Genomic DNA, 144,179 nt, shown 5'->3' on the forward strand with positions numbered 1-144,179 from the left:
GAATAATAATAGTAAAGATAAACATTTAAAAAAAAAATCACGATTAAATATTTCATTTAAATATTGGTATCGATATCAACGATACTTGTCTTAAAATACTTGGTATCGGATCGGAAACAAAAATATTGGTATCGCCCATCCCTAGAATTTACTTGAAATAACGCAAAAACCACCAATTTTCACTTTTTATTGAAATATATCGGTCCTAAAAGTGTTTTTAGCAGCGTGGGACACGTATATGACTGTCGACAGCTCAACAAATGTGTTTCGTGACCCTTTAAATTGCTTACTTTTTATTTCTTTGCATTTTAACTTTTTGTAAACTATATAATCCTGAATCTCCTCGCTATTTGTGTCTGATTTTTTTTAAACGTATTTATTTTTTGTCTGATTTTGTGAGCCACCTGACAGTTGTCCTCCCCTTGCTCTCCTGACCACGCCCTCTCCTCCCTCTGCTCGCAGTGCTCCACGCCCATCATGGAGCATCGCTGGAAAAAATTCTAAGGGTTGAGTTGAACTGAAAGAGGAGGGTTCATGACGCTTTAAGTTTGACTGAGGGGCCATGATGCAGTGTTGATGCTGTTTCCATTTTTAATATATGTGTAAAATAATCAAATATTGCTAATGGAGCAAATAACGTGACTTCATTGATATTTCCCAATGAATGTTTTAATTCTACTATAATTAACCGGTGACTATAAGATCAGTGTGTCTTGCTCAGGAATTGAGATTGATAAAATTGCTCAAATCATCATGAATTAATGCCTTTTGTTTTTTACTTTCACTTTCTGTTTAGCTCATTTACAGTGCAGTGTTCTTACCTTTATTACAGACACACCGTCATGTCTAAACCACAGGAGAACACATGCGAAGAGAAGGCAAATGCATGTTTTACCTGCACTGAGTGTGGGAAGAGTCTGTCGTGCAAAAAGACTTTCAAGTATCACATGATGATACACACCGGCGAGAGTCCATACACATGCACTGAGTGCGGGATGGGTTTCAAACAATTACACAACCTTAATCGACACATGCGGATCCACACCGGAGAGAGACCGTACATGTGTACTCAGTGTGGGACGAGCTTCAGACAGTTATACCTCCTTAATCGACACATGATGATCCACACTGGAGAGAGGCCGCACAAATGTGATGAATGCGGCAAAACGTTTTTGAGTGCTGCGCATCTGAAGGACCACCTTAGGGTTCATACAAAGGAGAAGCCTTATTCTTGTTCTGAGTGTGGGAAGAGCTTTACACGACAGACACATTTAAGACGACACGAGAAGATCCACACTGGAGTGAAAAAGTATAAGTGCTTTGAGTGTAATAAGGCTTTTATAACAGGCGAAGACTTGAAAAGACACCTGATGATTCACACTGGAGAGAAGCCGTACAGCTGTACCGAGTGTGGGAGGAGTTTCAGAGGAGCACCACACCTGAAAAAACACATGAAGATCCACACTAGAGAGAAACGACCCAAATGACACATTTAGCAAAACATTTCTGTTTGTGGGAGGTGTTTCATATCTGAACATCAGAAATCCTGGTAGAAGAGATCACTGAATGAGGGAGATCTGGGTTTGTGTTTTCCTTGCTTGATTTTATGACTAAACATTTCTCTGACATGTTACTCTGCTATTATTTAAACCAGCTGAAGATGAACTAAATGTATGTGTGTTCAGTTGTGCATCATGTGTGCAGCTTTATATTATTAAAGGTTCCTTGAAGTGCTTTGGAATGTGCTTTTGTTTTTATTTGATGATTGATGTAATCTTAACCAAAGAGAGGGCGGGACATGGAATAGCTCCTCCCCTTTAAAAAAAACAGCCAATAGGGTTTGGGGCGTCACTGTGGCGCAGTGGGAAGCACAAATCGCCTCACAGCAAGACGGTCGCTGGTTCAAACCCCTACTGAGCCAGTTGGCATTTCTTTGTGGAGTTTGCATGTTCTCCACGTGTTGGCTCCGGTTTCCCCCACAGTCCAAATACATGCACTATAGGGGAATTAGGTAAGCTAAATTGTCCTGCAGTGTATGTGTGTGAGTGCATGGGTGTTTCCCAGTGTTGGAAGGACATCAGCTGTGTAAAACGTATGCTGGATAAGTTGGCGGTTCATTCTGCTGTGGCGACCCCAGATTAACAAAGGGACTAAGCCGAGAAGAAAATGAATGAAGGATCATTATTCACTCTTAGTCCCTTTATACATTAGGGGTCACCACAGTGGAATGAACTGCTAACTTATCCAGCATATATTTTAGACAGTGGATGCCCTTCCAGCCGCAACCCAGTACTGGGAAACACTCATACACTCTCATTCACACACGAACACTACAGCCAATTTAGTTTATAATATAGCGCATGTGTTTGGACTTGGAAAACCGAAGCACCCGGAGGAAACCAACTGGACCAGCTGTGACTCGAACCAGCGCCCTTCTTGCTGTGAGGTGACAGTGCTAACCACTGAGCCACCGTATTGCCAATTGTATGTCTTCTAAATGTAAATTTTGTGGCTGTTTTGCAGCACACTAGTACAGAGACCCTGAAGGGACATGATGGTGGAGAAAAAAAAAGCAGAGTGATAGGTAAATGTATTTTTGAAAGTTTTTGTTCCCTCACAAAACTGTTATTCGACAAACACTTCACTTCATGCATGACAACCCTCCCGTTTTTGCTGGGATTGTTCCCTATTTTACCATATTTCTCTCATATTTTAATCTTAAAACACGTTGAAATTAAAATAATAATGTCCGCATTCACTTTCTTTCCATATGCAACCTCTGAATCAGTGAATGCATGTATAAGCGCTGACTGACAGACGTGCTCTCTGTGATAAACTGATCCCAGATCAGCTTCTGTACACACCATTTAAAGTGGCACCTCTGTTATCAAACAGGTGAAGAGCAACAAATGAACGTCTCATTTTGTTTTGTTTGACAACAGAGGTGTCACTTTACGAACACAATGATATATAACAATAGCATGCTTTAACGGTTTGTGCTCATTTAAGAGGAAATTAGTTGTTTAAAATAAAACACGCAGGACGTCCGGGCATGTTTACATATTATTAAGTGTATTTGTCTGTTTAAACACACACCCGAATGCCAAATTGTCCTGCACTTTAGCTCCTCTGTAAATGGCGTGTACAGAAGCTGATCGACGCACAGCTTTAATAGAAAGAAAGTGAATGCAGACATTTTTATTTTAATTTCAACGAACTTTCAAGATTAAAAATATGGGAAAATACCTAATGATCGCATATAATTGCAAAATACGGGACAATCCCATGAATGAAATGAAATGTTTGTCGAAGAACAGTTTTGCGAGGGCACGCAAAATCTTTCAAAAATACGTTTACTTATCACTGTTTTCGTCTTCCACCCATTTTTTATTCTGTACCATCACGTCCCTTCTAGGTCTCCGTACACTAGCTTATAGATGTCTTTAAAATAAACAAAACTCTTGCTAACATCTAGAAATCTTTTAAATTTTAAGGGACCTTTAAATTATCTGTAATTCTGTGTTCATCAAAACGTTTTTTTTTTTTTTTTTTTTTTTTTACTTTTTTGTAATTTTTTACGAGTCCCGGGTCACTTTATGATGTTATTTGTTCAAAATAAAATAATCAAACATTATTGGTTTTACACATGAAACACTGAGAAATTATTATCATCTTCAAAGCAGCTGACATCAGCCAAATGTAAGTGTTATTATTAACTTACGAATTTAACAAAATTCACCTGCTGTAATTATCAGTTATTCTGTACGTTATCTTATTAAAATTCATTTTAATTTTAGCGATGTCATAGCTACATGTTTATTTACAGCGCCTTGTGTGATGTTAAAAATGGTACGCGGCTCCTTTAAGCGCAGATTTCCGGTTCCGGTTGATTGTATTCAGTTCGCGGTAAACCCGCCTGCAGGGAGGTGAGTGATTTACACTGAAGCTCCGTCTAAACACATTATTGTGAGTTTTGATTATTTAGATAATACATAAAATGTACGATTGAGCGCAGCGGCCATTGGAGTCTTTTTGGCTCGAGACTTCCGGTCTCATTCACTTCCATTGATTTATAGACGTTAAAAAGGGCTCGTTTTGCTGCTTCATGTTGCAAACTGATCTTATTGTATTGTTTTATTATGCTTTTTATGCACATTATAAACAATTTTGTTTGTAGAGAAAGCAGTTTGACTGTTTTCTGCCATTTTATTATTGCTAGTCATTTATCTCATAGGAAACTGGATCGAAAGTTCTAAAACAAGCTAAATCAATAATATTCAACGCCCTAATCAATAGTAGGGGAGAGCGGGGCAAAAAGTAACACTTCTTGTTTGAATATGCTAAAAGGGGTTTACATTTATTTACATTTATAGATCCCTACTGAAAAAAAAACAGCTTAAACCAGCCTAGGCTGGTTGGCTGGTTTTAGCTGGTCAACCAGCCTGGTTTTAGAGGGGTTTTGGCCATTTACAGGCAGATTTCCAGCCTGGTCTTAGCTAATCAGGCTGGAAAATGACCAGCTAAAACCAGCTTGACCAGCCTAGACAGGCTGGGAGTCCAGCCAAAACCAGCTATGTCAAGCTTAAACCAGGCTGGTCAAGCTGGATTAAGCTGGTCATTTTCCAGCCTGACCAGCTAAGACCTGGAAGGAAATGGCTGGAAACCAGCCTGGAAATGGCCAAAACCCCTCTAAAACCAGCCAACCAGCTTAGGCTGGTTTTAGCTGGATTTTTCAGCAGGGATATGAAATATATATTGATGTAAAACCCAAAACAAGGTGTTTTGATTAAGTCTGAAACAATGATTAAGATTATTTTGGATAATAAAAGCATTTTCAAAAAAGCACTTTAATCAAAAAAGACTGAACAAAAAGACTTTCCTAAAGTAAGTGAGCTACACTTTAAGTAGAAGTTTCCCAGAAAGAGCAGGTGCATCAGTGTCACTTTTAAAACTTGTACATAAACGGCTAGACAGGAAAAATATATATATTTTATCACCATATAAATAATTATCTAATAAAATAGTTCGTTAACCTAATTTGTTAAGAAATCTGTATAGGGGTGGCAGGATCAATGATAATTAGTTCAATAAAAGTCTGAAAGACTTGTTTGAGTTCATATTTAGGTTATTCACTAAAATAAATCATGAATCTGAATGCAGTGAATAGTCTGTATAAAAAAGGTCAAAAATAAACCTGTGCAAACAATTAACCTTTTATAGACAAATTATTTAACGTAACATGATTACTGCAGTAAATATTTGTAGTCTTTTAATAAGCATGATGTGTACAAGATAGAGAGGGTATGAAACGTGAAATGTTTGTTTTGAAATTTGTATAATAAACCCGAAACACACGTGGTTGTTGTCATATGGAGAACTCGGCTGATCGTGTAATATTGGTGTTTTCATCGCAGCTCCTGCAGTCGCTCCAGATGCTGCACCGGCTGAATCAGCCGTCTGATCTCGGAGCGCAGTCACGGTAGTTTGATGCCACATGTGACAGTCACGTGGCGTTAGCGTAGCGTCAATCTGGACATTTCTAACCAGCATGCACTGCTTTAAGAAAGATTTCGATTGATATTCACAGCGCTGCATGAAGTCGAACGCACCTGATGGACCAAGTACCGACTCCAGGACGGGAATCGACTCCCAGAGTGGAGTCTGATTTTTCAAATCCTCCTGAATGAAGCAGTTACATGCTACATGTATAATGCTCATTGTCAAGCACGATGAACACCGAAGGCATGCGCTTTGAATTCATGTTCACACGTTTTACACTTTTGCTTTTGAATTTCCTGAGCGTTTTAGGCTATTAAATAGATGAAGTTTGCTTTCACTTTCAAGCTCCTATAAAGCACCTGTTGGACTTTGGTTTTAAAGCATTTTGGTTTGGATGCAATGTCAAGCTTGGTGTGTTATAGATGATCTATAGCATATGTGTGTGAATTTGAAGTCGATTGGATACTATTGGTGAAACGACGTCTTAAATTAGCGCTGAGCTGTGTTTTCCTCAACTGGCTAGCACTCACTGTGTTTTTTACATCTTGCAAAATGGTTCCATCTGTTAGCCTAGAAGACGGTAATCACGACAATGTAAGATTTTACGTACATACTTCCACAGATTTTTTAAAAATAAAAAAACGACCATTATAAAAAATACTTTAATGCTGCAAAAATGGTTTCTTTTGTGTTTCTAAACCAAATTTGGCCAAAATTTTACAATAATTGGCAGGAAGACGTCTGCTGACACCATGGTGAAAACATTGGAAGTAGGGTTGGGTCTTGTGAATCTATCAGGTAACGTGTCACAGTGTCAGTACACTGCTTTAGTCTTTCGCTTTCACGCTTGTACTCAGTCATTTTAGTGAAACCTCAGATACTCTTGGTTGGTTGCTGTTGGTTGTGCACCATTTTTACCAACCAAGTGTGTCGCCGCTGATGTAAAAAAAATAAATCAGTGAATATAAAAGAGAGAACCCAGTCCAGGAGACTCGAAACAAGCCGAATTCCTTTGAGACGTGTTGGTTAATCTGCAGTCAAACAGCGTCTTCAAGAAGTCCATGTGTCTGCAAGAGCCTATTGGAGGTCTGCAGTCTGCGAGTTTTTTCACAAGTCTGAATTAAGACAAAGATGTCCTGTCTATATTGCCTTAGGAGGAGGGGAGATGGCTAAGCATGCAAATTCAATATTGGATTCAGCATGATAACCAGTTATATGTAGGTTATTGTTCATTTGAAACTAGATTTATATTCGCACACCGCCATTATAACGACACAGATCACTCTGCCTATTCATGCCAGAGTCCTGCGGAAAAAGCGATTGACAGGGCGTCATTTGTGTGCAACTTATCTTTATTTATTTATGATTTGGTTATGGGTAAAATGAAGATCATGCGGGTCAGGTAACGGAAACGGAAGGTTACAAATAAATAATTCGAATTATTATTCATAAATAAATACGATGCCGTCATTAGACATCATACGATGCCACATCGCCCAACCCTAATTGGAAGCATGCCATGGTTAACCCTGAGTAAATACCTTAAAACTCTTACATTTTAGCCCACGTTACTTTGTGCTCCCCTATGTATTCATGCACCAACAGTGCTTCAAGTTTAAGGCACTAAATAGAAATATATTTATTCCAATGCGGTAAGGTCTCTTGATTAGTGTTTGCATGAATTAAAAAAACAAGTATGTTGCCATATTTTAGGACTAATCTATCTTTATAAAGAGACATCATTTTCATGACATGTGAACACTTTAATCAGGTACCCTCAATTTCACATCATCCTTCATCCAAAAAGCTAAAATAATGGTCCAGACCTGTGACATGGCTTTCAGGAAGATGGATCATCTCTCAACTGAGACTCCATCAGTTAAACCACAGTTTGATGATTTACTAAGTTTGCCCGACGTGTTGATGTTGTTGCTATTTTTATATATGTGTAAAATAATCTAAAATTGTGAGTGCAGAATGATGTGATTTCATTGATATTTCACAATGAATGTTTTAAAACTGATGACTGTAAGATTGATGTGTCTTGCTCATGGATTTAAATTCATAAAATTGCTCAAATCATCATGAATAATGCCTTTGTTGTTTACTTTCACTTTCTGTTTAACTCATTTACAGTGCAGTGTTCTTACCTTTATTTCAGACACACCGTCATGTCTAAACCACAGGAGAACACGTGTGAAGAGCAGACGAAACACAAGCAAAGTTTCATCTGCACTCAGTGTGGGAAGAGTCTGTCGTGCAAAAAGACTTTCAACCGTCACCTGATGATTCATAGCGGAGAGAAACCGTACACGTGCACTGAGTGTGGGACGGGTTTCAGACGATTATCAAGACTTAAACAGCACATGATGATCCACACTGGAGAGAAACCGTACACGTGTACTCAATGTGGGGCGAGTTTCAGACAATTATCATCGCTTAATCAACACATGCTGGTCCACACTGGAGAGAGACCGCACGCGTGTACTCAATGCGGGGCGGGTTTCCGTAAATCACACCACCTTAGACGACACGTGCTGATTCACACCGGAGAGAAACCATTCACATGTGCTCAGTGTGAGAAGAGTTTCAGACAGCTATACCAACTTAATCGACACATGATGATCCACACTGGAGAGAAAACGCACGTATGTACTCAGTGTGGGAAGAGTTTCAGAGACTCTCCACATCTTAATCAACACATGCTGGTCCACACTGGAGAGAAACCGTACACGTGTAGTCAGTGTGGGGCGAATTTCAGACAGCTAAACCAGCTTAAGCAACACCGGCTGATCCACACTGGAGAGAGACCTCACAAATGTGATGAATGCGACAAAACTTTCTTTTGGGCTTCACAGCTGAGGGACCATCTTAGAGTTCATACAAACGAGAGGCCTTATTCGTGTTCTGAGTGTGGGAAGAGTTTTAAACAGCAGACAGGTTTAAGACATCATGAGAAGATCCACACTGGAGTGAGAGAGTATATGTGCTTTGAGTGTGAGAAGACTTTTATTACAGCTGGACAATTGAAACAGCACGAGATGATCCACACTGGAGAGAAACCGTTCACCTGCATTCAGTGTGGGCAGAGTTTCAGGCAATCAGCAAAACTTAAACAACACATGATGATCCACACTAGAAAAAGAAATGGACCAAATGACACACCCAGTGCTGGGAGCAACCCTAGACTTAAAATGGGCAAAGAGTGCGGGCAGAGCTAGGTTGAACTTAGCTTTGGGTGAAATGCTTACGTGCATATGTGCAAGAAGAAGATCGCTGGTTCGAGTTCTTTCTGGGTCAGTTGGTATTTCTGTGTGGAGTTTGCATGTTCTCCTCGTGTTGGCGTGTGTTCTGCCCTGGCAATGGTATTCTGAACCAAAGTTTTGACAGATAGTTAACGGAAATAAAGCACCATCACACTTTCTTCATGCGCATGTGATGCACTTGTACTTGATTCACTTGTAAAACTTAGGGTGCTTTCACACTTGGTTCAATTTCCTGGACCGTACCCAAGTTCGATTGTCCCCCCTTGCCACCTTCTCAGTTGGTTTGTGTTCACACTGTCTTTTTTTCTTTCTGAACCCCGGTACACTTGGGTCATTGAGCTGCTGTTTTGTTTACGGCTGTTGCTAGGTGACAGTCAGGAATGGAAAGCGCCGAAATGGAAAGACGTCCGCACATCCTGGTCATTCTGCTTTTACTAAAGCTTTTGGACATACAGAAAGCGACTAGCGTCCATGTTCAGAACATCGCACGGTGTCTTCAGAAGCTCTTTTTGGAGGAGACAAGCAGAAATGATCAATGTGTTTGCCCTAGCTCAGTCCCGCTTGTCACCAAGGTACAATACGTGACACACACATGAACGAACGTTATGAAAACAATAGTTTGTTGTACAGTTGGCGGTTCACTTCCGTTATTTGGTACAATTGCATTCATATCAGAAGTGAACCGTACCAGAGTTTGCATGAACCATACCCCACACCACCTCTTTCAAGCGGACTCGGGTACGGTTTACGGATGCGCACTCAAGTTCAGAAGACACGTTCACACTAGCTAAACGTACCATACTATGACGTCAAATGAACCCGGGTTCAGACGAAAAGTGCTGTTGTGAAAGCACCCTAAAAAGGAAAAAACAAAAGGTAGGAATTACAAGATTAGTATAAAACATCACAAATAATATACATCTTAGACATTTGTAAACATCTACTGACGTATTCAAACTGATGTCCAACAGAACAATAAACAATCCAGGCTAGTGTTGGGCGATATATGAAATTTTCAGATCAACATATTGTCCACCAGAGAGATAGCCGATACACAATACTATTGCATGGGGGCAGTGTTATGTTTATATATAGTATTTAATTAATATATTTAATAACCTTTCGGCTGATTTTTTAAAATTATTCAATAACCTACTGCATTTGCATTACGTTTGATATTGGATAATAATTCAAACCAATGCAAATCACCGCGCTCTTACAGCTAAATAGGTACTGAGACCAAAATTATTTAAAACAAGACTCGATGCTACAGTGTGGCCCGTAGGACTGCTGCAAAATGGATATAATATAGATGGATGAAAGCAAATGATAGGATATTTATCTACGCACGGAAGAAACAAGGATGCATTAAGGTCCTTTCAGGTCCCCGCACGTGACTCTTTCTATGCTGTGAAGTTTTCCATGTTTTTGTTCAGTTGAGCGCGGCGCGGCTTCAGGTCTAATCATCACAAAAGTAATCATCAACAGTCACATTTGTATAGGGTATATGTCCAACGTCACGTGACCAAACCGGATCCCTGGGTAGAACACTTCCGCTTATCGCCAGTTCATATGCGCCATCGGTTTGTTATTGACAGTAGTGACTAGTAAGTAGTGTTTTATACGTTATATAATAGGGTATATGCGCAACTTTAGCATTCCAGTCAACCTGGATAGAACACTTTTTCACTCTCCGCTAATATGGCGTTGTTTTATACAAGAAGCCTCCAGGAACTACTAAAGTTGAGCAAAAGTTACTTAAGTTAAGCATCACAGATGTCCACCGGATGGAGAACTCGTCCCCCGCACGTGACTCTTTCTATGCGGTGAAGTTTTCCATGTTTTTGTTCAGTTGAGCGCGCCGCGGCTTCAGGTTAATCATCACAGAAGTAATCATCAACAGAGTCACATGTGTATTTGCTAAGATCTAACACAATGTTGCGCTTAGCATATGTGTTTGTTTTCTGATAGGAGTTTCATTTTAGACATGGCTGCGGCGAATCTGCAATAGCCTATAGCTCTAATAATAAATAGCCTATTTGACCTAAAACCTTTCACCGAGCTCAGTAAAATTCTTTGATAAGATATTAATAATCTGTTCAATAATTCTTTAATGCCAAAACGAATAGTAAAATACAGGTTGTAATTTTAATGTAGGCTAGTTTTAATAATTAAATATATTTTAATAGCCTATATAAATAAATATAAGCCTAACATAATTTAAAATAAAATAAAGAGGTTATTTTCTGAATAATGCGTATGTCAGTGTTTATCATTCCATCAAACTAAACTCAAATAAGGCAAGTATGTAGTCTAGGCCTATATTCCGTGTATTTGAAAGAGCAGTCAATGCATGCGCTGAAAAAGTAGTCTATAGGCCACCTTAAAACTTAAATAGGCTATCAATAATGGATATAAAAGATGAATAAATTGTTTTGTGAAAGCAAGAGAGAATCTTGCGGGAGTGCTGTTATAAAGGAGTCTCAAATGACCAACGACCACAGCACGTTTTATTCCCGAACATTTGAGCAGGTTTCAGAGTTCTTTCATTTTCTACTTCGGTTGTTTCATTTTTAAAAATCGTTTAATTTAACTTGTTTGTTAATTAAATCCAGTTTTGTTATTTAGTCTATTATTTTTATGCAACAAAGTAGCAAACTGTGTGGCTGTGCCCTGACGTGCAGGCCGCGCTTTAACTCCTGCTGCTGAGACAGAGAGAGAGAGAGAGCGCGCAAGAGAGCAATCGAAATAATTAATTTTTATCCGAAAGTGTCGGTCAAGTGATGTTAATTTGAACAGCTCAAGCGGTCAAATTATTTGTAGTTCATTTATTATTAATGATGATGATTAAAAATAATAATACAATTAATTTAATTCAATAATGCAATTAAAACATGTAATAGGTCTGCATTAATGCGAAACGAGTCATCGGTCTCGGCCAGTGTTGCCATATTGGGCAGTTTTGAGTATATCTTAGCGGGAAAAAAGGACATAGGCGGGTAGTGAAAATTTGGGTGGTTTTGTCCCCTGCCCGCCCTCCCCCTGAAACATAGGCTCCCCCCACTTAGCGTGAATCTGTCGACCGTCACAAATAAGTGGGTGTGTCCATCTGTTATGGTGGGAGTGTCGAGTGGCGAAAGAGGGAAGGGTTTGCATGAAAAAGGGAGTTTCAGTTCAGGCACACGCTGATTTACACAGAGCATCCACTGCGTAAAACGTGCTGGATAAGTTGGTGGTTCATTCCACTGTGGCGACCCTGGATTAATAAAGGGACTAAGCCGAAAAGAAAATGAATGAATGACTGCAGTTTGGCACTTTCACTTTCATTCACACAGAGGTATGTCTGACCACTGTATTCCACACGTGAGTCCAGCTGCGCTCTCATAGCGGGATAATGAAAACAAAACTTCGTTGCAGCACATTTATAAGCGCAACACTGACGACCCGTGTCTCCAAACAATTCTGTTTCTTTCACTTGTTTTAATTACGATTGGCAACACAACGTGGCGTCCCTCTGCCGTCTGAACGCTGTAACAGGTAAAAACAGGTCTTGGAAGCTATCATGCGTATTAATGATGCTGCACCTCATTCACAGTAGAGCGCGCTGACTGGTTCGAACCAAGTCTTTCTCATAAATTAATAATGAAAACTCAAAGACGTCACGATGTACACGCCAGTACAGATAGCCAATCATAGCTAATCGCTGTGATGTAGCTTTAACATTTCTTTTCAAACCGGAAAAACAAATTTGCTCGAAATAACACAAAAACAACCTATTTTCACTTTTTAGTGTAATATATGTGTCCTAATAGTGTTTTTAGCAGCGTGGGACACGTATATGACTGTCAACAGCTCAAAAATGTGTTTTGGGTGTTTCGTGACTCTTTTCTGACCCTTTTCAACAGAAGGAAATGCTCTTATTTTCAAATATAGCCTGTGTTAGTAATAATTCCTTACATTTATATAGCGTTTTCAGGACACTCAAAGTGCTATACACATTTTTTGGGGGAATCTCCTCATTTACCACCAGTGAGCAGCATCCACCTGGATGACGTGGCGGCAGCCATATTGCGCCAGACCGCACACCAAACCAACAGATTGGTGATGAAGAGACAGAGTGATGAAGCCAATTATAATACTGAGATGTTTAGGAGGCCATGATGGACAGAGACCAGTGTGCAAATTTGGTCAGGATGCAGGGGTTAAACCCCTTATTTAGTACAACCCCAAATCAGAAAAAAGTTTGGACAGTGTGGAAAACACAAATAAAAAGAATCGATTTCTAAATGTACTTTGACTAGTATTTCATTGCAGACAATACAACAAACATTAATGTGTTCCTCATTTTTATTGGGGTTTATTTTGTTGCTTTCACGGGCCGTCTCGCCGTGATGACGTCAGCGCTGACGCGTTCACTCAGCGTCGAGTCTTCAGAGCTGAGGTGAGTCGTTGACGCTTTTTCTCGTGTTTACACAACAATAAAACACACTTTACAGTTTATTAAAGCGACAATCTGCGACTAGTTGCTGCATTGAGTTCACCTCTATCTGTGTGTCTGCTGACCAAAACAATACAGCAGGCGGTGAGGAGCTCTGAGAGGACAATATGAGTGAAGTATTTGGGTTTAACTTTGTTAGTGCGTTTAAGTTTGTACATCCATTTGTAATTTCACGAAGTATGATCTGCGAAGGGATTTAAATAGCAGAAATATGGATGAGCTTTGACAGAGAATTCATTTAATGGTTGTGGAGCTCTTTATTTTGTAAACGTTTATGGTTTCCCGCTCTCTGTAGGCTATATAACGTTAGCGAATTGACTTGCTAACTCATAACAGTCTAATTACCTTGTTCGTACGAATAGTTACTTGAAAATTTTACCTAGATATTGATGTATTGCAAAACAAAAATCGATATCAACAGTTGGTAAACGATTGTAATGGTCTGATTCTACAAACGGTGTTAAAATGAGTTGATCTGCTGATTCTGAATGGCTGTTTAATGAGTGTTTATAGTCTAAGGCTCATCAGTATTATCAGAGCTGATGAAATCCTCTTTATTTCATGTCAAAAGTTTCTGTTGTTCTTTTATTCATTATACTGATACTCAAATTGTCACATTAAGTTAATTATATTAGTGTCAGCTGACTTGAGCAAATTATATAGTCACATAATGCATCACTGATGAGATATAACGTGATTTATTTAATCAGTGTAAATGAATCAGATTTCTCTGTTTATTCTCCTGAAGCTCTGCCGCCATCAGTGAAACACAAAGACAGAGTTTACTGAAGGACAGTGAGAAGATGAGTGATCCAGAACCCTGCAGAATCAAACAGGAAGGGACTGAGGATCAAATAGGTTTGTGTTTATTCATGACTCTTCAGTAATGAGGATGACGAACAGTGAGGTTGTTCATCTTTAAGCACTTCATCAGTTTTAGTATGTTCTAATATTACCTTTTATTTTAAATAATTTTTGTTTGCAATATGGGACTCACATACATTAACTGTACAGCTAAAAAAATTATTTAATGAAGTAGGTACTATGGATGCTCCGATCAGGATTTTTGCAGCTAATACCGAGTACCGATCACTTATCATGGTGATTCTACCGATTCTAATGCTTCAAGCTTGATAATGCATTAAGCACATTTTCCCTCCAGAACCTTAAGGGAAGATCTCGCTTTACGTTAGAAAATAAATTAGTAATGCTGCATATAATGCCTTAAACACATCTCTTATAATCCTTTAGGTGTGAACGTGTCATGGCCAGAAGCAGCTTTACAGAAAACAATTCATTCATTGATTTTACTTCGGCTTAAGCTATATATGGAAGCGCTTGTGCATCTTCCTCTGCTTGTAAACTCATAAACAAACAACCGCCATCAGTCCATGAGTTCGATCAGATTGGCAAGTACTAATCAAGTCATGAAATGTGATTAACCAACAAATAATCAGAGCATTCATAGTCAGTGCTGTGGTGAACATGCTCTTCATGTTATTCAGCAAGGAAGAGTTCACCTTTTACTCTTATGAAGACTTTGATGACAAATGGGTGCATTTTGAAGAGCAAATAAATGCGGCAGAGGACCGAAAAATCACCTCAGAGCCCTAATGCCCCGTTTTCACTGAGTGGTATTATACGGTTCAGTACGAGTCACCTTTATCAGGCCTGTGTCTCTACTGCCAAAGGGTCCCAATGGTAGGTGTGGTGTAAAACAGATAGTTGCAGTCGACATATCGTATGAGAAGCACTTCTTACTACACAAACAATTTATATAAGTAAACACTTATGTATTAATAAATGTTATTTACTAACCTTTCTATAAACAGGATGTGAGTATAGCTACAGATCAATAATAATAATGAGAAATGTGATGTCTACGATTTATATGAAATAAAATATAAACATTTATGAACACATTCAGACCCGTATACTGTTTTCACACCAGACGTGGTATGTGCTATTCGCGCGTAAATACTGTTTGCTTTTTGGTACTGTTTGACAATTCTATTCAATTCACCTTTATTTGTATAGCGCTTATACAATGTAGATTGTGTCAAAGCAGCTTCAGATAAAAGGTCACAGTAAATAGGAACAGTGTAGTTCAGTTTGTAGTGTTTAAGTTCAGTTCAGTTGAGCTCAGTTCAGTGTGGTTTAATAATCACTACTGAGAGTCCAAACACTGAAGAGCAAATCCAACGATGCGCAGCTCTATAGATCCCGAACCATGCAAGCCAGTGGCGACAGCGGAGAGGGAAAAAAACTTCACTAATGGCGGAAGTGAAGAAAAAAAACCTTGAGAGAAACCAGGCTCAGTTGGGCACGACCATTTTAATTTCTCCGCTGGCCAAACGTCTTGTGCAGAGCTGCAGTCTCAGCGGCGGAGGCTGGAAGCTGGCCTCAGCGAAGACTTGTCTGTCCCTGGAGCGTCACAGGAATCAGTCTCATGTTCTCCACTCTTCCATGACCACCACAGTAGCTGCTCAGGATACGGCCTGGTCCAGGATATGGAAACCTTGGGATCATCTCGTCGTTGGTCTTGGATCGAATCAGTGACTCTGCATAGTCTGAGGGCTTCGGGAAGAGTATCCCCAAGTGGAAATGGAGAATAAAGAAGATAATTAGCGTAGCTGCTGTTCATAATGTATATCAACAAGATGCAGAACCTGTGTGGAAGCCCGCTAAGTGGTGCACTAAGTGGAAACAGTGGTGACAGTGGAAATGGGCATAAAAGCATACCTTACCATTCAGTGGAAAGGGGCCATAAGGGGTTAACTGGTTCTGAGTTTAGTTTGGCGCTGTACATGGTAATTTGCATTCCCTTAAAAATTGTATACATGTAGAATTGTTTTCACACACCACTTGAACCTAAAGTAAGCATTAATAGCATTGAACATGTTTAGGTGAATTGTATGAGAGTTCATTGTGAGCACAAAAAATTGACCCCCAACCCAAGCCGAAAGCACAAGTGCTCTTATTCGTGATTATTTGAGTGTACGGTAAAAATCAACCTCTTAAAATGTGACTTATTTCCTTAATTTTCAGATGTGGTGGTGAAGGAGGAGAACCATCATGTCAAAAGTGAAAGCCAGACTCGAACCAATACTAAAAAAAAGAAACCTAGAAAGAAAAGTCCTTTCACCTGCTATCGGTGTGGAAAGGGTTTCAGGGTCGATTACAATCTCAAGCTTCACATGTGGATTCACACTAGCAAGAAACCTTATTACTGTTCATACTGCAAAAAGGGATTCCTTTATGCAGAACATGTGATCTCGCACGAGAGGACACACACTGGAGAGAAACCCTATCACTGCACTGTTTGTGGGACGAGATTCACAAGTTCATCTTCTCTGCGAACACACGCTAAAAACCTTCACAGTGAGTAGATCATCTAAAGACCTGGTCTAGTTTAGGATAATTGTGGAGTGGAGTTGGGGAAAAAGAGGTTGACTATGGAGCCAGCTTTCCTCATTGTAACGAGAATGCAAACTTTGCACTTGCTGATGTGATGACAGCTCCGTTCATTGTTATTGAAGCACTTTTGCTTTACAGTTTTAATATTTCTTTCATGCTAATGAGATGAAGTCTTTAAAAAGCCATTAATGTGTAGACTACAGCTGCACGATTCTGGCTAAACTGAGAATCGCCTTTTTTTTTTTTTGCTTAAAATAAAGATCAGGATTTTCTCACGATTGTGTAGATGTAAAATAAAGGTTAATATGAGCAGGCTATTATTATTGTTATTTCTCAAACATATGGTTAACAACAACAACAATAATAATATGTGTAGGTCTACTGGTTTCTATAAATAATTCTATTCTACTTATAATAATTCTGATGTTGATTTATTATGTTTGAGATGTATGCTTGCAATCATTGACAACATTATTAGACAATTTTATTCACTGGTAAAATCAGACATTTGTCATTATCAGATTATATTCAACAATATATAGGCTAGAGTGGGTATACTGACACTAAACATTTATTTTCATGCACAACTCTGTTCGCAATGAAAGAAAAAACAGATCAAAGTGCTTGTCGTAATCATTACTCTAAAATGCGATATGATTATTTAAATGAAGTGCACGCTTTCGGTTTCATTTTCACTGTTGTGTGCTGTTCATACTTCCCGCGCGGCTCTCAAACGATCACTCTGTGCCACAAACTGAATATTATTTACAATTTTATTACCTGTTATTCACAGCCTATGCAGGTTCTAGACTCACATGCGTCTATCAAGTAAGGCTCGCGCCCTCTCTGTGGTAACAGCTCACGGTTAACAGCTCACGTCACGTGTGATTTCCCGGCCGTGAATACAGCATTATATGAAGACAAAAAGGAAATTTTTAGGTGAATTATACCTTTTAAACACAGAATGTGACTCTTTCAACATCATTTGGAGGTGTCCATGTTGCTGAGCAATGTATGTGAAACAATGAAAAGACTTGTGCTGCCTCCTGAACTTGAAAATATGATTGGCAGAATCGTAGAAATGCTGGATTAAGATCATCTAGGGCAGTGTTTCCCAACTCTGTTCCTGAAGGCACACCAACAGTACACATTTTCAACCTCTCCCTAATCAAACACACCTGAATCAACTCATCATAACATCAGAAGAGACTCCAACACCTGAAGTTAATGGTTCAGAAAAGGGAGACATCCAAAATATGTACTGTTGGTGTGCCTCCAGGAACAAGGTTGGGAAACACTGGTCTAGGGGGTTGAATCAAGATCGTGATCTTTTTTCATGTAATTGTGCAGCTCTAGTGTAGACTATGCAACAGTAACTTGAAAACTAATCAAGTCATGAGGCTAATGTCTAGCTTGAGGTCCTGGGTCCATATCCCGGACGAGCCCCCATATTAGTTATGGTATGCAGAAGACTTCTCTGTGTGTTCATTAATTATTTTAGAAGACTTTTGGGGCGTTGTACATTGTTTGGATTTTGTTCATTACTTTAGCACCCCTATGACCCTTAGGCCAGTTCTATATGCCCCTATTTTGTGTTATGTCCAGACCAAATTGTATACATTGTAAATATTTTATGACTATGCTTTTTTTTTTCTTAGATTCCTTAGTTTTTGTTTTCAATTTGGTGTGGCACAAAGTTTGATCATAAATATCTGGTTTTGCTTGACTTTTTGCACTACCCTCGCAAAAAAAAAAAAAAAAAAATAATAATATATATATATATATATATATATATATATATATATATATAAATGGGTGCAACAGTTCAATCTACTCACAGTTCGGTATGTATTATAGTTTTACAGACACGGTTTCGGTACGGTATGTGCCGTTTTTTCATACGAAAAACGGAAAATTAAGAAAACCATTGTTTTTTGTTTTTTCTTTGGTCACAAAAAATGGAAAAACAAGATTTTGGCTCTTTTTTTTTAATTAAGGTAGGAAAACGGATAAACGACTTTAAAAACTCATTACCTACATGTAGGCGGTACTGAAACGCCTGTTTTTCTCTGATTGGCCAACCAAATCTGAGCTTGTGATGTCATTCTCAAAATAATATATATATATATATATATATATATATATATATATAGGAGAAAATAAAATAAAAACAAATGGTACCCTTTGTATTTTTATTCTGGTCCTGCTAACAACTATTATAAAATGAAAATAAAAAAATGAAAAAAAAAAAACAAAAAAACACTAAGTAAACAATATTAATTTTTATTGTTATTTAGGCCTGCAGTAGCTCTGAAACAATCATCATATCTTTGCTTGGCATCAGGTGGTGGCGAAATATAAGTATATTATTGTTCATTTATTTATTTTCATTTCGACGTAGTCCCTTTATATTATTATTATAATTATTAATATTATATAGGCCTTGCTCGGAAGCAAACATGCATACCAGGTTCTGCTCTGAAATGGCTGTTTTTGCTCAGCATCAGGTGCATAACTGCAAACTATGACCTTATTTTAATGACAAATGTGAAATATTACTGCCAATTTATGTCTTTATTTAATTTATTCATGCGAAATAAATGTAAGCCTGCTTACTGATCAAATATAGAATATAGAATACGTAAACTTAGTTTATATATAATTAAATAATAATAATTAAAGGCCTGGGTGTTGATCCGCAGTGGACTTTTATTTTGAGGGCGACGTCACAAGCTTAGATTTGATTGGCCAATCAGAGGAAAAAGGGCGTTTTAGCACCGCCTACATTTGTATAATGAATTTTAAAGTCATTTATTCATTTTCCTACCCTAATTTAAAAAAATGAAAATTGAGCTAAAATCTCGTTTGTTGTGAGCAAAAGAAAAACCGTAAATCAGCTGTTTTCTTGCTTTTCTTTTTTTATTGAAAATGAATATGGAATGGACGGAAGATGCCCTGATTTATTATAAATGTTTAATTTACCCTACACATAATGACGATAACATTCTTACCCAAAGACAACAAATAAACCAATGTCAGACAATTAAATAAATCTCCAAAAGAAAGCTATACGAACAAAACAAACTACAACATAATGCTGGCTGGTCCACTAATGCGGTGTCTCTTCTCCTCCTCGTTGGCGTCTTTTTACCTTCTCTGAATTAGTCCCCAACGACAAGCAGGTGCGTCCACCTGTGGAAGAACTATAAAAGCCAGGGAGGGTTAATCAAAAAGAAAAACACAAATCAACAGCAGAACTAATCCCTCAATGATGATCATGCTTAATCCACTGTCCAGAAGATGCACCGAGTAAAAGGGTTATCAACAATTGTTTGCATCCCTACTTCACATGTCTCTCCTAAAATGTAACTTTATTTCTGTACTTAATTTTCAGGCCAGATGGTGAAGAAGGAGGAGAGCGAAGAACTGAGTGAAGACCTGAAGGTGTTTCATAGCGTTGATGCTGTGGAGAAACCTTATTCATGTTCTGAGTGTGAAAAGAGTTTTATTTGTCAGCCATATTTAAAAGCACATCAGAAGATCCACACTGGTCTGAAGCCCCACGTGTGCTTACAGTGTGAGAAGGCGTTTACTAGATCTGGAGACTTGAGGCGACACGAGAGGACGCACAACGTGGAGAAACCATACAAATGTGCTGAGTGTAAGATGAGATTCAGACACCAAACAAAGCTCTTTGAACACATGATCGTCCACTCTGGAGACAAACCGCACAGATGTAATCAATGCGACAAAGCGTTTTCCAGGGCTTCAAAGCTGAAGACCCATCTTAGATTTCATACAAATGGGAACTCTTATGTGTTTCCTTAGGAAAGAGGTTTACACATCGACGAAATCTTCCAGAACTCCTCAAACACTTCAGCTTTGGTAGTTAAATGTGTGTATTACTAATTCCAGTCATTTGTAAATAAGCCTCTCATGCACAATTACAATAAACTCTGCCTGTAAATTACAGCTAAGTTGCATGTCCGTGAATCCCTTTTCAAGATTCGCGCCAGTATGTCTTATAAAATCATTAAAGACGTATTTAAAGATTTACGGCATATGCCTAGCTGTAAATATTGCATTAGCTTGTGTCCTCAACAGTCGGTCATTAGCAAGTAGCATCAAGAATACAGCCATGAGAGAGCGGCAGCTTTTACCTGTCAGTGGGTGCACATGGATGGCGTAAAAGTTAAATAGTGATTATTTCAACTGCTTCATTATTTTGCTTGGCCGGTGTGGTGGGTAGCGCTGTCTTCTCACAGCAAGAAGGTCGCTGGTTCGAACGTCTGGGTCAGTTGGTGTTTCTGTGTGGAGTTAGCATGTTCTCCCCGCGTGGGTTTCCTCCACAGTCCAAACACATGTGTTGTAGGTGAATTGGGTAAGCTAAACTGTACATAGTGTATGGCTGTTTCTCAATTCCAAGAACGCAGAAAATGGACTTGCGTTCTTGTGAAGACCTGTCTTGCTAGGTCACCTCGGAAGAACGAACTCGGGAGACTGTGAGAACAGAGAACGTGCCCAATCTTCCTAAAGGTCACATGACCCTCGCACATCTTTAACCAAAAATTATTTAAACATCACAGCATTTATACAACGATTTATTGTTTTTCCCATTTTCACAATATATACTAGGCATAAAGACTTTACAAATATACGTTGCACATCACAAATAAAACAGATTTTAATACGAATTTCAGCAAATAAACACCCTTAATGTGTTTATGCCTTTATTAAGATTTTCATGGTAGTTTTTTCTTTCACCGTCTCATGTAGGGAATCTCCTGAGACAAATAAGTGATGTCTCTGAACTTTAATAATAGTACTATATAAAATGCTGCGCTTCCCACCTCCAGTCGCAATGACTTCTGATATCGGTGCGTCCTCGATATCAAGAACACATGCGGGAAGTTTCACGCGTCTTGCGGTCTTGAGTATTGGAACTGAACTTTGGCTGTTTACACGAGAACGCAAGACCGCTAAAGAACGTATATTGAGAAACAGCCCAAGTGTGTATGTCCTGGTCCTCCAGGTTGGCAGTTGGGCTAACAACCCAATAATAAAAATTAGATGTTACGAGACATCAATATGGTGCGGCTAAAAATCAACTTCGATATAAATGGCCCTGTAAGTATTGCCCAAACTTTGTCCTGGAGGGCCGGTGTCATGCAAAGTTTAGTTCCAACCCCAATCAGACACACCTGGCCTAGCTAATCAAGCTCTAACAAGGCTTTCTAGAAACATCTTTGCAGGTGTGTTGCAGGAGGCAAGTTGAAGCTAAAATCTGCAGGACACCGGCCCTCCAGGACCGAGTTTGGACGCCCCTGCTTTAATCGACTAGAAGAGAGTGTCACGTAAAAGGTGTGAAATGCTAAGCGTTTTATTTATTTATTTGTTATTACTCTGTGGCGAGTGAAGCGGGGCCGAGATGGGAGGCGTGAGTGAGATAATCAGAGACACCTGGAAGCATCACCAGCCTCGAGTCTCAAGGAGGAGCCCTGGAAGCTAAAAGAAGCAGAGACGCCAGTGCTAGACGAGAGAGGACCGGGCCCGGACATATTATGTTTTAAGTCTTGTTTGTTCATTTTCTTTTCATCTTAGTCCGTTTATTAATTTGGGGTCACCACAGCGGAATGAACCACCAACTTATCCAGCATATGTTTTACCCAGTGGATGCTTCCTTCCATGCTGCAATCCAGTACTGAGAAACACCTATACACACTCACAAACTACAGCCAATTTAGTTTATTTATAGCGCATGTGTTTGGACTGTAGGGGAAACGGGAGCACCTGGAGGAAACCCACAACAACAACACGGGGAGAACATGCAAACTCCACATAGAAATGCCAACTGACCCAGCCGGGATTTGAACCGGCGACCTTCTTGCTGTTAGGCGATCGTGCTACCCACTTGCTTATTTAAATTTAATTAAATAAAAATGTAATGCTTAATAAACAGTATTTTATCACACATAAATGAGTGGAATGCCTTGTTGTCTACATTAGCACGTTGATTTCAGTTTTGGTTTGTCAGCAGTATTTGGCGCGGTTTTTTTGATCTGCTTTTGCTTCCGCCTCGTCGCGATGACGTCACCGACGACGCGTTCCTTCAGCGTCGAGTCTTCAGAGCTGAGGTGAGTCGTTGACGCTTTTTCTCGTGTTTACACAACAATAAAACACACTTTACAGTTTATTAAAGCGACAATCTGCGACTAGTTTCTGCATTGAGTTCACCTCTATCTGTGTGTCTGCTGACCAAAACAATACAGCAGGCAGAGAGGAGCTCTGAGAGGACGTTATATTCTTTATGTGATGTTTGTGTTATTGTGTATGAGTATTTCCACGTTTGTAATAGGACAAAGTATGATCTGTGAAGGAAAATAACGGTTTGACAGATTATTTGTAAAGTGTTTTACGATTTCCCAATATCTGGATGTGGCACATTTGTGCTACTGCTTACAATTGGTCTATTGGTATCAATAGTTACTAGGGATTTAATAAATAAATACAAATATTTTTTAATAAATTGCAATAGTTGGCAAAAAAAAAAAAATTATTTCTCTGTTTATCCTCCTGAAGCTCTGCCGCCATCAGTGAAAGACAAAGTCAGAGTTTATTGAAGGACAGTGAGAAGATGAGTGATCCAGAACCCTGCAGAATTAAACAGGAAGAAACTGAAGAACTAATAGGTTTGTGTTTATTCATTACTCTTCAATAATGAGGCTGAACAACAGTCAGGTTGTTCATCTTTAAGCACTTTTCTTTCATTTTTAGTTCTTTTATCATGTTACCTTTAATATTAGCGTTTGGCATGAAATCAAAATGTATTTATCTCATTTTTATGTTTATATATGCTTGTTATAAACAATGCATCCGTCATTATTTTTGAAATAGTCATCATTGGAAATAGTAACGTAATATTCACATTTACTTAAACAAGTTCAATTCAACCGGCAGTACAATTTTACTTATAAACAGAGTTTTCATGCAAAATCTTAATACGCATAAGAGCAATATCTATTAAATGTGACCGTTTGATTAGAACATTAACAAAATGATCATATTTGTTAAACCACCAGCATAATGTGTAAGCCATGAAGAGGTAAACTCTAGATCGGATACGCGGCCGGCCGAAAGTGTGATATGCACATTAATAAAGCAGCATTTTTTATGAAACTTTATAGCAATAATTAATATTTTTACAGTGCTGTGACTGTTGTGGTGGGGGGAGGAGTTAAAAAGTACAATTGATTGAGTTATTTAATAGATAACATAAATAATTCTCGTTAACTTCCGGTTACAACCATATCTGATCTGACCCCATGAAGAAGTGTTTGTACAATAAAATACAAGTGGTATAAAACTAATCAAACGACCCTTGAATATTTACAAAAATAGAGCTTTGGTAAAAATAGAGCACTTATGGACATATATTTCAACGTTTAAATCAGCGACAGAAATAAACTGCATGTGTGTTACTCTCAACCATACACTGAGAGAAAATGAAAGTAAAACTAATCTAAATGCAGGACTTAAAATGTCAACTAGGTGGCGGGTCAAAACCACACGTGGTTAGACGCAGGGGTGTAGTGGACATTTTAAAAGTGGGGGGGGGGGGGGCAGCTGTATGAAATCCAAAGGTTTACATTCTTAATCACCTGTTTCTAAATGGTCTGTCTCTAAAAGTGCGGGGGCTAGAAAACTGGCTAGACTTGACTGAACAACATTGATAGAGGTTTAAATATATATGTTTTTGCGGGCCGAATCTCATTATATTTTTAACGTCAGTTGCGAGCCGGAGGGAGGAGGAGGGCGGTAGGGATGTGCACATCGATGCTCGAGTATCGATATATCGATACACAGAAGCTTTTAATTTGGTATTGATATTTTTTTAAAGTATTGATATTTTAACTATATTTTAATACTATCTGCATAACTAAATGTTTTAGCGCTGTACAGGATTATCAGTGGCGCTTTGCATATAAGACGTTACATTAATCAATCTGCTGCGGAACGTGATGTGAGAGATCATGTGTCTTTCAGATAACTTACGTACTCAACACAGTCGCACACTTCTGCGTTACAGAATGACACGATGGCAGAGACGTAACACAGCGTGTTGTGGTGCTCATCAGCGGAAAAAGCGTAGCACGAGCAATATTTGTGATAAGAAAGTCGTACACAGCAATAATACAAGCTGCATTTATAAACGCTTACAGACAACACACCCTGAAACTTATAAAGGAGCAGAACAAAAACAAGCTACCCTGTGTTCCTCTGCCTCTGTCCGACAAAAGACATTATAGGAGAGCTTTAAAGGAGGCACTCCCTCTCTCTACTCTCTATTTTCAGTTCAGTATTTGCTTTATTGGCATGACAGATGTTACAAATGTTGTGCCAAAAGCATTTATAAAGTTTACATTAAAAAGAATACACACACACACACACACACACACACACACACACACACACACACACACACACACACATATATAAACATAGTAAACACAGCAAATAGTAGTAGTATAGTATTGTAATATATAGTATAATTATAAATGAAAATAAATAAGTAAAATAATAATTCAGAATATTAAATCAGCTCTCTCGTTAATAAAAATAAATGTAAGTGAAATAAGAATAAATATAAGTGTGTGTATCTGTGCAGTGTGTATATACAGTATGTATGTGTATGCACTGTGTATATACAATATAGATGTGTGTGCTTGTATATAACACACGCACACACTATAATATTTATTTTCTTTTCGGCTTAGTCGCTTTATTAATCCGGGGTCACCACAGCGGAATGAACCGCCAACTTATCCAGCACATGTTTTATGCAGCCGATGGCCTTCTAGCTGCAACCCATCTCTGGGAAACCCATCCATACACATTCATACACTTTGAACAATTTAGCCTACCCAATTCCCCTATAGCGCATGTGTTTGGACTGTGGGGGAAACCGGAGCACCTGGAGGAAACCCACGCGAACGCAGGGAAAACATGCAAACTCACGCAGAAACGCCAACTGACCCAGCCGAGGCTCCAACCAGTGACCTTTTTGCTGTGAGGCGACAGCACTACCTACTGCGCCACTGTGTCGCCATATATATATATATATATATATATATATATATATATATATATATATATATATATATATAAATTTATTTATTTATTTATTTATTTATATATTTTTTTATATATATTTTTTTACATGTAATTATTATATATATTATAAATTAACATTATTTTGAAAAATCACATTATCATTTTAAATAATAAGTCGTATCGATATTGTAAAAATTGTAACAAAAAGTATCTGTGTTGTATCGCATTAAAAAATTATGGTGTCACTCATTCCTAGACAGCGGGTCGTTAAGGCGGGGCTGCCTTAGTGTTTATATAATCATTACCCTAAAGATGAGCTGATTTCAACTGTCCTTGAAAACCACACCATCCAAAATGCAGCACTTTCCTCAGAGCTCAGCGCCAGCTCCCACTGAAAATTAATGACTTACAGCTACTTTGACGCTTTCACTGGTAGCGGTGTGTGAACGCATGCCTATTCATGATCATTTACAGTTAAAAACTAATCTAGAGCACTGTAATGTATTCACTTCATTTTCAGATGTGATTGTGAAGGAGGAGAGTGAAGAGCTGAGTGAAGATGAGGAGAAACATGTCAAAACTGAGGGCAAAAATCTGAAAAATAGTGCAAAAACGAAAGTGCTGAAAAGAACAGATGCAAAAGCGTTCACCTGCGCTCAGTGTGGAAAGAGTTTCAGCCGCAAACACAATCTGGAGATTCACATGAGGATCCACACCGGAGAGAAACCTTACAAGTGTTCATTCTGCAATAAGGGATTCAGCCTGTTGGGAAACCTGAAAATACATGAGAGGATTCACACTGGAGAGAAACCGTACAAGTGTTCACGGTGCGAAAGGGGATTTGTTCATTCAGGACACCTGAAAAAGCATGAGCGGACTCACACTGGAGATAAACCCTATCACTGCACTGATTGTGGAAAAGGTTTCACAGATTTATCATCTCTACGTTCACACACACAAAACTTACATGGTAAGTAGGATAATCATGCAGCTGATAACGCACATTTAAAGCGGTCTTATGATGAACTTTCATGTTTTCCTTTTAAAGTCTAAGGGTGCTTTCACAACTAGACGTTTGTTTCGGAAGCGGTCTCGTTTGTCCAGTTAGCGCTGTTCGTTTGGCATATGTGAAACCTGTAATCATCCTCGGATCAAAACCTGAATGAGGTGGTCTCGGCTTGATTGAACGAACTCTGGAGCGGATCGATTGTAGTAAGAAAGCGATACGCTCAAACGAACTAATACACCAGGCTCTATCACAGTGTATTATAGATACGTAATAGCCATATATACGGCTATATGAAGAGAGAAGGATGAGTAGGACAAGATGTCATTCCTATTGGTAAATGTGTGTTTTGTTTTAGGCCTGTTGTTTTGTTAATTAAAGCCTGGTTTTTCTGGAGGTTTTATAATTCTTCACTTTCGCCAATTGGTGAAGTTTTTACCTCGCTACTGTCATCACTGGGTTGCATGGTTCGGGATCTGTAGAGCTGCGCATCGATGGATTTGCTCTTCAGTGTTTGGACTCTCAGTTGTGATTATTAAACCACACTGAACTGATCTTAAACTCTGAAAACAGAACTATTTCAATTTCAATCATGTTTCAATTTACTCTGATCTTTTATGTGAAGCTGCTTTGACACAATCTACATTGTAAAAGCGCTATACAAGTACAGATGAATTGAATAATTTCTGCAGTGACACCTCGACAGAAAGATCAACACTGATCTACTTCATGATCCGACTGCAGTCTCGCTTCATCCGTTATTTCCCTCTATAATTGAAGCCAATAGTGCGTAATTCTAGCCAACGCAATATATATATTTTTTGATAATTATTTTTTGGGGTTTTTACCTTTAATTGATAGGACCGTAGAGAGTATTGACAGGAAAGTGTTGGAAACAGAGAGAGGGGAAGGACCGGCATAGGACCAGGAGGCAGGAATCGAACTCAGGTCGCCGCGAGAACCGGAGTGCATGTGTCGACGCACTAACCACTGCACCACTGGCAACCAATGTGTTATTTTAAATCGATTAATTCAATAGATAGATTTGAACAACCCTTGACAACTGAAATGAGGCTATGAGAAAGTCTGACCTCTCTGATTTATATTTGGTGACGATATCTGTATGTGTCAAAATTAAAGTGCACCTTTTCGCTTATAATGTCTATTTGCGATTAAAATAACAAGGTATGACAGCTGAGCGGAATCTGAGGGACTCTGAAAATAAACCCTGAAACTCGCACGTGACTTGTTTTACTGTGTTGGTCTGTTTAGAAACTGCCGTGTGAAAGCGAACTGCACCAGGAACAAAAATAAACATCGTCACAATTTGAATCCCTGTTTCAGAACCAACCAATCGATCTGCAGGTGTGAAAGCAGCCTAACAAGCTCTTTGTGTTTACGTAAGATCTGTGAAGTCACAAAGACTAAAGTATAAACACCAAAGAGATATTCTTGCTTCTCTTTAGGAGTTGTCCTCGATGTGTTTGCAGACAGTGATGTTGTGTTTTGTTGGCGGAGCTGAAGTGGTGGCAGAAAGTAATGCTGCTCGAAAATAAGTTTAGAATTATGCTGCAAAAACTAACTTAGCATGGCCTCCGCTGTAAAAAAAACTAGCCTTGAGCACCATCTGCTGTTGTAGCTTAAAGCACAATTTCTTGTTTAAGAGCCCATGAAGTGCTGACGTAATGTCAACCGAAACATGAAGAGGGGGCTGGACATAGTTTAGCTCCTCCACTTTAAAAACTGCCAATAGCGTTTATTTTGGTTGAGCTCAAGCGCGTTAAATTACAAGCGGATGAGAAGGAGGAGGCGGGGCATGTCACACAAAAATCGTTTGATTGGTCAAAATTTGATGAGAAACTGAAGTATGAGGGTGACGTAATTAAAACTGTTGATCCATTTAGGTGGAAGAGACAAACTGCAAACTTTAGATGTTTATATGTTGTGTTTTATACGTTTATAAAATTCGTAAAAAACCAACATTCTGATAATAAATCTAAAAAAGTTTATTTTAATTTCACGAGACCTTTAAAACTAGAACTAAAACCATCTTTAGAACAAAATTGACAAAATGAATGACTCCTCTAATTGTGCGTTCACACCAAAGGCAGCGAGATTGTCAAAGTTCGCTCTGGCTGCCCTGGCGACAACGCTGTCTGCCTGCAAGAGCGTCAAAATTCGCTAAGTTAATCTCGTTTTTAAAGGGGTCACTGCAGTGGTGTAACTTAGCTCCACTTATTCAATATGGGTCCATCTCTGAAATATTCTGAATCAGCAGTACTGTTTTCTGTTGACGTTATAGTTAGCATGAGATTCCCGCTTTTTTTTTTTTTTTTTAAGAAAAAAACATTAATGCACACAAATAAATCGCCAGTTACTTTTTTTTAATGCATGTTCCTGTAAGAAAACATGGTAAATAATTGGAAATCCAGCAACCGCAATAATCCAACCCTTGGGAGCAACTGTGGTCGGAACCAAAGTTCACAGGGCTGTGTTCTCTGAACTCCCAAGTGGTGGACGTCTACATTTCAACTACTTGCCGCCAAATCGCATCATAGCTCATTACCATAGAGTTGATTTGATTTCAACTCTCCTTGACGTTTATCAACGCCGGCTCCCATTAAAAATGAATGACTTCCGGCTACTTTGACGCTCTCGCCGCTTTTGGTTATCCAGTGTTTCCCAACCATGTTTCTGAAGGCACAGCAACAGTACACATTTTCAACCTCTCCCTAAACAAGAGGTGCCCAAACTCAGTCCTGGAGGGCCGGTGTCCTGCAAAGTTTAGTTCCAACACCAATCAGACACACCTGGGCCAGCTAATCAAGCTCTTATAAAGCTGCGGTCACACTGCACTTTTCTCCCCATAGACTTCCATTCATACGCATGCAAATGCGTCAGACCGGTAACGCAAGTTTCACAGTTTACTCTGTTGCAAAGTTCAAACTTGGTGAACTCTGACCTGCAATCAGAGTTCGCATCACTTGACTGCGTGAGACCAGTTGAGGATCAAAACATGACCTCTCTGGACAGAAATATGGACCAATCGCTCGCTTTTTTAATGTCTAATCATCTTGTTTAATCCCACCTCTTCTCACAGCGCCGCACGACAGAATTTCGCATGCTCAAACTCTAGTGTGACTGCAGCTTTAGGTTTTCTAGTCAGGTATGTTGAGCAAATTGGAGCTAAAATCTGCAGGACACCGGACCTCCAGGACCGAGTTTGGACACACCTGCCCTAAACAAACACATCTGAATCAACTCATCAGAACATCAGAAGAGACTCCAAAACCTGAAGGTGATAGGTCAGATAAGGTTAACATCCAAAATATGTATTGTTGGCGTGCCTCCAGGAACAGGGTTGGGAAACACTGCTCTAAAGGACTCGACGCATGTTTAACACTCACACGTCCACAGCTCTTAGCCCAGCCCACATTCGTGATCATAGGCTACGACGTGTAGTTACATTTTGGAGAGGTGTGCATCAGTATAAATTGGCATTTAAGAGCTCAACCAACCAAGCGACAGTGGCGAGGAACCAAAACTCCACCAATTGATAGAAGTGGGGAACAAACCTTGGAAGAAACCAGTCAGAGTCAGGAATCCAGTTCTTCTCTGATCAAACGTGAATGGGCAACTATCTGTTGTTAAAAACTAAACCAGAGCACAAAAAAGCTACCCTAGAGCACCATCTGCTGTTCATAATTAGCCTTTTAAAGTGTAACTTATCGACTTTTATTTCAGATGTGATGGTGAAGGAAGAGCGTGAAGATGAGGAGAAACATCATGTCAAGTGTGAAGAAAACATTGACTTTGTAATGGTAACGGCAGCCATAAAAAGCTTCTCCTGCACTCAGTGTGGAAAGAGTTTCGAGCGCAGACACGGTCTCAAGCGTCACATGAGGATCCACACCGGAGAGAAACCATACCAGTGTTCACACTGCGAGAAGAGATTCAGTCTATTAGCACACCTGAAATCACACGAGAGGACTCACTCTGGAGAGAAACCGTTCACATGTGCTCAGTGCGGGAAGAGATTCACACATTTATGTTCTCTGCGGAAGCACACTAAAACCTACCACAGTAAGTAGAGCACCTGAAGATTTGTTTTTATGTTAATAGACTGACTTGATGAGAGGAATGTAAACTACACAGGCTTAATGCTGTGTGAAGTTCAGTGTTGCCAGATTGGGTGGTTTTGAAAAAAATGGCGGGTTGACAAAATTTGAGTAGTTTTTAAACGTAAATTTTCTGTGCGACTTATTCAGCAAACATAACTGTGTGCTCCTACTGCATTCAGTTAGTAGTGACCAGTGCATAGTGCAAACCTTGTGGGCCCACCCACAAGAGCAGGTGAAGGAAAGTTGTGTCCAAATCTGACTCCTCTCCGCATCACACAGCGCCTGCAGTTAAACTCACTACAGTTTATCATGACACTTTTATCAATGTTTTTTTCCCGCAATTGACAGCAAACATAGAAGCGTTGTCTGATTGACAAGCAGCACCTAATTATGATCAAGAGAATTTAAAAAGCCAAATGGGACGAATTTATACCACATTTCGAAAGTAAAACATATATAGTTAGTGTAATCTACACAACATTAAAGAGCCTCTATTATGCATTAAAAAGGGTCATAGTTTGGTTTTGGGGGTCTCCAAAACAGGCTGATCTGCATGCAAGGGCAAAAAACACTTTCTTTGTCTTATAATACGCATTTATTTTCACCTGTTTATCGCAGCGACTCCCATATAATTCGTTCAGCGATTCTTTTGTTCCCAAACCCCTCCTTTGCGTGATGCTAATCTGCGCTGATTGGTCCGATGACCCAGTCTGCTGTGATTGGTCGACTGCACGAGACAGAGAGAAATGCCCACCATGGCTTATCAACAATTTTGAAGTAGTCAGAGTGTATCTGAGTGTAGCATACGTACCAAGACTCCCACCACCCTCCCGTTTTGTTATTTCTCCCGGAAAACTCCCATAATTTCAAGCCGCTAATTCAGATGTAAATACAGTCTGTGAAACCCCCCTGGTCGCCAACTTTGGTATAGGATCCAATTGTAGCAGCCAGTCGAAACACTTTATATTTTTACCGCTGTAAATGCTGCTCTCCGAATGTAAACACCTTGATCAAACTATTACCGTCGTGTAGGATTTTCGGCGCATTTTGTGCATCTAAGTTACCGAGAAATGCCGTGCGGTATCATACATTACATTAAAACTACACTCTTCCAGCAGTTCCTCGCATTCAATATCTCATTTGTCACGGGGGGCATGCATGAAATGTTCTTAAATGAAAGTGAAAGTGCCAAACTGCAGTTAAATTCAACAAATTAAGAATTGGGCAAATAATTTGATTACTGATGTCCATGTAACTGTAGTCACTGTCTTTCTCCTCTGCGCCTGTGTGTTGTTTTGCCTCTGAAAATCAGCGTGTGCCCAAACTGAAACTCCCATTTTTATGCAAACCCTTCCCTCTTTCCCTCACTCGACACTCCCCCCTAAACAGAGCTGGACTCGCACACTTTCTGACTTTTTTCAAACTAGAGGTTTCATGGCCCTTTGATGATGTTCATGCTTAATAGACACTCAAAGAGATGTATTGATAATAGGGTTATTGATAAATGATTGTTGATTAGTTGTTTTGCATCTCTTTTAAAATGTTTTTTTCTTCTCTAAATTTTCAGTCTTGATTGTGAATGAGGAGAGCGAAGAACTGAGTGAAGCCAAGACAATCCTCAGTAGAGTTCATATAAATTCATGCTCTGTGTGCGGAAAGCATTTTACACGACACTCGAATTTAACAGCACATCAGAAGATCCACGCTGGTGTGAAAGTGTTTGAGTGCTTCGAGTGCGGGAAGAGTTTTATCAGAGCTGGAGAATTGAAACGGCACCAGAGGATTCACACTGGAGAGAAACCGTTCACATGTACTCGGTGTGGGAAGCGTTTCAAACTCTCGTCAAACCTTAAGAGACACATGAAGATCCACACCGGAGAGAAACCGCACAAGTGTGATCAATGCTGCAAAACGTTTTTAAGGGCTTCAGTGCTGAAGAGCCATCTTAGACTTCATTCAAAGGAGAGGCCTTGTTTGTTTTCTTTGTGTGGGGTTTAACACATCAATGAAAAACTACGTTCCTAAAATGTCTGCTCTGAAGTCAGTAGTTTAATGTGTATTTTAATGAATCCCAATCATATCTAAACAGGGCTCCCGTGCACATTCATTCGCAATCAAGATAATTCACATCTTTAAATTACTACTACATGCGTTTAATTTTTCAGGAACACAGTGGAATATTCTGGACTTCTTTTTTAAGTGGCATGTTGGCTCAGTGGGTAGTGCTGTCGCCTCACAGCAAGAAGGTCACTGTTTCGAGCCTCGGCTGGGTTAGTTGGCGTTTCTGTGTGGAGTTTGCATGTTCTCCCTGCGTTCGCGTGGGTTTCCTCCGGGTGCTCCGGTTTCCCCCAAGTCCAAAGACTAGAGGTGAATTGGGTAAGCTAAAATTGTCCATAGTGTGTATGGATGTTTCAGAGAGATGGGTTGCGGCTGGAAGGGTATCCGCTGTGTAAAAACATATGCTGGATAAGTTGGTGGTTCATTCCGCTGTGGTGACCCCTGATAAATAAAGGGACTAAGCTGAAAGAATATGAATAAATGAGGAATATGTGCTAATGATGTCGGTTTTTCATTATTTTTAATTGATTCAAAGAAATATTTAAAATGCTACTCTCGTTATTAATATTAAGCCTGTTGGTTTTTTAATATTTGCCTAAAACATTTGATTGCTGATTGTAGTTACATCAGATTATTTTATGCCATAAAGGATAGCATTTGCTTTTCACGTGCCACATTATGTAAGGAGGCTTTTTGTATACATTATCAATAGTTTTAGCAGGTATGGACAGCGGTGTTTTAATTTGGCGTGTTTTTGACGATCTTTCTTTTATTTTTTATTGCATAACAAGAACAATAGCTTACAAAAAATGAGGAATGCAATGCTTACATCTTTTTCACATCAAAGGAACAAATCAATAGGGAATAAAAAAATTACAAATAAATATACAGGGGATATATAAATTGCAAAAAAATTAGCATAGATTCTAAAATTGCATACATCCTTGTAGCTTTTTTTATTTTTAATGTCTTTTAGGGTTTCGATATAATGCTTACGATCAATTTTATACAAATAAATGTTAGGTTGATCATTGGACCATTTTTATTTGTGTACATGGTACTTCCCATATATAATCATTCAATTAATAAACAAATTTTGCTCAAGTTTTATTATTATTTTAATTTTGTAAGTTTAAATTTAAGATATTCAACATCAAACCAAAACGTTTGGGTATATGTGCATTCAAAATACAGTTTTATCGATTCCTCCTAATTCACAAAAAGTGCACGCAGATTCCGTCTCTAAACATTTTTTCTTTTTTAATAAAAATAAATTAATTACACAAAGTATTGTGTACAGCAATTCTACATCTAATGATTTTAAGAACTGACAGGGGAATCAAAAAAAGTGTCACAATAATTGATGCATATCTCAGATTTTTCTGCTTTTCAGCAATTTCACAATAGAAATAAAGAAGTCAAACTCGACAGAAAGAACTGTTAATGTGGGAGATGATTTAGCAAATTTCTGTGTATGTTAAACTTTGCCAGTAAAATAAAGACATTAACAATATATTCAAGACTTTTGTTGGAGTTGTTTTCATAATAAAAAAACATCTTTTAATGTACAATAATAATTAAGTTTTGTCTTTTAAAAATAAATTTGGCTTGATTCTTCCAGAAATTCTTTACAATGTTGCATTTAAAAAATAAACGACAAAGGCTCTCTTTATCCACATTGCAGAAACCACAGATATCCTCCATATCAATGTATTTTGATAAAAATGATTTTACTGAGTAAATTGTGTGTCGAGTTTTAAAATGAATTTCCTTAATTTTATTATTAATAGTGTATTTGAATGGAGTTAACCAAGCTCTTTTCCAATTAATATTAACTATAATAGAGTTCCGGGGTGACGCAGTGGCGCAATAGAACATGCTCACAGCAAGAAGGTCACTGTTTCGAGCCTCGGCTGGGTCAGTTGGCGTTTCTGTGTGAGTTGCATGTTCTCCCTGCGTTCGCGTGGGTTTCCTTTGGGTGCTCCGCTTTCCCCCACAAGTCCAAAGACTAGAGGTGAATTGGGTAAGCTAAAATTGTCCGTTGTGTATGGATGTTTCCGAGAGATGGGTTGCGGCTGGAAGGGTATCCGCTGTGTAAAAACATATGCTGGATAAGTTGGCGGTTCATTCCGCTGTGGCTACCCCAGATTAATAAAGGGACTAAAGTGAAAAAAAAAGAATAATAGAGTTCCAGAAAAATTTGCCTGTATAGAAGTTATTTTATTTTCTGAAAGATATCACGAATATGTTTGTTAGTACATTTTTTATCAGTCAACTCAACGTCTTCTAAATGTAATTTTTGGTTTACAACAGAGAATTATAGCAAATATGATTTTTAACAAGTTGAATAAGTTTTACAGGGGTAGATATAATAACAATTAAATTCTCTTAACAATAATGGGAAATTGTGAATAGACATGAATTGCTTATTCATTTTATTTTCGGCTTAGTTCCTTTATTAACTCAGGGTCGCCACAGCGGAATGAACCGCCAACTTATCCAGCACATGTTTTACACAGTGGATGCCCTTCCAGCTGCAACTCAGTACAGGGAAACATCCACACACACTCATTCGCACACATACACTACGCACAATTTAACCTACCCAATTCACCTGTACCAACTCTCTTTGGACTGTAGGGGAAACCGGAGCACCCGGAGGAAACCCACGCGAATGCAGGGAGAACATGCAAACTCCACACAGAAACGCCAACTGACCCAACCGAGGTTCAAATCAACGACCTTCTTTCTTCTTTCGCCCTGAATTGTTTATATGATAGAATATTCTCAGAACTGTCAGAAACTTTTAAAAGATGATTAATGTCTCTATTAACCCATTTCACTAAGAATATTTTTGACGACCCTTTTTTTTTAATGCAAGAACGACACATACAAAACAATGCCAGAGGTATACAATAAATGAGGAGTATATAAAAATATTATTTAAAGATACAAAAACTCACAAGTAAAACAAAATAAAATAACAGAAAAAGATTAATAAAAAATACAAATAAATTATGCTAGGCCTTGCTAACTCACAATAACTTAAAAGTGTCAAACAAATATACAGCTTTAACAGCTTTTTTGTTTGTACTCTCCTTAAGTATATATTAATATTTAGTTGTTTATGTACCACTAAAACAGAGGTTTCTGATTGCTAACTTTACATGAAACTTGGTAAGTATAATCAGAAGATTAATACCATAACATAAGCTTCATTTCCAACTTCTTAGTTCAAAAAACCAAAAATAACATATTCATACTGTAAAAGAAAATTCGACAGCTCTTTATCAATTATTAAATTAAATACCTTCCACCATAACCGTTTTGTATACGGACAATGGCAGAAAATATGAGGCACTGTTTCTGGGTATGATGAACAATTTTTTACGATCCTCCGTTGCTCCCGCCTCGCCGTGATGACGTCAGCGCTGACGCGTTCATTGAGCGTCGAGTCTTCAGAGCTGAGGTGAGTCGTTGACGCTTTTTCTCGTGTTTACACAACAATAAAACACACTTTACAGCTTATTAAAGCGACAATCTGCGACTAGTTTCTGCATTGAGTTCACCTCTATCTGTGTGTCTGCTGACCAAAATAATACAGCAGGCAGAGAGGAGCTCTGAGAGGACAATATGAGTGAAGTGTTTGGGTTTTCTGTCTGTTTTCCTCCTTTGTGTTCGTTATATCGTAGCGTATAATTTCTGAATGGACCTAATTGGATTCTGTCGCGGCAGATTTATGAACTTCGATGCACAAAACATTAATTGATTAAGGTTCTCTTCATTTTAAAAAGGTTTGTATGATTCCCCATCTGTACATACCACATAGATGTGCTAACAGTCCTTACTTAAATGGTATAACACTTGCTTTATATTTAAACTAGATGTTCTTATGGATGCAATTAATTACAACATACTGTAGATACACATATTTATAATAAGCTGATCTTGAACGGCTGTTTAATGAGTGTTTATAGTCTGAGGCTCATCAGTATTGTCCATAGCTGTCAACATTGCTATGTGAATATAAGGGATATGGCCACCATAATAAAGGATTCCCCTGAAAGAAAAATAAATAGTATATATTAGCAGCAAATACATTAGCATTGGGGTTGGGGGGGGGGGGGGGGGGGGGGGGGGGGGGGGGTTGGGGGGGGTTGGTTGGGTTGATTGAGATGTCGTGTCGGGGAGGGAGATTACAAGTGTTTCTACACTATTCTAAGCATATGTATGCAAAGAACGGGGGCTATGGCATCTTATTGGGGGATCAAAACAGGTTTATAAGGGCAGACCGGGGCTGGTGGGCACACCGTTGCAAAACCGCCCAGGCAACACTAAATCTGTGTGGGAAACAGCGTCTATTTATCACTATGGAGCGCGTCAGCTGACAGTCATGTGCCGCTATATGACTGTTTTGAGGGTTGCATATGAAGAGGAGACGGCACCTGTAATGAAAACGAAAGGGAATCTCGCCGTTTATATATTTATTTATTTCAAAGTGTTTCCATGTCCAAACAAAGCCAAAACACAGAACAGATTCACATCCCTACTGAAAAAAAACAGCTTAAACCAGCCTAGGCTGCTTGGCTTATTTTAGCTGGTTGACCAGGCTGGTTTTAGAGGGGTTTTGGCCATTTCCAGGCTGGTCTCCAGCTATTTCCAGCCTGGTCTTAGCTGGTAAGGCTGGGAGATGACCAGATAAAACCAGCTTGACCAGCCTAGCTAGCTGGATTTAGCTGGTCATTTTCCAGCCTGACCAGCTAGGACCAGGCTGGAAATGGCCAAAACCCCTCTAAAACCAGCCAACCAGCCTAGGCTGGTTTAAGCTGGATTTTTCAGCAGGGATTTAAGAGTAAGTGGCAGCCCCTGGTGGTTCGGCGGTATGGTTTGCATACAGGGAGGCTTGGCTCTTTAATGTTTATTTGCCACCCCTCTGAGAAAGACTAAAAATACGGGAGAAATACGGGAAAATACCTTTACAGGATGATAGCGGGATAGAACTGTAAAATACAGGAGAATCCCGGGAAAAACGGGAAGGTTTACAGGTATGTATTGTCATCAGTCCTCTATTTCTTGTCTGTTTCTGTTTTACTTCATTCATTATACTGATGTCTTTAGATCTACAAATTGACATTGAGTTAAAGGTGCAGTAGGTGATCTGTCAAAATGCTAACCGCTTAGCATATTATCTTTTGACGGCGGGGAGACGAGAAACTGTGTTTCAAAGCCACGCCTCCTGAAATCGCAAACGCACACACCGAGACGTGACAGCAGAGACAACCCCAGTGTTGCCAACTTAGCAATTTTGTTGCTAGATTTAGCAGCTTTTCATACTACCCTAGCAATTATTTTTTCAGAAAGCACCAAGCAACAAATTTAGCAATTTTTAACATTCATTTGGCTACATTTAGCAATTTTTAGAAAGTAACTCAAAAGAGCAGCGGCTGCAGGCTTCACTCAGTAGAGTAAATCGCTAGCTCAGATTGTTTTTCATAACTGTTACTTTACTGATATTTGTTAACATGTATAATTGTTGGAAATGTATTTAGCGATGAATTCCAATAGTGCTCTAATTGTTGTCACTTTCACAAATGTGTTAATTTCACAAGGTAAAAAGAGTAAGTACACAAGCTGTGATCGTTTGAAAGTATGTAACTGTTCATTATCAGTGTTATATTTAAAAATAAAAATAAGTCTTATCAAAAAGTGTTTGTATCTTACAAATAGTCAACTCTATTTTTCATACAAATCTAAATGCACATATTTTAAATGTTTTTGCTGAGATGGCCAGTCAATTTGAGAAAACAGTAATTACTTTGTATACTACATGTAGTTTTGAGTTGCGATTACGCAATGACATTATCACGCAAAGTAATATGTTAATAATAACCGGTTTATTGTGCATCTGGAGGTCATGTTTTAATATAATATAATACACAGTGCCTCAGAGAGTAGAGACATGATAGGCTTACGCTTGTCAGATACTACATGATGATGTCACTGATAGGCAAATTAGCGTGTGATGTCATCTGGCAACATTTAGCTGCTTTTCGGGCAGGCTTTAGCTACTTTTCATTGGAAATAGTTGGCAACACTGGACAACACCACTAGATCATGTCATACGCCAGTTAGAAATGTAGTTAGTGCTTGACCGGCAGGGTGCAGCAATTTCACTCATTACTAAGCCACACTGACATGCTATATCAGAATATTTAGAGTAGCATGGTAAACAGTATAGGGAGGCTGTGATTGGTTAAAAAAATGACCCAATGTGAATATAAAAGCAGCTTCAGCTCAGTAAAGCAGGCTAGGTGGAATAGCACTATTTACTGATGTTTTGTTGTTAAACTGAATATAAATCCACATTATCGAAAGGTCCCTGTAAAAGGTCCCTTATGAAACTGAAAATAGTCACATCTATCCATCCCTGGAAGATTTCAGTGGCTGAACAACACTTCTGTGCATATAACCCATTCGTAACACAACAGCTTTGGGGGACTAAAATAGATTTAAAACATAACATTAGCTGTCTAAAAGAAATACTTCAGCCATGGTGTCGTCCCTCCTCCAGCGTGCAAAAGTAACTCCAATGTTGATTCAGCGTTAGTTTCAATTCAGCATTTGATTTTATCGCGACTGTGACTGTCTCGTGTGCATGTGTCCTGAACGCTCTAATGGCGGATGTGCAGAAGTCCAAATCTACATTTGTTGACAGACAGTTTGAGCTACTTATCAGAATTATGGGAGATTTCGGCCCTACACTTTTAATTGGATGAACATTTTTTAGTTTTATGCCTTACCCAGAAAATAAAAATACATACAAACACATTTAGATCTTTTACTTTGATCATTACCACTGGGCTGTGAAGAGACTTTCAACCAGCACAACAAAACATGTTTCTGAAGACAATCCCCTACTGCAGCTTTAATTTTGTTGGTCTCAGCTGACCTGAACACATTACATAGTCACATATTGTCAGCAACAAGTTATAATGTCATTATGTTTATTTTTTCATTCAGTGTAAATGAATCAGATTTCTCTGTTTATTCTCCTGAAGCTCTGCCGCCATCAGTGAAAGACAAAGACAGAGTTTATTGAAGGACAGTGAGAAGATGAGTGATCCAGAACCCTGCAGAATTAAACAGGAAGAGACTGAAGAACTAATAGGTTTGTGTTTATTCATTACTCTTCAATAATGAGGCTGAAGAACAGTCAGGTTGTTCATCTTTAAACACTTCCATCAGTTTTAGTTCTTTATCATATTTCTTTTAATTGCATCTTAACAATATTTCTGTGTAGTGTACAGGACATTGTTTTTACTGATTAGTTTGTCACTTTTTACACTGAAGTTTCATTAAACATTAAAATTACTAATAAAAAACTTGGTGAATAGCGAATCGCTCATATATCTGCTCTGAGACGGATCCTGTGATAGACACGGCTTTGAAATGCTTCAGTGTCTGTGTGTCAGTGGAAATGCTCAGTAAAGCGATGATCATGTAGCCAATCATAGACATACGTGTTCAGCTCATGAACACAACAGCCAATCAGCTGTTTAAGAATCTGCTCAACGGTGGAAAATGTTAGCTGGTGGGTTTAATAATGTTCATGTAATTTGAGTTATTTGCACCCACAGCTGTAGTGATAAATCTCTGCACAGTGTATCAAGAAATAATTCAGTTGAACAGAAGAACAGTGAGGTTGTGCATCTTTAAACACTTTGTTTTATATTAGCTGTTGTTATATTTAGATTATGGGACTCAAATACTGTGTTTTTAATCAAGTAACATTCAACTCTCAAACATCTGCTCACAGACAGATTCTACTTTGAAATGCTCCAGTGTTGGGCTGCATGATTAACTGGTAAAAGATTGTTAGTTTGACCCCTCACTTGATCTTAATGCAGCATTTGTGCAATTCAGCTAAAATTGTTGTCAAGCACATGTTGTTATATTGTTTTCTGTTTGGGTGCTGAGCGATGTGGACAGACTCAAAAGGTGTTGGAAGTCAGTTTACTTTATTGTCAGATCTGTCTTCCTGTTTTACGTTGCATAATTACTTATTCACAGCCATCAAATTACACGTGAGCTGACGCATTTAGGTTATTTACCACAGATACCATCTCAGAAATATAGCAGATTACATGCTTGGAAATTATATTCATGGAATATGATTAACAGGCAATAAATATGTAAATAACATTCAGTTTGTTGCATGTCAGGAGGAGCCATGCAAGTGGTTATTATGATTTGCATACATGTTTTCTTTTGTAATTAAATGTGATGGTACCCATACATATAAGTGGCACTCTGAGAAAGTATGCAAAAGAGAATGACGGAACATATTGCGGTGTACAAAACAAGCACCTCCGTGATTGAAATTAAATGAGGCTATTAGTATTTTGTTATCGGACATTTGGAATTACTGCGCTCACCTCAAGTCATCATTATGGTAATATCTGTAAATAAAAATAATAATATATAAATAAATAATAATAAAATAATAATAAAAATAATAATAATATATCTTTTCAAATTTATAATATTTAAAACGCATTCTTGTGTACATTTTTTAAAGCTCTCCTGCAAGAGTGATGGCACATGCACAGTGCGCGCGCTAAAGTTTTGAATGGATTGTTTCTAAAATGCATATAATCAAATATTTGTGTCCGATTACAATGTTTAGAGTACATGTAAACCGATCTACGATTCGACTGAAGAAAAATTATTGCATTTAAACAGCCTTGTTGAAGGCTTGATCAACTTGCTGAAGCAATGATCATTGTAGCCAATCACAAATGTAGTTTAATTTTCATCAGCAGATGGCGCTGTGCAGTTTAGTCCTCCATATTCCAGATACCATTAGAACACACACTCAATAAGAGCGCTTGTGTGTTTGACAGATGTTTAATTGGTCAGAAGTTTTTGCACCTCAGTTTTTATATCACAAGTTTAATGTAAAAACAGGTTCACTATGAACTTGTGTGTGTTTCATCTAAACTTTTTCTAATGTTATAAATGGTTATTTTAGATTAAAAACTATCCTTGAGCATCGTCTGCTGTTACACACTGTCATGTAACTTATTGTCTTAATTTTCAGATGTGGTGGTGAAGGAGGAGAGTGAAGATGAGGAGAAACATCATGTCAAAACTGAAGAAGAAACTCACACAAGCACAGAACACAGTGTTTTAATGAACAGCACAGCTGTAAACGGTTTCGCCTGCACTGAATGTGGAAGGAGTTTTGGGCGCGCGAACAATCTCAAGCGTCACATGAAGATCCACACTGGAGAGAAACCTTACAAGTGTTCACACTGCGACAAGACATTCTGTAAGCTAGTACAACTGAGAGCACACAAGAAGATTCATGCTAAAGAGAAACTGTTTTTCTGCATTGCCTGTGGGAAGAGTTTCAGGAATAAATTTGTTCTACGAAGACACACACACAAATACCACGGTAAGTGATCATCTAAAGATCCAGCCCTTCTCGTGTTGTATTATTTAGGATATATGTGAAGTTTATAACATGTATTTAAAGGGGTTGTATGATGCGGTTTGATGTTTTCATCTGTCTTTGGACTGTGACTACCTGTGTTTATATGACATCCTCTTATATGAAACACTAAAGTCTCAATCCCAAAAGGAGTTTCTTAGTCCATCTAGCACCAATATTGGGCCATCACTGATTCCCCCTGTGCTTCACTTTTTTGGGGACTTCTCCACACTGAAACTCTCCCATATATGGGAAAGACGGTGAAGGTGGACTCATCACAGTCCGAAGCCTAAGATTTTCGCAAGTTTTGGCTATAGCAGCCAGCCATGTACATTGACCCTGAGGAGCTCCTGATGAACAGTTTTGGTGGAAACAAGAAAGTTGATGTGCACATTTAATTCTGCAGTGAGTTGTGCAGCTGTGGTTTCATTTTTCACTTGGACACTGTAGGGGATCCACCTATGTTAAAATGGATCAAGGATTTATTAGCTTATTTCAAGGAATGGAATTGTGAAGATTCAAATCACTTGATTTGACTCAATTGAAGCAGACTGAATCAGATAAAAAATCTACCATTTGTCCAGTAAATGGAAGACATCGTATGTTACCAATTTTGTTTATATTATTTTCATGACCAACGATAAAAACATAACACCAGTATTTGGTTAAATGTTAACAAGGTAACAAAATCTACAGCTCGAGGCACATAAACACGAACACAGTTCTTACAAAATTAAACAAATTTTTATTGCGCTACTCTACGATACATGAAACTAAGCAGTCAGTTGCCATGATTTTGGAATTTTGCGAAAGGATGAATTAAGTCGCATAATGATGGTTAATGAAAACGTTGTTGTTTCACAATAGTTTTTTTTTTTAATCGACACTTTCGAAATATTGCTAAAGATTTGTGCATATTTGTCAGGGAAACATGCCTTGATTAATTGTTTGAAAGTGAAAGTGAAAACTTGACATTTTTCCTCTTAAAATGTAACTTTTTTTGTTCACTTGATTTTCAGAGCCGAATGAAGACATGAAGACCTACTTAAATGTTCATTCAAAGATGAAGCAGTTTTTATGCTCTTTGTGTGGAAAGAGTTTCAATCGTTCACACAGTTTAAAAAAACACGAGAGGACTCACACTGGAGAGAAACCTTACAAGTGTTCACACTGCGAAAAAACATTCAATGAGTTGGGAGGTCTGAAAGCACATGAGATGATTCACACTGGAGAAAGACCATTCACATGTATTCAGTGTGGGAAGAGGTTCACACGATCATCAAACCTTAATCGACACATCATGATCCACACTGGAGAGAAACCGCACCAATGTGATCAATGTGGCAAGACATTTTCAAGGCCATCAGAGCTGAAGAGCCATCTTATAGTTCATACAGAGGGGAAGCCTTATTCATGCTCTGAATGTGGAAAGAGTTTCCTAAGAAAGTCAGGATTTAGAAAACATGAGAAGATCCACACTGGAGAGAAACCTTACAAGTGTTCACACTGCGATGAGAGATTCTGTAAGTTAGGTCAACTGAAAGCACACGAGAAGGTTCACAGTAAAGAGAAACCGTTTCTCTGCATTGCTTGTGGAAAGCGTTTCAGGGAAATATTTTCTCTACAAAGGCACACACAAAAATATCACGGTGAGTTTATCGTCTAAAGATCCAGCCTTTCCAGGTTGTATTATTTAAGATAATTGTGAAGTTTATAGCGCATATTTAAAGGGGGCGTATGATGTTTGTGTTCATATAAGATTCAAAGTCTAAAACATTAAATCTTCAATCCCAAAGAGATATTCCTGCTGTTGATATTGAAATGCTTTCACTTGTTACTGTTTTGTCTCTGCTCGAGCTGAGACTGGTGTGTGTTTTTTCACACAGTAGAGTTTAATGCATCTCCCGCAAATAATGTCAAGAGACCGACTTGATAAGAAGATCGCACAGGCTTAACACCGTAATGTGTGAAGTTGTGGACGTGTAACACACAGCCTACAGCAGAACTAATCCTTTAATGATGTTCATACTTAATCCAGTGTCCAGAAGATGTATCGATTAAGAGTTGTTGACTATTATCTGATCATTAGCCATGTTTTCATTCCCATTCAAATTGCGAACATTTATATTGTCACTATGTGATTCTGGTGGCATCGCACATTGACATCGCTCCTCCAAAACACCCCAAAGTGCTAAAAAATTTCTAGGTCTGGTGACTGTGCAGGCCATGGGAGATGTTTAACTTCACTTTCATGTTCATCGAATAACATCATTTTGAGCTGTTCTTCTTGCAGAATAGTGTTCAGGTCACTATGTGATGCTGGTGAAGGAAAATCTTTCCTGACTCCTCCAAAACACCCCTAAGTGCTCAATAATATTTAGATCTGGTGACTGTGCAGGCCATGGAAGATGTTTAGCTGCACTTTCATGTTCATCAAAACACTGTCACCAGTCCTGCTGTGTGCCTTCAGGATACAATGTCTGACCCATTGAGTGAGCACAGTCCTTCAAAATGGTTGGGTAGTCTTTGGCAGTGACGTGCCCTTCTAGCACAAGTATTGGGCTGAGGGAATGCCATGATATTGCAGCCCAAACAATCACTGATCCACCCCCATGGTTCCCTCTGTGCAAGAAACAGTCTGGGTGGGATGCTTCTTTGGGGCTTCTCCACACCATAACTCCCCCGGATGTGGGGAAAGACAATGAAGGTGGACTCATCAGAGAACAATACATGTGGTTTTGACCACAAAAATTCCCTAATATGATAAAGGGCCTGCTTTTGCAGACAATGCAGCATCAATTATTCTTGGGAATGACAGATACAAGTCCTGCACAGTGGCCAGAGAGATTTTGAGCTGTTCTTCTTGCAGAGTAGTGTTCAGGTCACTATGTGATGCTGGTGGAGGAAAATCTTTCCTGACTCCTCCAAAACACCCCAAAGTGCTCAATAATATTTAGATCTGGTGACTGTGCAGGCCACGGGAGATGTTCAACTGCACTTTCATGTTCATCAAAACACTGTCACAAGCACCGCCTTCAGGATACAATGTTTGACCCATTGGGTACACATGGTCCTCCAGAATGGTTCGGTAGTCCTTTGCAGTGACCTATCCCCATCTAACACAAGTATTGGGCCGAGAGAATGCCTTGATATTGCAGCCCAAACCATCACTGATTCCCCCCATGCTTTACTCTGGGCATGCAACAGTCTGGGTGGTACACTTGTTTGGGGGGCTTCTCCACACCTTAACTCTTCCATATATAGGAAAGACAGTGAAGGTGGACTCATCAGAGAACAATACATGTTTCACATTGTCCACAGCCCAATGTTTTCACTGCTGGAACTATTGAAATGAATGACCAGCGGTTTGGCTATAGCAGCCGGCCATGTGTATTGACCCTGTGGAGCTCTAGACCAACAATTTTGGTTGGAAACAGGAGAGTTGAGCTGCACATTTAATTCTGCAGTGAGTTGTGCTGCTGTGGTTTTATTTTTTTTGGATACTATCTGGGTTAGCAGCTGGACATTCCTTTCAGAAAGCTTTCCCTTGCATTCACAGTTACTCCTGTTGGATTTGGTTTTTCTTCTTGGTGGTTTGCTGATACTAGCCTGGATATAGCAGCCCTTGATAATCACAGAGGCTTACTGTCTTGATCATAGATGCGCCAGTGAGATGCGCATCCCCAGTTTGTCATATATGCTTAATGATTAATGCTTAATAAAAATGCTGCCGTTTCGCAACCTACACTTCGCAATCCACACTTACAAAATATTGCTAAATATTTGTGCATATTTGTAATGGAAACATGCCTATTGATTAATTGTTAGAAAGTGAAAGTGAAAGCATCCCTACTTGACATGTTTCTCTTTAAATGTAACTTTTTTTGTGTTCACTTGATTTTCAGAACTAAGTGAAGACATCGAGACCTACTTAAATGTTCATTCAAAGATGAAGCCGTTTTCATGCTCTTCGTGTGGAAAGAGTTTCAATCGTCTACACTGTTTAAAAAAACATCAGAGGATCCACACTGGAGAGAAACCTTACAAGTGTTCACACTGCGAAAAAACATTCAGTGACACAGTAAAACTGAAAGCACATGAGAGGATTCACTCTGAAGTGAAACCCTTCACCTGTACTCAGTGTGGGAAGAGTTTCAGACGATCATCACACCTTAATGTACACATGCTGATCCACACTGGAGAGAGACCTTACAGATGTGATCAATGTGGCAAAACATTCTCAAGGCCTTTAGAGCTAAAGATCCATATTAGATATCATACAAACGAGAAACCTTATTCGTGTTCCGTGTGTGGAAAGAGTTTTACAAGACAGTCAAGTTTAGGGAGGCATAAGAAGATCCACACTAGAGTAAGAGAGCATGTGTGCTTTAAGGGTAGAAAGAGTTTTACTAGAAAATTGAAAGAGCACCAGAGGATTGACACTGGAGAGAAACCAGATACTGAGGCTGGGAAGAATTTCACAAAATCATCAAACGTTAAAGAACACAAGGAGAGAAAACAATGATCAATGCGGCAAGACAGTTTTGAGGGCTGCAGAGCTGAAGAAACATCTTAGAGTTCATATAAAGGAGAAGCCTTAAGGCTCGTGCAGCACACCAGGACAATGTTTTCAACATGTTATTCATCATTCATACTCAAGTTATTTTTCTGACGATTTTTCTGAAATCTCTCCCTGATGTTAGATGGTGCTTAAAGTGCACATAGGTTACCCCTTTTTTCATATTTAATATAAGTCTTTTGTGTCCCCAGAATGTGTCTGTAAAGTTTCAGCTTAAAACACCCATCAGATTATTGATTAGAGCTGTTTGAAGTGTCTATATTATAGCTGGAAAAAGGGTGTTGCTGTTTTTTTGTACTGGCCCTTTAAGGCTAGTCCTCCCCGCCCACCGTTCCCACGTGCCTGTCAGCAATCGCCGCCCTCGGCTGCCTCAGGAAGCAGATCTCACATAACATGTGTGAGAAATATTACAGTAAGAACTTTAACAATCAGTATTTGATGCATTTTTTGTGGAGTTGCAACGATGAGTCACACACAAAGTCATTACAAAGTTCACGCACACACACAGCGAGGACACAAACACATAGCGCAGACACACACACACATAGCGCAGCAGACACACACACAGAGAGAGAGAGACAGCGCGTTAAGCTTTGCACTCGTTTTGCACGCATATGTGACATGATACTGGTAATCTCCACTGCTGTTTGGATATCTCTTATATTAATGTGTTTATAATTGTTCTTACACGCGGCTGTGGTGATAAAGTGCATCTAAAGTGAATCGCTGTAATTCATTACACACATGCTCTGTTTTAAAACATTTTAAACTTGTGAAACTCACTCTTGATCACGTTTGATGATGATTGATGATCCAAGCGAACTGAACACACCTTTTATTCCCGGTTGCTTTGCGCTCGTCCTGTCTTGATTATATGATTATACACGTGATTACCGGACATGTTAATGTGCGCAGCTGTCAATCAATATTGGTGGGCGGAGTGACTGCACTCCTACATTGTTAAATTAAAAAAAAAAAAAGGACTGGGTATGTTTATTTCACCCCAATATGGCAGTTTATACACGATATTTACACACATTTCTGTCCAAACAGCTTGTAAAGTAGATTTTTCACCATAGGTGCCCTTTAATGAACTTGCAACTTCTGAAAGGAAAGTGAAATGAAACTCTCCATCGAGTCCTATTTGATCTGAATTTTCTCTTTATAGACAGCAAAAAATGTTTAGTGTGTAAAGGTGCTGTATGTAAGCTTTTGGCTCTTCTAAAGCTTAAATATACCATAATATGTTAGCAGATATTTATGAAACATGCTAAGTGAATATACTTGTTTATCTGAAAAACATTGGTGATGTCAGTCATTCTCTTGTGAAAGTCTGTCTGTGTTTTGGTCTCTATAACCAGCCCACTGCCAGTTTACCCAATTATATTTCAGCACTCCGGGTTGACTTGATGGAAAACACCATTTTATTTCAGTCGTGATGGCTGCTACAATTTATCCAGCTGTGGCAAACTAATAGCATGGAGTCATCAGAAGAGGGGCTGGGTCAAAAATAAGTGTTTTGATTTAGAGTGCAATACCTAGTTTAACCACTGGATGAGAATCTCACATACACCTTGGGAAAAAAGCTACTTTGTTTCACTTTTACTTTTCAAGCTATTCAGGAGCCATGCGCACCCACTGACAGGTAAAGATGTTTACTGCTTTCTCTGAGGGATTGAGCTGCACTGGCCAGTGTTTGTGTGTCTACAAGACTGAATGGTGGCGTGGCAAACATTTCATTAGTGTCCTCCAAATTTATCCACCATCTATTCATTTTAAGTATAATTAAATTCATCCAGCAACTGTTCGTCAGCGCTGTTTCATGATGACAGTTACTCAGAGCATCAAATATAAAAGCCTCTACAACTCTGGCTGTGTGTGCGGTCAGCTGTGTAGCCATATACAAGTATAGATCAGACTTAAAGAGAGGGATAAAGTAAAGTAAAAACCCAAACAATGACTCTATAATGCAAAAGCTGAGATTTTAGGACATTTAGAAATCCCAAAGAGGACATAAAAGATGATGTATAGTCACTCAATCTGAATGTTTTATTATTGTAGGCCTTTATCATTTTGCTTCATGATACAAATATTTTAATGCAAGGTATCAAAAAATGTCTGAGGCAGCCTAATGACGTGTAATTGTTATCTTTTATTATTAAGTTTGATAATTTTACAGATTTTAGGAAAGAAGCCTTAAAAAATGTTTATTCAAACTTGTTCTTAAGAAAAAGTTTGCTTTTTAATTTTGTTATAAGTATTTCAACTTTTAAGAGCCTAATAAACACAATTTCACCTCAATTGATTGAGTTTAATATGGCTTTTTTACTACATTAGCTATTGTTTTTGTCCTGTCAGAAGTATTTTAATTTGGCGCGTTTTTGTGGATCCGCCGCTGCTTCCGCCTCGCCGTGATGACGTCATCACGGACGCGTTCATTCAGCGTCGAGTCTTCAGAGCTGAGGTGAGTCGTTGACGCTTTTTCTCGTGTTTACACAACAATAAAACACACTTTACAGTTTATTAAAGCGACAATCTGCGACTAGTTTCTGCATTGAGTTCACCTTTATCTGTGTGTCTGCTGACCAAAACAATACAGCAGGCAGAGAGGAGCTCTGAGAGGACAATATGAGTGAATGTGTTTGTGTTTACCTGTATTGTTTTGAATGAAGATTTTTACGTCAGTTTTACTATCACAAAGTGTAATATGTGAATGTAAATAAACGGAATCCACTGCAGATATGATGTTGAAAATGTTAAATTAATAGTTTATGGTGACTCTTAAATTATTAAAGGTTTTTGTGATTTCTCAGTTTGTGGGATCAAATAGATGTGCTGCTGCTAACAACCTAATCAATCAATTGGTATAAATGCTAGCTTGGGATTGAAACTAGATGTTGATATTGAAGCATTTTTAAATAAATGAAATTATAATGGTATTTATCCTGTCTGATCTGCTGCTGATCCTGAATGTCTGTTTAATGAGTGTTTATAGCCTGAGCCTCATCAATATTATCAGAGCTGATTAAATCCTCTGTATTTCATGTCAATAGTTTAATTTGATTTTACTAATAGTTTTTATATTATGACATCAAAATACGATTTATTTCATCAATTAGTGTAAATGAATCAGATTTCTCTGTTTCTTCTCCTGAAGCTCTGCCGCCATCAGTGAAAGACAAAGACAGAGTTTATTGAAGGACAGTGAGAAGATGAGTGATCCAGAACCCTGCAGAATTAAACAGGAAGAGACTGAAGAACTAATAGGTTTGTGTTTATTCATTACTCTTCAATAATGAGGCTGTAGAACAGTGAGGTTGTGCATCTTTAAACACTTCCATCAGTTTTAGTTCTTAATCATATTTCTTTTCATTTTATCTTAACAATATTTCTGTGTAGTGTACAGGACGTTGTTTTTACTGTTTAGTTTGTCACTTTTTACACTGAAGTTTCATTAAACACTAAAATTACTAATAAAAAACTTGGTGACTAGCGAATCGCTCATATATCTGCTCTGAGACGGATCCTGTGATAGACACGGCTTTGAAATGCTTCAGTGTCTGTGTGTCAGTGGAAATGCTCAGTAAAACGATGATCATGTTGCCAATCATAGACGTACGTGTTCAGCTCATGAACACAACAGCCAATCATCTGTTTAAGAATCTGCTCAACGGTGGAAAATGTTAGCTGGTGGGTTTAATAATGTTAATGTAATTTGAGTTATTTGCACCCACAGCTGTAGTGATAAATCTCTGCACAGTGTATCAAGAAATAATTCTTCATCAATTCTGAGATTTTACGAATGGGTTGTGATTCCCTCTTTAATAGTTTCTGAGTTTAATATTCATCAGCAGATGGCGCTGTGCTCTTTAGTCCTCCAAATTCTTACAAATACTGTTTGAACACACAAATGCTCATGAATAAGAGCGCTTGTGTGTTTGACAGGTGTTTAAGTGGTCACCTCACCTTTATACCACAAGTTTAATGTAAACACAGCGCTTAGATATTTAATTTTTAAACATTTTTTTCAATTTTTAATCCTTGAGCACTGTCTGCTGTTACACACTGTCATGTAACTTATTTACTTAATTTTCAGAAGTGAAGGAGGAGAGTGAAGATGAGGAGAAGCATCATGTCAAGAGTGAAGAAGAAACTCACACAAGCACAGAACACAGTGTTTTAATGAACAGCACCGCTGTAAAACATTTCGCCTGCACTGAATGTGGAAAGAGTTTTGTGCGCAAACACGATCTCAAGCGTCACATGAAGATCCACACTGGAGGGAAAGTTTACAAGTGTTTACACTGCGACAAGACATTCTGTAAGCTAGTACAACTGAGAGCACACAAGAAGATTCACGCTAAAGAGAAACTGTTTCTCTGCATTGCTTGTGGGAAGCGTTTCAGGGATTTAATTTCTCTACGAAGACACACACACAAATACCACGGTAAGTTGATCATCTAAAGATCCAGCCCTTCCCAGGTTTATTATTTAGGATAATTCTGGAGTTTATAACAAATATTTAAAGGGGTCGTATGATGTGGTTAGATGTTTTTATTTGTCCTTGGAGTGTGACTACTTGTGTTTATACGAGATCCACTTATATGAAACATATATATATATATTGACTTGCTCCTCTAAAATAGTAATATATATTGCTCCTGACTTGCTCCTCTAAAAAACCCCAAAGTGGCTTAATAATATTTAGGTCTGGTGACTGTGCAGGCCATAGGAGATGTTCAACTTCACTTTCATGTTCATCAAACCACTCTGTCTGTTTCTTGCTGTTTGTATTGATGCAGTATCATCCTGATACATGGCACCGCCTTCAGGACACAATGTTTGACCCATTGGGTGCTCCAGAATGGTTTATGATGGTGGTGATGGCTAGTACAAGTATTAGGCATAGGGAACACCATGATATTGCAGCCCAAACAATCACAGATTCCCCCCCATGCTTCACTCTGGGTACGCAACAGTCTGGGTGGGACGCTTCTTTGGGGCTTCTCCACACCATAACTCTCTCGGATGTCGGAAAGACAATGAAGGTGGACTCATCAGAGAACAATACATGTTTCACATTGTCCACAGCCCAAGATTTTTGCAGCTGGAACCATTGAAACCAATGTTTGGCATTGGCACAAGTGACCAAATTTTGGCTATAGCAGCCAGCCATGTTTATTGACCCTGTGGAGCTCCAGACCAACAGTTTTAGGTGGAAACAAGAAACAGAGTTGAGGTGCACACACACACACACACATATATATATATATATATATATATATATATATATATATGTTTTTTCCAAACATTTGTCTTTTAAGTTTAGAAATAGACTTAAAAACAAATTAAAAACTAAAAATAATTTATGAAGAAACTAAAAAAAATGTAAATTAAGGATAATGATTTAATTTAGTTTTAATATATTCTTAGTCAACTTGGTCTTTAGGCCTGTATTAATATTTATTAATGCATTATGCCATATTTAACCATATATATGATGGGTCTCTTGCCTCTAAACATTAAAGCTTAAATTGTACATTTGTAATGGAAATGCCTGTTGATCAGTTGTTTGAAAGTGAAAGTAAAAGCTTGACATTTTTCTCTTAAAATGTTTTTTGTGTTTATTTGATTTTCAGAACTGAGTGAAGACATCGAGACCTACTTAAATGCTCATTCAAAGATGAAGCTGTTTTTATGCTCCTTGTGTGGAAAGAGTTTCGATAGTCCACACAGTTTAAAAAAGCATCAGATGATTCACACTGGAGAGAAACAGTACAAGTGTTCACACTGCGAAAAAACATTCAATAACTCAGGAAGTCTGAAAGCACATGAGATGATTCACACCGGAGAGAGACCATTCACATGTACTCAGTGTGGGAAGAGTTTCACACGATTATCAAGCCTTAAACGACACATGATGACCCACACTGGAGAGAAACCGCACCAATGTGATCAATGTGGCAAGACATTTTCGAAGCCATCAGAGCTGAAGTATCATCTTACAGTTCACACAGAGGAGAAGCCTTATTCATGCTCTGAGTGTGGAAAGAGTTTTAAAAGAAAGCCAGGATTAAGAAAACATGAGAAGATCCACGCTGGAGAGAAACCTTACAAGTGTTCACACTGCGACAAGACATTCTGTAAGCGTGGACAACTGAGAGCACACAAGACGATTCACACTAAAGAGAAACTGTTTGTCTGCATTGCTTGTGGGAAGCGTTTCAGGCATATATTTAATCTACAAAGACACACACAAAAATTTCACGGTAAGTGATCATCTAAAGAGATCCAGCTCTTCTCAGGTTTATTATGTAGGATAATTGTGGAGTTTATAGCGCATATTTAAAGGGGGCGTATGATGTGGTTAGACGTTTTGTCTTTATAGTGTAAGAAGCTGTTTGTGTTTATGTAAGATTCATAGTCTAAAACACTGAAGTCTAAATCCCAAAGAGATATTCTAGCTATTGATATTGAAATGCTTTCACTTGTTACTGTTTAATCTCTGCTTTAGCATCTCCCACACATAATGTCAAGACACCAACTCGATAAGAAGACGTAAACTGCAAAGACTTAATAGTGCAGTTCATTAGGTTCATCAAAAATATATTGTGTGCCAACAAATAGAGCCAATGCACTTCAGGCAATCCAAACTTTTTTTGATCCATCCTCCCTCTCTCTCTCCAACTTCTTGTTCTCACCTAGCTTCTGTTCTTTCATTAAAGGAAGGCAAAACACCAATAAAAAGGGGTTGGACAATGAAACTTTTTTTGTTGCAGCCAATACGGCATCAGTTATTCTTGGGAATGACAGATACAAGTCCTGCACAGCAGCCAGAGGGATTTTGAGCTATTGTTCTTGCAGAATAGTGTTCAGGTCACTGTGATTCTGGTGGAGGAAAACATTTCCTGAGTCGCTCCTCCAAAACACTCCAAAGTGCTCAATAATATCTAGGTCTGGTGACTCTGTAGGCCATGGGAGATGATCAACTTCACTTTCATGACCATCGAATCACTCTGTCACCAGTCCTGCTGTGTGTATTGGTGCATTATCATCATGACACATGGCACCGCCTCAGGATACAATGTTTGACCCATTGGGTGAAGACAAGTATTGGGCCAAGGGAATGCCATGATATTGCAGCCCAAACCATCACTGATCCATGCCCATGGTTCCCTCTGTTCAAGAAACAGTCTGGGTGGGACGCTTCTTTGGGGCTTCTCCACACTGTAACTCTCTCAGATGTGGGAAAGACAGTGAAGGTGAACTTATCAAAGAACAATACATCTTTAACATTGTCCAGAGCCCAAGATTTTCACTGCTGGCACCATTAAAACTGACATTTGGCATTGGCACCAGTGACCAGAAGTTTGGCTATAGCAGCCAGCCATGTATATTGACCCTGTCTTATATATTTAAAAAAATTGATGGGGTTATGCAATTGAAGCTAATGTCCACTTCAGGAAGAAGATGAATACAGATACGCTTTTATTAATAAAATAAATCCAATGAAAAAGAGAAATAAACCAACTGCAGGAACAAAACAAAAATACTTTATACTCATTTGAGAATAAAGGGCCTAAGACTCACAGTATACAGAAGTCTGTTTAAGCGCGCTGCTGGTCTTTATGTTCCAGCCTTTTATAAGAATACTGGTGTGCCTTTAGTTTTTTAAGTTATCAATGTTTGATCTACTTGGATCTACACTTGCTAAAAAAAGTTTGTAGTATATCTCAAAAATGTTAATACAGACAAGAAAGCCCTTTGTTCTCTAGAGCTGGGTAAATACACCGGTTGACAAAAGTTTTGTCGCCTATCTAAGTTTTAGGAACAGTAAATAATGACTTGAATTCTAGTGTATCATTTGGTATCAGAAGTGGCTTATATGAAAGGTAAAGGCTACTAGATTACACTTATTTTACCAAAATAAAATATGATCATGCCTTTATTTTGGATGATTTAACTAGGACAGTAAGGTCTGACTTTGCTTAGACAAAAGTCTTGCCAATGAACAGAAATAATGTCCAGTATAGAATATAAAGTCATGCTGCAGTGAATATATATATATATTATATATATATATATATATATATATATATATATATATATATATATATATAAATATATATTGTGTATTGTGACTCCCATGAGCTTAGAGGACTGCATCCATACATCTCTGTAATGACTCAAGTCATCTGGAATTGCAAAGAAAGCGTTCTTGCAGGACTCCCAGAGTTCATCAAGATTCTTTGGGTTCATCTTCACTGCCTTCATCTCACCGCAGACATGCTTAATAATGTCCATGTATGGTGACTGGGCTGGCCAATCCTGGAGCACCTTGACCTTCTTTGCTTTTAGGAGCTTTGATGTGGAGGCTGAAGTATGAGAAGGAGCACTTTGAGGTTTGTAATGTAATGGGCAGCACAAATGTCCTAATACCTCAGGCTGTTGATGTTGATCATCCACTCTGCAGATCCCTTGCACACCCCCATACTGAATGTAACCCCAAACCATGGTTTTTCCTTCACCAAGCTTGACTGATTGCTGTGAGAATCTTGGCTCCATGTGGGTTCCTGTAGGTCTTTTGCAGTATTTGTGATGATTGGGATGCAGATCAACAGATGATTCATCTGAAAAATTTACCTTCTGCCACTTTTCCAAATGATCAACTAAAAGCCAAGTTATTATTTCTCTTACAACTGGGATCGACTACAAAACTTTTGTAGTGTAGTGGTAGTGTAGTCTCTAGGGTTATACACTTGGTTAAAAACATTTATTATATCAGTGTTTGGGCAGTCTGCCAGGGTTGTCCTCTAAGGCCATAGATTCTAGCTGGTGAAGAAAATCTTTTGCCGAAGATAACGTTCCCAGGCTTCTTCCACTTTCATTTGTAATAATTGGTTAGAAGTGTCATCTGGACCATTTCTTCCTTTATCATCAGCAGAAAGCTGTCCAACTTCAGTATGTCATTCTTGACCTCTTCACCATTATTTTGGAATTGTTTCGAAAGGATGAATTGAGTTGCAAAACAATGGCTAATGTAATTGTTACGCAACCTACACTAGCAAAATATTACTTAAGATTTGTGAGTATTTGTAATGGAAACATGCCTATTGACTAATTGTTTTTGAAAGTGAAAGTGAAAGTACTCTTACTTGACGTGTTTTTCTTAAAATATAACTTTTTTTGTTTACTTGATTTTCAGAACTGAATGAAGACATGAAGAATTACCTAAACATTCATTCAAAGATGAAGCCTTTTTCATGCCCTTTGTGTGAAAAGAGTTTCAATCGTCCAGACAGTTTAGAAAAACATCAGATGATCCACACTGGAGAGAAACCGTACAAGTGTTCACACTGCGAAAAAACATTCAATGAGGTAAGAAAACAGAAAGCACATGAGAGGATTCACACTGGAGAGAAACCGTACACATGTACTCAGTGTGGGAAGAGTTTTAGACTATCATTAAGCCTTAATCTACACATGATGGTCCACACTGGAGAGAAACCACACAGATGTGATCAATGCGGCAAAAGATTTTCAAGGCCTCCAGAGCTGAAGAGACATCTTAGAGTTCATACAATGAAGAAGCCTTTTTCATGTTCTCAGTGTGAAAAGAGTTTTAAACTGCAGTCAAGTTTAAGAAGGCATAAGAAGATCCACACTGGAGTGAGAGAGTATATGTGCTTTGAGTGTGGGAAGAGTTTTACTACAGCTGAACATTTGAAAACGCACCAGAGGATTCACACTGGAGAGAAACCAGATACGGAGTGTGGGCAAGACAGTTTTGAGGGCTGCAGAGCTGAAGAAACATCTTAGAGTTCATATAAAGAAGCCTTAAGGCTCGTGCAGCACACCAGGACAATGTTTTCAACATGTCTTTCATCATTCATACTCAAGTGATTTTCACTGATGATGAGTAGAGTAAATGTGCACAAAATCTCTCCCTGATGTTAGATGGTGCTTAATGAACTTAAAACTTCTGAAAGGAAAGTGAAATTAAACTCTCCATCGAGTCCTATTTGATCTGAATTTTCTCTTTATAGACAGCAAAAAATGTTTAGTGTGTAAAGGTGCTGTATGTAAGCTTTTGACTCTTCTAAAGCTTAAATATACCATAATATGTTTGCAGATATTTATGAAACATGCTAAGTGAATATCCTTGTTTATCTGAAAAACATTGCTGAAGTCAGTTATTCTCTTGTGAAAGTCTGTCTGTGTTTTGGTCTCTATAACCAGCCCACTGCCAGTTTACCCAATTATATTTCAGCACTCCGGGTTGACTTGATGGAAAACACCATTTTATTTCAGTCGTGATGGCTGCTACAATTTATCCAGCTGTGGCAAACTGTGATTTCATGGAGTCATCAGAAGAGGGGCGGGGTCAAAAATAAGTGTTTTGATTTAGAGTGTAATACCTAGTTTAACCACTGGATGAGAATCTCACATACTGACCTTTTACACCTTGGGAAAAAAATCTACTTGTTTCACTTTTACTTTTCAAGCTATTCAGGAGCCATGCGCACCCACTGACAGGTAAAGATGTTTACTGTTTTCTTTGAACTGAGGGATTGAGCTGCACTGGCCAGTGTTTGTGTGTCTTCAAGACTGAATGGTGGTATGGCAAACATTTCATTAGTGTCCTCCAAATTTATTCACCATCTATTCATTTTAAGTATAATTAAATTCATCCAGCAACTGTTCGTCAGCGCTGTTTCATGATGACAGTTACTCAGAGCATCAAATATAAAAGCCTCTACAACTCTGGCTGTGTGTGCTGTCAGCTGTGTAGCCATATACAAGTATAGATCAGACTTAAAGAGAGGGATAAAGTAAAGTAAAAACCCAAACAATGACTCTATAATGCAAAAGCTGAATCCCTGAGATTTTAGGACATTTAGAAACTAGACAAAGATGATGTATAGTCACTCTATCAGAATGTTTTATTATTGTAGGCTTTTATCAGGATGCAATCATTATAATTATGCAAGGTATCAAAAAATGTCTTCATCATCTGTAATTGTAATTTTTAATATTAAGACTTACAACACATACAGATTTGACCTGTTCAGAAAGAAGCTTTACACTTTTAGGATGAAAAAGGGTTTATTTAAACTATTTAAACTTTTTACTTATCAATGAACTTTTTTCTTTTTCATTTTAAGTGTATTTATAACAACTTTTAAGAGCCTAACACTATTTCACCTCAATATTGTGATTAAAATGGCTATTTTCACAACATTAGCGATTGTTTTTGTCCTGTCAGAAGTGTTTTAATTTGGCATGTATTTGTTGATCCGCCGTTGCTCCCGCCTCGCCGTGATGACGTCAGCACTGACGCGTTCATTCAGCGTCGAGTCTTCAGAGCTGAGGTGAGTCGTTGACGCTTTTTCTCGTGTTTACACAACAATAAAACACACTTTACAGTTTATTAAAGCGACAACCTGCGACTAGTTTCTGCATTGAGTTCACCTCTATCTGTGTGTCTGCTGACCAAAACAATACAGCAGGCAGAGAGCAGCTCTGAGAGGACAATATGAGTGAATGTGTTTGTGTTTACCTGTATTGTTGTGAAGGTTTTTACGTCAGTTTTACTATCACAAAGTGTGATATGTGAATGTAAATAAAGGGAATCTGCAGCAGCTTTGATGTTGAAAATGTTGAATTAATAGTTTATGGTGAACCTTAAATTATTAAAGGGTTACCAAATAGATGTGCTGCTGCTAACAACCTAATCAATAAATTGGTATAAATGCTAGCTTGGTATTGAAACTAAATGTTGAGATTGAAGCATTTTTAAATAAATGAAATTATAATGTTATTTATCCTGCAAATGCTCAGTCTGATCTGCTGCTGATCCTGAATGTCTGTTTAATGAGTGTTTATAGCCTGAGCCTCATCAGTATTATCAGAGCTTATGAAATCCTCTTTATTTCATATCAATAGATTATTTTTTTTGCCATTCTTCATACTGATGTCTTCAGATCTACAAATCACATTAATTAGATTTTATTTGTGTCATCAAATGACAAACTCACATATTGTATCACACACAAGATAAAACATCATGTAATGATTTATTCTATTAATCAGTGTAAATGAATCAGATTTCACATAACACATATTTAAAGGGGTTGTTTGGAAACATGCCTAATGATTAAGTGTTTAAAAATGAAAGCATTCCTCTTTGGCATTTTTCACCTAAATATTACTTTTTTACTTGATTTTTAGAGCTGAATGAAGACATGAAGAATACCTTAAATGCTCATTCAAAGATGAAGCCTTTTCTATGCTCTTTGTGTGGAAAGAGTTACAATCATCCAAACAGTTTAAGAAGACATCAGATGATCCACACTGGAGAGAGACCGTACAAGTGTTCACACTGCGAAAAAACATTCAATGACTCGGGAAGTCTGAAAGCACATGAGAGGATTCACACTGGAGAGAAACCATTCACCTGTACTCAGTGTGGGAAGAGGTTCACACGATCATCAGACCGTAATCGACACATGATGACCCACAGGTCTCTGAGGCTCATCAGTATTTTCAGAGCTGCTGAAATCCTCTTTAATACTTGTCAGTAGTTTAGTTTGGTTTTTACCAATTGTTTTTCTTAATACTATCACCTACAAGATATAACATCATAATAAGATTTGTTTCCTCAATCACTGTAAATGAATCAGATTTCTCTTGTTTCTTCTCCTGAAGCTCTGCCGCCATCAGTGAAAGACAAAGACAGAGTTTATTGAAGGACAGTGAGAAGATGAGTGATCCAGAACCCTGCAGAATTAAACAGGAAGAGACTGAAGAACTAATAGGTTTGTGTTTATTCATTACTCTTCATGAATGAGAATGAAGAACAGTCAGGTTGTTTGTCTATAAGCACTTCTGCATCGATTGTGAGGTTTAAAACAATTGATTACGATTCTCTTTCTTTTTTTATTTATTTGTTTTGTGCAGTCTACAAAAAAAAATACCACAATATCAATAATTTACACATTTTTTTAACAGTAACTAAGGGTAAACAAGAACATTCAAAAACCCTCAGTCCCCCATCCCACCCCCAAGGAGGAGAATTAAAAAAACAAAAACGCACAACAACATCAGCACCTACAATTGTCAAAGCAGCTGAATAAATATACTGTTACGTAGCGGATGCACCTCGCTACGCACATAAGGTTAAGGATGACCGCTGTTAAAAGACGTCACCCGGAGTCCCTGTTCCTGTTCCCCAAGCACACACACACAGGCCAAGTTGTGAAAAAGGGGGAACAAATTTATTAAACAAAAATTCCAGCATCAGATCAAGGGAACAAAAAGGCCAAAACAATAAACAAAACAAGGTGCTACCTAATATAAAATTTCTTACCTAAAACCGAAAATAAAGTTCTGTAAATGAAACAAACAATTCTGACCTCCATAACTATCCATTAAACAGGAGAAAACGGGACAAAAGAAAAGGGGCCTTCCCTTAGATCATTCAGCAGTAAGTAAACATTTAGCCACAGCTAATACAGAATACCGTCCTAGTAGCGTATTTAACAGAGTATCTCACCAGATGACTTTGGAAAAAGGTTTCAGGCAGAAAGATATCACTGCCACACAGAGAACTTAGAGCTATCTGCTCACACAACAGCGAGGGGAAACAGGAAGAGAACTCGATGAAGAGCGCAAGCAGCATGCTTTTATAACTGGCGCCGCCCCACTCACAGCTGCACCTGATCTCCGCTCATGTGGAGAGAGAGAGAGAAAAAGAGACAGATAATAGAGGATACAACACACACAAGAACAATACACACTAGCATTGTCAAAATAATGTTACTTAATATGTAACAATATAAAATATAAATAACACACACACACACATTAATAAAAAGAGCAGAGATCTTTCTTAAAAGTGAATAGAAAAAAACCAAACTTATAAATCAGCAAAGAGGTGTGTGGTATTCCTGACAAAATCAATTAGATGATCCCAGTTTTTTTTTTTTTTTTTAATAATTATTTTTCAGGGGTTTTCACTTTTATTTGGACAGGACAGTAGAGAGAATTGACAGGAAAGTGTGGGGAGCAGAGAGAGGGGAAGGATCGGCATAGGACCTCGAGGCGGGAATCGAACACGGGTCGCCGCGAACACCGGAGTGCATGTGTCGGTGCACTTTTCCACTACGCCATTGGCACCGACGTAATCCCAGTTTTTATACAATTTTTCAGTGAATCCTCTTAATGTAAACTTAATTTCTTCAATATATAGAAAAGACATCAAATCTTCTAACCATGAGACAGTGGGAGGAGGTTTAGAAGACTTCCAGTGTAATAAAATCCGTCTTCGGGCTATCGGTGACGCAAAGGCTAGAACATTAGCATTCTTATTTGAAAGGTTGTCCAACAAACACACCAAAAATAGCAATCAAAGGTCATGGTTCAAGAGAAATGTTGAGAATTGTAGAAAAAATATCAATGAAAGAAAACACGTGGGTATGATCAGCAGGAGCCAGAGAACACCTATTACAGCAAACATCCATGCCTGGGAATATCTTACTTAATTTGACATTCGTTTGATGAATTCTGCAGAGAACTTTAAATTGAATCAGACTCAGTCTGGTGCAGGAAGAGGAATTAACCCTCCCAGCAGCCATTTCCCAACATTCCTGATCCAAACCAAGTCCAACTTCTTTCTCCCATTGATGCTTAATCTGAGAAAGAGAGGGCAAAGTATAGGGAAGAATTATATTGTATAAACTTGATATAGAGCTGTGATTCTGAATTAAGCACCTCTCGTATAAAGAAGGCTCTGACAGGTTAGGAAATGAACGACAATGGGAACGGACAAAATTACACACTTGAAGAAAACGAAACAAATTTGACTGTGGAATATTAAATATTTCTACAAGGTCAGAATAACTAGCAAAAACCCATCAATAAATAAATCAGATTAATGAAGGAGGCCTCTATTTTCCCATAAAACGAAAGAAGAATCTAATGTTGAAGGCGGAAATAGATGATTATTAGAAATAGGGCCATAAACAGAAGCTGCAGCAAATTTAAAATGATGTCTGAACTGCCTCCAAATCCTGAGAGAAGAACAAACAACTGCGTTGGTAGTATACTTGGAAGGGCGAATAGACAGAGGAGTACACACTAAGGCCGACAGTGAAGATGTGGAGCAGGACTGTGCTTTTAATTTACACCAATCCATTTGGGAGAAATTATACCAGTTATGAATATTGCTGATGAATGCTGCCCAGTAATAAGTCAAAAAGTTAGGCAGTCCGAGACCCCCAACTTTTTTGTGTCTCTAAAGATATGCCTTACTTAACCGAGGGGGTCTTCCCTGCCAAATATATGAAGCAATAGCCCTATCCAACTTCTTGAAAAAAGATTTAGGTAAAAACACTGGGAGGGTCTGAAAAGAACTAAAACCTCGGAAAAATATTCATTTTAATTGACTGAATTCTACCAAGTAGAGTAAGAGGTCATTTATCCCAGCGTTGCAGATCTGATTTAACTTGAGTGAGTAATGTAGAGAAAGTATGCTGATATAATAGATCGAAGGAATGCAAATTATTTACCTCTAAGTAGCAAAACTTTGTGGAGGATTACAATTCTTTCTTTAATTGTTTAAGAGTTTAATATTCATCAGCAGATGGTGCTGTACTCTTTAGTCCTCCAAATTCTTACAGATACCACTTAAACAGCCAAATGCTCATGAATAAGAGTGCTTGTGTGTTTGACAGAGTGGTCGAATGTTTCTGCATCGCAGCTTTTATACTAGGGTTGCACCATTTGAAGAAAAAATCGAACTGTGATTTAAAAAATGTGATTTATTATAATTTCATAAGAGCTGCAAGTTTGATGTGGTGGTTTTAACAGCACCAAAGAAAGACCAAGCATAATCACAAAGTACACCACACTAAGCTACTGTTCATTCAAAACCATGTTTTTATTTTAAAGTTATCAGTTGTCATGACAAATTTAGGAAATAACTACAGTGTTTTTAATTAAATTAATAAATTGTACATAAAATCTCATGCATAGATATATAAAACCTTTACGTTTAGATTGTGTCTTGGTTTTCATGTTAATTTCATGACAATAGCTCCTTTCACACATTCAGACCTTTTCCGGAAAGGGATCAAGTGTGAATGGGCCCTTTTTGAAAATACCGGTAAATTCATTTCGGCAATTTTTCGGAAAGAGTTGTCTATAGAAATGCTGCTCTGTGTGAACGCAGTAGGAAGATTGCCGGAAAGAGCGCATTCACGGTTAGAACGCGCTGACATCAGTACATTAAATCGCATTCACATCCGTGCTGTTTACAAAAATAAAAGCCTTTGAATATTTTATACATTTAGCTGCTAGATGTTAGATAACATTTCTATGTTACTTTTTAATGCCAACTGTGGAAAAAATTATCGATAAAATGCTTATGATGAACCGCTGTTAGTTTATCTTCAAGCTCTGCTTCAGTTGCTTGACGCGTGTACACGTGAAGGAGCCGGTGAGCGCCAGCACACACAAGTTATGTATTATCAACCATCAACAAAAGCCCGACCCCTTCTATGCTTACAAATACAAGCGCAGCTGTTTAGAGGTCATTTCTGGTTAATGATGTCAGAATTTACCGGTCTTTTGGAACGGATGTGTGAATGGTCTTTTCCGGAAAAAATTCTGGAATTCGATTCATCGTGCAGGCCTATTTTATACCACACGTTTAATGTAAACAAAGCTTACTATGAACTTGTGTGTATTCACTTAAAACCTTTTCAAACTTTTATTAATGATTATTTTAGGTGAAAAACTAGCCCGCTTTGGGCATCTCTGACCTAAACCAATCCTAAATGTATTAATCATTATATTAGATTAGAAACTATGCTTGAGCACTGTCTGCTGTTACACACTGTCATGTAACTTATTTACTTAATTTTCAGATGTGAAGGTGGAGAGTGAAGCACTGAGTGAAAACGAGGAGAAACATCACGTCAAGAGTGAAGAAAAAGCTCACACAAGCACAGAGCACAGTGTTTTATTGAACAGCACAACTGTAAACGGTTTCTTGTGCACTCGGTGTGGAAAAATGTTTGGGCGCAAATTTGATCTCAAGCGCCACATGTGGATCCACACTGGAGAGAAACCTTACAAGTGTTCACACTGTGACAAGAGATTCTGTAAGTTACAAGACCTGAAAAAACACAAGAAGATTCACACTAAAGGGTTTCTCTGCATTGCTTGTGGGAAGAGTTTCAGGGATATATTTTCTTTACGAAGACACACGCACAAATCTCTTGGTAAGTTTATAATCTAAAGGTCCAGCCCTTCCAGGTTGTATTAGTTAGGATAATTGTGGAGCTTATAACACATATTTAAAGTGGTTGCATGTAAACATGCCTAATGATTTAAAGTGTTTAAAAGTGAAAGTGAAAGCATCCCTACTTGACATGATTCTCCTAAAAAATTTTGTTTACGTGATTTTCAGAGCTGAATGAAGACACGAAGAATCACTTTAATGTTCATTCAACGATGAAACATTTTTTATGCTGTTTGTGTGGAAAGAGTTACAATCATCCACACAGTTTAAGAAGACATCAGACGATCCACACTGGAGAGAGACCTTACAAGTGTTCACACTGCGGAAAAAACATTCAGTGAGTCAGGAGGTCTAAAAGCACATGAGAGAATTCACACTGGAGAGAAACCATTCACCTGTACTCAGTGTGGGAAGAGGTTCACACGATCATCAGACCGAAATCGACACATGATGACCCACAGGTCTCTGAGGCTCATCAGTATTTTCAGAGCTGCTGAAATCCTATTTCTTGTCTGTAGTTTAGTTTGGTTTTTACCAACTGTTTTACTAATGCTATCACCTACAAAATATAACATCATAATATGTTTTATTTCCTCAATCAGTGTAAATGAATCAGATTTCTCTGTTTCTCCTGAAGCTCTGCCGCCATCAGTGAAAATCAAAGACGGAGTTTATTGAAGGACAGTGAGAAGATGAGTGATCCAGAACCCTGCAGAATTAAACTGGAAAAGACTGAAGAGCAAATAGGTTTGTTTTTATTCATTACTCTACAATAATGAGGCTGAAGAACAGTGAGGTTTTGTTTTTCACTTTTTACACTGAAGTTTAATTAAACAGTAAAATTCTTAAAAAAAAAAAAACCTCTCAATAGCGAATTGCTCATATATCTGCTCAGAGACTAATCCTCTGATAGACACAGCTTGAAATGATCCAGTGTTCTTCTGTCAGTGTAAACATTCCATGAAGCGATGGCTGTTGTAGCCAATCACAGGCATATCTGTTGAGCTCGTTAACACAGCTGTTAAAGAACCTGCTCAACAACCTGCGACTCTCTCGTAATTGGTTCTAAACTAATTTTCATCAACAGATGGCCCTGTACTCTTTATTTCTGCACAAATTCTTGCAGGGTAATTTTTTAAACCTAATTTCAAGAGAAGCACACTAAGATAACAGGCCTGGCTCATCATTGGCAATCACGCCTTCATCCAATCATTTACAAGAGAATTCCTATGAATAATTAGATCATCCTACCTTCCTCATAACGTGATCTAACATTATCATACCCAATCTCTGTAACTATGTCCCAGTTAGATTTATTTCCTGGGGACGACACCTTTAATAGCACAGCTCTTCCTAAGTCCAAGCAAACATCCAGAGTTTTGGAACTCAGCAGAAGATGCCAGCTCGGGGCCGCCAGGCAATACTTAACTAAGCGACACTTGCAAGAGTGGAAATGCATTGTCAGCCTTTTTTAACTTCCAAGTCCTAACCCTCTGCCTTGCCTTGGGTCATAGCCCCTCCACCCAGTTCTAGCGTAAGGTTGCTTTTGGTAGCGGCGCAGGTCCTAATACCCACCATTCCCCCTCCCCCTGTTTTGCCTGCTCCTCGGATTGACCCAAGCGCGAGGCTGTCCGTGCTATTGGAGCCAGCGCCCATCAATTCCCTCCTCATTTCCCATATTAAAATCAATCAGATCCCACCCCACAACTCCTCCCAACATTGTCCTGATATGCAAACCACCAGGGTTGCGCAAGATGGACTCCGCTAACAGATCACTTGTTTACCCAGCCCTTTTTCCAGCAATGGCCCACAGCTTCACTATGCATCTCCAGCATGAGGATCCCTCCGCCGGAGGCTCAAGTTCAGACATTCGCTCCCCCTCAACCCTAACCATGGCCAATACAGGCGTGAGGCCACCTCTGCTAGTGGTACAAGGCTGATTGTCCATGTTTTCCCTCACGCTTCTCTTACAGGTTTTGCCTTCCTTGGGTGTTAATACCAGCATGAGGCTGCTTCCACTGACAAATCTAGATGCCTGTAATCCAATCACATTCTTTCTTTTATCATTCTAGTTTCAGCCCCAGAGCCATTCTCTGTTCTCTTTCCACATCCACGCCCACTCCATCCCGTTACTCTCACCCAGGACCCAAGCCCCAGTACAGTTTCCAGCAACCTATGGAGTCAGTCCTGCCAGAATAGCAGGCAGTTGATATCACAGGCAGAACCACACCCAATCAAACTATGAACTTGTGTGTAATTCGCTTAAACCTTTCCTACATTTATTAATGATTATTTTAGATTACAAACTACCATTGAGCACTGTCTGCCATTTAAACACTGTCAGGTAACTTATTTACTTTATTTTCAGAGGTGAAGAAGGAGAGTGAAGCACTGAGTGATGATGAGGAGAAACATCATGTCAAAAGTGAAACTGAAACTCACACAAACACTGAACAAAGTGTTTTAATGAGCAGCACAGCTGTAAATGCTTTCTCCTGCACACTATGTGGAAAGAGTTTCAGCCGCAAATACGGTCTCATCATTCACATGAAGATCCACGCTGGAGAGAAACCTTACAAGTGTTCACACTGCGACAAGAGATTCAGAAAGTTACGAGACCTGAAAGGGCACAAGAAGATTCATCCCAAAGAGAAACCGTATCACTGCATTGCTTGTGGGAGGAGTTTCAGGGATATATTTATACTCCAAACGCATACAAAAAAATTTCATGGTAAGTTGGTTATCTAAAGATTCAGTAATGTTTGAAGTTGTGGACCCGAAATGCACAGCCTATAGCAGAACTAATCCTTTTATGATGTTCATGCTTAATTGACTGTCGAGAATTTTAGAAAATATAAGAGTTATCGACAATTATTCAGTTATTAGCCATGTTCCCATCACCCTTCAAATTGCGACATTTATATTGTGAGTTGAAAATATGCTTAATGGAAATGTAGAAATGTATTGCAAAAGTGTTTTGTTTTTTTTGTTTTTTGCTTGCATAAGGTTGTATTTCAGCCAATTCTGAAAAATTCATTTTCAATCACAGGTCACATGGGTTACCGCCATATGTTCAATCTTATTAGTGCAGTTCATTAAATTCATCAAGAATATATTATGTGCCGACGAATAGTGCTAATGCACTTTGGGCGTTCCGAGTTCGAGTCCCAGCTTTAGGAGCTTGTGTACATGTACACATGCTCATACAAATGTGTGTGGATGAATGTAATTGTATGCATGTACAGTATGTTTTTTAGTCTGTGTGTGTATTATGTACAATTTCAAATCAGAAAAAGTTAGGACAGTAAGGAAAACGCAAAAAAAAAAGAAAGCAGTGATTTCTAAATTTACTTTGACTTGTATTTCATTGCAGACAATATGAAAACAAAATATTTCATGTTTTGTCTGCTGAACTTTCACTTGTAAATATATATTTTCCTGTCATTCAGATCTGCAACACATTCCAAAAAAAGTTGCTACGGAAGCAGTTTAGGGCTAGTAATAAGGTAAATTGGTTAAATAAACCGGTGATGTCAACAGGAGATTGTAATTATGATACAAAAGCAGTATCCTGCAAAGGTCTAGTCCTTTAGGAGCAAAGATGGGCCGATAATCGCTAATTTGCCAACAAACACATGAGAAAATTGAAATATTTAAAAACAGTGTTCCTCAAAGAAGTTGGAAGTTGATAAGAAGACATTTTTATATTTCACCTTCAACAATGCATAACATCATTAAAATATTCAAGGAATCTGGAGGAATTTCAGTGCGTGAAAGAGAGGGGCGCAAGCCTTAGGTAAATAACGTGATCTCCGATCCCTCAGGCGGTGCGTGAGAATCCTTATTCATCCATGAGCAATATCATCACAAGGACTACTTTGGCAAATCTTTGTCAAGTACCACAACACAGAGTTACTTCCACAAATGCCAGTTAAAACTGTACTGTGCCAAAAGAAAGCCCTATGTTAACAGTGTCCAGAAGCGACGTCAACTTCTCTGGGCTCTGAGGTATCTGGGATGGTCCATCACACCATGGAAACGTATACTGTAGTAAGATGAATCATTATTTTTTGGGATAAATGGACACCATGTACTCTTAACCAAGGAAGAAAAGGATCATCCAGACTGTTACCTGCACCAAGTCCAAAAGCCAGGGTCTGTCATGGTCTGAGTTTGTCTCAGTGCCTTTGGCAAATGTAACTTTCATTTCTGTGATGCACCATTAATGCTAAAAAGTACAAAGAGATTTTGGAGCACAATATGCTGCCTTCTTTTCCAGGGACACCCTTGCATATTTCAACAAGACAATGCAAAGTCCTGTCTGTGAAAGAAGCAGATACAGGTACTTGACTGGCCTACCTGCAGTCCCGACCTGTCTCTAATAGAGAATGTGTGGGGTATTTTAAAGTGCAAAATTCGACAATGAAGACCTTGTACTGTTGCCGATCTTAAGGCTTGTATGCGGGGAGAATTGGCCAAAATTACCGCTGAACCACTTCATCACTTGGTGTGTTCAGTCTCTAAACATATTTTAAGTGTTGTGAAAAGGAATGGCAACATTACAAAGTGATAAATGCTTTACTGCCCCAACTTTTTTTGAAATATGTTGCAAGAACCAAAATTGGAATATAGAATATTTATTTTTGAAAGCAGAGGCTTGGTTCTTTATTTTGATATGTAATATGGTCCTATCTCTACTTGAAAATAATCTGAGGATTGTCAAATTTAGGTGAAAATCATCAAAAATGCTGGCAGGACAAGAGTTAAAATAGAAATAATAATTTTGACTAGTGTAGCATAAGGTAATCAATAATAATGCCATGTTCATTACAATTTAGTTGATAGGGTTGTTTTCAGTAATAAACAAAATGATCATAAGGGTAGCTTAGACATTGGTTTATGTTCAATATTGATTAAAACAAATTCGCAACCATGTGCATTTATATGAAATTTATTTGATTAATTAGTCGCCGCACAATGTAACTAATTAATTATATTTTTAAGATTTAATCTCTTGACAACACTAATATATACATGTCATTTCACCATTATTTTAAATTGACACTCAAAATTTCACTAAAGGTTTGTGCAAGTTTGTAATGGAAACATGCCCATTGATTAATTGTTTGAAAGTGAAAGTGAAAGCACCCCTACTTTACATTTTTGTCTTAAAATATAACTTTTTTGTTTATTTGAATTTTTAGAACTGAGTGAAGACATGAAGAATTACTTTGAAGTTCATTCAAAGCTGAAGCCGTTTTCCTGCTCTTTGTGTGGAAAGAGTTTCAATCGTTCTCATATTTTAAGAAAACATCAGAGGACTCACACTGGAGAGAAACCGTACAACTGTTCACACTGCGACAAAACATTCAGTCAGCCTGAATATCTGAGAAAACATAAAATGATTCACACTGGAAGGAAACATTACAAGTGTTCACACTGCGAAAAAACATTCAGTAATGCAGAAAATCTGAAAACACATGAGCGGGTTCACACTGGAGAGAGGCCGTACACATGTGATCAGTGTGGGAAGAGTTTCACACGATCATCAGATCTTAATCGACACATGCTGATCCACACTGGAGAGAAAAAACACAGATGTGATCAATGCGGCAAAACATTTTTGAGGACTTCAGATCTGAAGATCCATCTTGGATCTCATACAGAAGAGAAGCCTTATCCATGCTCTGAGTGTGGAAAGAGTTTTAAAAGACAGTCACATTTAAAAAAACATCAGAAAATGCACACTGGTGTGAAAGAGCATGTGTGCTTTAAATGTGGGAAGACTTTTATTAAAGCCGGATATTTGAAACAACATCAGAGGACTCACACTGGAGAGAAATCAGATACTGAGGCTGGGAAGAATTTCACAAAATCATCAAACCTTAACGAACACAAGGAGAGAAAATAATGATCAACGCGGCAAGACATTTTTGAGGGCTGAAGAAACATAAAGGCCAAGGTTTTCAAAACATTTTTCAGCATTCATACTCAAGTGATTTTTCTGACGATGCAACTTACAACTTCTGAAAAGAAACTGAAATTAAACTCTCTATCGAGTCCTATTTGATCTGGATTTACTCTGTATAAACAGCAAAAAAGGTTTAGAATGTAAAGGTGCTGTATGTAAGTTATTGATTCTTTTAAAGCTTAACTATACCATAATATGTTTACAGATATTTAAGAAACATGCAAAATGAATATACTTGTTTATCTGAAAAACAATGCTGGAAATGTGGAAAGTCTGTCTTTGTTTTGGTCTCTATAACCAGCCCACTGCCAGTTTACCCAATTATATTTCAACCCCTTAGTGGAAAACACACCGCATGTCCAGGGCCGGAGCAAGCTGACTATCACGCCGTCCTCAACCCGAAAGTGAAAACGAAAGTGACTGGTTCATGAAGTGAGGACCGGGGGGTGGGGGACGCGCCGGCGCTGCGTATTTCATTTCAGTCATGATGGCTGCTTCATTGTACCAGCATTTGTGTGGAGTCAAAACGGGTTTTGAAATAAGAGTGCAATACCTAGTTAAACCACTGGGTGTCAATCTTACATACTGCACCTGTAATCATTGTTGACCCTATTTCTTATTAATTGGTCAAAGTGAAATTCAAAATCAGTTTAAATGAAGTAGAAAAACATTCGGTTGTCTAACTTTTACTCAAGCTATTCAGGAGCCATGCGCACACACTGACAGGTAAAGATGTTTACTGTAGTCTGAGGGATTGAAATGCACTGGCCACTGACCAATGGTGGTGAGGCAAATATTTTCATGAGTGTTCCCCAAATTTATCTACCACCTATTCATATTATATATAATTAAATTCATTTAGCAACTCCATGAGCTGACCTGTTTTTCACCACTGTTTGATGATGACAGTTACAAATATAAGTAAAACTGCTGACGCATCAAGTATAAAAGCCTCTGCACCTAATGAATGTGTGTGCAGTCAGCTGTGAAGCCATGTAAAAGTATAAATCAGACTTAAAGAAAGGGATAAATAAAACGCATACAATTAATTAAGACTCTTGAAAGCAAAATCCCCAAGAGAGGACGTATGGTCACCATGTTTGAATGTTTTGGTATTGTAGGTGTTTATCATTTCACTTCATGATACAATCCATGTAATTAAGTATCAAAATAAGTCTCATGCAGATTGATCACCTGTAATTGTTCGCTTTTATTACGTTTTTTTAACATGTACAGATTGTACCTGTTTTAGTGTAGGTATAAAAACTGTTGTTTATTGATGGTAGTTAGCTTAAATAAGCTTTTTTAAACTTATCAGTCACGAATTACATTTGCTTTTTAATTTTAACTGTAAATGTAACTTTGTAAGTGCCTAATAAACAGTATTTCACCTCACTCATGATCGATAAGATGGCCTTCTTTCTACATTAGCGATTGTTTTGGTCTGTCAACAGTATTTTAATTTACCGCGTTTTTGTTGATCTGCCGTTACGCCCGCCTCGCCATGATGACGTCAGCAATGACTCGTTCATTCAGCGTCGAGTCTTCAGAGCTGAGGTGAGTCGTTCACGCTTTTTTCTCGTGTTTACACGACAATAAAACACACTTTACAGTTTATTAAAGCGACAATCTGCGACTAGTTTCTGCATTGAGTTCACCTCTATCTGTGTGTCTGCTGACCAAAACAATACAGCAGGCAGAGAGGAGCTCTGAGAGGAAAAGATGAGTGAATGTGTTTTTGTCTGTTTACATTAGTGTTTGAGTCTTTCCAAATAACATTTATCTACTACAGCAGATGAATTAAATTTGATGCTGAAAACGTTAAATTATTAGCTTAAGGTTAAAGGTGCTGAAGGAGATCTGGAATAATGCTAAAAGGCAAAGCGTTGAGAACTCTTATCCCTCCCTGCCATCCAAAGCCACGCCCCCTGAATTCATCAACGCGTACCGAATAGATGACCATAGACATCCTTATAACACTAGATCATGCCATTCACCAGTTAGAAAACTTTTTAGTACTTTATAATACTGTAACTCCAAATGTAAAAGAGCAACTCCAACGTTATGGATGTGACAGTTTTTCAACATTTTTTAGTTATTTAAATGAGGAAAATAAAGATGCGTTATGGATGTGACCAAAAAAGTCTGCGAGTTTACAGTATACGACATACTTCGTAGAAATTCGGTAAATTAAACTGTACAACCCAAAAGAAATAATGCTAATCAAAAGGATAATAGTTGCTCTCTATACAACAAATATGATTGACTTAATTTTATTTCATATTTTTGCATTTATGAGGAGAAAGCTTTGTTATAGATGTGGCAGATGTGAAATTGCCACTTGTGTGACTTTGGTAAATCAAATATGATAGTTTGAAAACACTGACAGATACACTTTTGAGTATTTCTAAAGTACTGTAAAATACTTGCCTACACAAAAAAACTTATAAAGGGTTTCGCTATTTTGGCGAAACTTAATTTTTTAATGGCAAAGTTAACATTTGCATGGAATTGCTCATAAACATTATGAATAATGATATTTTATCTAGCATGTTTTCAGTTGTGTAGCAAGAAAAAATTGGTCGTAATGTAATCGAAAGTGAAATTTTCAAAACGTCCATTTCCCACTAATATTTGAGCGCGTTCCTAAACAGCGCTGATTTGCCATTGATATCATGTGCTCAGCAGAAATTACTGTGATTGGCTGTGAAGGTCATCAGGGGTCTGTTCTTCGTACCTCGCTTAAATGATCTGAGATGATTTGGCAGATCCTGGATCTTTTAATCTTGATAACTGTTCTGTTGCTTATTCGGTTCTTCGAACAAGTTCGTGAATCAGATTAAAATGTCTGGATAAACTAGTCTGAGATCGCTGCGTGTGTTGTGAAGAACTGATCTATCCATCCTCCAAATCATGATCAGCAATGCAAGGATTGGCTGGCGGTACAGCAGCGTAATGACATCATCTGATTAATATTCAATTATCCATGTGGATCAAAAGCATCAAATCACCGTCATATTAGCTGTCTAAACATGTTCACGCATATTGTGCATGTCTATTACACACAAATTGTACTAAAGCGATCTAAAAAGTTCAAATCAATAAATGTTCTCTTTGGCAGTCTTTGTACTTTTATTTTGGAGTGCAGATTGCATAAGCTTAATTAATAACTTATATATAGTTATTAATCAAGTTATTAATTACATATTAATATATATATATATATATATATATATATATATATATATATATATATATATATATATATATATATATATATATATATATAGTTAAAACATATATTTACTATTTTCCCAAGTGTATGTAACTACTACTGTAAGAATATATCAGAATTCGATACATACTTTCAGTGTTATCTTTGCTTGAACTGACCCAATCTAATCCTGTTTATATGAAATGAGCCTGCTCCATGGCAGGTTTGAGCTACCATAACTGTTGCTATGACAACAACTCTCGGATCAGTTTTGAAGAGCGAAACGATCCTGGATCATGTCAAATCGTCAATAACCAAATCCAGCTAACTGAGTAATCCACGTACGAAGAACAAACCCCAGTTCATTGAACTCACCGCTGTTTACTGACTGTAACCACAAATACAGGGACACTGGAGCGTTTCAAAGTCACTTCAATCAGCTGGTTTGTCTTGTTACAACCCTATGTTGCTCTTGTCTCATCTGTCTTTTCTGTTTTGCTTAGAACACTTCTAATTGGCCACTTCCAGCTTGCTTGTTCCTGATTGGCCTACAGTGTTTTAAAAAGCCATGACACTACTTCCTTGGCAGCAATCTTGTTTTTGGTTACTTGCTTTGTGTTTGTTGATACTTTTGTATGTGGTATAGGCCAGAGTTGTATGTGTTAAGTCTGAACATTGAGATTTGAGATTGAGTACTTTTTGTTTTGTGTGACTACTGAGATTCTATTGAGATTTGTGAGTCCTTTTTGTGTTAGTGTTTGTTTTGTTTATGATACTTTGTTCCACTGGCTTGTTTGATCGTTGTTGCCTGCTGACATTGATTTTTGGATTGTCCTTTTAATATGATTGCCTGTTTTGTAAAATAGTTTATATATTGGGATAGTAAGGAGTTTGACGCCATTTTCTTTGTAAAACCTTTTTGACCTCTGTTTTTGTGTTAGGTAGTTAGGGTAGTGAATTGTACTTTCTTTTCTTTTCTTTTTGATCAGGTAAGTTAGAGATTTAACATAAAGGAATTTTTGTTTGTTATTTTGGCCTTGTCAGCTCCCAAATTCAAACCCCAATAAATCTTTGACTTTACTTTCGTTGTCTTGTCTTTCATGTTGTGCACCATCCATAGACAGTGCGTAACAGTCTATAAGCCGACATACTAGCGATCCGCTGATGAATTATGGCTTTTCATGGATACAAGGCCACGTTGGTCTAACAGAAAATAGGTCAGGTTGATGCCTAGTTTGCCTGCTGTCACTCTGTCTGTCACCTGTAGGTGGACACGTGCAAATGGCGTATCTATCTGCATGAACAGGGGTGCGCAGATATACAAATCTACATTTGTTGACAGTTTGGGCTACCTATCATAATTATTGTAATCATCAGCCCAAAGAGTTTTAAGAAGACAAATATTTTTTAGTCATACGCCTTTTACTGCACCACACTGATACATTTAATTGAATGTTATAGGTACAAATTACATCTCATATTGTATCACCTACAATAAATAACATCATAATATGATTTAATCAATCAGTGTAAATGAATCAGATTTCTCTGTTTCTTCTCCTGAAGCTCTGCCACCATCAGTGAAAGACAAAGACAGAGTTTATTGAAGGACAGTGAGAAGATGAGTGATCCAGAACCCTGCAGAATTAAACAGGAAGAGACTGAAGAACTAATAGGTTTGTGTTTATTCATTACTCTTCAATAATCTTTAAGAACTTAACCAGTTTTATTTTTTCCCTATTACTTGTTTTGTTAACATTTTTGTGTTTAGAATATGTGACATTGTTTTTAATTTGAAGCTTAAAATTGATTAAAACTGTAAATGTGATTATTCAGTGAACAGCGAATCCTCTGATAGACTCAGCTTTTAAACCCTCCAGTGTCTGTGAGAGAGTTTTGTGGGACAAATCAATGTCCACGTCTGACCACAAGATGAACAAGTTTATAAACAGTTCATATTTTAAAGAAACGTTTGTATACATGGCAGAAACCAAAATACTTTCAGTACTAATAGACCACTCGCTGAGTGTTTAATAACTAGAACAGGGTTTAACCAAGAGTTTAAAATCTAATCTGAGGAATTCATCAACCAGACTCTAATCATCATCAGCAGATGGCGCTGTACTCTTTAGTTCTCCAAATTCTTACTGATACCGTTTGAACATACACTTGCTCATGAATAAGAGCGCTTGTGTGTTTAACAGAGAGGTGGTCAAATGTTTCTGCACCTCAGCTTTTATACCACAGGCTCACTATGAACTTGTGTGTGTGATTCACCTAAACTAGGGGCGCCCAAACCTTTTCTTATGAAGGACCAAAAACCAACCTTGATTGAGGCTCGTGGGCTGAAAGTAAATATAGTTGCCATGACTAATGTGCTAATTTATTTCATAATATTTAAAAATAACTAGAAAACATTTATATTAGCTAATACAGCAATATTCCTAAACATTTCATGATGACCTTATTACAGTAAATACAAAAACAATCTCATGTATAACAGAATGGAGTTACACTAGTTTTTGCTCACCAGTGTCCTCTATCTTTCGCGTGAGATTGTTCACATTTTTAAAAATCTGATTCATTAACAACATGTTATTATAACGTTTGATTTCAGTTTGTCGCTCAGCAATAAAACAAAAGAGAGTTACGTCAAATTAGAAATGATGATCTCTGTGCTAAAGGTATTCGCTTCAACCATCTCCAACCATCTCACTCTCTTCTCAGATGGGATGGTGGGCCAAATCAAAGGTTACTATGGGCCAACTTTAGCCCGCAGGCCCTACTTTGACCATATCTAACCTAACCTAATCCTAAATGTAGTCATGATTATATTAGATTAGAAACTATCCTTGAGCACTGTCTGCTTTCACACGCTGTCATGTAACGTATTTGCTTAATTTTCAGATGTGAAGGTGGAGGAGAGTGAAGCACTGAGTGAAGATGAGGAGAAACATCATGTCAAAAGTAAACAAAAAAACCCACACAAACAATGAAGAAATCCGTCATAGCACTTAGGGTGCCCTGATTTCGAATTAGGAAAACAAAAGTTGCTAAACACCACTTCTGCCAAAAATGAGCTAATGACATTGAGTGAATGTGTTAGGCACGTAGCACATGTTCAACAAATATTTGTGCTTCAAATCATCTAAATCCCAGCGTCAGCACATTCAGAAATTACAGTTTGTTGGCAAAAGCCACTATATCCCGAGAACCAATCAGAAGGCGCGAATCGAATCATATGTTTTCATTGTAGCAGCGCGCTGATACGCCGGCTTTTATGAGGAGAGCGTTTTATTCCACTTTCGATTAAGATTTTAAAAGACTGAGTTCGATGAACTGGATGAGCCTGTCCGACTGTCAGTGAACAGCAAATGAAGACGTCCCTTACCTCAAAGCTCTGTGCATTATAAGAAAAAGAACACACACTGTACATGTGTGTGTAACGTGCATTCATACCGATTGTTTGCACAGTGATGCTACTTTGAATGAGTTTGATTTACTATACATTAAACGGCAACTGCGTTTCACGAAAGACAGAGTTAAGATGCGGTTCTTATATCCCACAGGGATTCCTATGAGGATAAACAAGAGATGAAAAAGAGACCAAGACCTTGAGTATGGCGAGAATGAATGAATGACGGCTTCTAAAAGTGTCCGAGAGGCATCCCCTTTTTATTCAATTAAATTCAATTCCCCATTATTTGTAGAGCGCTTTTACAATGTAGATTGTGTCAAAGCAGCTTCAGATGAAAGATCACAGTAAATTGAAACAGTTTAGCTCAGTTCAGTGTGGTTTAATAATCACTACTGAGAGACCAAACACTGAAGAGCAAATCCAACGATTTTACCCAGTAGACCTACCTTGTGTTTTATTTGCTAATTTAAGCTATTATTTTTAAACGATAAATATAATCTATATAACTACACATTATTTGTATTACTTCAATAAATGATATTACTTTTATATTAATGGACGATGCACAGATATTAATGTTTCATAATGTTTTTACACTACATTATTTGAATCTAACAAGCTTAGTTTGCAATGTTTACATTGCTCTACTCGCATTAAATCTAAATCCCAAATTCCATGGCAGCAGATTGTTAAGATTTAATTAATGTCAGTTTTAATGTTATTGATTAATGCACTTGACAGATTTCATTCATTCTTTTTCCTTCTGCTTAATCTCTGGTTTTGTCAGGGGTTACCACAGCGGAATGAGCCGCCACTTACTTGGCAGATGTGTTTTTAATTTTAGGTGGTTTGTGTAATGTGTTTTATGTTTGGTAAAATAATTAGGCGTTGCATCTTCAGTGATTTTCAACTAATTACACTGTTGTTACGTTCATTCCCCTTTTTGTCTAGGGTTGGGGAAGAAAAAATAACAAAGTAAACAAAAAGAAGAATAAATTAATGAATTATGTAAAGGTTAAATAAACAAAATTGAAGCAACACTTCTATCCTCTGCCTCAGAAAAGTGAAACAACCACAAGAGTAAACTTAAATCTTTTATTCTCATTAATTCAACAATAAAAGGAAGCGGACGTCTTCAGGAGAAGGATTAACCAAAACAACAAACAAAACAGGAAATAGCTTAGGAGGAGGACTAAATAACTTAGTTCAGGTAAATGAAAATAAATAAAACAACAAAGGCTTTCCTCAACTCCCGTACTATGAATAAACACAGTCAAACAAGAACAAAAATAAAAATGGCACCCTCTCCATACAGCTTCCTTTTGTAAATCAATAAAGTCAGACAAAGAAACAATACAGTTACCTTTTTAAATACCAAACAAAGAGTATATTTAAGTCATACAACTAAGAAAGCGGACACACTGACTGTAAAGTTCCACAACACAAGGCAAATGACAAGTTTCTTCAAACAAACAGAAGTTAAATGGTACTCAGTATCGCAAAAAACTTCTCACAATACATAACAGGTCAATACCTAAAAAGTATGCAACAACCACAAGTCTGAAGCAGGGGAGAAGTGAATCTCTCCTTGGGTTGAGGCACACTGCTCTTTTGTAGCAGCGTGTCACTGCAGCACGCTCCAATGATGAGCACCACCTCGGCCCAATCAGCTCTACCTGATACTTTGCCACTGGCTTGCATGGTTCAGGATCTGTAGACCTGTGCATCGTTGGATTTGCTCTTCAGTGTTTGGACTCTCAGTAGTGATTATTAAACCACACTGAACTGAGCTCAACTGAACTGAACTTAAACACTACAAACTGAACTACACTGTTCCTATTTACTGTGACCTTTTATGTGAAGCTGCTTTGACACAATCTACATTGTATAAGCGCTATACAAATAAAGGGGAATTGAATTGAATACCTAACAAGCAGGCAGAAAGACACATAGGAAGAGTGGGAGAGAATGCATAACATAACCACTCCCAATGGGCAGTAAACACACAAATAAATAATAATACATACATCCAAGGGAGGTCTGCCTCGTTGGCGCAGTTGGCAGCGTGTCAGTCTCATAATCTGAAGGTCGTGAATTCGAGCCCCACATGGGGCAGGGTGGTGGGGCGACCCAGTGGCGCAGTAGGTAGTGCTGTCGTCTCACAGCAAGAAGGTCGCTGGTTCGAGCCTTAGCTGGGTCAGTTGGTGTTTCTGTGTGGAGTTTACAGGTTTCCTCTGGGTGCTCCGGTTTCCCCCGCAATGCGGTATAGGTGAATTGGGAAGGCTAAATTGTCCATAGAGTATGAGTGTGAGTGAGTGTGTATGGATGTTTCCCAGAGATGGGTTGCATCCGCTGGGCTGCGTAAAATATGTGCTGGATAAGTTGGCGGTTCCTTCCGCTGTGGCGACCTCGGATTAATAAAGGGACTAAGCCAAAAAGAAAATGAATGAATGAATGACATCCAAGGGATGTAACACTGTCTTGTTCCGATTGGTGGATTTAGAGGTTTTTGCAAAAAAAGCACAAGTGGATTTAGCTGGTTTTGACACAAAAGAAAATCTACCTCATTAAAAACCAAAGAATTGTCTAAAGGGACATTTTTCTAAAAATATATTTTTTAATTACTAGCTAATAACCTTTTCATTACATATGAGTTGAAACTTCTAAACCTAATCAGAGGAGCCTGATAGAAAATGTTCATTTACAAGAAAAGAGCTCTGAGGGATTTAGAGGGTTTTGCATCTAATCTCTTCATATATATATATATATTCATATGGACAGTATGTAACCCCTCACATTTCTGCAAATGTTTATTTATATCTTTTCATAGGACAACACTGCAGCGATGACTTATTGACACAATGAAAAGCAGCCAGGGTAAAGTTTGTAAAGCAGCGTAAATTTATTGTCCCCTATTGTATTTATTGTTTATTCTGACTCGTTTCGCCAAACTGGCTCACATATAATCTTAGCCCTTGAAGCCTGTATACATTTGCTAATGCATTATGCCACGTTTAAATCGTATATGTGGCCGGTCTCTTGCCTTGACATTAAAGCTTTTATAATGCTCATTTAGTGAAAAATAAGTAGGTTGAGTGTGATATGAGTAAACCTAATCTCAGTCACCGTGATTTTGGAATGACTTGTTGCGAATGAATGAAGTAAGTTGTATAACATTGATCATTTTGCATCAACCTCTTAAAACATCACTAAAGATTTGTGCAAATTTGTAATGGAAACACACTTTTTGATTAATTAAGTGAAAGTGAAAGCATCCCTACTTGACACTTTTCTTTTAAAATGTAGCTTTTTTGATTAATTAAGTGAAAGTGAAAGCATCCCTACTTTACACTTTTCTTTTAAAATGTAGCTTTTTTGATTAAGTGAAAATGAAAGGGAAAGCATTCCTACTTGACACTTGTCTCTTAAAATGTAGCTTTTTTGATCAATTAAGTGAAAGTGAAAGCATCCCTACTTGACACTTTTCTTTTAAAATGTAGCTTTTTTGATTAAGTGACAGTAAAAGCACCCCTACTTGACACTTTTCTTTTAAAATGTAGCTTTTTTGATTAAGTGAAAGTAAAAGCATCCCTACTTGACACTTGTCTTTTAAAATGTAGCTTTTTTGATTAATGAAAGTGAAAGCACCCCTACTTGACACTTTTCTCTTAAAATGTAGCTTTTTTGATTAAGTGAAAGTAAAAGCATCCCTACTTGACACTTTTCTCTTAAAATGTAGCTTTTTTGATTAATGAAAGTGAAAGTGAAAGCATTCCTACTTGACACTTGTCTCTTAAAATGTAACTTTTTTTGTTTACTTGATTTTCAGAGCTGAATGAAGACATGAAAATCTGCTTTAATGTTCATTTAAAGACGAAGCCATTTCTATGCTCTTTGTGCGGAAAGAGTTACAATTATCCACACGGTTTAAGGCAACATCAGAGGACTCACACTGGAGAGAAACCTTACAAGTGTTCACACTGCGACAAGAGATTCAGCCAGTCACATTATCTGAGAAGACATCAGATGACTTACACTGGAAAGAAACATTACAAGTGTTCACACTGCGAGAGAACATTCAGTGAGTCTGAAAATCTGACAATACATGAGAGGATTCACACTGGAGAGAAACGATTCAGATGTGCTCAGTGTGGGACCGGTTTCACGCAATCATCCGACCTTAATCGACACATGCTGATCCACACTGGAGAGAAAAAACACAAGTGTGCTCATTGTGGGAGGAGTTACAGACAATCATCAGACCTTAGTCGACACATGATGATCCACACTGGAGAGAAAAAACACAGATGTGATCAGTGCGACAGAATATTTTTGAGGACTGCAGATCTGAAGATCCATCTTAGTGTTCATAAAGAGGAGAAGCCTTATCCATGCTCTGAGTGTGAAAAGAGTTTTAAACGAAAGTCACATTTAAGAAAACATCAGAAGATCCACGCTGGTGTGAGAGAGCATGTGTGCTTTAAATGTGGGAAGAGTTTTACTACAGCTGAAAATTTGAAGCGCCACCAGAGGATTCACACTGGGAAGAAATCAGTTAAACATAAAAGGACCCTAAAAAGCAAACGCTGACATTTAGAAATCCTAAAGAGTTCGTATGGTCACCATATCTGAATGTTTTATTATTTTAGGCCTTAATCATTTTGCTTCATGATACAATCAATAAAATAATGCAGGCTTACACAGATTTATCAGCTGTAATTTTGTCTGTTATTAAGAAGTTTTACCAAGTCAAGAGTTATTAGCCCCCCTGTTTATTTTTTTCCCCAATTTCTGTTTAAAGGAGAGCAGATTTTCTCGACACATTTCTAATCATAATAGTTTTAATAACTCATCTCTAATAACAAATTCTCTTTGCCATGATGACAGTAAATAATATTAGACTAGATATTCTTCAAGACACTTCTATACAGCTTAAAGTGACATTTAAAGGCTTAACTAGGTTAACTAGGGTAAAGTTAGGGTAATTAGGCAAGTTATTGTATAATGATGGTTTGTTCTTTAGACTATTGAAAAAATATAGCTTAAAGGGGCTAATAATATTGTAATTAAAATGGCTTTAAAAAAATTAAAAACTGCTTTTATTCTAGCCGAAATAAAATAAATAAGACTTTCTCCAGAAGAAAAAATATTATCAGACATACTGTGAACATTTCCTTGCTCTGTTAAACATCGTTTGGGAAATATTTAAAAAAGAAAAACTAATTCAAAGGGGGGCTAATAATTCTGACTTCAACTATACATATTTTACCTATTCAGAAAAAAACATTTTAACAGACCGAAGTATCGATAAGCTCTGATGTTAACGGTTTTGCTATGTGTACTGGAGAGTTATTACTGAATAAACATTACTCTGTTAAAATAATTGGGTTATAAATGCCCCAACATATAACCCAACTATAGGTTATTATAGCATCTTCCCTATTATGGATTATTTTAACCCAATGTATTTGGTTATATAATTTATCCTAATGCATTGGTTATTTTGATCAAATGTAATTTTTTTCCATTCTGGTATTACTATTACTAGTACTACAATTAATTTATAATTATGGCTGTGTAAAAAATTAAATGACTCTGCTAGGTCCTTAAGGTGAGAATAAAGGCCGGATATCCCAAATATGTGTATTATTTAGAGATGAAGAGATGTAGAGATGAACACGGGAGGTAGAGAAAGGGTTTTATCCATTTAATATAGATCGTCTATGAAGTGTGCGTTTCTATCATTAATAATTCAGAGTGCTGGTGAAACGGATATAAAAAACACGACACGGAGAGGTAATTTGATGAAAAAAATAACATTATTGCGTTAGAGCTTAAATAAATTTTAAAACACAAAAACAACATTAAGCTGCGGTCACACTGGGCTTTTCCTCCCATAGACTTCCATTCATACGCATGCGAATGCGTCAGACCGGAAACGCAGGGTTATGCGTCAAGTTTCGCAGTTTGCTGCTGTGCAAAGTTCAAGCTTGGTGAACTCTGACCTGTGAAATCGCATCACTTGACTGCGTGAGACCAATTGAGGATCAAAACACGACCTCTCTGGACAGAAATTTAAAATATGGAGCAATCGCTCGCTTTATTTAATGTCTAGTCATCTTGTTTAATCCCGCCCTTTTACGCAGCGCCGTACAAGAGAATTTCGCAGACACAAAGCCCAGTGTGACCGCAGCTTTGCTCACGCATAATAATACAGCTGTTCTGTGTCAATTAAATCAGTTGACTATTGAAATCACAATTTTAACCCAACTGGTTGAGTTATTATATAAATAACCAAATAAAGGTTAAAAATAACACAACAAAGCACTAAATATTTAACCCAACTGGTTGAGTTATTAAGAAAAAAGCTGATAAAGGTTAAAAATAACCCAACAAAGCACCAAATATGTTTAACTCAACCATTGGGTTAAATAAATAACAAGTATACTTAGTATACAAGTATACTTGTAACCTCGCTGGTCCTACGCCACCCAACCTACCCCGAACTGGCGACTTTCCGCATGGGAGTCAGGTGCTCTACCAAGGAGGCTAAAGATCATGGCCTCTAGCGTCTGTCGCTAGAGCACCTTTAGAGGTCAGAGGAGTGAGATTTACCTGCACAGTAGTCACTAGCTGGCCTCCGTTACACTCACCCCCCTAAACATCACTCCCATCCGGGTCACGGCACCAATGTAACCCCAATGTAACGTCACCCAACCCTCTCCGAGCTGATATCGAACCGGCGACCTTCCGCATGGGAGTCGATTCCTCTACAAAAGTCTTGATAAGAGAACCGTTAAAGTACCGAATTAAACCGTTAAAACCTCAACGATATCCATCCCTACTTGTATGAATGTTTTACTTTAGCAAAAATGTTTTATTAAGCCATGAATTACATTCGCTTTTTAATTTCTAAGTGTATTTTTAACAACGTTTTGAGTGCCTAATAAACACTATATCACCTCACACACGATTGAGATTAGAGCCTAATCCCAGTTCTCCAGACGCCTGGCTCCACCCTGGCCCACCCAGTCAGAAGCTTGGCCAACCCTGACCCCACATCAGATAGCAAAACATTTTTGTGATGAGTTCCATAACTGAGAAAGCAGTATGTGACCGTGAGCTTTAAAAACATGTTTTGGGAAGCCAGCTTATCTGCATTATTATTGCCATCTCATTTTTTTTACATTAGTGATTTTTTTTTTGTTTTGTTTGTTTTTTCTGGCTTGTCAGGAGTATTTCACTTTAGCGCGTTGTTGGCGGCTTTTTTATTTTTTTAATTATTTATTTTTTTATTTAAACAACAGCAAATATACAATTTTAACATGGCATCCAAAAAATACAAATGTAACTAATAACATAAAATAAACTAAAATATAAATTACCTAAAATAAATAACACAACTTCAACATAGAAACCTTTACAATGATATTATGATTTAACCTTCCCAACTGACAGCAAGTTTACTATTCAATTAACTTCAGCTCCTTTGCAACTATAATTGCATCTTGACATTTTTTGCTATTAATATACTAGAGCGAGTCTTTATACAAATCAATATCTATAATAGAAATCTTTAAACAAGGTTTAGAGTTATTCATTCTGCATTTATGAATATGAAATTTACCAAAGAATATCAAAAGATTCATTATAAATTCCACAGACAAATAGTTTGAGTTAAAGTAATATACAACATCTTTGGGAGTCAAATTCCATCTAAAACCTGATTTTGTTTTTGACGGTCATCAGTTACGTCCGCCTTGCCGTGATGACGTCAGCACTGACGCGTTCACTCAGCGTCGAGTCTTCAGAGCTGAGGTGAGTCGTTGACGCTTTTTCTCGTGTTTACACAACAATAAAACACACTTTACAGTTTATTAAAGCGACAATCTGCGACTAGTTTCTGCATTGAGTTCACCTCTATCTGTGTGTCTGCTGACCAAAACAATACAGCAGGCAGAGAGGAGCTCTGAGAGGACAATATGAGTGCAGTGTTTGGGTTTTTCTGTATTGTTGTGAATGAGGTTTTCCACATCAGTTTTAGTTATATCGCGAAGTTTGATATGTGGATGTAAATAAAGGGAATCTACTGCAGGATTCATATGAACTTTGATTATTAAAGTTTTTTTTGTGATTTTTCCCACCCTGCTGAAAAACAGCTTAAACCAGACAAAGCTTGTTGGCTGGTTTCAGTTGGTTGACCAGTCTGGTTTTAGATAAGAGGTTTTATATTCACACATTCGTTCAGTGACATACTCCCAATTTTGTTTACCATGAATATTCAGTTTGAAATCACATGTAGGAATGACTTCAAATCAACATTAGCACTTTTTAATTGACTGTAAACAGTGTTTTACTTCAATAGTCATTGGCTGCTAATATGATTTCACTGTTTAGAATTAGCAAACAATACTGTAATTATATTATCAAGGAGAAAGTCTGAATGTGTGAATATAACACCAACTTTACCTCAATTGGTTTTAGAGGGGTTTTGGCTATTTCCAGTCTGGTCTTAATTGGTAAGGCTGGGGGATAATCAGTTAAAACCAGCTTGATCAGCCTTGTTTAATCTTGACATAGCTGAATTTGGCAGGGCTCCCAGCATGGCTAAGCTGGTTTTAGCTGGTCATTTTCCAGCCTGACCAGCTAAGACCAGGCTGGAAATGGCTGGAAACCAGCCTGGAAATGGCCAAAACCCCTCTCAAACCAGGCTGGTCAACCAGCTAAAACCAGCCAACCAGCCTAGGCTGGTTTAAGCTGGTTTTTTCAGTAGGGCAGTCTATTAAAAAGTGCATCATCTCCCAGCCTGACCAGCTAAGACCAGGATGGGAATGGCCATAACCCCTCTAAAACCAGGTTGGTCAACCAGCCTAGGTTGTTTTAAGATGTTTAAGATAGACCACTAACAGTCAAATCACTTAATTACTTGGCAAACTAGTCATTGATATGGATATAGATGCATTTAAAAAATATACAATAGCATTTATCCTGAAAATACTCAACAATCTGATCTGCTGCTGATCCAGAATGAGTGTTTATAATCTGAGGCTCATCAATTTTATCAGAGCTGCTGAAATCCACTTAATAAGTCAATAGTCCCCTTTTCTCATTTAATATACTGTCTTCAGATCATAATGTGTTTATTTCCTCAATCAGTGTAAATGAATCAGATTTCTCTTGTTTCTTCTCCTGAAGCTCTGCCGCCATCAGTGAAAGACAAAGACAGAGTTTATTGAAGGACAGTGAGAAGATGAGTGATCCAGAATCCTGCAGAATTAAACAGGAAGAGACTGAAGAACTCATAGGTTTGTGTTTATTCATTACTCTTCAATAATGAGGCTGAACAACAGTCAGCTTGTTCATCTTTAAGCACTTCATCAGTTTTAGTTCTTATTTACACCCTGTTCTTTAATCTTAACAATTTTTGACATTGTTTCTGCTGTTTAGTTTTTCACTTTTTACACTAATGTAACATTACAGAGTAAGGTGGGAACTGGCAGATGTACAACAACTTTATTCATAAAGTACACACAAAACAAAAGTTTCCATCTGAAGTTCCTCCATGGGCATTTATTAAACACTCGGTCCAACTTGGGCTTGTTGCACTTGGCCTTGCCTACACAAACTGACCAAACACAGAGCTTGCTCTATGCGTCAGCGCAACCTGTAGTTACAGTTTTTTGAGGAGTGCACATTGGCGTCAGCCACGACAAGGTGTCTGATACCACCTGAAGGCATATCTGCCAACATTGGGATGTGAAAATAAGGGATATGCCCACCATAATAAGGGATTCCCCAGGCCCCCCATTTAAAAAAATCCCCAAATTACTAAATATGTTCTTGTGGAGCTGTTTCATCGTAAATAAACCGTTAAATGGTCAGTAATGTGTTTTATTATTATTATTATTTACAAAATATAAAATAATTAGTACACGTTAACAGCAAATACATTAGATTAGATTCAACTTTATTGTCATTACACATGTACAAGTACAAGGCAACGAAATGCAGTTTCGGTCTAACCAGCAGTGCAATAGCAGCAAGTGCAGGATACAGGTATAAGTTATAAAGTGCAGTTATAGAAAAACTATGGTGATATTTACAGATGGATGTACTATCAACATTATATACAGGTTGAATTAGCTATGAACAGATTTACAATAAATGAATATATGTACAGGATACTATTAATAATCAGAAGTGTGCAGAAGTGTGTCAAGTCAAGTCAACTTTATTGTCAATCAAACCATGCAACAGTACATTACACAGCAGACTGAAATTGCGTTTCTCCCATACTCCAATGTGCAATTTAAAAACAAAACATGACACACACTAGACATAAACTAAACATTTAACTAATATAGTACAAGATAAATTGAATAAATAGACAATAATAAACTATGAACAATTACCATATATCCTATTGTTCCTGAATATGACCAAGTTGAGGTATTTATTGTAGTGCAATTGGGTGCAGTATGGCAAAAGTGCAAAGTAGCAGCATAGAGGTACGTGAATTTTGTAAACATGTTACACGTGCAAGGGATATTAACATAAAAACAAGTCCCCCTCACTTTTAGATACAGACCATTTAGAAACAGGTGATTAATAATTATATGAACATATGATCTCATACAGCCGTCCCCCGCACTTTTAAAATGTCCGCTACGCCCCTGCGTACAGTTCAAATAAGTGAATCAGTGCAATGAATATGTGCAAATTTATTAGCAAACAGTTCAGCTTATTAAAATGAATAGCTATAATGACATAGAATCAAGTTATTACATTTCATTAGCTGTTTCTTCACTGTATAACTTACTCATTCTGATTAAAAAGCAGCAAATTCATCTCTTATTTATTGGAATTTCTTATTTACTGGACCAGACGATACACGGTCGGTTGACAGAAGTGTAAATGCAGATGTATAATTCAGCCTTTGGAGCGTGTGTGTGTTTATTACAGATGTGTAAGTGGTCAAATGTTTCTGCATCTCAGCTTTTATACCACAAGTTTAATGTAAACGCAGATTATGAACTTGTGTGTAATTCGCCTAAACTTTTCCTAAACTAGCTTTGAGCACTGTCTGCTGTTACACACTTTCGTGTAACTTACTTAACTTTCAGATGTGATGGTGAAGGTGAAAAGTGAAGCACTGAGTGAAGATGAGGAGAAACATCATGTCAAAACTGAAGACGACACTCAGGCAAACACCGAACACAGTTTTATAAGGACCAGCACAGCTGTAAATGGTTTCACCTGCACTCAGTGTGGAAAGGGTTTCAGCCACAAATGCAGTCTCGGCATTCACATGAAGAGCCACACTGGAGAGAGACCTTACAAGTGTTCGCACTGCGACAGCAGATTCAGTAAGTTAGGAGACCTGAAAACGCACGAGACGATTCATCCAAACGACAAACTGTTTCTCTGCATTGCTTGTGGGAAGAGTTTCAGGGATATATTTACTCTACAAACACACACGAAGAAATTTCACGGTAAGTTGATCATCTACAAATCCAGCCCTTCCAGGTCATATAAATTAGGATATAAACACATTTATTTTGTTAAAGTGTTGATTGAGAGATTAAAGTAAACAAATGTAACTTCAGGATAATGATTATATCATATATGGTATATGTGGCCAGTCTTTTGCTGTGACATTTAAGTTTTTATAATGCTCTTATGTGTCCTTTAGTGAAAAATAAGTGCGTTCAGTGTGATATGAGTAAACAATGTCAGTCATCATGATTTTGGAGTGGCTTATTGCTAATGTAGGACACTTTCAAAATATCACTAAAGACATATGTAGAAATTTGTAATGGAAACATGCCTATTGATTAATTGTTTGAAAGTGAAAGTGAAAGCATCCCTACTTGACATTTTTTCTCTTAAAATGTGCCTTTTCTTTTGTTTACTTGATTTTCAGAGCTAAATGAAGACATGAAGACCTACTTAAGCGTTCATTCAAAGATGAAGCCGTTTTTATGCTCTTTGTGCGGAAAGAGTTTCAATCGTCCACACAGTTTGAGGCAACATCAGAGGATCCACACTGGAGAGAAACCGTACAAGTGTTCACACTGCGACAAAACATTCAGCCAGTCAGAATATCTGAGAAGACATCAGATGGTTCACACTGGAAAGAAACCGTACAAGTGTTCACACTGCGAAAAAGCATTCACTCATGCCGGAAATGTGAAAACGCATGAGAAGATTCACACTGTAGTGAAACCATACACATGCACTCAGTGTGGGAAGAGTTTCACACGATCGTCAGACCTTAATCGACACATGATGATCCACACTGGAGAGAGACCACACAAATCTGATTAATGCAACAAACGAGAAGCCTTATTCATGCTCTGAGTGTGGAAAGAGTTTTACATCGCAGTTAACTTTAGGAAGACATCAGAAGATCCACACTGGTGTCAGAGAGTATATGTGAAGACTAGAGAATTGAAACGAAACCTCATATGTACTGAGTGTGGGAAAATTATTACATCTTAAAAAAACACACGAAGATCCACACTGGAGTGTAGGGCGTTCACACCAGATACGGCTTACGCGACTAGCTAACGATGTTCATGCGTAAATAGGCGCATTAACATTTTGAGTTTACTTCATTCACTTCTGAAATTCAATTCACATTAGATGCAGATTCACATCATGACCGGGGCATCTGTCTGGTAGGTCACTCCAGTTTTGTTGCTAATGGCTAACATGGATTTTACTGAGAGTGTAGCTGTGCTTTATGTGCTTTAGGAAGGCTGAAAAACGTTGTAGATTAATTTGACGCCGTGTCTAAGTCCATTAGATCCTTTCAGAGGCACACCCAGCTCTGCACTCAAGCTGCATCTAGATGCTGGAAGCTGTCATCGGAACTTCAGACTGAGCCGAGCCCAGTATGATGAGCTGTTTTCCCGTGTCAGCGGGAGTATTTTCCCTCAAGACACCAACAACAGGCTCTGCGTCATAAACACGCCCATACTAGAGCAAGCTCCTGATTGGTTAACGTAGCATGAACGTCCACTAAAGTTCAGATTTTCCAACTCGAGCACCTCATTCGATCGATCAGTTTGCATCATCCGTGTGAATCGTGCAGCAGGATATCTGATTGGCATTGACGCTTCATCCGCATCTGGTGTGAACGCACCATTACAAGTGTTCACTCTGCGAAAGGGGATTCAATCAATTACAAAGCCTGAATAAACATGAGAGGACTCACGTTGGACACTTTAACACGATTATCATGGCTTTTTAAACACATAGATACTAGGCCTTCAGTGCAGAAGAACCATCTTAGAGGCCAATCACACCGAACGCGCATTTACGTTCCAAAAACGCGAGGTCCACCTCACTGCCTTTTTTGTTGATAAGAAAAAAAGGAGCGCGGTAAACTTTTTTGTGTCGCTAAGCAACAACTGGATCATCTGGGTATTGTTCGAGAGTGTTGCTGTTGATTAATATAATTTTAATAATTTATAATTTTGTGATATTCAAGATTTGTGAAGTCATACAGCTCTGGATAACCCAAAACAGCAACCACAGGGTCTCTCCTCCATCTTCAAAAGTTTCTGTTGTTGTCTTGACAACATAAACACTGCAGCCACCTCAACGGAACCCCCACCTCTGCTTTCCTTTAATTGGAGAATGAAACGGACGCGAGTGACGTAACGCGATTTTTCCGCTCAGAGTTGATTTTTCTTTTAAACTGAGAGCGCACGATGCACAAGGGCAAAAACGTGAGGCGAAGCAGGCAGTTATAACGTGAGGCGCACAGGGTGCATAAGCTGCACGCAAAACGCTCGCAACCATTAGTAAACCAGGTGCCTCTCAACGCATAAAGCGCGTTCGGTATGATCGGCCCCTTAGGAAAGCTTTATTCATGTTTCCCTTCAGGAAGTATATAAGGCTTTTGAAAATGTGGAAAGTCCGTCTTTGTTTTGGTCTCTATAACCAGCCCACTGCCAGTTTATCCAACTATATTTCAACGCCTTGGTGGAAAACACACCGTGTTTCATTTCAGTCATGAAGGCAGCTTCAATGTACCTGTATTTGCGATAGAGGTAACGTTGGTTTTATATTCGCACATTCGGACTTTCCCCTTAATAATATAATTTCATAAAAGTATTACTTGCAAACTCTAAATAGCGAAATCATATTAGCAGCAAATGACTATCAAAGAACAACATTGTTTACAGTCAAGTAAACCGTGTTAATGTTGTTTTCAAGTCATGCATGCTAATTCAGTTCATATATTCAAAGTAACATGGAAAACAATATACAGACTTATAAATGAAAGAATGTGCGAATATAAAACCAACTTTACCTCTATGTATTTGCGTGGAATCATCGGAGGAGGGGCTGAGTCAAAAAGTGATTTGATTTTAGAGTGCAATACCGAGTTTAACCACTGGGTATCCAGTATTACATACTGCACATTTAAACGGTTTTACACAGTTTTTTTTTTCCAATTAATTGGTTAAAGTACGTTTCAAAATCAGTTTAAATTAAATACTAAAAAATCCACTTGTTTCACTTTTACTTTTCAAGCTATTCAGGAGTCAAGCGCACCCACTGACAGGTAAAGATGTTTACTGTCGTCTTTGCACTGAGAGATTGAGATGCACTGGCCAATGTTTGTTTGCATACATGACCGACCAATGGTGGTGTGGCAAACATTATCATGAGTGTCCTCCAAATTTATCCACCAATTATTCATTTAATATAGCTAATGTCATTCAGCAACTCCATGCCCTGACCGTTTGATGATGACAGTTACTCAGTCACCTCATGTTGTCATCAATATTAGAAAAACTGCTGACGCATCAAGTATAAAAAGCCTCTACACCTAATGGTTGTGCGTGTAATCAGCTGTAGAGCCATGTAAACATGTAAATCAGACTTAAAGAAAGGTATAAAGTAAAACGCGTACAATTAATGAAGACTCTAGAAAGCAAAATCCCCAAAAGATGGTGAATGGTCACCCTGTTTTAGTGTTTTATCATTGTAGGCCTTTATCATTTTGTGTCTTGATGAAATCAAAAATTGTCTCTAGCAGATTCATCACCGTAATTGTTATATTTTTTGTCAACATGTACAGATTGTACCTCTTTTGGTGTATGTTTAAAAGGTTGTTTAGTGATGGTAGCTACTTGTTTTTTTACATGAATTATGTTTGCTTTTTTATATTGTGTGTAATTCGTTCAATTAAGTGTCATTTTAACAACTTTATAAGAGCCTAATAAACAGTATTTCACCTCACACACGATTAATAAGATGGCACTATCTGTGCATTAGCGATTGTTTTGGCTTGTCAGCAGTATTTTAATTTGGCGCGTTTTGCTTCCGCCTCACCGCGATGACGTCAGCAATGACGCGTTCATTCAGCGTCGAGTCTTCAGAGCTGAGGTGAGTCGTTGACGCTTTTTCTCGTGTTTACACAACAATAAAACACACTTTACAGTTTATTAAAGCGACAATCTGCGACTAGTTTCTGCATTGAGTTCACCTCTATCTGTGTGTCTGCTGACCAAAACAATACAGCAGGCAGAGAGGAGCTCTGAGAGGAAAACACGAGCTCAGTGTTTGGGTTTTAGTTTGTTTACATTACTGTTTGAGTCTTTCCATGTTTGTTATATCGCAAAGTATGATCTGTGAAGGGACATAATGGGAATCAACTCCAGCAGATGTATAAACTTTGATGCTGAAAATGCTACATTAATCATTTACGATGAACTTATTTTTTTGTGATTTATTTGTGTACGTTCCGCATAGATGTGCTAATGCTAACATTCCAAGTGATTAATTGGTATAAATACTTAGTATTTATACAAAATGTTGCTATATATTTGCTGTTTAATGAGTGTTTATAGTCTGAGGCTCATCAATGTTATCAGAGCTGCTGAAATCCTCTTTATTTCATGTCAGCTGTTTTTACTGCACCATACTAATACTTTTATTTTAATGTTATAGGAGCAAATAACATGTCGTATTGTATCACTTAAAAAATATAACATCATAATGTAATCAATCAGTGTAAATGAATCAGATTTCTCTGTTTATTCTCCTGAAGCTCTGCCGCCATCAGTGAAAGACAAAGACAGAGTTTATTGAAGGACAGTGAGAAGATGAGTGATCCAGAACCCTGCAGAATTAAACAGGAAGAAACTGAAGAACTAATAGGTTTGTGTTTATTCATTACTCTTCAATAATGAGGCTGAAGAACAGTGAGGTTTTAGCTCTTTAAGCGCTTCATCAGTTTTATTTTTTTACTATTGCCTGTAATTTTATATGGTGTTACGCGGTGTTTCACTGTTATTAAACTACACAAAAAATGTATTAACACTATGAAATTCATAATTATGTGAGTAGCATGTCGCTCGTATATCTGCTCAGAGATGAATCCTTTGATAGACACGACTGTGAAACGCTCCAGTGTCCGTGAGAGAGTTTTGTGGGACAAATTAATTTCTGTATCTGACCACAAGATGCACACGCTTCTGAACAATTAATTATTTAAAGCAACATTTGTATACATACCAGAAACCAACCTAGTTTCATTACTAATAGACCACTCGCTGAATGTTAAATAAATAAAACAGGGTCTGACCAAGAGTTTAAAATCTAATCTGAGGAATTTACCAACCAACTAAACGTAAACAAATTGGCTTCCCTTCAGCGCTCCAATTCTCACTCGCTCATTTAATTCACTCTATCAAGTGGAGTATATTAATGTAGGGAATACTGAATAAGGATATAGAGGTGATTTCAGATACAGTCATTGAGTAAGTTTACATAGACACCAGTACTCGGATTTTAATACAATTAAGACAATACTCTGATTAAGAGTCTACCATGTAAAACGCTATTTTTTTATTTATTTAATCTGATTAAGGTCATAAACTAAACAGAAATGGGATTGAGACATGTGGTCGCATCATTAAAGTGCAGTATAGACATGTAAACACCTTAATCAAGCTATTACAGTTGTATAGGATTTGTGCTGCATTTTGCGACAGGATATTTCATACAGTCACGCCGGTTTGACACTATTCTTTGAACCTACCGAGTCAGTGAAGGACCGCAGACACACACATCGTGAAATGCAGAGGTTTTTTTTCCCATATAGCGTGTGGTATCAAGCTCCATTAAAATTACACTCTTCCAGCAGTTCATACTCGCATGCAATGTCTCGTTTTTCACAGGGGGCATGCATGAAATGTTCCTGAATGAAAGTGAAAGTGCCAAACTGCAGTTAAAGTTGACAAATTAAAAATGAAACACCCGAAATTATATGAAACGCTGGAGGAAATGCGGATAGTGCGGTGATGCGATGACAATAATCGAATTATGTGCTGTAACATGTAAAACGAGATCATGAATGTAACATTCAAAAAGCAACTCATGTAAACGCCTTAGTCTTATTATTGTATTCAGATTAAAAAAATAATTAGATCACTGATGTCCATGTAAACGTAGTCAGTGTTAACGCTTAGTGAAGCGATGATCATTGTAGCCAATCACAGACCTATCTGTTGAGCTTCTAAACACAACAGCCAATCAGCTCTTTAAAGGGCCACGAAACCCCCCTGTTTCAGCAGGGTGTTTTCACACCTCTAGTTTGGAAAAAAAGTCAGGAAAGTGGGTGTGTCTAGCTGTGTTTAGGTGAGAATGTCGAGGGAGGGAAAGTTTGCATAAAAATATGAGTTTCTGTTTGGGTACGCACTGATTTTGAGGCAAAACAACACACAGACGCAGGGGAGAAAGACAGTGACTGTGTTCACAAGGCCATCAGTAATCAAATTATTTGTCGAATTATTAATTTGTGGACTTTAACTGCTCTTTACCTTTCACTCAGGAACATTTCATGCATGCCCCCCGTGACAAACGAGATATTGCATACGAGGAACTGCTGGAAGAGTGTAGTTTTAATGAAATGTTTGATACGGCACGGCAAATGAGAGAAAAAAAACCTCAGCATTTCTCTGTAACTTAGATGCTTTGGCTAGGTAGCATCAGAAAGCCGTGTGTGTATAGACTATTCTGTCACAAAATGAGGTGAATATTCTACACGGCGACAATAGATTGATTGCGGTGTTTACATGTTTACACTCGGAGAGCAGCATTTACAGCGGATCTTTCAGCCCAGAATATTGTAGTGTTATTAACGTACTGTAAACTTATTAACTTAGAAATCATTTTGACTAAGGTATGTCTTTGAACCCTGAAAGAGTACTGCCGATGATACTAACTGCCCTCTGAATAAACAAACACACAAACAAACAAACAACAGTGATCATACACATACCAAATCTGTAGAGACGGGAGCTGCGTCTTTTTTAAAAGGAGACGAGCAGCAAATCTGGATTTCACCATTTCCAGATGTGATAAGCTCTCTGGTAAAACATGTTCCGTACAAACGTAGTTCTTCCGTGTATTGCGAGCTCTATAGTCCACACGTGAGTCCAGCTGCGCTCTCATAGCGGGAAATGAAAACAAAACCTTCGTTGCAGCACATTTATAAACACAACTCTGAGAACCTGCGTCTCCAAACAATTCTTCTTCTTCCACTCGTTTTGGCAACACAACATGGCGTCTCTCTGTCGTCTGAACACTGTAACACGTAAAACACGTCTTTGAAGCTATCATGCATATTAATGAAGTTGCCCCTCATTCACAATAGAGCGAGCTGATTGGTTTGAACCAACTCTTTCTCATGAATTAACGCTGCATACTCAGAGACATCACGATGCACTCGCACGTACAGACATCCACTCTCCACACTGGAATACATGCAAGGATCTAATCAGCCTGAAAAACGAATTTGCTCGAAATAACGAAAAAACAACCAATTTTCACTTGTTAGTGTAATATATGTGTCCTAATAGTGTTTATAGCAGTGTGGGACACATATATGACTCTCAACAGCTTAAAAAATGTGTTTTGGGGTTTCGTGAGCCTGCACAACAGTGGTAAATGTTAGCTGGTGGGTTTAATAATGTCAATATTATTTAATTTAATAGTGCCTACAGCTGTAGTGATAAATAAATGCACAGTGATTCTGAGATTGAACGAATTGATTGAAAATGTAACGTATTTGCTTAATTTTCAGATGTGATAGTGAAGGAGGAGAGTGAAGCACTGAGTGAAGATGAGGAGAAACATCATGTCAGCAGTGGAGAAGAAACTCACACAAACACAGAACACAACGATTTCTCCTGCACTGAATGTGGAAAGAGTTTTGGGTGCAAATACAGTCTCGGCATTCACATGAAGAGCCACACTGGAGAGAAACCTTACAAGTGTTCACACTGCGACAGCAGATTCAGTGAGTTGGAAGACCTGAAATCGCACGAGCACATTCACTCTAAGGAGAAACTGTTTCTCTGCATCGCCTGCGGGAAGAGTTTCAGGGATATATTTACTCTACAAACACACACACAAAATTTCATGGTAAGTTGATCTTGTAAAGATCCAACCCTTCCCAGTTTTACTAATTTGAATAATTGTAAAGTTTATATCGTATTTAAAGGGGTTGTATGATGTTTTCATTTGTGTTTGTATGAGATCCATGAAGTCTAAAACACTAAAGTCTCCATCCCAAAGAGATATTCCTGCTGTTGATATTGAAATGCTTTCACTTGTTAATGTTTCGTCACTGCTCGAGCTGAGATGGTGTGTGTTTTTTCACATCGTAGAGTTTAATGCATCTCCCATACATAAGGTCAAGAGACCAACTCGATAAAAGAAGCATAAACTGCACAGGTTTAACCTCCAAGTGCTTAGTGGCCACATACGTGGACGGCACATTTTAGCTCTTATGTCTACAATTGTATTCTCTGCTGAATTGGTGGTGTTATGGACACCTATGGGGGTACTTACGCTACCATCTAGTGGTGTCAGAAGTTTATAACACACTACGGTCAAAAATGTCGGCGAACACAAAGGAAGATTCAAGTGGTAGCGCCATACACAAACGTCAACCAGGTAAGAAGTTCTGTCATATTTCATAGCTTGTTCTGATTTAGATATTTATAAAAGCCTTGTATATTTGTTATGACATGCAAATTTGATAAAAGAAGTTTAAAACTAGTATCTTTGTAGGTCTCTAAACATGAAGTACACACATGTGTACTTATTAGTGGTGGGCCGTTATTGGCGTTAACGCAAGACTCTTATCACTCAATCAAAAAATATAGCCATTAATCTATTCTCAAAGTTGGGTTGGGAGCTGGGTCTATTCTATGCAAGCTACGATGACTTTCACCTTGATATTTTAGTGTGGATTTATACCTGGACAAATTGCACAGTAGGTGGCGAGAACTAGTCTTTGAACCTGTGTGTATTCCTACTGTGAAATTACCTCATCAAACGTGATGTTCTAACATGGATGCAGTTCACTAGAGTGAATCTGATTAATGTTAGCTCCACATCTAACTATCAGGCACCTGTAGAGTTTATGCGTACTAGTAAAACATATGGAAATAAAATAGATCCCTTTTGGATCTTTACTTCGAAGACACGACTGACTACGCTTACATGAACATCTGTAATCTAGTTATTTGCCTTAATAGACAATAATATAATGAAGGCGTTTATGTGAAGTGCTTTCATGTAAGAGTTTTCTGTGATTTTGGGTGACTTTAACTGCAGTTCGGCAGATTCACTCATGAACATTTCATTCATGCCCCTGTGACAAACAGGGGTATTGGACGCAAATAAGGAGTAAGGACCGATAAGTGTTAGGGAATTTAATAACGTATGCCAAATGAAAAGAAAAAACATCCGCATTTCACGATATGTGTGTGTGCGGTCCTTTACTGACAGCCGCGTGTGTGGATCTTGTCGGAAAATATGGTGAAAAGTCCTATATGATGTGATAATAGTTTCATTGCGGTGTTTACTTCAATAATGCCACTAATACCTGCATACTCCACATGTCTTAATTAGATTTCTGTTTGGTTCAGCTATGACTTCAGTTGGATTAATGTGATCAAATAGCGTTGTTTCGAGCTTATGTAGGCCTACAGTTCAAAGTTCATGTTTAACTGAATAAACAGTTAATAAACACAAGTACTTCTTATTGAACATCATTTATTTTCATCACCAATTGTCATAGTAGAACAGTTTCTCAAGCAGTTGTGAAACAGGAGAGCCCCTGGTATAATGGACCACCTGGCTTGAGAAACATGTTCTCAAAGACTTACTTTTAGTGATTATTTGGGTAGCACACATATTCTGAATGCCTTCGGCAGATCTCAAATGAGCCATTTTAATCTAGATTAATCTAGAGACTCATAGAGTGAGAGTAATCTAGATTTTAAAAAATGTATCTATACCCACCCATAGTGCTTTAGGAATGATACTCCTCAAAACAGCTAATATGCTAGTAAACATGCACGCGTAAAATGGGAAAAAAGCTAGCTCTGATGCAGCTAAAAAGCTGTACATGGTCCCAATAAAATAAATAACAATTTAATCACTAAATACATCCTTCAATTAGTTGGGTTGAAAATGTTAGTAAAAATGTAATATGCTAGTAAAAATGTGCACATGTAAATTAGTTTGCATATTATCCCATTGGAATAAATAATGCAAACCTACATACATAAATGATCAAATCAAATACAAATTAATTTTATGTTTTTATTTCCAGAGCGCTTTTCTTTGCAAAGAGCATTGGAGCTATTTGAGTTGATTGATGGAGACGTCTCTGATCTGGATGTCTCTGACAACGATGATCCCATTCTGGATGGCAATTACCAACCATCACCACAAGAGGAAAGCAGCAGTGAGGACAGTAGTGATGATGAGGACCACATTCCTCAGCCCACTGACCACAGCAGAGGATGCAAACATGCGGATTATGCAGATAACGGTTAGCCAAGACCAAGCAAATGTTTGTTTATTTAATGCAGTCAGGGCCTCAGAATTGCAAGCAAAATGCTTATTTACAAAACTTGTTGACAGGTTCATGGACAGGGCAAGAGACAGGCACAAGTTCAGGTTCATCCCGCACTCTTAAACGTCGCCGTCAAAGTGAAGAGATTGAGGCTGACAGCTCAGAAGATGACTTGGAAGAGTCAACACCAAGACAAACAAAAAAAAAGAAAAAGGGAGACTCTGAACAAGGTACTTGTTATTATTTTGGCCTTCACACCTTAGGTAAATCTTCAAATTTCATATAGACTTCCAGACAGATTCAAGTATTTTATGCACCAATACTCCTCAATTGCTTACATGGGTAAAAATGTAACTTCCTACAATAAAAACTATTTTTATTCTGATTCTGGTTGTGCAGGACGTGGACTTCGCTGGAAGGCTACTCCATTGACGCCAAACCTGGCAGAGTATCAGCATCAGGACGAAACTGATCTAGACAGACATGGTTGGACACCACTAGACTATTTTGAACAGTACATAGATAGAGATTTGATGATGACGATTGCAGAATGCTCTAATATTATGTCACTGTCTAAGAGTGGAGAGCCACTTAACATGACGACAGATGAGATTTACCACTTTTTTGGTGCCTGTATTTTGATGTCTTGCATCCGATACCCAACCATTAGGATGTACTGGTCCAAAGCCTTGAAAATCACTGCCATCACTGATAAATTCACTCGTGATAGATTCTTCAAACTGAGGGGAGCAATAAAAGTGGTTATTGATCATGATGTGCCAGAAGACCTGAGAATGTCAGACAAATTCTGGAAGGTGAGGCCTTTTCTGGATCGAATTCTGCAAGGCTGCTTGTCTCTTAACCGACCTGATTGCGCATGTATTGATAAGCAGATGATTCCTTTCACAGGAGCCTGTCCGTACAGACAATATCTGCCAATGAAGCCAAACCCAATTGGCGTAAAGAACTTTGTTTGCTCTACATCAGATGGTATTGTGCTTGACTTTGAGCTTTATCAAGGCACAGGTTCACTGATTGGGAAGGTCGAAGAGCCAGAGGGCCTGGGTTTAGGATGCTTAGTCATCGATCGTCTGTGCCAAACTCTGCATCGTGGCACAAAGGTGTATTGTGACCGGTTCTTCACCACCATCAAAGGTGCGCAACGAATGATGGAGAAAGACCTGTACATGACTGGTACAATAATGAACAACCGACTCGCTGGAGCGAAGTATAAGTTACCCAGTGACAACGCCATGAAAAATGGCTCATCGGGTACCTCATCAGAAGTTTCCACTGAAGATGGAAAGTTGTGTGTAGTGAAGTGGTACGACAACAAACCAGTATTGCTGATGTCTGTTGTTCATGGTACACAGCCAGAAGACACCTGCCAGCGCTGGGACAAGAAAATGAAACAATATGTCACTGTCTGGCGACCAAGCATTGTCCGTGAGTACAACAACAAGATGGCTGGAGTTGATTTGATGGATAGAATGATAAGTTACTATCGCATGAGCACCCGTACTAAGAAGTGGACAATGCGGATAGTAATGCACTTCACAGATCTGGCTTTAGCCAACAGCTGGCTACTCTACCAAAAAGACCATGCAATATGTGCTGGACCAAAAACAAGACTCGTCCAGTTCCTTCAGTTTCGCATGGAAGTGGCTACGATCCTCTTGGCCCAGCATCACGGCGCAGATGCAGACCTTTCGACACAGTCAGAGGAAGAAGATTCAAACCAGGGAGTGAAACGTCATGTGACAGAGTTGCCCCATGTCTCGGTCCGCAGGAGGGCTAATGCCCACCTCCCAGAGATGATCGGCCTGAAAAATGCAATGCGCTGCAGACAACTAGGCTGCACTGGAAGAACCCGAGTGCGTTGTATGACCTGCAAAGTGTTTTTGTGCTTGCAAGCAGAGCGCAACTGTTACTCAGCCTTTCACACATAAGTGATGGCACGGATTCTCAAGTTGTGTATATGTTCCTACAAGTTCATGTTCTCCGACTACGTGAAGGTCAATCAATCTGGTGACCTCTGGGGCTCTGTAAGCAGGCGTGGTCCTTCAGTGCTCAGTTATCGCAGTCTTTGATGGCCCGTTTCCACTTATTGGTACGGTACGGTACAGTTCGGTACGCTTTTATGGCTGTTTCCACTGTCGAAAGACTTACCGAACCATACCGTACCACTTTTTCGACACCTCTTGCAAAGGGTACCAACTGGCCCAAAGGTTACCGTTAGGCGGAGCCAGACGCGCAGGTAAACACTATTGGTTTACAGAGATACAACACACGCAGAAGCAGGAGAATGAAAACAAAGCACCAATTTTAAAAACACAGCCGAGACATTACACCGCAAAACTATATACATATAATAACAAGCCATGGTCGACCTAAGCTCAAACAAACTTTGTCGTTGTCTTGATGAACAGTCACAAAGCCAAGAAGAACAAACTCTGCCATGTCCTGTTGGTGTTTTACAAGGCTGTTTAAAGCACGAGCGGTTTCACGTTCTCCAGAGAGCTCGCTGCGCATTTATATTTGAAATAACAAACGTTTTGAGCTCATATTAATAACGTGCGGGTGATCATCGAAGCGCTCTAATATCCGATCCTGTCATAAGTGACTCTCTGTCAAGAGTGAAGTGCGAAAAAACAAAGGAGCAAATGATGCTTCTGCAACCTAAAACATGAACAAACTGCCATGTTTAACTATTATCATCACCATATGAACTTTTATGGGCTATTATGAACTCGGAATGACTGAATTACTCTCTAACAGAGGCTACATGTACTGCTGAAGATTACAGACACAGATGAGAGGTCTGCTCTGACTGTGGGCTATATTTTGTGTTGTTTATGAACCCAAATAAGGCCTAAATGTCTGCTGTGTGTAGTTTTTCTGTAATTGATATCATATCGGAGACTTTAAGGGTGTATGTGTTCATATATGTTGCATTTATTTATTTATTTATAACTGCAGACATTACAGTAGGCTATTTTGCATATTTCGTCATTGATCTGCAGTTATTATCAAATTATGTTCATAGAAAGGTTAGTTATAAACATTTATACAGAACTATTTATGTGTGTAAAGCATCTGTTTTGTGAGAAGTGCTTCTCGTATGATATGTGAATGACCCTTACGGCTTTACTGTGACATTTTCTTGAGTAAAAATGACAATGACTGAAACTTTCTGTCGTACACCACGCCCACCAAAGGGACCCTTTTGGCAGTGGAAACGCAAGCTTGATAGAGGTGTACCGTACTGCACATCTTAGTGGAAACGGGCAATGACATGTTCCTTTTTTATATTACCAATGCAAAATGTCACATGAGCTGTTTTTTCTTTTTTTCACTATGATGTTCAAAACACATTAGTAGCCCAATGCAAGAGTGGCATACAGACATACAGTGTCATCCTGCAACTGTTTTGCAGCATATGAAATGTCCCTAACACTATTTTTAACTGTCCAAAATGGGCAGAAAAATGTTGTTTTTGCTCTCTGATAGTCAAATCATGTTCAAAAAATATGTGTGTATTTGTTATCAATGCATTAAAAACAGTCAGGAAAAAACTGCTGTGTTCAAGGCAGAAATAAAGAGTTTTTCATTCTGTTACACGAAGATGACTTTATTGTGTTTTATGGAAATTCGGACCACGAATCCACATATATGGACATTTTTTTTCTAAAAGTACATCATATTAAACGATGATTACTTAGGTTTTATTCTAATTAGGTTCCAATGCGCTTATTTCTCGTGGCCGCCATTTTAAAGAACCAAAGTGAGGCTGAGGTGGGAAGACACCCGGAACTATGTAAACATTGCAGTAACATGCTGTGGACTACAAACCTCCAGCTGTTGCTGCGATTTCAAAATGCAGAACTGGTGTAAACATCACTTTAATATAATTTAGGACGTTTAATTTAAACAATTAAAAGCATATTAGGAAATCAAACAACATCACAATCTCTTTAAGAGTGTCCTCCTAGGCTTCAGTTCATGGCATCAGGTAAACACCGTTGGGACGCTTCCCTGCTTTAGTCGATGTAGCCTGGTGAGTGATAAAACACCGCAGTCCTCTGTAGCAAACCCTCATGTTTCAAAAACATTTTGAAGTTTTAAAAATGTCCATTTCCCGCTAACATTCAAGCACTGCTGAGCGCGTTCTTAAACAGCTGTTAGCCGCAGTATTCACCAGTGCTCAACAGAAATGACTGTGATTGGCCGTGTCACAGTCATTTCTGTTGAGCAAGTGAACACAATGGCAAATCAGCATTGTTCACGAACGCCATCAACCGTTCCTTAAATTTTAACGGGAAATCGATTTTTTATTATTTCAGTACCGAAATTCAGTATCGTGACAGTCTAAAGTAGTGAAAGAATCAATTCATTAACTTGAGTTAAATGTTTGAAAGTGAAAGTGAAAGCATCCCTACTTGAAATTGTTTCTATTAAAATGTAATTTGGTTTTGTTTACTTGATTTTCAGAGCTGAATGAAGACATGAAGACCTACTTAAGCGTTCATTCAAAGATGAAGCCGTTTTCCTGCTCTTTGTGCGGAAAGAGTTTCAATCGTTCACACTGTTTAAGGCAACACCTGAGGACTCACACTGGAGAGAAACCGTACAAGTGTTCACACTGCGACAAAACATTCAGTCAGTCAGATTATCTGAGAAGACATCAGATGATTCACATGGAAGAGAAACCTTACAAGTGTTCACACTGCGAGAGAACATTCAGTAATACAAGAAATCTGAAAACGCATGAGAAGATTCACACTGGAGAGAAAGCGTTTACATGTACTCAGTGTGGGACGAGTTTCACAAAATTAGCAAAACTTAAACAACACATAATCATCCACACCGGAGAGAAACCACACAAATGTGATCAGTGCAGCAAAACATTTTGGAGGCCTTCAGAGCTGAAGATCCATCTTAGACTTCATACAAAGGAGAGGCCTTATTCATGCTCTGAGTGTGGAAAGAGTTTTACATCGCAGTCAACTTTAGGAAGACACCAGAAGATTCACACTGGTGTGAGAGAACATGTGTGCTTGGAGTGTGAGAAGACTTTTATTACAGCTGGAGACTTGAAAAAGCACAAGAGGATTCACAGCAGAGAGAAACAATGCATATGTACTGAGTGTGGGAAGAGCTTCACGAAATTATCAAGTCTCAACAAACACACGAAGACCCACACTGGAGTGTAGCCTTACAAGTGATCACACTGCGACATGGGATTTTGTCAATTTCAAAGCCTGAATAAACATGAGAAGATTCACTCTGGACACTTCAACACAGTTATCATACCATTTTAAGCAAGAAGAACCATTTTAGGAGTAGCTTTATTCATGTTTTCCTTCAGTCAGTCACCATGAGCTTGATTTTAAATCAACAGTTCTTGAACTTGCTTAGAAGACCAATCACTTTGAAATGTATTAAAAGGGTCCATAGCTACGTTTCCATCCACCTATTTTTATGCGCATTTTGGAGATGCGCATAAAAAATTGGTTGATGGAAACGGCAAGATGCTCATTATTTTGAAAACGCGCATAAAAAACATGCGCGTAACTGAGTAGGATAAACTTTATATTCGATAAGAAAATATGCCAACATATTCCATATTCCAGTATGCGCATTATAAAAGGTCATGTGATTTTGTTGTAAGAGATCACGTGATGATTAAAACGTGTGTAAATGGACAAACCAGCAGGCTGAGCACACTGTAACCCATCTGAAATGTTGTTTTGGTCTTTCTAAAACGCCTTTACGATTTCAGTATTAGTGTTATTATATTATTAATAGTAAATGGAAACGCTGCTTTATTCGCACATCTTTTATGCGATAATCCAGTTTTGCGCATAAAATTAATTCGCAGTTTTGGATGGAAACATAGCTATTGATCATCGCTTCACTGAGCATTTACACTGGAATGAACACTGGAGTGTTTCAAAGCCGTGTCTATCAGAGGATCTGTCTCTGATAAGATCAACACAATCTCACGGCAATTGGTAACTTTTTGATTTAGTGGCTAATTCGTATGAATTCGTACGATCTAATTCATACGATTTAGTACGATTTGCTCATCCCCCAATGACGGTTGGGTTTAGGGGTGGGGTTAGGTGCCACGCCTCCTTTTTAAAATCGTACAATTTCGTACGAATGAACTCGTACGAATTCGTACCAATTAGCCACTAAACTGACAAAACGTAAAATACTTACGTTTTCTCGTGAGATCCGGCTGGATCAGATATATGAGCGATTCACTATTCAGAGTGTTTTATTAGCGATTTTGTTGTATTGGTCATTCTAAAACGCCTGAACCATCTCAGTATTAGTGTTATTATATAATTAAGACCTCCAGAATCAAGAGCGTCTGTGCTTCTTCGTCTTCAAGCACCACCGCGCGTTCACTGCGTGTCAGGATTGCCTTCTGAGGCGCAAGTCATTTATTAAATAAAGAAAAGATTCACGCAGCTTCTTCTACCACAGTAAATTCCATTTTTACTGTTGATATTTGTCGCCAGGTAATCGGGAAGTGTCGATTTTGTTCGCTTTGACTCATTAGATGGAAACGCTGCTTTATTTGCATGTCTTATATGCGATAATCCAGTTTGGCTCATTGAGTTAATTTGCTGTTTTGGATGGAAACATAGCTTGTCAAATTAAATGTATCTTGGTACAGTCACTCCATCAATCAGAGGAAGTATAACAGGCACTCCTTTACGATAGCATTTGCTTCACTTCAGAATCATTCATATCTATTCTTCCCTTACGTTAAGTTGGTCATTCGTCACACACTGAAGGTTTATGTTGCTGCCATCTCTGCTCAACATAACGCGGTGTATCATCCTGTTCCAACAAAGATTAATGCGGCAAGACATTTTTGAGTGCTGCAAAACTGAAGAAACAACTTAGAGTTCATACAAAAGAGAAGCCTTAAGGCTCGTGCAGCACACCGGGATGATGTATTCGAGATGTTTTTCAGCATTCATACTCGAGGGAAGGGTTGGGTCAAAAGGTGTTTTGATTTTAGAGTGCAATACCTAGTTCAACCACTGGATGTCAATCTAACATACTGCACCTTTAATCTTTATTGACACTATTACTTTTCAATTGGTCAAAGATTATTAAAAGTCAGTTTAAATTAAGTAGAAAAATAGTCAGTTGTTTCACTTTTACTTTTTATGCTATTCAGAAGCCTTGCGCACCCACTGACAGGTAAAGATGCTTAATGTAGTCTTTGTACTAAGGGATTGAGATGCACTGGCTAAAGTCTGTGTGCCTACATGATTGACCAATGGTGGCGTGGAACAGTGGTGTAGTCCTTGCTATACTCACGTATACTCAGTATGCCTACTTTTTTCCATGAGCTGTTTGAGTATTACGACTTCTAAGGATCATACCCTCGGTATACTCACTTGTTTTGGTGATTAAAGGTCCCTAATTTATGTGTATTCGCGTCTCCTTTAACGGTATACCAAATGTTTTTTAACTCACATCTTAATTTGTTGCAGTTGGTCCATTTTTGTTTATCTTGTGCCATTCCCCGCCCCCTGACGACCGCAGCAACTGTGAGAACATTTCGTGAGTTTTTCGAAGATCACAACAAATCATCTGAATGATGTCTCATTGAAACATTCAAGTAAAATTATTAAACAGTATGGACGTCGCTTTAGCCCTCCTATATTTCCATTCAGCCCCCCTAAAACTTTTGCGAGTACCTCATGAACTGTACACTACTAAATGATCGCCTCAGTCCCCTTTAAATTTGATAAAAAATGGCGGCAGAATTCCGCTCTGTTTTCAATTTGCTTTTCATTTAGTCAGCAAACCACAGCTGTGCAGACCATGAGCACAAGGTGTGTGTTTATCGCTAGATTGTTAGAATATCTGCATATTTGGAGTTTTTTACTATGGAAACACTTGTTTCCTCGGCGCTCCCCTCAGCACAGATGTTTTCTCCAAAATGTAACTCTTAACAGGTAACTGATGTTTAGCGTATATATATATATATATATATATATATATATATATATATATATATATATATATATATATATATATATATATATATATATATATATATATATATATATATATATATATATATATAAAAAGAAACATTGACATTCGTCATTTCTTTGCCTACTTTTAAAATTTGGATTGAGTGGGTAATAGTACACCACCTTTTTTTAGAACTACACCACTGGCGTGGAAAACATTTCATTAGTGTCCTCCAAATTTATCCACCACCTATTCATTTAAAATATAAAAAATTACTTAATTCAGCTACTCCATGTGCTGACCTGTTTTTCATCATTGTTTGATGATGACAGTTATTCAGAGTCTTCTCTTGTTGTTACAAATATTAGTAAAACTGTGAGCGCATCAAGTATAAAAGCCTCATGTGTGTGCAGTCAGCTGTGGAGTCATGTAAAAGTATAAATCAGACTTTAAGAAAGGTATAAAGTAAAACGCATACAACTAATGAAGACTCATTCATTCATTCATTTTCTTTTCACCTTAGTCCCATTATTAATCCGGGGTTGCCACAGCGGAATGAACCGCCAACTCATCCAGCATTTGTTTTACGCAGCGGATGCCCTTCCGGCCGTAACCCATCACTAGGAAAACTAATAAAGACTATTGAAAACAAATCCCCAAAAGAGAATGTATAGTCACCCTATTTAAGATGTTTTAGTATTGTAGGCCTTTATCATTTTGCTTCGTGAAATTATGCAAAACATAAAATTGTCTTATGCAGATTGATCACCTGTAATTGTTATCTTTATATTATTTACTGATTGTACCTGTTTTAGTGTAGGTATAAAAGGGTTGTTTATTGGTCGTAGTAAGAAAAAAAGCTTTTTTATATCAAAATGAAGTGTAATTTTAACATTTGAAGTGCCTAATAAACAGTGTTTCACACCGCACATGATTGATAAGATCTTTTCTCTACATTAGCGATTGTTTTGGCTTGTCAACATATTTCAATTTGCCGTTTTTAACGTTTCTCCGTTGCTCCCGCCTCGTCGTGATGACGTCTGCACTGACGCGTTCACTCAGCGTCGAGTCTTCAGAGCTGAGGTGAGTCGTTGACGCTTTTTCTCGTGTTTACACAACAATAAAACACACTTTACAGTTTATTAAAGCGACAATCTGCGACTAGTTTCTGCATTGAGTTCACCTCTATCTGTATGTCTGCTGACCAAAACAATACAGCAGGCAGAGAGCAGCTCTGAGAGGACAATATGAGTGAATGTGTTTGTGTTTTAGTCTGTTAACATTAGTTTGAGTCTTTCCATATTTGTTATATCGCAAAGTATGATCTGTGATGGGAATTAATAGGAATCAACTGCAGGATATTATGAATGCTGACGCTGAAAATGTTAAATTAATAGTTTATTAATGATTAGTGATTTCTTAGTTTGTGTAAATATCACATATGTGTAATGCTAATAATCTAATCATTTAATTAATTGGTATAAATACCTTTCAGTAAAACTAGATATTGATATATATGCATTTATGTATTGTTTTTTTAAATAGTATTTATCCTTTAAAACCTCAATGATCTACTGCTGATCCTGAATGGCTGTTTAATGAGTGTTTATATTCGGAGGCTCATCAATATTATCAGAGCTGCTGAAATCCTCTTTACTTTATATCAATAGTTTAGTTCAGTTTTTACTAATAAAACCTAAAAGATATAACATCGTAGTGTGTTTTTTTTTTCCTCATTCAGTGTAAATGAATCAGATTTCTCTGTTTCTTCTCTTGAAGCTCTGCCACCATCAGTGAAAGACAAAGACAGAGTTTATTGAAGGACAGTGAGAAGATGAGTGATCCAGAACCCTGCAGAATCAAACAGGAAGAGACTGAAGAACTAATAGGTTTGTGTTTATTCATTACTCTTCAATAATGAAGCTGGAGAACAGTGAGGTTATTAATCTTTAAGCACTTAATCAGTTTTTCCCCATTACCTGTTATTTTATATTAACTTTGTTAAATTTAATTATTCAGTGAACAGCAAATGCTCTGATAAACTGCTATGAAACACTTTAGGCTCTGTGAGAGAGTTTGTGGGACAAATTAATTTCCACATCTGACCACAAGATGAACAAGTATCTAAACAATTACATTTTGAAGCAGCATTTGTAGAAATGCCAGAAACCATAATACTTTATTACTGATAGACAGCTCACTGAGTGTTCAATAACTACAACAGGGTCTGACCAAGAGTTTAATATTTAATCTAAGGGGATTTGGCAACCAACCAAACACAAACAAAATGGCATCACTTCAGTGCTCCAATTCACTCACTTAATTAATTCACTCTATCAGGTGGAGTATATTAATGTAGGGAATATTGAAGTATATAGGGGTGATTTCAGATATAGTCAGTTTAAACGCTTTGTGAAGCGATGATCATTGTAGCCAATCACAGATGTATCTCTTGAGCTCCTGAACACAACGGCAAATCAGCCTTTTTAGAACGTGCTCAGTAGTGGAAAATGTTAGCTTGTAGGTTTAATATAGTCAATACTAAGCCGAGTTAATTGTCCCTACAGCTGTAGTGGTAAATACTATGGTAATTCTGCATTGTTTCTAAGATTTCACAAATGGATTGAGATTCTCTTTAATTTTTTATAAGCCTAGATTTTGACAGTAGATGGTGCTGTACTCAGTATTCCTCCAAATTCGTACACCACTTGAATATACAGTCAAATTTTCATGATTAAGAGCGCTTATGTGTTTGGCTAAGATGTGCAAGTTGTCATGTTTTTGCATCTCAGCTTTTATACCACAAGTGTAATGTAAACATGACTCTTTCTAATTTTATTAATGACATAAACCTAGCCTTGAGCATTGTCTGCTTTAACAAGATATCCCAGATCAGCATCTATCATAAAAAACTAGCTTAGCGCTTTCTGTTGTTAAAAACTAGCCACTAAAAATGTAACGTATTTACTTAATTTTCAGATGTGGTAGTGAAGGAGGAGATTGAGGCACTGAGTGAAGACGAGGAGAAACATCATGTCAAAAGTGAAACTGAAACTCACTCAAATACAGAACATAGTTTTATAATGAATCAAACAGCTGGAAAAGGTTGCACCTGCACGCCGTGTGGAAAGACTTTCAGCCGCAAATACGATCTCAAGCGTCACATGAGGATCCACACTGGAGAGGAACCTTACAAGTGTTCCCGCTGCGACCAAATATTCAGTAAGTCTGGACAACTGAGAGCACACAAGAAGATTCACAATGGGGAGAAACCGTTTCACTGCATTGCTTGTGGGAGGAGTTTCACATATTTGTCTTCTCTGCGTTTACACACCAAAAATTATCATGGTAAGTAAATATAAAGTTCCACCCTTCCAGATTATATTATTTAGTATAATTAAAGAGTAATTAATGACAGAAAGTCATATCTTGATATTTGTGGGAGGAATATATATATACACGATACGATACGATATACATCCGGTATTGTCCCATAAATAGTTCCTTGAGAGCCAAAACCTTTATTAAAACTTTATTAAACAGTTTTTGAGCAAAATATAATTCAAACACAGGGGTTTCCCTCCCTGTTATCATTATAATTATCATTCTTATATTGTTATATGTTGAAAGAATAGCTAACAGTGAAATGTTTGTTAGGTAAATGCATGTCTTTTTTGATAAGTTTTAATAATTGTTTAAACCACCAACCATTTGTTCACTATAGGCTCACACAAATCAAATCACGTCTTCCAGTTAAGGCTCTAAAATGAATAAATCAATTAAACAGAAAGAATAAATAAATAAATAAATACAATGATTAGAATCTAATCAGTATTGAAGTCAGTATGCAATAACAGGCCAGAACACAGAGCTAAATGTGTTATAACGTAAATGTAAAGAAGAGACCGTGGTGTATTAAATACTGAACATTATAATCAGTGAATATGAGGTGGTTTCACTTTCAAAATGCGATATAAATATGTCCCATTTTGGTGTTATTTCTGGATATGTTTTGAGCATAACGTGCATTAAACCAATCTCATCTCACATTCCCTTTAAGAGTCAGTTGCGTCATATCATATTGCTATTTACATGCTGGACTTTGTAAGTGTAAAAACTGAAGACTTCACTAGCAAGAAAACAGTTAAACAGAGCATCTGCAGTGCGAGGATAAAGAACGAGCCTCCTCCATTCAGCATCTTTACTTTCATTTTACTTTTACTCTTTACTTTCATGGAGAAAGGAAACAGTGGAAACTCACTCCACTGAACACATCCATTAGCCTACATGTTTAATTTCGTTTGTTAAGCTCAAAGATTACTTTCAAAACTATTTCTAAATTCAGTTCTAATCTCCAGCAAAGGAATAAATGAACAATAATAATGAAGTATGGTCAAAACACTGAGTTATATCCAAACACACGTCCTGTTCTGATGCCCTCATATAGTGATGCAGACGTCTCCAAAACCCCACAGTGAACAGATCTAAACTTGTTTTTATCAAAACAAATATAAATCTGCATATAATCAATAATACTGCTAATAATAACATTATACAGATGCAGATCGTCATGAATAAACTGAAAAAGAGGTGAAGAAGGCATGCAGGCGGTGGTTTTAATATTTATTTACAAAGTAATATTTCTTGTATCATTTTAATCCTTTAATTGTTTTCATCTGTAAAGATATTTGTGTAATGCTGTACATCCTGTGTGTATTCAGCAGTGTGTAAGTGTTTGAACCTACTTTAGAGCAGCTTTTAGTTGGTCAATGGTGTAGTTTATCTCAGTTCCTCAAAATAGCAACGCTCCAACAACTTAACTCACCTCCTTTATAGACCAGCACACGAGTCTTCAAAGTGGCTCAAATGGATTTGCTATTTCAACAACGCGGCACAAAACATGAAAATTAAAGTTGCACTGGTCTCAAAATGCCAACAGATTGCACCAAACACGTCTTTTTGTTTTATCAACACTTACAAAATGTTGCTAAAGATTTGCACGTCTGAAAACACACCTATAGAATAATCATTTGCATCCTTCGCAGTTCTCCCTCAAACTGTATCTTTCTGTCTTTACTTGATTTTCAGACCTGAGTGAAGACATGAAGATCTACTTTAATGTTCATTCAAAGACGAAGCCTTTTTTATGCTCTTTGTGTGGAAAGAGTTTCAATCGCCCGCACTGTTTAAGAAAACATCAGATGACACACACTGGAGAGAAACCGTACAAGTGTTCACACTGCGACAAGAGATTCAGTCAGTCAGGAAACCTGAAAACACATGAGAGTTTTCACACTGGAGTGAAACCGTACACATGCACTCAGTGTGGGAAGAGTTTCACACACTCATCAGATTTTAATCGACACATGATGATCCACACCGGGGAGAAGCCACACGAATGTGATCAGTGCGATAAAGCATTTTTGAGGGCCTCAGACCTGAGGATCCATCGTAGAGTTCATACAAAGGAGAAGCCGTATTCATGCTCTGAGTGTGGAAAGAGATTTACATGGCAGTCAAGTTTAAGGAAACATGAGAAGATCCACACTGGTGTGAGAGAGTTTGAGTGCTTTGAGTGTGAGAAGAGTTTTATTACAGCTGGAGAATTGAAACGGCACCAGAGGATTCACACCGGAGAGAAACCGTACACATGTACTGAGTGTGGGAAGAAGTTCACAAAATTATCATATCTTTTTAACCACATGAAGATCCACTCTGGAGAGAAACCTCACAAGTGTTCACACTGCGACAAGGCCTTCGTTCAGTTACAAAGCCTGAAAGCACATGAGAGGATTCACACTGAAGAGAAAACTCAAATGTGATCAATGCAGCAAAACACGTTTGAGTCCAGCAGAGCTGCAGAAACATCTAAGAGTTCATACAAAGGAAAAGGCTTGTGCACACCAGGACATTTTTTTGCATTCACACATAAGTGATTTTCACTGATGGAACTTCTTGATGTTTGATGGCACTTAATGAACTTAGAAGTCATGAAAGAAACCATTGAATCCTATAGACTGATTTCACATGACCACCATTTTAAACAGCGAAATCGAGGCTGTGGTGGGAAAAAACCCGGAAGTATCGCCTGAGTCACACAGGAATGTCGTAGCTGGCTGTATATCTTATAAGTGAAGAGAAAGTGATTCAAATTTATACTTTCACCGCCTTCTGAGTGACTCAAATGTCCGTTCTGAATGAATAGTGAAAATAAAAATGGATATCGGACCTCATTTCAGCTAAATGGCACTAGTTAGCTAACGTTTTCTTTCCCAGACACATTTTAGATGCCATTCATCAAACTCAAGTTAATGAACTGATTCTTTCACTACATTAGACTTGTCACAATACAAAATTTCGGTACTGAAATAAAAAACATCCATTCCCCGTTAACATTTAAGCGCTGTTGATGGCGTTCTTAAACACCGCTGATTGGCCATTGTGTTCACGTGCTCAACAGAAATGATTGTGATTGGCCGTGAAGGTCATCAGTTTACAGCACTTCACCGATGTTAACCGAGCGCAAACACAGACGAGCGATCTGCTGATGAATTGACTGGTTTTCACGGCTTTAAAACACTCCAATGTCCATGTATCTGCGTTTGCACTCGGTGAAGAGCGGTAAACTGATTACCTTCATGGCCAATCACAGTCATTTCTGTTGATCACTGGTGAATACTATGGCTAATCAGTAGTGTTTATGAGCGCGCTCAGCGGCGCTTAAATGTTAGCGGGAAATGGACGTTTGTAAAACTTCAGTACCAGGATAACGCTTACAGACAACACAGGAGTGAGCTACAGAGGACTGCATTGTTTTATCACTCACCGGGTTACATAGGCTGAAGCAGGGAAGCATCCCAACGGTGTTTACCTGCTGCCATGAACTGAAGCCTAGGAGGACACTTAAACGTATTACTCTGAAAGAGATTGGGATGTTGTTTGAGGCCTAATATGCTTTTAATTGTTTAAATTAAACTGAACTGGATGATATTAAAGTGATGAGTACACAATATCTGTATTTGGAAATCACGGCAACAGCTGGGGGTTTATAGTCCACAGCATGTTGTTGCAATGTTTACAGTGCTGATCCTATACTTCCGGGCCCACCGCAGCCTCGCTTTCGTGTTTTAAATTGGCGGCCGCGTGATATAAGTGTATTTGATCTGCAGTTACTCTTTATAGTAACTCCCTCCTGCATTTTTTTGTCACTGTTGAGCATATCATACAACTCGTATGCTGCGTCCCAATTCACATACCTATACTACGCTCTAAAAGTATGTACTTTTTTAGTAAAGGAAAACCATACTTTAGAGTGTGTAACAGAAGAGTATGCAAGCTTTGGAGGACATACTACTTCCTCATTAACAGATCATTATGTTGCTTAGTTATGAGCCCTGTCAATCATCCACATTTCTGTCATATTTAATTCCCTACCTTATTAGAGAAGCAGCAGCAGGTTAATCTCCCATTCACGAGTCTGTCATGCAGAGAAATCTCCTCAGGTGTTTGGATAATTCTGCATTCAGATGTTAATGTCCAAACACGTCTTTTTATAAGTTCAGTATTGTTGTTGCAGATGAAATCTAACACAGACAATGCGATTTAAATATGTTCCAGTTGGCTACATATTAATTAATTCAATTCAATTCAATTCCCCTTTATTTGCATAGCGCTTATACAATGTAGATTGTGTCAAAGCAGCTTCACATAAAAGGTCACAGTAAATAGGAACAGTGTAGTTCAGTTTGTAGTGTTTAAGTTCAGTTCAGTTTAGCTCAGTTCAGTGTGGTTTAATAATCACTACTGAGAGTCCAAACACTGAAGAGCAAATCCAACGATGCGCAGCTCTATAGATCCCAAACCATGCAAGCTAGTGGCGACAGTCATACAAACATCTTTCCAGAAGCCTCTCTACTTGACGGTTGATCTTGCGCGTCCATCATGTTTGTAGTTTTACACTTTTCACCTGCGTTTATAGTTCTAATCGAAATTACATCCAACACGCAATGCACAGTGGGCAATATCAGCGGTTAGAGTATGGACGCTTCTACACTTAAAGTTTTTACCTGAAATAGTAAATCGTCTGGAAATCTTTGGCATATTCTTTTCGAAATACTATGGTTTGGACAGATAGTATGTAAATTAGGACTCAGCATTTGTGTTCAGACACCATTGACACCATCTTCTTCTTTATTGGTATTAGTAATGTGTGTTCGTCTAGACCATTTTATCTTTGAGCGCCATTGAGTGGTGTTTACTGTAACTTCATCAGCTCTTTGGTGGACCAATTCAATGGTGCATCAAACCAAAGAACCAAGGGATCTTTTTTAATGACTCTTTTACACCTGCTTTTTTGCACATTGGTGCCCTTTGTTTTGTCTTGAAGCGTTGGCACTGGCACAGAACAAAATCTCTGTATTCAGAAAGATTTGATAGTTAAAGTTGTGTATGTTAATGATTTTCAATCATTTGTAAATACTGCTAATTATGAACTGTAAATTCACATTTAGCATAATCTCTGCCTATAAATTAGCTAAATTTCCACTTATTTGGGTTATAACTTTCGGTTCAAACCTACATCCTTTGCCCCACATTCTCACCTCAGTTAAGGTTTATCTGTACGTTCAATTCCATTTATTACTCACTCCAGTCATCTGAGACCTGAGAGTTTAAGATGCACAAAAAAAAATCCAAAGGCACTCGAAATGTAAATAAGGAAGTTAAAAAGCCTGCATTACTATTGGGCCTATTGGGCATCAGTGCACATTATCACATTATTTTTTCTAAACAATAGCCAAAGGTGACATGGTGGCTCAGTGGTTAGAACTGTCACCTCACAGCAAGAAGGTTGCTGGTTTGAGTCCCGGTTGGACCAGTTGGTGTTTCTGTGTGGAGTTTGCATGTTCTCCTCGTGTTGGCATGGGTTTCCTCTGGGTGCTCCGGTTGTCCCCACAGTCCAAAACGCTCTGAAATTCCTGCTCCCCGTCAAGGACACCTGTTGGACTATACAGGCTTACGCACACACATACACAGATACACAGCACGACACTTCCTGGCCCCAATCCAATGCCTTCGTATGCTTTCACCCACTGGAGGAGGTGGGCGGGTCTGCGACCAGCGCCTCCATGGCTGCAGGACCTGATGGCTGCCCACCCTTACCGGACTATATCCACACCCCCTGTTCCCATCCCCTTTGGCAATGTTATGTCTTGTCGGTGTGTTTTTGTGCTAGATTGCTGGGGCTTTTTCTTATCCCTGATCTCACATTGCTCTAACTTAAGAGCAAGGTGAGAGGGACTTTTTTTTTGCCTCTCATTCCTGATTGTATTTTATTTCCTGTTCCACCTCCTGTGACCTGTCTTCCCTGGAGTTGTGATGTCTGTGCACGGTCGGGGGGTTCCATTTACCTGCATTTCGTTGCCTTGTACTTGTACATGTGTGATGACAATAAATTGAATCTAATCTAATCTAAATCATATGCGCTATAGGGGAATTAATGAACTTAATTGGACGTAGTGTGTGTGTTTGTGAATGAGTGTGTATGGGTGTTTCCCATGCAGCTGGAAGGGCATCCGCTGCATAAAACATATGCTGGATAAGTTAGTGGTTCATTCCGCCGTGGCGACCGTTGATAAATAAGGGACTAAGCCGAAGGAAAATGACAGTAGCCATGTTAAAATTGCCTTTTAACTTTTCACCTACATTTCGAGTGCCTTGGACTTTTGTTGTGTATTTATTTATGAGTCCTGCATCCAAAGATCACAGACACATCAATTTCCTCTGAAGCACTTTTAGTTAGATTACAAAATGTAGATATTTAGCTGAAATGCACTTTTAAATTTCACTTTATTCAGGAGCCATGCGCACACACTGACAGGTAAAGATGTTTTCTGTAGTCTTTGTCCTGAGGGATCGAGATGCACTGGCTAATGTTTGTGTGCCAACATGACTGACCAATGGTGTCGTGGCAAACATTTTTGTTCTCCAAACTTTATCACAAACTATTCATTATATATATATATATATATATATATATATATATATATATATATATATATATATATATATATATATATATATATATATATTATTAAATTCATTCAGCAACTCTTGTTCATTACTGTATTATGACGACGGTTTCTGAGAGTCGCCTCCTGTTGTTACAAATAATAATACAACCGCAAGCGGGTTAAAAATAAAATCCTCTACAGTCAGCTGTGGAGCCATGTAAAAGTATGAACCAGACTTTAAAGTGAAGGAAAATCTGGGTATATACCTAGGCACAGTCAAATATTAAGTAATCAGTATATGGGAATGGTCATACTGTGAGCCTCATACACCATTGTTTCCTTATTCTTATGTAAATCCAGTGAGTTTAAAAACAGGCCAATCGGAACACAATGCAGACTGTTACGTTGCGCTCATGGGGATATTCATTGGCATGTACTTGACATTTACATGTACTTTAGGTTCTACGTCCGCCGGACGATCAGCCGCATCATCAGGAAATCAGCAGCCAAAACACAGACTGATATGTTGCATGTGGGATCATTAATATTCACGCCCCAGGCTGCACTTACTATCTTTATGAGACTCTTATTTTGAAAATGGTAGACACAGCAAAAATGCCAACCGCACCAGATTGTTTTCTACGCGTTGCATTGTGTGTCCACAAGGCAACTGTTCACATGTGTCAGAACGCAGAATGCAGGATATACGGATTATACATTTATTCAGCTCCACTCTGAACAGGGTTAATGTATGTTTAATTGTATGGTTTCCTAATATATTGTGTTTATCGTGGACACACGTAGGCTGTTGAGTATAACATAGTATAAATGCACGTTTACGTATCAGTCGCTCAGCTGTTAATGTCATTTTTCTGAAGGGAAATAACAGATATACACTCTATTAAATGTCTTCTGTTTATGCAGAGGTTAATATTAAATCCTGGTTGTGTTTTCATTTACATTATAGCATTAAAATACAACACAATATATCTCTGTCCGTCTCTTTGCATGCGTTTAATTGTAATTTAGCCTAAATTTTGTACACAACACAACTTGCAAAATAGGTTATCCTGATGGGGTTATATTTCGGACAGTTTATCCAGGATGTACCGCTGGATTGTGTCTCACTATAGTTGTTAAAGGTGATATTTAATTAATCTTGATCCCTATCTAACGACTCTTCGGTCTTTTGAATCTATCAGGTAACGTGTCACAGCGTCAGTACACTTCTTCAATCTTTCGCTTTCACTCTTGTACTTAGTCATTTTAGTGAAAACCTTAGATTCTGTTGATTGTGCAGCTTTTTTACCAACCAAGTTTGTGGACGCCATTATAACAACACAGATCACTCTGCCTATTCATGCCAGAGTCCTGCGGAAAGTGATTGACAGGTGGTCATTTGTGTGTAGCTTACCTTTATTTATTTATGATTTGGTTATGGGTAAAGCAAAGACAATGCAGGTCAGGTAGTTGAAACGGTAGGCTACAAATAATTCATTCGCTATGAATTAATTATTCATTCATAATTAATTAATTCATCGCCATCTACGACAATGATGCGATCGTCCATCACGATGTTTCACATTATGCATCGTAAGATGCCAAATTTGTTGACATTGCCCAACCCTAGTGTGTGATCACTATGCATCAGAGCAGAGCTCATTAATATTCACAACTATTCCAGATATGGTCGATATGGAGCTTTGATTCTGGATTTTTTATTTTTTATTGGAGTAATAAATGAGCATATAAAACCGATTCTGTATATTTTTTAAAACTTGAGATGCATAGATTAATTTAATTTGTTAAATAAATGCAGTTTATGACACCTTTAAAGAGAAGGAAAATTATAAAGTTATGCAAAAACATAAAGTTAATGATGTTTGCAGAAAGCAAAAGCTGTATCTCTTGACGTTTTAGGAGATTTACTTATCCTGGCTCCACACATTTTAAGGTGCCCAAAAGAAGACGTAAAGGAGGGCGTATGGTCACCCAATGTAATTGCGTTATTATTGTAGGCCTGTATCATTTTTCTTCATGATTTAACACAATTATGCAAACTATAAAAATACAATGCTTGTTTGTTATATATACTGCTGGTTCTTGTGTAGATTCATCACCTGTAATTGTTATCTTTTCTTTAAGAATGTTTTAAACATGTACATATTGAAGCCTGCCTGTTCAGTAAAATGAAGCGCTACACTTGATTTATACTTGTTTTTTTTCCATGATACATTTGTTGTTTTTAGTTTGTTATTTTATGTAATTTTATTTTTAACGTTTTGGTTTAGTTCTAAAAATGTTGTTTATGTTTATCGATGGTATGTGTTTTTAACAACTTTAGTAGATAAAACAATATTTCACCTCACACACGATTGAGATTAAGATATTTTTTGCCCACGTTATCGATTGTTTTGGCTTGTCAGCAGTATTTTATTTGAGGCGTTTTTGCCGATCTTCCGTTGGTCCCGCCTTCCCGTGATGACGTCTGCGATGACGCGTTCATTCAGCGTCGAGATTTCTGCGGTAAGTCTATCATACTTTTTTCGTGCTTACAACACAGTTTGTTATTTACTCTTATAATCTGCGACTAGTTTCTGCATTGAGTTGACCTCTATCTGTGTGTCTGCTGACCAAAACAATACAGCAGGCAGAGAGCAGCTCTGAGAGGAAGATATGAGCTCAGCGTTGTGTTTACCTGTGTAGTTTTTACAGGTTTTTGTTCATTACATTGTAAAGTATGATCTGTAAAGAGAGATACTCTACAGCGGCAATTATAGTAACTTTGATGCAAAACACCTTAAATAAATAGTTTTAGGTGCTCTTTATGTTTTAAAGGCTTTTTATGATTTACCAGTTTGTGTTCATAGCACATAGGCTACATGCTAACCATCGAAATACTTGATTGAAATGAATACTTAATGTTTAGACTAGATATTGATATAAATGTGATTACAATGGTACAAAAGTATGTTTGTCCTGCAAATGGTCAGTATAAAATTAGCTGATCCTGAATGGCTGTTTTTAATCTGAGGCTCATCCATATTATCAGAGCTGCTTAAATCCCCTTTATTTTATATCAAATGTTCCTGTTTTTACTTCAATCATCATACTGATGTTATCAGAGCTACATATTGACACTTTAAATTAATTGATGTCAGCTGAATTTAATCACATGTTGTGTCACCTACAAGATATAATGACATTTTGTTTGGTTAATCAGTGTAAATGAATCAGATTTTTCTGTTTATTATCCTGAAGCTCTGCCGCCATCAGTGAAAGACAAAGACAGAGTTTATTGAAGGACAGTGAGAAGATGAGTGATCCAGAACCCTGCAGAATTAAACAGGAAGAGACTGAAGAACTAATAGGTTTGTGTTTATTCATTACTCTTCAATTATGAGGCTAGACAACAGTCAGCTTGTTAATCTTTAAGCACTTCATCAGTTTTAGTAATGTCTCATATCTGTCTTTTCATTTATCTTAACAATATTTTGTGTTTAAGAATATGGCATACTGTTTCCCAGTACTGGGTTGCAGCCGGAAGGGCATCCGCTGCGTAAAACATATGGTGGAATAGTTGGCGGTTCATTCCACTGTGGCGACTCCTGATAAATCAGAGACTAAACTGAAGGAGAATGAATGAAAAGTGATGGAGATGTCTGTATATATAACTGAAGTGTACTTAATAATTTGAGGTCTTTAAATGATTTAATGGCTGGAAGTAGTTTAAATTATGGAAGGACTAGTAGACTATTTATCACGTTGGAATAAAGGGTCTACAAAATAACCACAAAATCTTGAGTTTTCAATTTCAAACCTCCTCCTTTTTGTTTTTATTCAATTTTCAGAGCTGAATGAAGTCCACCTCAATGTTCACACGAAGATGAAGCGTTTTATATGCTCTCTGTGTGGGAAGAGTTTCAGTCGTCAAAACGTTTTAAAAATCCATCAGAGGATCCACACTGGAGAGAAACCGTACAAGTGTTTACACTGCGGCAAATCATTCAATCAGCTACAACCCCTGAAAGCACATGAGAGGATTCACACTGGAGAGAAACCGTACACATGTACTCAGTGCGGGAAGAGTTTCAGACAATCATCAAACCTTTATCAGCACATGCTGACTCACACTGGAGAGAAAACACACAGATGTGATCAATGCGGGAAAGCATTTATAAGGCCCTCAGCGCTGAGGATCCATCTTGGAGTTCATACAAAGGAGAAACCGTATTCATGTTCTGAGTGTGGAAAGAGCTATACAGTGCAGTCGCATCTCAGAGTACATCAGAAGATCCACACTGGTGTCAGAGAGTTTGTGTGCTTTGAGTGTGGGAAGAGTTTTATTAGATCAGGAGGTTTGAAACAGCATCAGAGGATCCACACTGGGGAGAAACCTTACAAGTGTTCACACTGCGACAAGAGTTTCAGTCTTCTACAAAAACTGAAAATACACCAGAGTATTCACACTGAAGAGAAACCTTACAAGTGTTCACACTGCAACAAGACGTTCAGTCTTCTACAAAAACTGAAAATACACCAGTGGACTCACACCGGAGAGAAACCATACACATGTACTCAGTGTGGGAGGAGCTTCACAAAATTATCATATGTTAATAAACACATGAAGATCCACACTGGAGTTTAGCCCTACAAGTGATCACACTGCGACACGGGATTCAGTCTGTTATAAAACCTGAAAGAACATGATCCACACTGGACACTTTAACACAATTAAAATACCTAAACTAACAACTTTTTCAAACTAACTTTGGTGTCGAAAACGTGCGGCTTCATCCCCCCTAACCCTGAGATAAGTGCGTTTAAACTGCTCTGCTAGTAATTTCTCGATTGGCAAACACTAGGGGTCACCAAACTTGTTCTTGGAGGGCCGGTGTCCTGGAGAGTTCAACTCCAACCATGATCAAACACACCTGAACAAGCTAATCGAGGTCTTAAGGTCTTGACACAGTAAAATGTTCGCATGTGTTTTTTTTCGTAATCATAAGCAAAAAATTCATCACGTAAACAAACCTTGCACACTGAGTACAATGCGTACTCTGTTAAAGTAGTTGGGTTAAAAATACCCAACATATAACCTAACTATAGGTTATTGTAGCACCTTCCCAACTATGAGTTATTTTAACCCAATGTATTGGGTTATATAATTTAACCCAGTATGTTGGGTTATTTTGATTAAATGTTATTTTTTTCATTCTGGTATTGCTATTACTAGAACTACTTTTATTTTTATAATTATGACTGTTTAAATAAATAACATACAGTATTTAAAAGTATTGAAAATAATTTTTTCCGTTACATTTTAGTTCCAGACACTTTTGTTAAAAAAAATCAAGAATCACAAACAATGAAGAAATAGAACAAAGTACAAACAGTTCAAAAACTGTGCAAGCAGAAAATCATGAGCAGAATATGGAGCTCCGTGTGCTGTAGAAACTGTCCAGCAGCTGCAGCAGGCTTCACTCAGTGTCCGCAACGTACAATACATTTTAACCACATCCAAACACTTCTAAAAGATGGTCTTGGATGGTAAATGGAAATAAAAACATGACACCGAGAGGTAATTTGATTAAAAAAATAACAACAATATTATTGCGTTATAGCTTAAATCAACTTTATAACGCAAAAACAACATTACACACGTTAATACAGCTGTTTTGTGTCAGTGAAATCAGTTGAAATTAAAATTTTAACCCAACTGGTTGAGCTATTAAATAAAAAACTAAATAAAGGTTATAAATAACCCAACAAAGCACCAAATATGTAACTCAACTATAGTTGAGTTATCAACAATATAATCTAATAAAGGTTAAAAAATAACCTAACAAAGCACTAAATATGTTTAACTCAACCATTGGGTTAAACAAATAACTCAATGTTTTTTTAGAGTGTATTAATCAATCCATTACATGAAAACGCAAAACATTTTGGAGTCAGTTTAAGCAGTGATACGTTCTCCTCTCTCTCTCTTCTCCAATGTAGAAGCGAAGAGGAATATAGGCTGAATATTGTGTTCATCCGATAGAGAGGAAGGAGAGTTTTCCTAAATGAGACGGTGAAAGTAAACATTACCTTGAAAATCTTTAAACGGGCATAAACATTGGTGTTTATTTGCTGAAATTTGAATTAAAATCTGTTTTATTTGTTTTGTGAAACGTATATGTGTAAGGTTGTTGTGCGTGTATACATATTAAAAAGAGGGAACACAATAAATCATTGTATGAATGCTGTAATGTGTAATTTTTCCGTTAAAACGCGTAGAGGTCATGTGACCATCAGGAGGACAGCAGCATCTCATTCCTCACAGGACGCGTTATCTGTAAGTTAGTTCTTCCGAGGTGAGCTGGCAAGAACACCTTAGTTCTTCACAAGAACTAAAGTGCGTTTTCTGCGTTCCTGGAATTGAAAAACAGCCATTGTTTTGGTTTGTCAGTGTATTTTTTGTTTGTTTGTCGCGTTTATTGATGACGCTCCTTTGCGGCCGCCTTGCCGTGATGACGCGTTCATTCAGCGTCGAGTCTTCAGAGCTGAGGTGAGTCGTTGACGCTTTTTCTCGTGTTTACACAACAATAAAACACACTTTACAGTTTATTAAAGCGACAATCTGCGACTAGTTTCTGCATTGAGTTCACCTCTATCTGTGTGTCTGCTGACCAAAACAATACAGCAGGCAGAGAGGAGCTCTGAGAGGACAATACGAGCTCAGTGTTTGGGTTTGTCTGCGTTAGTGTGTAGTTTTTACAGGTTTATGTTCATTATTTTGTAAAGTATGATCTGTAAAGTAAGATAATAGGAATCTACAGCGGCGATTATAGTTATATACTTTGATGCTTTTTATGTTTTAAAGGGTTTTATGATTTCCCAGTTTGTGTTCATAGCACATAGGCTACATCCGAAATACTTGATTGATATGAATACCTAAAATATAGACCAGATATTGATATAAATGTGATTAGAATAGTACAATAGTATATTTGTCCTGCAAACGGTCAGTATAAAATTATATTATGGCTCTTATATTATCAGAGCTTCTTAAATCCTCTTTATTTTATATCAGATGTTCCTGTTTTTACTTCAATCGTCATACTGATATCTTCAGAGCTACATATTGACACTTTAATTTCATTGATGTCAGCTGACTTTAATCACATATTGTGTCACCTACAAGATATAATAACACCATATGTTTTGTTTGGTCAATCAGTGTAAATGAATCAGATTTCTCTGTTTCTTCTCCTGAAGCTCTGCCACCATCAGTGAAAGACAAAGACAGAGTTTATTGAAGGACAGTGAGAAGATGAGTGATCCAGAACCCTGCAGAATTAAACAGGAAGAGACTGAAGAGCTAATAGGTTTGTGTTTATTCATTACTCTTCAATAATGAGGCTAAACAACAGTCAGCTTGTTAATCTTTAAGCACTTTATCAGTTTTAGTTCTGTCTCATCACTTATTTTATCTTAACAAATTTTTTCTGTTTTAGAATATGGCATGCTGTTTTTTAACAATGTAAAGTTTAAACTTTAAAACATTCCAGTGTAAGTGACTGTATCAGATATCTCCCATTAATCCATTAAAATCTAGCCATAATGGCCACTAAACTTGAGCTCTTAAAATGTGACTTATTTACTTAATTTTCAGATGTGATGGTGGAGGAGGAGAGTGAAACATTGAATGGAAATGAGGAGAAACATGTCAAAAGTGAAAATGAAACTCGCACAAACACTGAACACAGGTGCACCTGCACTCAGTGTGGAAAGAGTTTTGGGCGCAAATACGGTCTCATCGTTCACATGAAGACCCACACTGAAATAAAACCTTACAAGTGTTCGCGCTGCGACAAGAGATTCAGTAAGACGAAACATCTGAGAGCACACAAGAAGATTCACACTGGAGAGAAACCGTATCACTGCATTGATTGTGGGAAGAGTTACAGGGATATATTTACTCTGCAGAGACACACAAAACAATTTCACGGTGAGTAGATCATCTAAATATCCAGTCCTTCCAGGTCGTAATAATTAAGATTGTCAACTTCAAGTCATCATCATAAAATTCATACTCAAAGTACCATTACTTGCCTAAAAATGTAGTGCAAGTAGAGTAAAAGTATCTGTTGTAAGTATTACTCAAAGTTTGAGTAAAGAGTAGACCTTTCAAAAGTACTCAAGAGTAATGACTAGTGAGTTTTACGCTGTTAAAGGCTGATTAATATTAAAGACATTAATATTAGGTCAGATTTAGGTCGTGACATCAGGTGAGCAAAATTCAACGTCTAGCCAGCATCTAAAGACATTATTTTGATGCCCAATAATGATGTCAAATTACGTTGCTATTTGGTTAATTTTAGGTTGTTAGAAAATGGCCAAAGTCCATCATCGAGCCAACATCTTAAACCAACATCCTATTGATGTCAAATACTGACATTTATTCATGTCAAATACTGACATTTATTATTTATATGGCAACCAAAATCTAACGTCTGATAGACGTCATAGTGGTAACGTCCACACAACATCAAGCTGTTACATCATTAGATGGTGATATTGATTGGTTTTAGATTGGCTGTTTGAAATTGACATTGTCCTGACGTTGAGTTCTGACGTCAACCCATTTTTTATTTCCAAACAAAATGCAGCATCCCCACAATGCTGGGGTACAATGTCAATCTGACACCATGTTGACGTCTTGCGCCTGCTGGGTATTTCGGTCATCATACAGTAAACAACCGTTATCGTCTCATCAGTGACATGCATCTTAACAGTCTCTGGGTCAATGCGTGTAAAGATTTTGGACATCTTCTTAGACTCTTTTAATGCTTCCAAACAGTTTGCTGCAATTATAAAGCGCACGTGTCTTGAGGTAGTTCAGTATGATGCGATTTACCTTCTATGTCCGATTTAATTGGACAGAAGTCACAGAACTGAAGAAACACTAGTGACTGCAGGTTGAAGGAAAGTAGCGGAGTAAAAGTACTGATGCAGCCAAAAAAAAAAAAAGTCATCAAGCAAAAGTACACATTTTTATAACTACTTGGTAAATTACAATTCCTGAGAAAAACTACTCACAGTCATTTGAGTACTTGTAATTACTTACTTTACACCAGGGGTCACCAAACTTGTTCCTGGTGGGCCGATGTCCTGCAGATTTTAGCTCCAACCCTAATCAAACACACCTCAACAAGCTAATCAAGGTCTTCTTAGGCAGTTTTGCCAACCCTGTTCCTGAAGGCACACCAACAGTACACATTTTCAACCTCTCCCTAATCAAACACACCTAAATCAACTTATCATAACACCAGAAGAGACTCCAACACCTGAAGTTAATGGGTCAGAAAAGGGAAACATCCAAAATATGTACTGTTGGTGTGCCTCCAGGAACAGGCTTGGGAAACACTGTTCTTAGGTATACTTGAAACGCCCAGGCAGGTGTGTTGAAACAAGTTGGAGCTAAACCCTGCAGGACACCGGCCCTCCAGGAGCGAGATTGGTGACCCCTGCTTTACACGACTGATTCTCATACATCAAATATAAGCTCCAACATGTTAAATTATTATAATACCTCACTGAAAAGAGTTGGGATGTCTGTATTTATTACTGAAGTGTGGTATTTATTTTTAAATCACATCAGAATAAAGGGTCTTCAAAGTAACTGCGAAACTTTTAAAGTGGATCTCCTGTTTTGTTCTCGACTGATCACATGTCTGCTCTTTGTTTTCATTCAATGTTCAGAGATGACTGAAGCCGTGAAGGTCCACCTCAATGTTCAAACAAAGATGAAGGGTTTTTTATGCTCTCTGTGTGGGAAGAGTTACAGTTGTCAAAACAGTTTAAAAATCCATCAGATGATCCACACTGGAGAGAAACCGTACAAGTGTTCACACTGCGGCAAAGCATTCAGTCAGCTACACACCCTGAAAGCACATGAGAGTATTCACACTGGAGAGAAACCGTACACATGTACTCAGTGCGGGAAGAGTTTCAGACAACCATCAAACCTTTATCAACACAAGATGATCCACACTGGAGAGAAACCGTACACATGTACTCAGTGCGGGAAGAGTTTCAGACAATCATCAAACCTTCATCAACACATGATCGTCCACACTGCTGATAAAACGCATGAATGTGATCAGTGCGGAAAAGCATTTTCAACACTTTCAGTGCTGAGGATCCATCTTAGAGTTCATACAAAGGAGAAACCATATTCATGTTCTGAGTGTGGAAAGAGTTTTACAGTGCAGTCGCAGTTCAAAGCACATCAGAAGATGCACACTGGTGTGAGAGAGTTTGTGTGCTCCGAGTGTGGGAAGAGTTTTATTACAGCAGGAGGATTGAAACAGCATCAGATGATCCACACCGGAGAGAAACCTTTCAAGTGTTCACACTGCGACAAGAGTTTTGGGCGCTTGCAAAAACTGAAAATACACCAGAGGATTCACACTGGAGATAAACCGTATACATGTAGTCAGTGTGGGAAGAGTTTCAGTCACTCACCGAGCCTTCATCATCACCTGCTGATCCACACTGGAGAGAAACCTCACAAATGTGATCAATGCGGCAAAACATTTTCGAGGCTTCCAGGACTGAAGGACCATCTTCGACTTCATACAAACGAGAAGCCTTATTCATGTTCTGAGTGTGGAGAGAGTTTTACATCGCGGTTATATTTAAGAAGACATCAGAGGATCCACAGTGGTGTGAGTGAGTAATATGTGCTGGGAGTGTAGGAAGACTTCTATTACAGCTGGAAGCTTGAAGCGACATCAGAGGATTCACACCAGAGAGAAACCATACACATGTATTGAACGTGGGAAGAGCTTCACAAAATTGTCTCAACTTATTAAACACATGAAGATCCACATTGGAGTTTAGCCTTTCAAGTGATCACACTGCAACATGGGATTCAGTTTATTAGAAAACCTGAAAGAACATGATCCACACTGGACACATTAACACAATCGTAATACCTTTTTGAACTAATATCTTCTTCAAACTAACCTAGGTGTCAAAAACATTTGCTACTTCATTCCCTCAAACCCTGAGATAAGTGTGTTTACATTGCTCTGCTAGTACTTTCTCTATTGGCAAACACTAGGGGTCACTAAACTTGTTCTTGGAGGTCCGGTGTCCTGCAGAGTTCAGCTCCATCCATGATCAAACACACCTGAACAAGCTGTTTGAGGTCTTAAGGACCTCACTACATCACAGATATGCTCACTGAATACAAACCTAACAGATGCCTCAGATCATTAGAATCAGGTAAACTTGAAATTCCAAGAGTTCAGTCAAAGCAGGGTGAATTCGGCTTCAGCCACTGCTCGGCCCCGCTGCTGGAATCAGCTTTCAGAAATGACCAGATGTTCAAATCAAGACTTAAAACACATCTGTTTAGCTCTGCCTATACTTACCGAGCACTGTACTACTTCTGACAGATCGCACTATCAGGTGTTAACACCTTGTTACCTGTGGGTTTTTTTTGTACTTGTTTCTTTTATTCTTGTTTATGTAAAGCACTTTGAATTATCTTTGTTTATGAAATGTGCTATAGAAATAAACCTGCCTTATTAGGCATACTTGAAACTTACAAGCTGGTGTGTTGAGGCATGTTGGAGCTCATCTCAACAGGGACACCAGCCCTCCAGTACTGAGATTGGTGACCCCGTGCTCTAGAGAGTTCCTCCAAGGCCCCAACACCTGACTTGGTGGAGGAGCCAGTGCTTGGCCTATTATGTTGTCGTCTATGCACACTTGGTCGACCTACATTCTGGAAAATTGGTGCTTGCAATGCACAGTCATTTGGTCAATGCATCAGTCAGCCACTGTGAGTTCCCCTCCTTAGGCAAACCTGTGTGCTCCCTACCAGCTAAATATCTTATTCCAGGGGTGTCCAAACTTGGTCCTGGAGAGCTGGTGCCCTGCATATTTTAGTTGACCTGTACCAACTAATCAAGCTCTTTCTAGGTATACTAAAAACATTCAGGCAGGTGTGTTGAAGGAAGTTGGAGCTAAACTATGCAGGACACCAGCCCTCCAGGACAGAGTTTGGACTCCCCTGTCTTACTCATATGTGTTGCTCCTCCTGGATAGGGATAGCCCATATGTGTGTACACAAGGGTTTCCCCTGTTGGGTAGTGAGTGGCCTTCCTTATGACTGGAATGCTGTAATTTCATAATGTACTGTCGTATCATAAAAATCTCTTGTTTTAGGACCCCATGTAAATTCTAAATTCCCATATTTCTGGGGATGTTGGATGGTTAATCATTTGGTGGTGCTTGTGCACTCAGTGCTATCCACTTGGCATGAATCGCCCCAAACACACAACAGATTCTCCTACGTCACATACTTTAACCCAGTGTTTCCCAACCCTGTTCCTGAAGGCACATCAACAGTCCACGTTTTCAACCTCTCCCTAATCAAACACACCTGAATCAACTCATCAGAACATTGGAGGAGGCTCCAAAACCTGAAGTTAATGGGTCAGATAAGAGAAACACCGAAAATATGTACTGTTAATGTGCCTCCAGGAACAGGGTTGGGAAACACTGCTTTAACCTATACTGTTGTTTTACGATATAACGATAGTGAATGACTGAATTTAGAATGTCTCAGTTGGGGATGTGGCTGGTTTTGGCACAGCGACTAAATCGCCAGCTTAATGCTATTCTATGCTTGGTTCCTCAACGATAGTCTGATATACTGTCTTGCAGGTCTATCTTATATACTCCGAATACAGAGTGGCTACACCTGCAGATTGCACTCACTAATATTATTGGCATTTAATTGCCTCTATTTTATAGTTTTCAGAGTGATTGGTCTTCCAAGGGCGTCCCGTGCTGTAATTTTACAACATAATTTCTCCATTCCTGCATTTAACATTTATAACCAAGCCATTCATTGTTAGGAAAGAGTTTACACCTCAATGAAATCGACTTTCCTGAAGACTTCTAGTTAAATGTGTGTTAAAGAATTCCAATCTATTGTAATAGGGCACGTGTGCACACACGTCCAGGAACCAGTGGTGGAAAGAGTACCATTACTTGCCTAAAAACGTAGTGCAAGTAGAGTAAAGGTATCTGTTGTAAATATTACTCAAAGTATGAGTAAAAAGTAGAGCTTTCAAAAGTACACTAGAGTTGGGAGTATTACACTGTAAAAATCTGATGCATTTACATCTAATTTGTGGATGTGTGTAAACGTAACATTCTGTACAGTGTTGCCAACTTAGCAACTTTGTCGCTATATTTAGTGACTTTTCAGACCCCCAAAGCGACGAATTTTAAAAAAGCGACTGGTAACAAATCTAGCGAATTTATTTGGTGTTACTGGAGAGTTTTATAGACTGTCATGTGTCCGCACTGTATTGTTCCTACTCTTTTCAATGAGCTGCAGGTGATGCCATAGGCCGCTCCCTTGCCTCAAAGCACTTACAGTTAGCCCAGCCCTCGTATACATCAGTCAGATCGTTCCTCTACGTGCCTAATTTAGCACCGCGAGCGCGAGGCATTTTCCTTGTGTTTTTACAGTTAAGCCGATCTTAACTGAAGCTTCCATTGATTTAAATTTAACAATTTAATTTGGCCGTGACCATTTTGGAATTTGTGTGTTTATGTCTGGGAGATTAATGCAAATTATTATACATCCAAATTTATATTCAAACAATACATTTAATAAAATTGACATGCATATATAAAGCGTAGTGCAACTCTAAATATTTATATTACTATAAACATTAACCGTAGGCTGTTAAAAACCGCTGGACGTGATGATGTCAGTAATATGCAAATTGGCGCATGACGTAATCTAGCGACATTTAGTGACTTTTCATTGAAAATAGTCGGCAACACTGATTCTGTAGTGCATTTAGTTATTGCCCAGCAGGCACACAACAGCATAAGATGTTAATATTTGGCTAGATTTAGGTTGTGATGTCAGGTGACCAAAATTCAATGTCTAACCAGCATCTTAGGACAATGTTATTTTGATGTTGAATAATGTCAAACAACGTTAATTTTAGCTTGTTTTAGAAAGTGACCAAAATCCAATGTCAAAATAAAATACTGACATTTATTCGTCAGGTATGGCAACTAAAATCCAACATCTGATAGACGTCATAGTGGTAACGTCTACACAACGTCAAGCTGTAACATCATTAGAAGTTGATTTTGGGTAAGATGTTTGACATTGACCTAATGTTGGGTTCTGACGTCAACCCAAATTTCTTTCTTAAACAAAATGCAGCATCTCCATGACATCGGGGTACAATGTCAATCTAACGTCATGTTGACGTCTTACGCCTGCTGGGTGTTTAAGGCCATTTTTGTCATCTTACAGAAAACCTACGTCATCTGCTCATCAGTGACATGCATCTAAACAGTCTCTGGGTCAATGCGTGTAAAGACTTTGGACATCTTGGACACTTTTAATGCTTCCAAACAGTTTGTGCAATAGGGTATATGCCGAAGCATGCTAATAGGACTTTTACTTTGCCAGTAACCTGGGTTATTCGTTTCCGGTGAACTGTATGCCATTGCAAAATCGGCGCGTTTAATGTCTGTTTTCTTTATAAATCAGCGATCTCCACTGGCTGAGTGATATCTGATATAAAGTGGGTCTCAGATTGTACAAGAAGCAGTGCATTAAATTACATTTGACCCTGCCATGTCTTTATAATATGAGCATTTATTTTACCCCAGTATATTCAATGGAGCTTCTGCGCTAGCCTGCAGATTCTGACAGGCGCGTGTGAGCAAACAGTTTTTTGTTTCGTTTTACGCTTGAAAAACTAAATGAATGCCAAAGTCTGAATATATTTTAATCACATTACAACATCGATGCTGTAAAAGTAACCGTATATAATGGGAAAAACTCACAATAACAGGTCAGTATGGGAAAAACACTAGCTCAGCATATATTCTTTTATAAATCGCCCATGTTTTGAGGTAGTTCATTAAGATGCGATTTACCTTCTATGTGTGATTTGATTGGACAGGAATCACAGGACTGATTTTTCTAATCCCCATTGACAAGAAAAAATACAGTAGTGACTGCAGGTTGAAGAAAAGTAGTGGAGTAAAAGTACCAATACTGCACTTAAAAATGTACTCAAGAGAAAGTGAAAGTACACAGTTTTATAACTACTTAGTAAATTACAATTCTTGAGAAAAACTACTCAATTACAGTAGTTTGAGTATTTGTAATTAGTTACTTCACACCACTGCAAGGAACATACTGGAATATTCATTGGTTTGAATGCAGCATGTTTACAAAATGCAAAATACATTGCCACCCCTTGCAATTGTCATGTCACCCCTTTCCCACCCACAATTTATTCTTTAAGATCCACGCTTGACTTGGACATTAAAGAAAACAAATAAACTAACAAAAAACCACTATCAATTTGTGTAATACTCTTAATTTAAAACTGGACCCTACCATAGCGGTCATTCTGACCATTCTCATACTAGACGTCATGTTTACATGCTAAGCGTCTATTTAGATATTGAAATTAAAATTTGAATGTTTGTCATGTTTAAATAAGTCATCTCCCTAAAAATACGACCTTTTTGGTAATACAATTATAAATGTCTCACTTTTATTTTCACTTTCAGAAGCAGAGGAGAAGGAAATTTACATGTTTAGTACAAGTCAGGCAATTTTAGATTTGCGTTTTATTTTAACAAAGTTATCAAGTTGCAAAAGTAAAAACAGTCCAAATGACCGCCTCTGCAGTTCTAGTGTTAAACTGGTTCTTGGTTATTTTTAAAACTACATGCTAACTATATGAAATTTAATACGTTTGTTGTTTTTGACTATATTTTGTGTTTTGGTACTCACTGTAGAAACGTTTTTACGTGTAATCTGTCAGCCATGAATTCCGTTAATTGAATTAAGTGCATTTCTAACAACGTTATTAGTGCCTAAAAACAGTGTTTAATCTCGCAATTAAGCTGATTTTGCTTAACGTTTGACTGTTTTGGCTTGTTGGTGTGTATATCTATCTATCTATATATATATATATATATATATATATATATATATATATATATATATATATATATATATATATATATAGATATATATATATATATATATATATATATAGATTTAGATATATAGATTTAGATATATAGATATAGATATATAGATATATAGATATATAGATATATATGTGTGTGTGTCGCGTTTATTGACGACGCTCCTTTGCGCCGGCCTTGTCGTGATGACGTCAGCACTGACGCGTTCATTCAGCGTCGAGTCTTCTGCGGTAAGTCTATCATACTTTTTCGTCTTTAAAACAGTCTATTTATCGTTATAATCTGCGACTAGTTTCTGCATTGAGTTCACCTCTATCTGTGTGTCTGCTGACCAAAACAATACAGCAGGCAGAGAGGAGCTCTGAGAGGACAATACGAGCTCAGTGTTTGGGTTTTTCTGTGTTAGTGTGTAGTTTTTACAGGTTTATGTTTGTTATATTGTAAAGTATGATCTGTATAGTGAGATAATAGGAATATACAGCGGCAATTATAGCAACTTTGATGCTCTTTATGTTTAATAGTTTTATGATTTCCCAGTTTGTGTTTATAGCACATAGGCTACATGCTAACAATCGAAATACTTGATTAAAATGAATACGTAATAGTTAGACCGGATATTGATATAAATGTGATTAGAATGGTACAATAGTATGTTTGTCCTGCAAGTGATTAGTGTTAAATTAGCTGATCCTGAATGGCTGTTTTTAATCTGAGGCTCATCCATATTATCAGAGCTGCTTAAATCCTCTTTATTTCATATCAAATGTTGCTGTTTTTACTTCAATCATTATACTGATGTTATCAGAGCTACATATTGACACTTTAATTTCATTGATGTCAGATGACTTTAATCACATATTGTGTCACCTACAAGATATAATAACATCATGTGTTTTGTTTGGTTAATCAGTGTAAATGAATCAGATTTCTCTGCTTATTCTCCTGCCGTCATCAGTGAAAGACAAAGACAGAGTTTATTGAAGGACAGTGAGAAGATGAGTGATCCAGAACCCTGCAGAATTAAACAGGAAGAGACTGAAGCGCAAATAGGTTTGTGTTTATTCATTACTCTTCAATAATGAGGCTGAAGAACAGTCAGCTTGTTAATCTTTAAGCACTTCAACAGTTTTAGTTCTGTCTCATATCTGTCTTTTCATTTATCTTAACAATTTTTTGTGTGTTAGAATATGGCATACTGTTTTTTAATGAAGTGAAGTTAAAACTTTAAAATGTTCTTGTCTTAGTGACTGTATCAGATATTTCCACATATATACCATTAAACATCTCGCCATAATGGCCACTACAATCTAGACTCTTAAGATGTAATTTATTTACTTAATTTTCAGATGTGATGCTGGAGGAGGAGAGTGAAGCACTGAGTGAAGATGAGGAGAGATACGTCAAAAGTAAAAACTGAAACTCGCACAAATGCAAATGTTTATTGATCACTCCTCAATAAGGAGGCTGAAGAACAGTGAGGTTTTAGATCTTTAAGCACTTCAGCAGTTTTAGTTCATGTTTATATTCCCTGTAGTTTTATCTTGACATTTGTTTAGAACATGAGTCCCACCTAAATTAACTTCAAAACACTGTTTTATTACATTAAGTGAGATTAAACGGTAACATTTTTTTAATTGTTAGCCTTAAAATCGCATTTTAATACCTGGGGCCTGTTTCAGTAAGGAGGTTCAAGCAACTCTGAGTTTAAACTTGAACTCTGAGTTGATTTACTGAGAGATTAAAAACTCAGAGTTTTGGGTTTCAGAATAGCGGATCTGAGTTGGGTCAATCAACTTTGAGTAGAGCAACTCAGAGTAAAGCTGCGGTCACACTGGGCTTTGTGCGTGCGAAAAGGGGCGGCATTAAACAAGATGTTTAGACATTAAAAAGCCAGCGATTTGCTCCATGTTTTAAATTTCTGTCCAGAGAGGTCATGTTTTCATCCTCGATTGGTCTCACGCAGTCAAGTGATACGATTTCGCAGGTCAGAGTTCACCAAGCTTGAACTTTGCACCGCAGCAACATGCGAAACTTGACGCATGACCCTGTGTTTCCGGTCTGACGCATTAGCGTGCGTATGAATGGAAGTCTATGGTAGGAAAAGCCCAGTGTGACCGCAGCTTTAAGCACACACACCGCAACTATAAAAAGGCATCATCAATGGAGCGCAGATATTACGAGTGACCCTGGCAACATCTTTAAAAAGAGATCAGCATTTCTTTCTCCAGCTGAACTTGATCTGCCCATGCAAAGTTATAGCAAATATGAGCATATATTAAAACAGCAACACTACTGCATCAGTGACAGACAGCAAGCGTGGGAAAACTGCTGTATAATAGAGTAAGTATAGAATATAAGTATAATAAAATAGGTAATGTTATGTGTGACAATTATAAAAATTTTACACACGTTCCCACCTTTATACACATTGATCAGTTTTAATAGATTGAAAAGTGCACTTGTGTGTGTCTGCCTCTATTATTGATCGAGTGATAGAGGTTGACATGACATTTAGAATGTAAGCAGAACTAAACAATAATTTTTAGAAAGAATAATAATCCCATTAATCTAGTTACAGTAGATATCCCTGTTGAAGGTCAGTGAATTTAAGATAATTATTCAATAAAAAAGCACAAGCCATTCTCATACGTGACTTTGTTCTTTGTGTGACTGAAATGTAGGCAATAGCTATGTTTACATCCAAATATAATAATTAAAATTATGTGCAGAACTGGAATAACACATAAAAGACGTGCGAATAAAGCAGCGTTTGCATCCAACGAGTCAAAGAGAACAAAATCGTCACTTCCTGATTAACTGGTGCCAAATATCAACAGTAAAAACAGAATTTACTGCGGTGTTAATCTTTTCTTTATTTAATAGAAGACAATGCTGCCACTGAACACATGGTGGCGTGGAGACGTGGAGAACAGACGCTCTTGACATGCTCCAGATGCCATTAATAATATAATAACATTAATACTGAAATGGTTTGGCGTTTTAGAATGACCAAAACAACATTTCAGATGTGTTACAGAGTGCTCAGCCTGCTGGTTTGTCTATTCACACACACTTTCATCATCATATGATCTTTTATAACAAACATTTATGAATGCAATTACTATAATTTGTTCAGTAAAAGTGTTTCCATCGTAGTTTATGCGCATCTTTTCTATCGAATAAAAGTTTATCCTACTCAGTTATGCGCGTGTTTTTTATGCATATTTTCAAAAGTTATGAGCATCATGATGTTTCCATCAATCGTTTTTATGTGCACATCCAAAATGAGCATTAATAAAGGTGGGTGGAAGTGTAAGGCTAAGGCAAGAAATACCGCTTCGTCTGTAAAAAAAGGGGAGGAGACTGACAGAAACTCTGAGTTTAGAGAATAAAACCTGCTCCTGACCAAAAAAGTGTAAAGAGCTTTGAGTGTGCAGAGAAGTGCTATATAAATGTAAGGAAATATTATATTGTTATCCATCTATTATTCCCCTCTGATTTTGGGAATAATATACATTTATGTTAGTCCAGTTGCATCGTACTTGGCAAATCATGACATGATAAACCACAGCTAATCTCAGCTTTTTAAATAACAGATATCTGTTAAAGTAAGCACAATATAAAATACCTTTAACATATTAAATAAACACATAACTAATATAATAGGCTAAAATATTACACAAGGTATTGCAAAAATGTAAATAATGGCCTACTAAAAAATATATATAAACAAATTCCTACACACACCACTTAAACATGCACTCAAATGCTCATGAATAAGAGCGCTTGTGTGTTTTGCTGAGATGTTGAAGTGGTCAAATGTCTTTGTGCCTCAGCTTTTATACCACAAGTTTAATGTAAACACTATGAACTCGTGTAAATCACCTAAACTTTTCCTAACTTTATTATGAATTATTTTAGATTTACAATCTATCCTTGCGCACTGTCTGCTATTACGCACTATAATGAAACATATTTACTTATTTTTCAGATGTGAAGGAGGAGAGTGAAGCACTGAGTGACCATGAGGAGAAACATCATGTCAAAAGTGAAACTGAAACTCAGTTAGCCACAGAGCAAAGTTTTTTAATGAACAGCACAGCTGTAAACAGTTTCATCTGCACTCAGTGTGGAAAGAGTTTCAGCCGCAAGTGCAGTTTCAGCCTTCACATGAAGACCCACACTGGAAAGAAACCTTACAAGTGTACTCACTGCGACAAGAGATACCGAAATTCAAGACATCTGAGATCCCACATGAAGAGTCACCCTGGAGTGAAACCGTTTCACTGCATTGATTGTGGGAAGAGATTTGCAGATTCATCTTCTCTACGAACACATGCGCGAACATTTCATAGTAAGTTGATCATCTAAAGATCCAGCACTTCCAGGTTTTGTTATTGAGAATAATTGTGGAGGTTATAACACACATTTAAAGGGGTTGTATAATGCTGCTTGATGTCTTTATTTGTCATGACTGTAAGAAGCTGTTTGTGTTTATATGAGATTCATAAAATCTAAAACACCAAAGCTTCAATCCCAAAGAGATATTCTTGCTGTTGAAATTGAAATGCTCTCAGTTTTTACTATTTCGGCTTTGCTTGAGTTGAGACTGGTGTGTTTTTCACACAGTAGAGTTTAATGCATCCCTCGACTCGATAATGTAAACTGCACAGACTTAAGGCCCTGGTATACTTTTAAAATAAGTTATTTATTGTTCTTCATTTGAGGCCAAAAAGAAGTTTGAATACACTGATTTTAAACCTTCAGACACCCGTATGCTCCAGTAGACTTCTAAACACAACACGATTGGTGACTGAGTGAATGGTTCAAACAGCGACACACCCTATTACTTTCTATTTGGCATAGGTCTCAAACTTGATTCCTGGAGGGCCGCCACTCTACACAGTTTTGCTCTAATCCTAATTAAAGACACCTGATCCAACTAATAAAGGTGTTCAAGACTACTAGAAACTATTAAGCAGGTGTGTTTTGAAGCTAAACTGTGCAGAGACAGTGTTTAGAAAACAATGTTTAGAATTTTATCAGATGTGACGAGCACGTCAAATATGAAAGCCTCCGCAACTCGCAGCTGTACGTTTAAGAACAGTCATGGTTGAGTTTAGGGTTGAGGAAGGTGTAGACGTTAATAATGATGATGGTTAGGTAAAGGGTTGAGGAAGGTGTAAACTTTAATAACTGTGATGGTTGGGTTTAGGTGAGGAGTAGTTGTAGATGTTAATAACTGTGATAGTTGGGTTAAGGGTTGGAGAAGGTGTAGACGTTAATAACTGTGATGGTTGGGTTAAGGTTTGGGGAAGGTGTAGACGTTAATAACTGTGATGGTTGGGTTAAGGGTTGGGGAAGGTGTAGACGTTAATAATGATGGATAGGTAAAGGATTGAGGAAGGTGTAAACTTTAATAACTGTGATGGTTGGGTTTAGGATTGGGGTAGGTATAGATGTTAACTGTGATAGTTGGGTTTAGGTGATGACTAGGTGTAGATGTTAATAACTGTGTTAGTTGGGTTAAGGTTTGGGGTCTGTGTGGACATTAATAACTGTGATGGTTGGGTTTAGGGTTAGGGAAGATGTAGACGTTAATAACTGTGATGGTTGGGTTAAGGTTTGGGGTAGGTGAAGACGTTAATAACTGATAGTTGGGTTGAGGGTTGGAGAAGGTGTAGACATTAATAACTGTGATGGTTGGGTTTAGGGTTGGGGAAGGTGTAGACGTTAATAACTGTGATAGTTGGGTTAAGGGTTGGGGTCGGTGTAGACATTAATAACTGTGATGGTTGGGTTTAGGGTTAGGGAAGATGTAAATGTTAATAACTGTGATGGTTGGGTTAAGGTTTGGGGTAGGTGTAGATGTTAATAACTGTGATGGTTGGGGTAGGTGTAGACATTAATAATTGAAATAGTTGGGTTAAGGGTTTGGGTAGGTGTAGACGTTAATAACTGTGATAGTTGGGTTTAGGGTTGGGGAAGGTGTAGACGTTAACCATTATGGTTGGGTTAAGGATTGTGGTATGTGTAGACATTAAAAACTGTAATAGTTGGGTTAAGGGTTGGGGAAGGTGTAGACGTTAATAACTCTGATTGTTGGGTTTATGTGTGAAGTAGGTTTAGACGTTAATAACTGTGAATGTTGTGTTTAGGTTTGGGAAAGGTGTAGACGTTAATAACTATTATGTTTGGGTTAAGGATTGGTAGGTGTAGACTTTAATAACTGATGTACAGTGCCATCTTTCCGACAACATAGTTTTGACATATGGGTCTCTAACTTCAAGTTATGCCTCCAACGTACTACAAGTTATGCCTCTTAATGTTACGCCCCTCTCTTGCGGTTCGTAGACAGACCCTACTCCAGCTCAAATGTGTTTAGGAGCTAAAACACTTCCCAAGAAGTTCGATTTAGTTCTTAGTTTTGGCTCTGTGTTGCTGCTGATCTGAAAACGTGTGAAAGTACCACATTTACTAACATGTTTTTGCTCTAAACACACCACATAAGTGGAGTCGAGTGTTTGAAATAAATTGTTCCATGAGATGATGCCATAGATGTGTGTTTTTAGACACGTTTAATTAATAGAAGCTGTTAAATCCTCTGCGCTGTTTGATTTCCTGAGCGTGACTCTTCCTTGTGGTGTATTTGCACATTGCACGATTTACAATTGATCACAGAGCCTTGTTTTCCTGACAACATGTGCATGAGAATGGCGTCTTTTGCGTTTTAAAAGGTGCTTTAATTTCAATTAATTATGAAGCCCTAGATGGACATGACGTTGGCATTTATGCTGCTGTTAGAAACATGTATACATGCACCACCCCAATTGTTTTGATACTTATTGATTCTTACAAAGTATGTGTTTGCGCAAATTTGTAATGAAAACATGCTGATTGATTAATTGTTTGCGTCTTTCACATTTGCTCTTAATGTAACTCTTCTTGTCTTTTATTAATTTTCAGAACTGAGTGAAAACATGAAACTCTACCTTAATGTCCACACGAAGAAGAGGCCTTTTGTATGCTTATCATGTGGAAACAGTTACAACCGTCCAGACAGTTTAAAAAGACACGAGATTGTCCACACTGGAGAGAAACCTTTTCAGTGTTCACAGTGCGGCAAATCATTCAGCCGGTTAGGAAACCTGAAACTACATGAGAGGATTCACACCGGAGAGAAACCGTACAAGTGTTCACACTGCAGTAAGAGCTTCAATCAGTCGGCAAATCTGAAAACACATGAGATGATGCACACTGGAGAGAAACCGTTCGCATGTACCGAGTGTGGGAAGAGATTCAGACACTCATCACACATGGGTCGACACATGAAGATCCACACTGGAGAGAAACCACACGAATGTGATCAATGCGGCAAAACGTTTTTGAGCATTTCAGAGCTGAAGGAGCATCGTAGGGTTCACACAAAGGAGAAGCCTTATTCATGCTCTGAGTGTGGAAACTGTTTTACTCGACTGACAAGTTTAAGAAAGCATGAGAAGATCCACACTGGTGTGAAAAACCATGTGTGCGTTGTGTGTGGAAAGGCTTTTATTTCATCTGGAGACTTGACACGACACAAGAGAACTCACACTGATGGGAAGCCATTTATATGTGTCGAGTGTGGGAAGAGCTTCAGGAAATTATCATATCTCAATAAACACATGAAATTCCACACTGGAGAGGAAACACAAAACTGATCAATGCAGCAAAACACTTTTGAGTGCTTCAGAGCTGAAGAAACATCTTTGAGTTCATACAAAGGGGAAGCTTAAAGGAAGATTTTCGCTCGTGCTGATCGTCAATGTTTTTTGAGATGTTTTTGTTGACATGAGTGTACATACAAAATTACTCCCTGACCTTAGATGAACATATGTGAACAGAAAAGTGAAATTATACCATCAAATCCTACTTGATCTTTAATTACTCTCCATAATTACCAGAATGTCTCCCTCCTGCCAACATTTTTGTAGTCACTGTTGAGTTTATCATACAACTCTGTGTGTTCAGAATTCAATGAAAGAAGCAGCCCCACATTCGTTAGGGATGGCGTGAAACTGACATTTTGAGTTGTCAAGATCCTGAAGCGCAAGTGTTTCGAAACACTGCACCAAAGCATGATCCGAAACACCCAGATCACGTGACTAAAACGATTCAAAGCAATCCGAAACACCCAGATCACGTGACTAAAACGATTCAAAGCAATCCGAAACACCCAGATCACGTGACTAAAACGATTCAAAGCAATCCGAAACACCCAGATCACGTGACTAAAACGATTCAAAGCAATCCGAAACACCCAGATCACGTGACTAAAACGATTCAAAGCAATCCGAAACACCCAGATCACGTGACTAAAACGATTCAAAGCAATCCGAAACACCCAGATCACGTGACTAAAACGATTCAAAGCAATCCGAAACACCCAGATCACGTGACTAAAACGATTCAAAGCAATCCGAAGCACCCAGATCACGTGACTAAAACGATTCAAAGCAATCCGAAACACCCAGATCACGTGACTAAAACGATTCAAAGCATCGGGCATTTCAGAAACCTTTCGAGACCTGCCGAATCTGCGTTTGATTGACAATGTCAAAAGAAAACTCTGTTTTAAGTAGCCTAGTGGACTGTGCGTGTACACGAAGTAACTGGGTTTGAATCTCGACTTATATAAATACTCAGAAATTGTGAATAATGTTACTTTTTTATGACCAAAACAACATATTTATTCACAAAGCGTTAATTCGGATGTCAGACCAATGCTAAAACAAAACATGTTACAAGAACAGAGCTGATGACCTTTAGCTGCATCACCTTGGATCTCTGCATGCCAGTCAGAACCTCTCACCGCTTTACTAAAGCACTTGAAACCTCAATTCTACAACGTGGAGCTAGGGTTAGGGCAAACTCTCTTTTTTACCTCAATTTGTTTAACTGCTTGATTGCTGAAGCTTCTACAGCAGGGGTCGCCAATCTCTGTCCTCCAGGGCTGGTGTCCCTGCAGGGTTTAGCTCCAACTTGCCTCAACACACCTCCCTGGATGTTTCAAGTATACCTACTAAGACCTTGATTAGCTGGTTCAGGTTTGTTTGATTAGAGTTGGAGCTAAAACCTGCAGGACACCGGCCCTCCAGGAACAAGTTTGTTGACCCCTGTTCTAAAGCATGGGTCTCAAACTCAATTCCTGGAGAGCTGCAGCTCTGCACAGGTTCGCTCCAACCCCAATCACAGCTGATCCAAATAATCAAGTTGCTCAAAAGTCTTGAACATCTTGATTAGTTGAATCAGCTGTGTTTGATTAGGGTTGGAACAAAACTGTGCAGAGCTGAGGCTCTCCAGAAATTGAGTTTGAGATCTATGTTCTAGATCAGGGTTGTCCAAACTTGGTCCTGGAGGGCCAGGGACCTGCAAAGTTTAGTTCTACTAGCTAGACACACCTGGTCTAGCTAGTCAAGCTCTTACTAGGCTTTTTAGAAACATCCTTGCAGGTGTGTTGAGGCAAGTTGGAGCTAAAATCTGCAGGACACCGGCCCTCTAGCACCGAGTTTGGACACCCCTGTTCTAGAGCAATATATAAAAGTGACTGTAGAGACGGTTTTCGAAACCTTTCGAAGCTTCAACACAATAGTTTCTACTGCTTCAGTGTTTCATGAAGCCTCGCTCAGCCCACTGCTAACATTCGTCTTGCCTCAGTGCATCTTCTTCTGTAATGTGTGCTTGTCTAAACTATTTTGTTCTTGAGCACCATCAGGTGGTGTTTATGATACCTATAGCAGCTCCATGCACATGAACAAAAGGACCAATCTCATTAGTGGACCAATTTTAGACAAGGTGCGTCAAAATAAAATAAAATTTAACTTTCACATTGGTTTGTTTTGTCACGAAGCAATAAATGTTGGTGGAAAGCATGAGCGAAAATGTCTCGTTGTATATCAGTCTTTATTAATTGTTTACAAAGAATTAAATTTACCTTCCTGAAAATTCTCAGTTGATCGTTAAACATGTGTATGCTAATGAATTCCACGCCGGGTGCGCACTCATTCACAATTAGCATAATCCCCTCCTATGAATTTACTAAATTGCCATGTAGTTTTACTAATACTCTGTGCAAAATTACTTTCTGTTCCCCATGTGAGATTTATCCTCTCATTTAGGATTGATCTTTGAATTAAACAGTTAGTTCACCCACTCTCTCATGGCCTTCCAATCTTTTAATACCTTCATTCATCTTTAAGCACAATTACGATATTTTAGATCAGGGGTTCTCAATCTCAGTCCTGGGGGTCCAGTGTTCTGCAGATTTTAGCTCCAACCTAAATCAGACATGCCTGGGCTAGCTAATCAAGCTCTTAAGCCGCGGTCACATTAGAGTTTGAGCTTGCAAACTTCTGTTAGACTGTGCTGCGAAAAGGGGCAGGATTAAACAAGATAATTAGACATTTAAAAAGCGGGCAATTGGTCCATATTTAAATTTAAAGAGGTCATATTTTGATCTTTGATTGATCGCACACAGTCACGTGATGCGATTTTGAAAGTCAGAGTTTACCAAGCTTGAACTTTGCAATGCAGCAAACTGCGAAACTTGTCGCACAAGCTTGCGTTTCCGGTCCGATGCAGTGTGACTGCAGCTTTACTAGGCTTTCTAGAAACATTCTTGCAGGTGTGTTGAGGCAAGTTGGAGCTAAAATCTGTGCGACACCGGACCTCCAGGGCCGAGTTTCAGAACCTGTTTTTAATCTGAGAGCTTTCTTATTCTCTAAAGATAGCAAGGGTCCTGAGATGCTCAAAGTCCAGAAAAGAAAGCAAAACATTGTCAAAACTGTCCACGAAACTTCAGAAGTTTAATTATAATCATACAAAGCTTTAATATAACTTTTGTTTGCCAATAAAACATTGTACGTGCAATGAAATCGTTGCCAACACAGTAAGGATGCCATGGAGTGACGCATTGGATTTGAGTAGAATTGAAAGTGAAACTAACAGATAAATCATTAGGATTAATCTTAATGATTGTTAGCATCTCTGGAGAGTTTTAACCAATCATCTAGTCTACTCAGGCATGGAAAAATCAATCATTTTCTGTGTAAAACCAGCTTTAGGACAAAGAAACATTGTCTCGAGGTTTATCAAGGTTTCATTGTGAGATTAAGATCAGCTTATAGATGGAGTTCCTCACCAAACAACACTATCTGAAGGTTTTTTTTTTTATTGTAGGCTAGCTTTATGAAATAATTTAGCTAAATATG

General features: G+C 38.1%; 11 protein-coding genes and 1 non-coding gene across 15 annotated transcripts in view; all 12 read left to right on the top strand.

Annotated features, from left to right (window-relative positions):
* LOC130215937 (gastrula zinc finger protein XlCGF8.2DB) overlaps nucleotides 1-1,741 on the top strand; it is a 7,857-nt gene extending 6,116 nt beyond the window's left edge. For both annotated transcript variants that reach the window (XM_056447806.1, XM_056447805.1), the window contains exon 2: nucleotides 833-1,741. In XM_056447806.1, coding sequence (XP_056303781.1) covers nucleotides 843-1,487 — 645 coding nt within the window. In that variant the 5' untranslated portion in view covers nucleotides 833-842 and the 3' untranslated portion in view covers nucleotides 1,488-1,741. The remainder of the gene's footprint in view (nucleotides 1-832) is intronic.
* Nucleotides 1,742-3,900: 2,159 nt separating this feature from the next.
* Nucleotides 3,901-8,923, top strand: LOC130215932 (gastrula zinc finger protein XlCGF8.2DB). The gene is made up of 2 exons (XM_056447800.1): nucleotides 3,901-3,926; nucleotides 7,661-8,923. Exon 2 carries the CDS (start codon nucleotides 7,671-7,673, stop codon nucleotides 8,718-8,720), a length of 1,050 nt encoding a protein of 349 aa, XP_056303775.1. The 5' UTR covers nucleotides 3,901-3,926; nucleotides 7,661-7,670; the 3' UTR covers nucleotides 8,721-8,923.
* Nucleotides 8,924-13,962: 5,039 nt separating this feature from the next.
* On the top strand, nucleotides 13,963-49,138 carry LOC130215926 (gastrula zinc finger protein XlCGF26.1-like). Of its 2 annotated transcripts, XM_056447792.1 has the most exons (4): nucleotides 13,963-14,121; nucleotides 42,077-42,433; nucleotides 43,489-44,118; nucleotides 46,375-49,138. In XM_056447792.1, exons 1-4 carry the CDS (start codon nucleotides 14,067-14,069, stop codon nucleotides 46,992-46,994), a joined length of 1,662 nt encoding a protein of 553 aa, XP_056303767.1. In that variant the 5' UTR covers nucleotides 13,963-14,066; the 3' UTR covers nucleotides 46,995-49,138. The 2 variants fall into 2 exon arrangements, with proteins under 2 accessions (XP_056303767.1, XP_056303768.1); XM_056447793.1 differs by lacking the exons at nucleotides 42,077-42,433; nucleotides 43,489-44,118; nucleotides 46,375-49,138 and adding exons at nucleotides 16,312-16,644; nucleotides 20,075-20,652 and having other exon boundaries at nucleotides 13,992-14,121.
* On the top strand, nucleotides 23,264-33,478 carry LOC130215930 (zinc finger protein 658B-like). The gene is made up of 4 exons (XM_056447797.1): nucleotides 23,264-23,369; nucleotides 26,312-26,761; nucleotides 30,542-30,880; nucleotides 32,486-33,478. Exons 1-4 carry the CDS (start codon nucleotides 23,315-23,317, stop codon nucleotides 32,914-32,916), a joined length of 1,275 nt encoding a protein of 424 aa, XP_056303772.1. The 5' UTR covers nucleotides 23,264-23,314; the 3' UTR covers nucleotides 32,917-33,478.
* A 1,068-nt stretch (nucleotides 49,139-50,206) lies between the features above and the next one.
* LOC130215582 (gastrula zinc finger protein XlCGF26.1-like) lies at nucleotides 50,207-58,055 on the top strand. The gene is made up of 4 exons (XM_056447425.1): nucleotides 50,207-50,315; nucleotides 51,145-51,495; nucleotides 52,688-53,317; nucleotides 56,254-58,055. The coding sequence occupies exons 1-4, from the start codon at nucleotides 50,261-50,263 to the stop codon at nucleotides 56,865-56,867; spliced, it is 1,650 nt and encodes a 549-aa protein (XP_056303400.1). The 5' UTR covers nucleotides 50,207-50,260; the 3' UTR covers nucleotides 56,868-58,055.
* Nucleotides 58,056-59,283: 1,228 nt separating this feature from the next.
* On the top strand, nucleotides 59,284-67,101 carry zgc:173486 (uncharacterized protein LOC100006445 homolog). Its single transcript, XM_056447427.1, is given in 7 exon segments — nucleotides 59,284-59,571; nucleotides 59,757-59,866; nucleotides 63,977-64,333; nucleotides 64,522-64,676; nucleotides 64,678-64,814; nucleotides 64,991-65,100; nucleotides 66,722-67,101. Coding segments are annotated over 7 exon segments (1,527 nt in total). The 5' UTR covers nucleotides 59,284-59,293.
* LOC130215613 (gastrula zinc finger protein XlCGF17.1-like) lies at nucleotides 64,782-104,489 on the top strand. The gene is made up of 4 exons (XM_056447460.1): nucleotides 64,782-64,863; nucleotides 75,105-75,214; nucleotides 88,080-88,448; nucleotides 103,346-104,489. The coding sequence occupies exons 2-4, from the start codon at nucleotides 75,160-75,162 to the stop codon at nucleotides 104,065-104,067; spliced, it is 1,146 nt and encodes a 381-aa protein (XP_056303435.1). The 5' UTR covers nucleotides 64,782-64,863; nucleotides 75,105-75,159; the 3' UTR covers nucleotides 104,068-104,489.
* On the top strand, nucleotides 78,999-79,071 carry trnam-cau (transfer RNA methionine (anticodon CAU)). The gene has a single exon. It is a non-coding gene; the product is annotated as a tRNA-Met (tRNA).
* On the top strand, nucleotides 96,433-102,472 carry LOC130215579 (piggyBac transposable element-derived protein 3). 2 transcript variants are annotated; one of them, XM_056447422.1, is made up of 5 exons: nucleotides 96,433-96,939; nucleotides 98,609-98,830; nucleotides 98,923-99,084; nucleotides 99,254-99,669; nucleotides 99,764-99,887. In XM_056447422.1, the coding sequence occupies exons 1-5, from the start codon at nucleotides 96,882-96,884 to the stop codon at nucleotides 99,794-99,796; spliced, it is 891 nt and encodes a 296-aa protein (XP_056303397.1). In that variant the 5' UTR covers nucleotides 96,433-96,881; the 3' UTR covers nucleotides 99,797-99,887. The 2 variants fall into 2 exon arrangements, with proteins under 2 accessions (XP_056303397.1, XP_056303396.1); XM_056447421.1 differs by having other exon boundaries at nucleotides 99,254-102,472.
* Nucleotides 104,490-108,647: 4,158 nt separating the features above from the next.
* LOC130215666 (gastrula zinc finger protein XlCGF26.1) lies at nucleotides 108,648-121,534 on the top strand. The gene is given in 4 exon segments (XM_056447508.1): nucleotides 108,648-108,753; nucleotides 109,844-110,212; nucleotides 111,953-112,675; nucleotides 120,768-121,534. Coding segments are annotated over 4 exon segments (1,914 nt in total). The 5' UTR covers nucleotides 108,648-108,698.
* A 2,418-nt stretch (nucleotides 121,535-123,952) lies between these two features.
* LOC130216547 (zinc finger protein 721) overlaps nucleotides 123,953-144,179 on the top strand; it is a 20,434-nt gene continuing 207 nt past the window's right edge. The window contains exons 1-7 of the mRNA XM_056448442.1: nucleotides 123,953-124,247; nucleotides 124,535-124,870; nucleotides 126,625-127,596; nucleotides 133,855-133,980; nucleotides 134,277-134,336; nucleotides 136,922-137,284; nucleotides 139,897-144,179. The exon at nucleotides 139,897-144,179 is cut by the window's right edge and continues 207 nt beyond it. Coding sequence (XP_056304417.1) covers nucleotides 124,193-124,247; nucleotides 124,535-124,870; nucleotides 126,625-127,596; nucleotides 133,855-133,980; nucleotides 134,277-134,336; nucleotides 136,922-137,284; nucleotides 139,897-140,630 — 2,646 coding nt within the window. The 5' untranslated portion in view covers nucleotides 123,953-124,192 and the 3' untranslated portion in view covers nucleotides 140,631-144,179. The remainder of the gene's footprint in view (nucleotides 124,248-124,534; nucleotides 124,871-126,624; nucleotides 127,597-133,854; nucleotides 133,981-134,276; nucleotides 134,337-136,921; nucleotides 137,285-139,896) is intronic.
* The window catches only part of LOC130215656 (gastrula zinc finger protein XlCGF49.1), a 17,978-nt gene continuing 6,932 nt past the window's right edge, over nucleotides 133,134-144,179 (top strand). The window contains exon 1 of the mRNA XM_056447499.1: nucleotides 133,134-133,160. The gene's annotated coding sequence lies outside the window, so the exon portion shown is untranslated. The remainder of the gene's footprint in view (nucleotides 133,161-144,179) is intronic.

Source organism: Danio aesculapii, chromosome 22 (genome assembly GCF_903798145.1).
Source record: "Danio aesculapii chromosome 22, fDanAes4.1, whole genome shotgun sequence".
NCBI lineage: Eukaryota > Metazoa > Chordata > Actinopteri > Cypriniformes > Danionidae > Danio > Danio aesculapii.

Excerpts from the sequence above, each read along its gene's own strand:
- LOC130215932 (XM_056447800.1), top strand. The coding sequence starts at position 7,671 with ATGTCTAAACCACAGGAGAACACGTGTGAAGAGCAGACGAAACACAAG.
- LOC130215926 (XM_056447792.1), top strand. The coding sequence starts at position 14,067 with ATGAGTGATCCAGAACCCTGCAGAATCAAACAGGAAGGGACTGAGGAT. Across the intron at positions 14,122-42,076 it reads AGGGACTGAGGATCAAATAG|ATGTGGTGGTGAAGGAGGAG; the intron begins GTTTGTGTTTAT and ends CTTAATTTTCAG. Across the intron at positions 42,434-43,488 it reads ACACACACACAAATACCACG|AGCCGAATGAAGACATGAAG; the intron begins GTAAGTGATCAT and ends CTTGATTTTCAG.
- LOC130215930 (XM_056447797.1), top strand. The coding sequence starts at position 23,315 with ATGAGTGATCCAGAACCCTGCAGAATTAAACAGGAAGAAACTGAAGAA. Across the intron at positions 26,762-30,541 it reads ACACACACAAAACTTACATG|ATGTGATGGTGAAGGAAGAG; the intron begins GTAAGTAGGATA and ends CTTTTATTTCAG. Across the intron at positions 30,881-32,485 it reads GCACACTAAAACCTACCACA|TCTTGATTGTGAATGAGGAG; the intron begins GTAAGTAGAGCA and ends CTAAATTTTCAG.
- LOC130215582 (XM_056447425.1), top strand. The coding sequence starts at position 50,261 with ATGAGTGATCCAGAACCCTGCAGAATTAAACAGGAAGAGACTGAAGAA. Across the intron at positions 50,316-51,144 it reads AGAGACTGAAGAACTAATAG|AAGTGAAGGAGGAGAGTGAA; the intron begins GTTTGTGTTTAT and ends CTTAATTTTCAG. Across the intron at positions 53,318-56,253 it reads ACACACACAAAAATTTCACG|AACTGAATGAAGACATGAAG; the intron begins GTAAGTGATCAT and ends CTTGATTTTCAG.
- LOC130215613 (XM_056447460.1), top strand. The coding sequence starts at position 75,160 with ATGAGTGATCCAGAACCCTGCAGAATTAAACAGGAAGAGACTGAAGAA. Across the intron at positions 75,215-88,079 it reads AGAGACTGAAGAACTAATAG|ATGTGATGGTGAAGGTGAAA; the intron begins GTTTGTGTTTAT and ends CTTAACTTTCAG. Across the intron at positions 88,449-103,345 it reads ACACACGAAGAAATTTCACG|AGCTGAATGAAGACATGAAG; the intron begins GTAAGTTGATCA and ends CTTGATTTTCAG.
- LOC130215579 (XM_056447421.1), top strand. The coding sequence starts at position 96,882 with ATGTCGGCGAACACAAAGGAAGATTCAAGTGGTAGCGCCATACACAAA. Across the intron at positions 96,940-98,608 it reads CATACACAAACGTCAACCAG|AGCGCTTTTCTTTGCAAAGA; the intron begins GTAAGAAGTTCT and ends TTTTATTTCCAG. Across the intron at positions 99,085-99,253 it reads AAAGGGAGACTCTGAACAAG|GACGTGGACTTCGCTGGAAG; the intron begins GTACTTGTTATT and ends CTGGTTGTGCAG.